At 45.1% G+C, this 124,821-nt stretch overlaps 1 protein-coding gene across 1 annotated transcript; it reads left to right on the top strand.

The window, feature by feature from the left end:
* Positions 1 to 3,155: 3,155 nt before the first annotated feature.
* LOC115082187 (D-ribitol-5-phosphate cytidylyltransferase-like) lies at positions 3,156 to 115,517 on the top strand (the record flags this gene model as incomplete). Its single annotated transcript, XM_029586438.1, has 3 exons — positions 3,156 to 3,435; positions 113,142 to 113,291; positions 115,272 to 115,517. Coding segments are annotated over 3 exons (676 nt in total), but the record flags the coding sequence as incomplete, so codon positions are not given.
* Positions 115,518 to 124,821: the final 9,304 nt, after the last annotated feature.

The raw sequence follows: 124,821 nt of genomic DNA, 5'->3' as shown, positions 1-124,821 counted from the left end.
CTTGAGTAAGAAGCTCATGATACGAGTCTCCAAAAAGACAGACACAGGAGTAACATAAGAAAGGGTGGTGGATGCATGGAACAACCATCAGGAAAGCACACAAGTACGGAGGATCATTAATTGTGAAGAAGTAAAGAGGAATCCAGAGGTCAATTGGGGTGTGGGTTCTGTACCAGGAAATGAACTGGGCAGACTAGAAAGATTACTATCTTCTATTATATTCTCTGTTTCTGTGTTTTTCTAGTAGTGAAGAGTGGCAACAAAAGTTGCATGTGTGAAAACACTATTGGCAAAGATTTCAACAGCATCTCCAAATGTTTGAAAATTTGACGATTCAAAGTTGGCAACTCTGGTTCTAGAACTGTTTCTGCTTTGGGTGTATCTATACAGAGCTCAGTAATTAATGAAAAGTTATATCCTTTTAAGTGATTTTGCTCATCATCTGTTCTGATAAATATGATTTGTGCAAATAATTGATTTCCTTGATCCCTAAAGGGGTAATTTTCAAAATGATTTACCCTTGTAAATGTAATTACTATTGTAGCAATTTTCAGAGCACTTATGTGGGGAATTCCTATGGACAATTCAATGGCATATATTGTAGCAATTTCAAAAGCCCATTTACACAGGTAAAGTGCATTTACATGTGCAAAACCCAATTTTAAGCATGTAAATGCTTTTGAAAATCGGCCTTAAGCATAGGGGCAGATTTTTAATCCTACGCGTGTGGGGTACATTTGTGCACGCTACCCGCGTGCACAAATGTACACCCGATTTTATAACATGCGCGCTGCTGCGCGCATGTTATAAAATCCAGGGTCAGCGCGCTCAAGGGGGTTCTCACTTGTGCACCTTGAGCGCGCTGAGCCCTATGGGAGCCCTGACGGCTTTCCTCCCCGTTCCCTCCAAGGCCGCTCTGATTTCGGAGCGGCCTTGGAGGGAACTTTTCTTTCGCTCCCACCCCCCAGAACTACCTAAATCCCCCACCTACCTTATTTTATTTTTTACGCCTGCCTCTTGCAGGTGTATCTTGCGCGCGCCGGCCAGGTGCCGGCGCACCATCCCCCAGCACAATCACTGTGCCGGAGGACTGGGGACCGCCCCCGGGCTGCCGCCCCCTGCCTGCCCCTTTTTCAAAGGCTCGGGACATACGCGCGTCCCGGGGCTTGCGCGCGCCGCTGAACCTATCCAAAATAGGCTCGGCGCGTGCAGGGGTAGGTTTTCGGGGTTACGCGCGTATCCCTTTGAAAATCTACCCCATGTTGTTTAGTAAGTTAATAGTATCTTTCTTTATTTTCAAGGCCTTGCTTGCACTTGTGCTGTTAAACGTAGTTAACAGTACTGGACCACTGTAAAGCTGTCAAGAAACATTTTGAAACTTGGTGAGAGAGTAGTGAGACTTGGTGGGGGAGTAGTATTCAATTTTAGCTATACTAGCTTAGCGTTATTTGCTGCTATGGCCCCCGATTAGCTGGATTATAGGTTTTGGCAAGGCCTCATGCTTGAGAATAGTCAGTCAATTTGGAGAAAGCTACAAGAAGAACATACAGTACATACAGTGACGGATTTAGGATTTTGTTGCCCCTAGGCACTGTTGCCCCCCACTTCGCTCCTCCTCCCAGACTAGGGACAATAGAGCAGAAAGTCTAAGGCACAGTCTTCTTCACTCTGCTTTTTCTGCTCCAGGCTCACCTCCTCCCCTCATGTCCCTGAATGTCAAGAGAAGAAGGGCTGGATTAATGAGCATGGTCACTTTTCTTTACTCCCTGCTGTATGTTCTGGTCTCACCTCTTTCCTCCTGTTCCCTGTGGAGGACAGGAGGGGAGGAACTGGAATAGAGAGTACAGCAGTTTTCTTTGCTCTGTCTCTTTCAGCCTCACCCCTCTCCTCCTATTTTTTGCCCTAAAGGGGATGGGGGACTGGAGCAGGAAGCAAAAGGCTGTTCTCTGCTGAGTGAGATTCAGCATAGTTGGGAGGCAGCGAATCTTTGGCTAGCCTTCTGCATCCCAGATTGTTGCCGCCCTAGGCACAGGCCTAGTGTGCCTATTGACAAATCATATAGATACATATATTCTTATTCTGGAGCATACTAACCACGTTTCAGGCTTATGCTTTGCTTCCAAAATGCACAGAGAAAGAACCTGATAAAGTTAAGTTTAGAATAAGTGCTGTCACTAACCACAACACCAGTTTAGCTGTCTAAGGGTCAAAAATAACAATATGAAATTTTCATAAGATTACTGTGTAGTTTATTGATAGGGCCATTTTCAAAATCATTTTCCTTGGTAAAATTGTTTTACTGCAGAAATAGACTTTAAAAAAAATTGCCTGCCTAATATGTTGAAAAAACCTCTATGTCCTGTTTGCATGTAAATTTATCTGGATTGAGCAGAGGTGTTCCCAGAGGCAGAATTAGGGAGAGGTTTGTACTTAGGTGCATACATTTTGCAAAAGTGTGCATGTGAATTGCCATGAAAGGTTTGTGCGGATGCTTTTGCAGGTGTAACTTGTGTGGACAGTTTTGGTGGGATAATTTTCAAAGCAGATTTACATGCATGTCTGCTTTGAAAAGTAGTGTAGATTATGCACATATTTGCTGACTAACTTTCATGCTATCAGGTGAATTTTCAAAGTAGTTAGTACACGTAACATCATAATTTTCAAAAGCCATTTATCCGTGTTAAGTGCACTTAACGCAGGCAGCACCTAATGACGATTCAATGGAATATATTTTAGCAATTTTCAAAAGTTCACTTAACACAGCTAAAGTTCATTTAAACTGGTAAAACCCAGAATTACCTTGTAAGAGTTCTGTTCTTTTAAATTCTTTATTATTGTTTTATTATTAGGGATGTGCAGACAAATTTTTCATTTCAGTTTGTTCATTTGTTTTACTTTTTTTTGGCACTTTTGTCAGTTTATCTCATTCATTTTGGTAGTTTATCTGTGTAAATACTGTTTTGTGTGAATAAAATCAAATGTTATGTATGTTAAAAATTTACGTGCATATTCTACCAAAACAAATGAAAACAAATGCACATCCCTAATTATTATGATTGCATCTCATGAAATTGTATCACCAGGGAGAACTTCAAAAATCAGTTGTTTTGGTATTCATGCAGATAATATATATAATTTTATGTATTTTCCCCCAGAGTGAGTTGGATAAAAGATATTGTGGTGGTAGTGACAGAAGAAAACCTGGACCTGATGAAGTCTATCGTTCAGCAATATGGACACAAACGAGTCATGCTGGTGGAAGGTGGAGTGACGCGCCACAGATCAATTTTCAATGGCTTGAGAGCTTTTGCAGAGAACCAGCCTCTTGGCTTCCAGCTCCCGAAACCCGAGATAGTGATCATCCATGATGCTGTGAGACCATTTGTTGATGAAGACATTCTCTTCAATGTGGTCATATCTGCAAAGGAATGTGGGGTATGTACCATAACACAACAGTCATGTTCAAAGATTTTACAAATACAAGTCTATTACTTCTTCATTGATTATGCACTCTTAACAATATTACAAATATTTGAAATATAAATGAGCATACAGTGAATGTTGAAAGTCTACATTCCCTTGCGTATTTTTCACATTTTGTTGTTTTAGTGTGTCAGACCTGCATGTATTTAAATGAGTATTTTTCATTCAATACACCATACTTCATACCTTTCAGGCTAAAAATGTTTTACTGGGAGACAAAACATACATGTAACCAGAAAAACAAAACTGAATTCCAACAGTTGTATAAGACAGCATTCTTTCTGCTTAGAATGGTTCATTCCTTGAAGTACAGTCTGTCTACAGATGACTTTTGTTCAGTTATTCAGACCTTCATATTGACAACTGTGGATTATTGTAATTCCCTGTTTGTGAGCCTGCCTAGAATTCAGCTATTACAAAATGCTGCAGTGGGTCTCATCTCCATTTCAGTAAGAGATCATATTACACCTATTCTTAAGCGGTTGCCCTTGGTTGCCTGTGGCTCAGTGAGTCAATTTTAAGATGATCATGCAGGTTTTTAAATCTCTTGAAGATGAGGGTCCTTATGTAGTAGACCGGCTTGACGAATATAACCCTCCTCGTTCATCGCATTCTGCAGATAAATATCTGTTTAAGATCCCCTTCTTTAGAGAGCTTCATCTTCAGACTTCCTGCTGCTGGGCTTTCACAGTGGCTGGGCCTTTTCTTTGGAGCCACCTGCCTCAAGAGCTTTGTGTCGTAGATGATTATAAGCATTTTTGGAAAAAGCTGAAGGTGTTTCCTTTTTCAACAGATTTTTCCAAGATATATTTTTATGTTTTTTTAAATCTATGACTTTTATGATTTAATATTCTGTCATTTTAGTTGTCCTTATTGTATGTTTTGTCAATATGTCACCATCAAACCTCTACAAATGCTGCGAAATGCATCTGCTAGAATTCTAACACCCGTAAAAAAGATCACATCATTCCCATCCTTAAAGACCTCCACTGGCTCCCAATTTCTTTCAGAATTCTCTGCAAGAATCCCTCAATCATTCACAAAACCCTACACAACAGCAATATGCACTGGCTAAATTTATTTATTTATTTATTTAACAATTTTTTATACCGACCTTCATAGTAATAACCATATCGGATCGGTTTACATAGAACAAGGGTATAACTGAGGCAATAAATAAAAGTAATTAACAATAGAGGTGAATAAGACAAAGTTACATTTAACAAGGAGTAAAAAACTTGGAAGCTTAAATAGCTGGAAGAAAGGTAAAGGCAGGAGGTAATTATAACATAATACAATAAATAATATGGGTTAGGGCTTAAGGTGCTTTAACTTGGAAGAGCCCGAGTCATCGTTCGAGAGGATAGAAGACCAAACGTCCAGGTGAGAATAATGACGACTAGTGATTGTCTGGAGGATCATCGAAGGCTTGGTGAAGAGCCACGTCTTGAGTTTTTTCTGAACGTTATGAGGCAGGGTTCTAATCTGAGGCTTGAAGGGATGTTATTCCAAATAGAAGGTCCTGCTATTGAAAAAGCTCTGTCTTTGGTCGAGGAAAGGCGTGTGGCTTTAGTTGGGGGGAAATTCAAAGTACCTTTGTAATATCTCTAATTGGTCTATTGGAGGAGTGTAGTTTGAAGGGGATTTCGAGGTCAGTTGGAGTTGATGATGGATGGATTTGTGTATTAGGGTGATTGATTTGTAAAGGATTCTAAAATTTACTGGTAACCAATGTAGGTTTCTGAGGATGGGTGAAATGTGATCTCCGCGACTGGTGTTGGTCAATAATCTCGCTGCAGCATTTTGTATCATCTGCAGTGGTTTGGTGGTCGATTTGGGGAGGCCAAGGAGAAGGGCACTGCAGTAGTCTATCTTGGCAAATAGCAATGCTTGGAGGACTGTCCTGAAGTCTTGGAAAAATAGTAGAGGTTTGAGTCGTTTTAAACCTGGAGTCTATAAAAGCAGTCTTTGGATGTGGTGTTGACCATTTTCTTTAGGTTTAGTCGGTTATCTAGAAGTACCCCAAGGTCTCTCACATGCTTATGGGTGATATAGGAATTGTGTGGGGTGATAGGGAATATTTTCTTCGTTTGAAGATGAGAGGAGCTCCGTCTTCGAGGCATTAAGGACCAAGTTTAATCTGTTGAGGAGGCTGGTGATAGATAAAAGGCAATTATTCCAGTGGATAAGCGCTTTTGAATAGATTCTGTAATAGGATTAGAATCTGCACGTCGTCTGCGTACAGATAATGAATTAAATTAAGATCAGTTAGCAATTGGCAGAGGGGGAGGAGGTAAATATTGAAAAGGGTTGGAGATAGGGAGGATCCTTGTGGTACGCCAAGGGTGGATTTTGTTAAGGCGATTCTTTATTGTTTATTTTAACTTTGAAGGTTCTATTGCAGAGGAAGGACTTGAACCATCTGTGGGCTGATCCGGAGATACCTATATCTGTTAGGCGATCCAGAAGGATGGCGTGGTTGACAGTGTCAAATGCCGCCGAGATGTCTAGCAGGACTAATAAAAAGGAGTAGCCTTTGTCTAGACCCATTATGATATGATCTGTAAGTGAAATGAGGAGGGTTTCCGTGCTGCGTGACTTGCGGAAGCCATATTGTGAAGGGTGTAGGATATTGTGATCTTCTAGGTACTCTGAAAGCTGGGTGTTTACCAACTTCTCCGTTAGTTTGGCTAGGAATGGGAGATTGGAGATGGGTCTGAAATTGGCTGGTTCATTTGGGTCTAAATTGTGCTTCTTAAGGAGGGTTTGAGTGCCCCCGACACTATGCCTCCAACCGACCCATTAGATCAGCCTACAAAGGAATTCTACATACTCCCTCTCCTAAGACGACACACCTCAACTCTACGAAAGAACGAGCATTATTGATTTCGGGACCCACCATCTGGAACTCCATGCCCCCGACCTATGACAAGAGCAATACCCAAAAATAAAAAAAAAACAACTAAAGACCTGGCTCTTTAAACAGGCATTCCCCGAATAGCGAGCTTTTCACTACCTCACATCCTAGCAACACTCCCCAGGCAATTAGTTATCTCCTTACAGTCCCCTTAACTACAATTGACTTATTTCACCTCCTCCCTGTATTAATCGTTCTCTGTTACTAACCATGCAAGACTCCCCCATAATAAAAACCTATAGCCACTCTCTCTTCCCAATTTTATTTTATTTATTTGCTTTTATATACCGACATTCATTGGTGTACATCACATCGGTTCACATTATAACAGAGGAATAGTATGACTGGATGTCGTACTATTTATGCATTGTAACATTAACTTAAAGTGGGGAACATTATAACAACATTATAACATTTGGCAAAAAACCTTAGTGATAGAAACAGTTAAGTAAGTTAAGCAAGTTAAGCAAGAATAAGGTAGGTATAAAGGATAGTTATTATAATTTAAGTTATAGAAGTGGGCTAGGGTGTTTAGAAGGCGGAATCAGTACATGCAAAATTTACAGTGTAGAAGCGGCAGATAGAGTATGTACGGGGTGACATGAACCAGATTTAGGTGGGAGGATAGGGTGTATAGGAGAGGGAGATGAGGGGTAAGGAGGTAGGGGGGGAGGGGGAGCAAGGGGGGGTGGGGTTAGGTAGGGTGTTGGTAGGCTTTTTGGAAAAGCAATGTTTTCAATTGCTTTTTGAAAGATTGGGTGGAGGGTTCCAATTTGAGTTGGGAAGGTAGTTTGTTCCAGAGGGTGGGGCCAGCTACAGAGAAGGTACGTTGTCTGGTGGAGGTAAGGTGCTAGTTTTGTATGGGGTATGATAAGGAGGCCTGTGTTTTGGGATCGCAGGTTTTCTGGCTGGGGTATGGTTGGGGAGGGTCTTTGGTCCATTTGATTTTTTTAGTTGTAGATGGTTTTGTGGAGTATGGTGAGAAATTTATATTGTGATCTGTGTGTTATGGGGAGCCAGTGTACCACCAATGGCTCCCTGAAAGCTGCATGAACTTACGTTATCATTATATTAACTTATGTTGTCAATGTATTTCCATTACACTTGGTATTATAATATTGTTATGCTCCTCTATAATTCCATATTGATTTTCTCTCCTATTATCTTGTTCCTTTTACTGCTCTTCCTTTTTCGTTAACTCCACTATGTTCCATGTACTGCGTTAAGTTCAATGTAAGCTGCTCTGATGTACCTACGAACACCAGTATATAAAAGCTTTTAAATAAATAAATAAATGATCAACTTAGAATAGATGTCCTGCTATAAAGCAGAATAGAATTTCAAATTAATAAATAAATCTCCATGCCCCTGAATTAATATTAACCTTTGGCAGCAGTTATAACAGTGAGTTGGTTAGGATAGGTTTAATAGGATAGGATTGGTTGGTTAGGATATAGGATATTATAAAACTGCTAAAGCTATGTCAGGCTCCTTGGGGAGTGTTGATGGATAGCAATCTTTAAGTCATGCTAAAGATTTTCAGTTGGATTGAGATTGGTAGTGTGGCAGGGCTGCTCCAGGATATTTACCTTTTTCCTTAACCACTCCAGTGTAGTTTTGGCTGTGAACTTTGGGTCATTGTCATTCTGAAAGAGGTCAGTAGGTTTTCCTCAATGCTTTTTCTGTACTTTTCATTGCCCCTTCTATTGTGACAAGTGCCCCAGTCCATGCAGATAAGAAATATCCACAAAATATGCTGCCGCCGCCACCATGTTTCACAGTAAGAATGGGGATGGTGTTCTCTAGCTGATGTGCTGTGGCGGATTTGTGCCAAATACATAGGGTCATTTACCTAGCCATGATAGTTTATCATTGGAGGTGAAAAATATCATGGGGGTAGTGGTCCCATGATATTTTGCCCCCACAACAAAAAAATGCAGTGGTATTCTGGTGCGATTTTTATCGTGGAAGAAACCCGTGATAAAAAATATCACCATAAAATGAGGCCCACACCTGCGAAGGTGGCCCATCTTGGCCGGGGCACCATTGCATTAATGGCCAGAGGTCACAATCTTCTTCCCTGGAAATTATCCAAATTCTTCCCGTCCCCTTCACCGCCACCTTAAAAAAAAGTCTCACTGTTCATGCTGCGAAGTCCTGCCCCTTACCCAACCCCCCCACTTTGACATATACCCCTACCCGTTCTTTCCATAAATCACAATCCCTGTGGTTTATTGGCCCCTCCCTTTTCTTACCCTCCCAAAAATAAGACCCTGGGGGTCTAGGGTGGGCTCCCAGACTCTCACCCCACCCTCAAAACCCCCTACTTCAAAATGTTACCATTGGTGGTCAGTGGGGGCCTGTAGCGCCCCCCAGCTCTGGGGCCCACCTGATGCCATTTTCAAAAATGGTGCCAACTGGTCATTTCCTTATTATGTGGTGGTCAGTCGATCATTTCTTTTTTTCTTCTTCTTTCATCTTCAGATTCTTCCTTACATCTGTCTCTAGCAATGATCTTTTCCTTTCATCCCTCTTCTCATTTCTCTCTTTTCTGCATCTAACCTCTTCATTTTTCCTCTATCATACTCCAGTTCTCAATCTCCCTCTTTTCACTCTTCACTTACTTTTCAGCTTTCCATTTCTCAATCTCAACCCCTTCATATCTGTTGTGTCCGTCGGTGCCCGACGCCCTCTCTCCACCCTCCTTACCTCTCTGGCACCTCCCTCTCTGTCCGCGGGAAGACTGGCTACCACGGCGTTCTCCTGCCACTTGTCCTCAGGCATTCCTGGACCAGCTCGAAGCTGTAATCGCCATGTTTCCTAGAGGCCTAGGGGCGTGCGTGCGGTGCGGCCCCGATTTAAGTACCGGCATTGGCGCGAACCTCGGGGGCGTTCCCCGAAGATGACGTCACCCGCGACGGATATTTAAGGTCTTGGATTTGCTAACATATTGAGTTAGCAAGGGTTTCGCTACCTGAGCAACTCTGCCTCCTCGGATTTACCAGAGGTACCCACTCCTCGGGGGCCTCGCTCTCTCCTTGTTTTTTCAGGTGACAGTCTGGAACCGGTACTTGCTCCTCGAGGGCCCACGTTCCCAGACTTGCTTCGTTTACTCTTCTGCCTGTAAGTCTTCACTACCAACTATATCAGCTACATCAGTGAGTTACCATCGTTCTCTCTGAGCTTTCCCTGGAACCAGGTACTCGCTCCTCGAGGGCCTATTCTTTCCAGCTCATGGGTTTCATTGGGACATTGTGTGAGTGTTACATCTGCATACCCTGCCTACTCACTATATCTCAGTCTATCTTCTGCTCAGCCTCCAGGGATCGCTGTTCCAGAATCAGAGGGACTACAGCCCAGCCGGGCTTACCAGCTCACTACTGCCACCTCTGGTGGTTCAGTATACTGTCTAATAAAAGAACTAGTGTGTGTCTGTCTCCATACTCTGAGCCTGACCGGTGATCCCTCTCGACATCTTCCCCTTGGGGCATGGTCATCTGCCACTGGTCCAAGGATCCACCCTCAACTCTCATATATAACAATAGATTGCTAACTACTATCTGATTGCTCCTCCCATCAGGCATCAGATCAATAACAGATTGCTAATCCAGCAACTCAGTCCTGAACAGATTGCTAACTCCCTAGCAGACTGCCAACTCAGGTCTAAAAGAGTATCCCATCTCCACGCTTGCTTAGCCCCTCCCTAGCCCACCTTTCCGATGCCCACTACATTTACATTAGAAGCCCTGATGGCGTAGTATGGGCCCATTGTGTCCCCCTAGGCTCTGGACCTGGCCACATCCATTTTCCCATCATATGATAAGGGCAAAAGCATGGTCCAACTAGATGGTGCCATTTTGAAAAATGGCCATTTCTGGGCTCAAAGCCTACGAGGTGCTACAGGTGCCCACTACACTACTGGGGCTTCTGTTGTAAGTATAGTGGGGGTCTGGAGGATGGTGGACTAGGGTGGAGAGGGGAGGGATTGGTGCATGGCGTGTGCTGGAGCTACTAACTTTAAAATATCTTTTTTGTACACTATCGCTGCCTCTATAGGCTGCGGAGTGTGGGATTGTGGGTGGAGTGGGCAGAGGGTCTGTGGAGATGCCTGGAGCCTTTTAAGCACCTTGTGGGGATGCTACTCAGGGCCAGTTGGCCCCTTTAAGACATGGCAGCCTCACAGTCCCAGGGCTGCCATTGTGCAAACTGCTGGGGCCAAATAATGCTGCAGTATTTTTCAAAAGATACCTTGGGATTCACAATGCAGCAGTGCAGAGTACCTCTGTTTTTTTAAGTCTTGTGGTATTTTCCCCTCCAGGAAAATTATCGCAACTTAGTAAGTGACCCTCTAAGTTTGTAGTTGAAACAAGTGTGTGTGTTTGTAAACTCGCACCCTGAGTTGGAACACTTACTTGCCCAATAGTAGGTGACTGACATAAGACTCAGGGTTTCCAGTATATAAAACCGGTGTAAGAGCTCTCCCTAGTTGTTGACTTAGAGGATAAATTTACAATTGCCTATCTTTCCTACTAGTATCTAATGATGGGGCCCAATTTTTGTCCTTACTAGTATAGTCTCCTGTAGATTAGAAGGGAAAGCAAAGATTAGGGTATTTGGGTTATGAAGAGTAAAACAAAGGATTTTAAAATAAAATTTGCTTGTACGCTAAAAACGAATAAAGATATAACCAACTGGCAAATGTTTTTACCCCCCTTTTTTTTTTAGCAAACTAATAAATCAGTATTCTGATACAAAGTGCACTTTCCCCTTAATTACTGTTTCTTTTTTTTTTTTTTTTAATATTTATTTGGTTTTTTTCTTTCAGTTTTTATACTAGTCTGGCCTGACATGTATTGATGTTGGTGTACACTTAGCTGTCACGCTCCTAGGCTGCAATGTCAGGATTCTTCTCCCTTTTGAGGTGCTAATAATTGTCTTCTTATTCTTTAACAACTAATAAAAGAAAACTAACTCCATGACCCTGAGTATTCTTCTGCCAGCTAGTAGTGTAAAGTGTTCCCTGACTCTTCAGCTGGAGCCTTGATGAAACTGTGTTTACTAACTAGCATGAAATTAAATCAAACAGCAGTGTTTTCCTTTATATATTTATTTATTCACTCTTCTCCATTTATCACAGATTCTTTCACCAAGTTCTCAATCTGGGGATTTGTTCTGGAATTCTAATTTTCTTCTAATTGTCAGTTGGCAGTGGATTACGGTACCAGACTGTGAGTCTGACACTGAGTGGCTAAATTGAACCAGCTGCCTTCCAAAAGGAATTACGCTCAGCACTCCAAATGCTCCAAAGGAATTGCTGGGCAAGTTTACCAAAATTTCCTTAGGAAAACCTGATTTAATCAGTTTTCCTATTTTTCTGGGACCTTTGATTCCCAGACTCTGTCAAGAGCTTTAATTGTCTCGGAGACAAGAAACTTTGTTTCTCTATTCGAGATCAGTCAGATGCCTCTCAGTATTTCTTTCCTTTTAGCAGGGTGTTTTTTTTTTATTATTCCACTAATTGAAATTTGTTTCCCTTGTTATAATTCAGGGATTTTATGAGTAGGCTTCACTTTATGTCACTTCTGATTCACTTACTCTTTACTACTGCTAACTTGAGCAGCTGCTTTGTTAATTTTCCCATGATGCTGCTCATTTAGTATTATTTTAATCTCTCCTCCCTCATACTAAAAGTGTTTCTTATACCTTGGTTGAAGAGTCATATATCTCTCACTAAAGTTTCCACATCCATTTCACTGGCCTGAACTTTAAAACCTGGACAACTTCTGTTAATCATAAGCAGTGTTTAACTTTTTGGTTGTGCTTCTAATTAGAATCATGGTAAAAAAAAAATCTTCTCAAAGCAACAAGAAATCTCCAATCTGTTTCTCATTCTCTCAGTTCTTGATAGAGATGTGTTTCAGGTGAACCTTTCGATTTGGCCTTCGTTATTGGCTCGCCGTGGGAAATTACGTTTTCCCGCGGTTCGGGCCGATTTTTTTCGGCCTCCCCGAAAAACGAATTTTCCTGAAATTTCGGGAAAATCCACTTCATTTTTCGGGGTGGCCGAACCAGGACGAATGCACATCCCTAGTTCTTAATCATCACAATATTCTCACAGGGGTAGATTTTACAAAATTACACACACGCGTACTTTTGTTTGCGCACCAGGCGCAAACGAAGACGCGGGATTTTAATAGATACGTGCGTAGCCGCGCGTATCCGTTAAAATCTGGGATCTGTGTGCGCAAGGCTGAGCAAAATTGGCAGCCTGCGCGCGCCAAGCCCCGCAACCGGCCTCCGTTCCCTCCGAAATCGGAGCAGCATCGGAGGGAACTTTCCTTCCACCTCCGCCCCCTCCCTTCCCCTACCTAACCCACCCCCCCAGCCCTATCTAAATCCCTCCCCTACCTTTATTCCAGAATTTATGCCTGCCTCGAGGCAGGCGTAACTCTCACGCGCGGGCCGGCTGCCGGAGCGCCATGTTCCGGTCCGGGGGCTGGTCTGGAGGCCGCAGCCACGCCCCTTGGAACGCCCCCGGATGACGAGCCGCCGCGACACGCCCCCCAAGAAAGCCCCGGGACTTACGCGGGTCCCGGGGTGTGCGCAGGGGGGTTTGGGGTAGGTTTTCGGGGGTTACGCGTGTAACCCTTTGAAAATCTACCCCACAGTATAACACTTCATGACATCACTGCCTCTAAGTCCCTCCACCACTGTGTCTGTACCATGCAAACAAGCCTGCACCTAGCAAGAGACACCCTCCAGGCACTCGGTTCCCAAGGTAATCTTTAAACCAAGCAGCTGCTGGAGGTCAAACCTAGGATGGAATCCCTGTATTCCACTGAGCCCTGTCAACTGTGGTTTTTTTTCCCTGGCCCCAAATAATGTGTCCTTTGTGGGGTTTATTTTTAGTCATGATGGTATCTGCCCAGACCACCCCAAAATGTACTTAACCCCTCATCTATTTATCTATATATTTATTTATGTATTTATTTTGTCTACACCACAGTGCCAGAAGCACTGTGGTGTAGACAAAGGTTTACCTCCAGGTTTACCTCCAGGTTTTCCAAGGGTCATTAAAAGCATATCAGGGGCTTTCCAATGGCTTCTGTCCACTTATCATGACTCCAAATTACTTTTATTTTCTTTTGAGTTTTTCCATTTAATTTTGCTTCTTGGGGCAATGGTGCCATGACTCAGTCCACCAGCTATTACAGCCTTTCACTCTAACCATGTGACAGATACTAGCATCCATTAGCAGGAGTATCTAGACATCTGGGGTATCAGGACTTAAAGGGCAAGGTCAGGTAAGACCATACTTTTCTATTATATTTACCTCTTTACATATGTATATGTACATATGTGTATGTACCATGCTTATATATATGTAATATATGTATATGTATCTTCTGAGATGCGTATGTGTGTGTGTGTAGGTATGGAAACAGTGCCAGTGATGCAAAATGGATCCTCTCATGAAGTTTCAGTATTGCACCATTATGTAGTAGTTTATACACGAGAATCAGGTTTCAAGGTAGTGAGAACATTCAGCTGTTTCTCATTCATTATTTCCTAACTCTTCCAAATAGTGTTTCGGTTCTTTAGCTTAATTTTTATTTTGCTTGAAGTCATATCATTTGTTTACTGTTTCATGCTGTTTTAAATGAAGCTAGATCAGGAGGAGAGGCATAGCAGGAGCTCCAGGAGTAATTGCAGTTACACCATGACTAAGCCGCTGCTCATGAAATTTGGTTGTTTCATTTTAACATTTTAGCACATATTTATTTTACTTTTAAAAGTTTATTGGATGATGTAAGAAACAAATCATAGCCTGTGGAGTCCAGACAGTCGTCTGATGGCAGGATAATATTTTATCACCCTGTACAATTTATGCTTTGCCAAAATGCATAAGTTATACCAGTTTTTAAAACAAACTTATATGCAAAAGTTTGCTTTGAAAGGTATATCAAATAACTCGCACAAAGTTACACCTGTTTCCTGTCAATAAGCAGACTAAATTAGCCATTACTTATGTGTGATGTCATCCGGTGGCAACAAACAGACTTGTCTCTCTAAACTAGTAGAGCTTTGAGCTCTACTGAGCATGTGCAGGAGTTTCTGTGGGGGCATTGCCTTATGATTTTCCTCAATCATTTTTTGTCTGAATACGTAACAGAAGTGATTTCTGTCTCTCCTACATTTTTCTTTGGAAATCCTAAAAACTACTTTATTTGATGTATTTTTACTTCAGTTATTCTTCTAAAGTTGCCTTACTACCTCTGCAGCCCTACAACAACACCATTTAGTACTACTAAAGAAAAAAAAAGGCAAAAACCCCTTCTTAACGATGAAGTGTGGCCTTCTCTTCTGCCATGTCTGGGCAGAAGAACAAATTAACCACCACAAACGGTTTTAAGAGATTGATCTGTGGGAAGATTATGTCCCTCACTGACATCATGGATTGTGATATTGATGCCTTGGGCTGGATCATGACCAGAAGAATTGCTATGCCTGTGGATGGATGTCCCTGTGCTTGCCAAGATCCAGGGCTTTTAAAATTGAGGAACTGCGTAAATCTCTCCAGAGTCACAGTAGGTCCTTTTCTCGCAGTGTAGCCTTGTGTGCCTTGCCAGGAAAAGAGCTGAACAGGAGCTCATCAAAAACTCCCTCGTCTGCTCATGCAAAGCCACAGGGTTGAGTTCTGCCAGCCGTCCTGCAAAGAAGGCAAAGCAACATAAATTATTGGAACCATTGCAGCATGCGTTGAAGAAAAATAAGCATTCTAAGCACAGTGCATTGGCACTGGTGCCAGTAACATTGCCGATGCACAGTGCATCGACTCACCTGATGCAACTTTCATGGATGCTAGTGGTGAATGGTACATTGAGGCACCTGACATAGGAGGTATTGAGGCGCTCAGTGCATGAAACTCGAAGGCACCGATGCATTTGATGCACCGACACATTTGATGCATTTTGCACCAATGCACTTGACACATGATACATTGGTGCTCTTGATGCTCGATGCTTTGACACCAGGCAAACCTGTGGCCTCTGTACATGATCCCGCCATGTATAATGCAAGACCCCATGGTGCAGCTTTGATGCAAGCGACACAATATCGTTGGCCTGTGCTAGACTCCTAAATGCACATTTCTAAAGACCCGTCAAAGCATGCCAAGGCACCCAAGGCGTCCAAACATTCTATCCCATTGAAGCCATTAATGCATCCACCTCAAATTTCAATTTATCAATCTGCTTTGCCAACACAACTCTATAGACCCCATCCTGGATCGGCAGGAGGCTTGGTTTAGCCTCTGTTGGAAACAGGATGCTGGGCTTGATGGACCCTTGGTCTGACCCAGCATGGCAATTTCTTATGTTCTTAAGCACCTCACCCCGCAAGCAGGGTCCAGTCCTTTCGGAACAGACACAACAAGAGGGGAGCTGGCTCAGGTATAGGCCCCAGCCGAACCCCACAATGAGAATCAACAGACCCATCCACAGGAAGAAGTCATAGGGGGCAGACTTACCCTCTTCTACCAAAGATGGGTCGACATAACGTCGGACAAGTGGGTCCTAACCATCATTTGAGAGGGATGCTATCTGGACTTCCACAGTCTCCCTCCAGACAAATTTGTGAGATCACTGTGCCACTCCCTTTCCAAGAGGATGGCAGTGGAAACCACACTGACAAAACTACTCAGCCTAAAGGTGATAACCCCGGTGCCCACGCACCAACAAAATACTGGTCATTATTCCATCTATTTTATCGTCCCAAGAAGAAAGTTCAGGCCCATCCTGGACCTCAAGACCGTCAATCGCTACCTGAGGGTATCGCACTTCCACATGGAAACTACGCAGTCATAAGGACAGTACAACTGGGAGAATTCCTGACTTCACTGGATCTATCCGAAGCCTATCTCCACATTTCGGTCCACCACGACCATCAGCGTTTCCTACGCTTCGCGATACTGGACCATTACTACTAGTTCTGAGCGCTACCCTTCGGGCTAGCTACCGCCCCTCGAAACCACCAAAATCATAGTGGTAGTGGCGGCAACACTGAGGAAAGAAGGAATCCTTGTACATCCTTACCTGGACGATTGGCTGATAAGGGCAAAATCTCCAGAGGAAAGTCACCAGGTGACCACCAGAGTCAAGAATCTACTGCAGAATCTCGGGTGGATCGCCAACACAGCCAAGAGCTGCCTACAGCTCTCCCAGTCGCTAGAGTATCTGGGACTCCGGTTCGACACCAAGTCCTCCCCCCCTCCAAGGAAAAGGAAACTGATGGGTCAACTGTGAAAACTGCTGAACTATGCTCGCCCCCAAGGTATGGGACTACCTCCAAGTCCTCAGTCTCATGACATCAACCCTGGAAGTCGTTCCATGGGCAAGGGCCCACATGCGCCCACTACATCATTCCCTATTGTCATGATAGGATCCGACGTCCCAGAAATACTCCATGCACCTCCAGCTACCAGCAGAGGTTTGAACGCAGCTCAAATGGTGGCTACAGGAGGATCATCTGAGCAAAGGAATAAGGCTATCCTCACTGAACTGGATCTTACTTACCATGGATGCGAGCCTGCGAGGGTGGGGATCCCACTGTAAGGAACTGACGGCACAGGGATATTGGGACAAAGAAGAGTCGGGATGGAACATAAACCGACTGGAAGCCCGAGCAGTCAGACTAGCCTGCCCACGATTCGGCCACAGACTCCGGGGAGAATCTGTCAGCGTCATGTTGGACAACGTCACAACAGTTGCATACATCAACCACCAGGGAGTAGTAACCAGAAGCCAACAGGTGTCCCTGGAAAGAGACCACCTCATGGCGTGGGCAGAAGCAAACCTGCAAGGAATCTCAGCCGCCCACATCACGGGAAAAGACAACATCTCTGCGGACTACCTCAGCAGAGAGAGACTAGACCCAGGGGAATGGACGCTGTCGACCACAGCCTTCCAATTGATAATAAACTGCTGGGGGACCCCAGCCATGGATCTACTGGCAACCAGATCCAACGTTCAGGTTCTCAAGTTCTTCAGCCGCAGACAAGAGCCGCAATCCCGGGGAATCGACGCCCTCGTCCAGACCTGGCCACAGGAAGACCGGCTGTACACCTTTCCTCCATGGCCATACTGAGCGGGATCATCCGAAAGATAGAACACCATAAGGGACTAGTACTTCTAGTGGCCCCGGACTGGCCAAGAAGGCCATGGTATGCAGACATGCGAAGACTTCTTGTGGGGAACCCTCTATGCCTACCTCCACACAGGGACCTTCTCTGGCAAGGACCGATCCTCCACGAAGACCCGACTCGATTCTCTCTTACAGTCTGGCCATTGAGAGGACTCGCCTGAAGAAGAGCGGATACTCTAAGGCAGTGATTGACACCTTGCTCCGAGCACGCAAGTTATCCGCGTCTCTAGCTTACATACTAATATGGAGAGTATTCGAAGCCGGGTGTGAGGACCGCGAGATCCTTCCGCGGACAGTCAAAATCCCCATGATCCTGGAATTTCTGCAGGCCGGGTGAAAGAAGGGGTTGTTCTCTCAACTCCTTCAAGATTCAGGTGGCCACGCTGGCCTATTTAGAACCAAAGTGGACGGAATCAGTCTATCAACCCATCCAGATATTTCCCGCTTCCTGAGAGGGGTCAAACAAATCCGGCCACCATTAAAGTGGCTGGTGCCCCTATGAATCTCAATCTATTCTAGATCCTAGCGGGAGCTTCCTTCAGACCTACACGTGGTCTGTCACTACGGCTCCTGACCTTGAAGACTGCATTCCTTGAGGCAATATGCTCAGCCCGTCGCATCTACGAACTTCAAGCGCTATCCTGCTGGGAACCGTTCCTCAGGTTCACAACCGGGATCCATTATAGCTACGCATGTCCCCTCCTTTCTCCCGAAGGTGGTTTCTCAATTTCATCTAAACCAAACCATCTCACTGCCATCTCCAGACGAACATAAGGACTCGGAAGACTCAATGCCCTTCTTCGCCATCTTAACGTCGGCAGACTCCTAGTCCAATACCGGGGAAAGGTCGGAATCTGTACGAAAGACGGACCAACTAGTTGTCCCTTTACAGGGTGAAGCAAACAGGGGGAAGCGGCCCTCGCGGGCAAACCATAGCCCATAACCGCTGGATCAAAGAAGTAATCCAGGCAGCCTACGTAGAGGCAGGGAAAACCTCACCTCTACAAGGTCAAGGCCCATTCTACAAGCGGGCCAAGGCAGTGTCCTGCGGTGGAGAACCAAGATGCTGTCGGCCTTGCCGAGATCTGTCTGGCTGCCGAACTTGGTTCTCGCATACATACCCTTCTCCAGGTTCCTATCCGCATGGATGTCCAGCCTGGGATGACACAACCTTTGCAAGGTTAGTACTAAATGGACCACGGGCAGCCTGCCACCCGGTTTCGGGAGTAAGTTTTGTACATACCATTGGTCCTGAGTTCCATCTGCTACACGATAGGAGAACTGGAGAAATTACTAACCTGATAATTTCGTTTTCCTTAGTGTAGGACAGATGGACTCAGCATCCCACCCACGGCTGCCCCGGAATCTGGAAAACTGGGTGGCAAACCCTGAGAACAAGACAAGCCCGGGTAAACCGGTATTACTCCTAGTTCAAGACACCCCATACTTGCGGGAGTCAGCATTATTCGGTTGAGTGCACTGTGGTCTCGAGTTTGGAATCAGTTAAACCAGTCCTAGTTAATCAAGTTAGCGAAGTTAATCAAGTTATTATAGCACACATATATCCACAATTGCTTTTCGATGAGAATACTGAAGAGCTAAGCTTCCTGCACAGGTATATGTAGGCTGACGTCAGCGTTGAAATCTGACTCCGTCTCCCTCTGCTATCAGGAGTACACTATACCCATTGTCCTGAGTCCATCTGTCTATACATAAGGAAAACAAATTATCAGGTAAGTAATTTCTCCAATGCTTGACTTGTTATCCTCACATTCTTTTTTGACTCTTTTCACTGTGTTAGATTTATCCAGAAAATCATAGCATTCTATGATTGAATATACCAGAATTTCAGCTTTTTAGTACAGAACACTTTTTTACTCCTCTTGGCATGCAAAGAACTAAAAGTACCTTTTGTAGATTGCTTTATAAAAGGTCCGTGTGTGCAAAAATGGGGTTATGCGGTGGCCAGGCCTTATGCTCACTGCGTTCATTTTAGAATAGGCCCGGCCATGCACGTAACCCCTGTTATGCGCAGAAGTGCCGGGCCCTGCAAAAGGGGCAGGTCGGGGGCGTGGTCTGGGCAGGGCGGGGTCCCTGGGAAACATGCAGCTGGCAAACCGGTAGGTTCGCGCAGAGGTTACTTCTGCTCCGGAGGACTTGTTGGGAACTCGTGAAGCTCTATTCACATTGCTGCGCATTGCCTTTAAAAATTCCACCCCCTCACGTGCGGAGGAGGCAACCCACCCATATATGCACACACATGGACCTTAAAATCCGGGGCGCATGTACGTGTGGGTGTTAGGATTCCCAGCTGCGGTCACCGCGGCCAGGCTCCCTTACTTGCTTCTGGCAGGCATCCGGTTTTGGCCCCTCTCCTCCGCTGCGCAGGGCGGCCAGGCCCTGAATCCTGCAGTGCGGCCTGCCCACGCGGCATGACATACCGCCGGCTCGGCCTAGGAACCCTTGTTCCTAGCCGCGTGCACGCTGTTCTCCTCCTTTTAAAGGGCCCGCGACGGGAAACTTTGCCGCGGCCCCGAGAAATGACGTCACCTCGGCAGGGTATTTAAACCCGGCTCTGATTACTGCACTTTACCTCAGCAAAGGGTCCTGCTCAGATCTTGAGTGTGGAGTCTGCATTTGTTCCTGATCCTGCATTCCCAGCCTTGCCTTCCTGATCCTGCCTTCCAGCCTTGCCTTCCTGATCCAGTGTTCTTGTCCTGCTCCTGCTCCTGCCCTTGGACTGACTCCCCAGTTTTGGATTTCTGCCTGGTATTCCAATTTTGCTTGACCTCCGTCTGTCCTGACCTCCAGCTTGTCTCTTCGTCTTGCTTACCTGTGCTCGTCTCGACCTTTGGCTGCTCCTGGTTTCGTCAGTCCGCCGCCTGCCTCGACCCTTGCCTGCCCGACTCCATGCTTTCTCCTTTGGACTCCTCGATATGAGAGACCCGCCCCTAAGTCATAAGAACATAAGAAAATGCCATACTGGGTCAGACCAAGGGTCCATCAAGCCCAGCATCCTGTTTCCAACAGTGGCCAATCTAGGCCATACGAACCTGGCAAGTACCCAAAACTAAGTCTTATTCCATGTTACCATTGCTAATGGCAGTGGCTATTCTCGAAAGTGAACTTAATAGCAGGTAATGGACTTCTCCACCAAGAACTTATCCAAATCCTTTTTTAAACACAGCTATATCAAAACTGCACTAACCACATCCTCTGGCAACAAATTCCAGAGTTTAATTGTGCGTTGAATAAAAAGAACTTTCTCCGATTAGTTTTAAATGTGCCCATGCTAACTTCATGGAGTGCCCCCTAGTCTTTCTACTATCCGAAAGAGTAAATAACCGATTCACATCTACCCGTTCTAGACCCTCATGATTTTAAACATCTCTATCATATCCCCCGTCAGCCGTCTCTTCTCCAAACTGAAAAGTCCTAACCTCTTTAGTCTTTCCTCATAGGGGAGCTGTTCCATTCCCCTTATCATTTTGGTAGCCCTTCTCTGTACCTTCTCCATCGCAGTTATACCTTTTTGGGGTGCGGTGACCAGAATTGTAGACAGTATTCAAGGTGCGGTCTCACCATGGAGCGATACAGAGGCATTATGACATTTTCCGTTTTATTCACCATTCCCTTTCTAATAATTCTCAACATTCTATTTGCTTTTTTGACTGCCACAGCACACTGAACCGACGATTTCAATGTGTTATCCACTATGACACCTAGATCTCTTTCTTGGGTTGTAGCACCTAATATGGAACCCAGCATTGTGTAATTATAGCATGGGTTATTTTTACCTATATGCATTACCTTGCACTTACCCACATTAAATTTCATCTGCCATTTGGATGCCCAATTTTCCAGTCTCACAATGTCTTCCTGCAATTTATTACAATCTGCTTGTGATTTAACTATTCTGAACAATTTTGTGTCATCTGCAAATTTGATTATCTCGCTCGTCACATTTCTTTCCAGATCATTTATAAATATATTGAAAAGTAAGGGTCCCAATACAGATCCCTGAGGCACTCCACTGTCCACTCCCTTCCACTGAGAAAATTGTCCATTTAATCCTACTCTCTGTTTCCTGTCTTTTAGCCAGTTTGCAATCCACGAAAGGACATCGCCACCTATCCCATGACTTTTTACTTTTCCTAGAAGCCTCTCATGAGGAACTTTGTCAAATGCCTTCTGAAAATCCAAGTACACTGCATCTACCAGTTCACCTTTATCCACATGTTTATTAACTCCTTCAAAAAAGTGAAGCAAATTTGTGAGGCAAGTCTAACCTTGGGTAAAGCCATGCTGACTTTGTTTCATTAAACCATGTCTTTCTATATGTTCTGTGATTTTGATGTTTAGAACACTTTCCACAATTTTTCCTGGCACTGAAGTCAGGCTAACTGGTCTGTAGTTTCCCGGATCGCCCCTGGAGCCCTTTTTAAATATTGGGGTTACATTTGCTATCGTCCAGTCTTCAGGTACAATGGATGATTTTAATGACAGGTTACAGATTTTTACTAATTGGTCTGAAATTTCATTTTTTAGTTCCTTCAGAAATCTGGGGTGTATACCATCCAATCCAGGTGATTTACTACTCTTCAATTTGTCAATCAGGTCTACCACATCGTCTAGGTTCACCGTGATTTGATTTAGTCCATCTGAATCATTACCCATGAAAACCTTCTCCATTACGGGTACCTCCCCAACATCCTCTTCAGTAAACACCGAAGCAAAGAAATCATTTAATCTTTCTGCGATGGCCTTATCTTCTCTAAGTGCCCCTTTAACCCCTCAATCATCTAATGGTCCAACTGACTCCCTCACAGGCTTTCTGCTTCGGATATATTTTAAAAAGTTTTTACTATGAGTTTTTGCCTGTACAGCCAACTTCTTTTCAAATTCTGTCTTAGCCTGTCTCATCAATGTCTTACATTTAACTTGCCAATGTTTATGCTTTATCCTATTTTCTTCTGTTGGATCCTTCTTCCAATTTTTGAATGAAGATCTTTTGGCTAAAATAGCTTCTTTCACCTCCCCTTTTAACCATGCCGGAAATCGTTTTGCCTTCTTTCCACCTTTCTTAATGTGTGGAATACATCTGGACTGTGCTTCTAGAATGGTATTTTTTTTAACAATGACCACGCCTCTTGGACATTTTTTACTTTTGTAGCTGCTCCTTTCATTTTTTATCTAACAATTTTTCTCATTTTATCAACGTTTCCCTTTTGAAAGTTTAGCACGAGAGCCTTGGATTTGCACACTATTCCTCTTCCAGTCATTAAATCAAATTTGATCATATTATGATCACTATTGCCAAGCGGTCCCACCACCATTACCTCTCTCACCAAGTCCTGTGCTCCACTGAGAATTAGATCTAAAATTGCTCCCTCTCTCATTGGTTCCTGAACCAATTGCTCCATAAAGCTACCATTTATTCCATCCAGGAACGTTATCTCTCTAGCGTGTCCCGATGATACATTTACCCAGTCAATATTGGGGTTATTGAAGTCTCCCATTATTACTGCACTACGAATTTGGTTAGCTTCCCTAATTTCTCTTAGCATTTCACTGTCCGTCTCACCATCTTGACCAGGTGGACGGTAGTTGACTCCTATCACTATAGTCTTCCCCGACATACAAGGGATTTCTACCCATAAAGATTCAATTTTGTATTTAGGCTCATGCAGGATGTTTATCCTGTTGGACTCTATGCCATCCCCGACATAAAGCGCCATACCTCCTCCCGGGTTCTTCTCTCTGTCATTGTAATATAATTTGTATCCCGGTATAGCACTCTCCCATTGGTTATCCTCTTTCCACCATGTTTCTGAGATGCCAATTAAGTCTACGTCATCATTCACTTCTATACATTCTAATTCTCCCGTCTTACTTCTTAGACTTCTGGCATTAACATACAAACATTTCAAAGTTTGTTTTTTGTTTGTATTTTCATTCTGCTTTTTAATTGATAGGGATAAGTTAGAATTTTTTTAACTCAGGTGAGTTTTTAGTTACAGGCACTTGGACTATTTTTCTAATTATTGGAACCTCACTGTCAGGATGCCCTAATTCTAATGCATCATTAGTATCCTTTGAAGATACCTCTCTCCGAACCATGCGCTGCTGAGCGACTGTCGGCTTTCCCCTTTGTTCTAGTTTAAAAGCTGCTCTATCTCCTTTTTAAAGATTAGCACAAGCATTCTGGTTCTACCCTGGTTAAGGTGGAGCCCATCCCTTCGGAAGAGACTCCCCCTTCCCCAAAAGGTTCCCCAGTTCCTAACAAAACTGAATCCCTCTTCCTTGCACCATCGTCTCATCCACGCATTGAGACTTCGGAGTTCTGCCTGCCTCTGGTGACCTGCGCTTGAAACAGGGAGCATTTCAGAGAATGCTACCCTGGAGGTTCTGGATTTAAGCTTTCTACCTAAGAGCCTAAATTTGGCTTCCAGAACCTCCCTCCCACATTTTCCTATGTCGTTGATGCCCACATGTACCACGACAGCCGGCTCCTCCCCAGCACTATCTAAAATCCTATCTAGGTGACGCGTGAGGTCTGCCACCTTCGTACCAGGTAGGCATGTTACCAGGCGAACCTCACACCCACCAGCCACCTAGCTATCTACATTCCTAATAATCGAATCATCAACTATGATGGCCGACCTAACCCTTCCCTCCTGGGCAGTAGACCTTCGGGAGATATTCTCAGTGCGAAAGGACAATGCAAACAGTCTTACTTCAGTTAGTCAGCCAGAGTGACTCACTGCTCTCTTGATTAACAAATGTTGGTACCTATTCAAACCCAATCACACTACCTCAACACCTTTCCAAGATGAGTAACTGAGCTGAACTATTCAACCTTTTTACTTAGGTATACACTGCTCCTCGCTTATTTCTAGCTTCTGGATACTTTTGGGGTTTGTTTTTTTTTTTGTGGTTTTTTTGTTTGTTTTTTTTTAATACAAACACTCAGTTTGTATTAAATACAAACACTCAGTTCTTTAAAAGTCTGCAGAACACTTAGTTCTGCAGACTTAAAAATAAACACACTACCTACTGCTTACTAGCTACCTTATTGATTGACTATTTAAAAATACAAACAGTCTAACTTGTTTATTCACTGCCTTTCTGACTATTAAAAGCACAAACACACAAACACACTAAATAATATTCCCAAATAGTTAACTTTGCCCCAATACTTTTAAAAAAGACAATGTCCCAAGCAAAAACTTACTGATTCCTTTCAGCCACCAGCAAGGTGATCCTCTCCTCTCAGTGTTCCCACTGGAATGTCACCCCAGCAACCAAGGGCTCAACCTGCGGGAAACGTGGGCTGCTAAAGGTGAAGCTCCTATTTGGTCTTCTCAGCCTTCACTGCCTCCCGATGACGAGGACCACTGGGAGCCTTCCCTGGTGGCAGTATCAACCTCATCTCGGCTCAAGGGACCACATACGCAACAGGTTGCTGAGGCCATGGATGCGGCGGATCTGAGTGGCCTTCAAGCCATCCCTGGATTGGCTCAGAGGCTCCAGCAACAGCAACAGTGCCTGGACGTCCTAGCAGTCTCTGTGGAACGTCTTGCGAATAACCTGGACCCAATGCCGATGCCCGGCGTTCCTTCACCTGCGCCCGTGGCAGCATCAGTTCCCACCGCAGCTCTCCACCTCCTGGCACCTCCTTGCTATGCAGGGGACCCGAAAGAGTACTGTGGTTTCCTGAACCATTGCTTCATGCATTGTTCCTTGCAACCGGCCCAATTTATCAATGACCAGATCAAGACCACCTTTATTCTGTTGCTCCTAGATGGCAAGGCCCTAGCTTGGGCTTCCCTCCTGTGGGAACGTGGGGACTCTCTGCCCCTGGACTTTCCCTGCTTCGTACAGAGTGTCAAACAAGTCGTTGACGAACCAGGATGACAATCCACGGCCGCCTCTGATCTTCTTCACCTCCGTAAGGGTTCGCGCCCTTTGGCGGAGTACGCAATGGAATTCCGCACCCTAGCTTCAGAACTAGGGTGGCGCAAGGACAGTCTCTGTAGCATTTTCTTGGAGGGGCTGGCCTTGAGAATTAAAGACGAACTGGCCACTAGGGAGCTTCCAGAGGACTTAGAGGCCCTAATTGACCTGACCGGGCAAATCGACCACCATCTTCAACAACGCCTGCGGGAGCTGAAGCCAGGCCGTAAGGCCATTCCGCTGGTGCCATCCTTCTCCCGGCCCTTAGGTCCGCCTGAGCATGTCCAGACTCGAGGAGAAGAACCCATGCAGGTCGATCAGAGCCACCTCACCCCGGAGGAAAAACAGCAGCGCCGGACCTTGGGTCTATGCCTTTCCTGGCCGGCAAGGGACACATGCCGGCCAGGAAACTCCAGAGCCTAGGCGACACAGGAGAGATGACTCAAGGCTGCATTAACCCTGCTCCCCAATGCACTGTTCTATTAACCCTTATCCACCCCAAGGACTCATTTACCACGCAGGCCTTCATCGTGTTACGCGTGCTGCCCGCGGCAGACCCGTGGCGCTGCCCTCTCACCTTCTTACACAGACTCCAGCTCCTGGTTCCTCCTCGCTAGCGGCGGTGGGCCGCCGGCTCCGACCTTGGGCTGCCCCCGGTACCTCCGGCTCTGCCATGGTCCCCAGTGCTGCAGGTCAAGTTGCCATGGCTCGTCGGGCCTCTCCGCATGGCCTGTGGAGAGACGCCACTACCCACGCTGTGCCCCTCCCTAGGCATGCACGCGCATCACTGATCCTTATGAAGGGCCTGCGGCGGGAACCTGGCCGCAGCCCCGGATAATGCCGTCAAACCCTTCAATGAATTTAAGCTCAGGCTCTGCTCCCTAGCGTTGCCTTTGCAACAGGTCTTCTCGCCTACTCGAGTACTTGTTGCTGCTAGAGAATCCTCTACGCCTGTTCCAGACCTTCGTTGTTCCCGGTTCCTGTCTTCCTCATTCCTGCCCTGTCTATCTTTTGGACTGACTCAACGGATATCGACTTTGCTTTGCTTGACTACGCTTCAGCCTATCTCCAGACCAGACCTTCGCTACGCCTGACTACAGTATTGCCTATCTCCAGACCCAGACCTCTGCTACGCGTGACTGTGCAACTGCCTATCTCCAGACCCAGACCTCTGCTACGCATGACTGCGCCGCTGCCTATCTCCAGACCCAGACCTCTGCTACACCTGACTACGCCGCTGCCTATCTCTAGACCAGACCTCTGTTTCGCCTGACTACGCTACTGCCTATCTCCAGACCCAGACCTCTGCTACGCCTGACTACGCCGCTGCCTATCTCCAGACCCAGACCTCTGCTATGCCTGACTACGCTGCTGCCTACCTCCAGACCCAGATCTCTGCTATGCCCGACCATTGACTTCTCCGTGATAGGACCATTGCCTTGATTGACTATGCTATTGATTTCTCCATGATCAGAGGATTGCTTGCCACGACCTCCGTTTCGCTGCCAAACCTGTCATTGATGCCTCTCCTAGCCTACTCCCTGGACGTGGACTTATTAGGCTTCGGCCTACCTTTGCTCGAGCGCCTCTAGTTAATCTCTGTTCCATTGGCGCCCGAGTTCCATACCGTACCCAGTCCAGGGTAGGACTACACCACCTATTGTCTGCTGCCTCTGGGCTGAACCAATTCCTCTTGTAACCAACTTCGAGGCCTACCTAAGTCCTGCTGACCCCGGCACCCAAAGGCTCAACCCGCGGAGAATGAGGGTTGGTATAGGTGAAGCTCCAGTGGCCTCTACCTTCAACCCACTCCACCTGCTGACTGTGGGGACCCGTAGGTCCTCACCTACGGGTTGCGTCAACCCCACCTCGGCCCAAGGGTCCACCTCCGACGCAACACATCAACTCCGGAGCTGAAGGGAACTTTATCCTATTGGACTTGGTCAAGCAACTGAACCTCCCAGTGACGCCCAGAACACTACCGCTAGTGATCTCCATCCGGGGGGGACCCATTACCGGGTCGGATCACCCACATCACTGCCCCTGTGAAGCTATGCACTGGGATCCTCCACGAGGAGGAGATTTCATTTTTTATCTTGGAGAAGGTGATACACCCAGTGGGTCCTAGGCCTCCCATGGCTTAAAAGACATTCCCCCCTGCATCGATGAGAGACACTGCAGCTGTCCTTCTGGGGTCCCAGTTGCCATCCGACCTGTCTCTGTGACGTGCCCCGGCCCAGGCTTCTCCTTGCCATGATGTCTCTGGTCCTGCCAATGCAGTATGCTGACTTCGCGGACATGTTCTCCAAGGAGATGGCGTAGACACTCCCCGAACATTGTCCATTCGACTGTGCTACAGACCTCCTTCCGGATTCCACGCCCCCTCTGGACTGAGTATATCCTCTGTTGCTTCCCGAGACCCAGGGCATGTCCCACTACATCCGGGAGAACCTCGACAGGGGCTTCATCTGTCCTTCCACCTCGCCCACTGGTGCCGGCTTCTTCTTTGTGGCAAAGAAGGACGGTACTCTGAGACCTTGCATCAATTACCAGGGGTTAAATGCCATCACCCGCAGGGACAGATACCTGCTGCCTCTTATCCCAGAGCTGCTGGACCGCCTCCAAGGGTCGAGGATATTCACCAAGTTGGACCTTCGAGGGGCTTATAACCTGGTGCGCATCAAACCAGGGGACGAGTGGAAAATCGCCTTCAACTCGAGATGGCCACTATGAATACTTGGTGATGCCATTTGGCCTATGCAACGCCCCGGTGGTTTTCCAAAATCTCATGAATGAGGTCTTTCGTGACATGCTACACACAAGCATCATCGTTTACCTAGATGACGTCCTTATTTACTCCAAAGATTTGCCGACACACTGCCTGGAGGTCAGGCGTGTACTGCAATGCCTCCGTGAGCACAAGCTCTTTGCCAAGTTGGAGAAGTGCCTATCTGAACGAGAGTTGCTTCCCTTCCTGGAATTCATTATCTCCACGGCGGGCTTCCACATGGGCCCGGAGAAGGTTACCAGTATCCGGGAGTGGCCCCAACTCTCGGGGTTCCGCACCCTGCAACGCTTCCTTGGCTTCGCCAATTTCTACAGACACTTTATTCCCCATTACTCGCACCTGGTGGTACCTCTCACCGCTCTCACCAGGAAGGGGTCGATGCCAAACACTGGCCACCCGAGGCAGTTGCGGCCTTTAAGAAGTTAAAGGAGGCCTTCCTCTAAGAGACTTGCCTCAGGCACCTGGACCCTTCACGCCCGTTCGTGGTGGAGGTGGATGCCTCTAATATAGCTGTGGGGGCCGTTCTGAGCCAAAGCTCCGGGACACGCACCTTATTGCCCTGTTCCTACTTCTCTCGCAAATTCACACCGGCAGAGAAGAACTACGGCATTGGGGACTAGGAGCTATTGGCCATCAAAATGGCCTTCGAGGAATGGCGGCAGTGGCTTGAAGGAGCACAGCATCCCATCACAGTTCTTACTGACCATAAAAACCTTGAATACCTCAGCCAAGTCCAATGGTTGAACCCTTGCCAGGCCCGCTGGTTGCTGTTCTTCAGCTGCATTAACGTCATCCTCCGCTACAGACCAGCCTCCAAGAATGCCAGGGCCAATGCCCTGTCCAGGGCCTATGAGACAGATGACGTTCCTGCTATACCTTAATATATTCTCGACCCTGCAAAGATCCTTCTGACCACCACCCAGACGGTGCCCCAGCGGAAGATGGTGGTACCCCTCCATCTTCGACAGAAGTTCTGGCATGGGCTCATGACTCCCTCACTGCCGGGCATCCTGGACGGGCACGTACGCTGGAGCTGTTATGGTGAAATTATTGGTGGACACAGATGGAGCGAGATGCCCGGACCTTCGTCGACTCTTGCCCAACTTGTGCCCAGCAGAAGCCATTCCCTGGGTGCCCCTGGGGTCTCCTGCAACCCTTGCCTGTGTCCGAGAAACCCTGGACCCACATATCAACCGACTTTGTAATACAGCTACCTCCATCGGACGGCAACCATGTCATCTGGGTGGTCATCGATAGCTTTTCCAAAATGGCTCACTTCATTGCACTACCCAAGCTTCCCTTGGCCCCCAAACTGGCCCAACTGTTCACGCAGCATATCTTCCGCTTCCATGGGCTACCCCGACATATAGCTTCTGACCGAGGGACTCTGTTCACAGCCAGATACTGGTGATCACTGTGCACGAAATTCGAGGTGCAACTTGACTTCACTTCAGCATATCATCCCCAGGGAAATGGGCAAGCTGAATGCACCAACCGGACCCTGAAGACTTTCTTCCACTCATTTGTTAATGACAGACAGAACCACTGGTCCTCCCTGCTACCCTGGGCAGAGTTCTCTCACAACTCGCACACCCATTCGGAGACTGGCTCCTCACCCTTCCAGGTAGTCTATGGGTGACAACCAGTCCCACCGCTACCTACACCACTCTTGGTGTCCTCTCCCACGGCTCAACTCACTGTGCAACAACTCCGTTCCCTCTGGAACAGTATGCAAGACAACCTCCTGCAAGCAGCCAAAGCAGCCAAGAAGGGGGCCAACAGACACTGCCGCCCAACTCCTCTCTTTCAGATAGGAGACCGAGTATGCCTGAGTACCCGCCACATCTGCTTCCGGGTATCGTTGATGAGTTTGGCTCCTAGGTACATTGGCCTCTTCACCATCACAGAGCGTCTAGGACCAGTTACCTACCACCTGTGCCTATCCTCAACTTGAAGATCCACAACACGTTTCACATCTCTCCTGAAACCGCTTGTGCTATCCTGGCCTCATTGTAAGCCTCCTGAGCTACAGGATGTGGCATCTGAAGAAAAACAGATATACCAGGTGAAGGAGGTTCTGGACGTGAGACGCCATCACAGATGCTGGGAATATCTGATCGCCTGGGAAGGATTTGAGCCCGAGGACAATACCTGGAAACCCGCCTCGAACATCCTCGACAAGGTGCTCCTCCAACAGTTCCACACGGCTCACGTCGGCAAACCTGTCCCTTCTAAGAGGGGGCGTAAAGGAGGGGGTACAGTTAGGATTCAGTACCGAGGCCAGCCGCGGCTGGGCCCCCTTGCCAGCTCTGACAGGCATCCGGTTCCGGCCCTCTCCTCCGCCGTGTGGGGCGGCCAGGCCCCAAATCTTGTGGCAGCGGCCTGCCCACTCGGCACGAAACTCCACCGGCTTGGCCTTGGCACCCGCCGCCCTAGGCGCGTGCGCGCGCTGTTCTTCTCCTTTTAAAGGGCCCGCGGCGGGAAACGTTGCTGCGGCCCCGGGAGATGACGTCACCTCGGCCGGGTATTTAATCCCAGTTCTGACTACTGCATTTTGCCTCAGGAACGGGTCCTGCTCAGATCTTGAGTGCGAGGTCTGCGTTGTTCTTGATCCTGCTTTCCAGCATTGCCTTCCTGATCCAGCGTTCCTGCCTTGACTTCCTGATCCAGTGTTCCAGTCCTGCTTCTGCCCTTGGACTGATTCCCCGGTTTTGGACTTCTGCCTGGTATCCCTGACATCGCTTGACCTCCGCCTGCCCTGACCTCCAGCTTGTCTTTTTGTCTTGCTTGCCTGCTGCCTGTCCCGACCTTTGGCTTGCTCCTGGTTTCATCTGTCCGCCGCCTGCCTCGACCCTTGCCTGCCCGACTCCATGCTGTCTTCTCCTTTGGACTCCTTGACGTGAGAGACCCGCACCTAAGTCCTGCCAGTCCCGGCACCCAAAGGCTCAACCTGCGGGGAACGTGGGCTGGTAAAGTTGAAGCTGCTGTTGGGTCTTGTCAGCCTGCACTGCCTCCCGACGACGAGGACCACTGGGAGCCTTCCCCTGGTGGCAGTATCAACCTAGTCTCGGCTGAAGGGTCCACATACACAACAGCAGGAAATGTATTTTATAACATGTGCGTGCCAATGCACGCATGTTATAAAATCAGCTTGTCCATGTGCATGCGCGGCTTTGAAAATCCGGCCCATAGTGTCTTCTGTATAAACAATCTCTAAAATGATTTCTGATGCTGTTGGAAATAGAACAGTATAATATGATAAATATCAAGGAAAGGAATAAGAGTATCTGAGGATGGAGGAAATGTGATCATATAGGTGTGAATAAGGAGATAGGCAGTGGCATTTTGGATATATTGAAGACTAGAAAGTTGGTATTTGGGGAAGTTATGGAATAAAGAGCTATCTTAGTCAAAGCAATATGTAATGAATATTTCAGCAAGAAAAGCGTCAAGGTCGTGGATATGATCAGAATGAAAAGATAGGGGCAGATTTTCAAAGCCCTACGTGCGCCGGGCCTATTTTGAAAAGGCCTGGTGGCGCGCGTTAAGCCCTGGCATGCGTGTAAGTCCCGGGGTTTGATAAAATGGGCGGGGCGGGCCCGGAGCCATTTGCTGCTGTGCCCAGGATCACTGGCCAGCCATTGGCCGGCACGCGCAACTCGGCAAGATACATTTTTTAGGGGGGTTTAGCTTAGGGCTGGGGGCGGGAGAGTTAGGGGAAGGGAAGCGAAGGTGGGGTGGAGGGGGAGGGAACGGAGGAAGGCAGCGCGGCTTGGCGCGCACAAGGTGTACAATTGTGCACCCCCTTTCACCCGCCGACCCCTGATTTTATAACATGCACGCAGTATTTGGCAGTTTTGCACATATATGAAATGTGATTGGAAACCTAGTTCATAATCAAAAAGTACACCAGAGATTTAAGCAGAGTTGGCAAAAGTGAGATTAGATACTGGGAATGAGACAGAAGTGGAACATTAAAATATATACCAGTGGGTGTATAACATTATTATATAATTCCATAAATCCTTTAGTGGTACAGATGACTTTTAAATTGTTATTTTTTCTCAGTGTTTGCTTGATTTCAGGTTTGTGCTCTCACCTGTCTTCTGCTTCCGGGGTTGACTGGTCCCCTGTTTGAGGAAAGCAGGTGCTCAGAGGGCCTCTGGGGAAGTAACAAAACAGTTCCTGACATGCAACAAATCAGCAAACATAGAGGAGAATACATTTTAGTTTAAACTATCTTTATCTCCAGAGGGCATATGGGATCATACACCCACATGTATTAATTTTCTGTAACTGCACTGTTGACTGCATTGAAATGCAATTCACCACTTTGATTTCCAAAACTCTCTATGCTTTTTCAGTATTGGAATGTTAAATTTTATTCATGGTGTATGTTTGAGCTTGCACTATTCCTGACACAGGAAATCTTATAGCGATCCTGAACTATAGTGAATTCTGGCATTTCCAATTGTCTGTTAAGGTATAATACAAATGAAGGTACAAAACTTACTGATATCAAATACAAAGAAGGGGATCTCTGACAAAAAATATATATATTTTAATTTTCTTTTCCTTTTGGAATAAAAAAAAATTTAGAGTGAAAAACAGGTGTATTCATATACCACAGTGAGAGAATCACAGGGAAAAAAAAATCACAATTCAATCATCCTTGTGAAATATCTCATACAATCATCACACACCTTCACAAAAAATAAAATACCCTTAAGTATATATACATATACAACATATTTTTTTGACAGAGGTCCCCTTCTTTGTATTTGATTTTCTATTGTCTAACAGTGCAAAGTATTAGCCTTATAGTTGCAAAATATCCTGCTATGGCATATTTTGGTGAGCAAGTGATGCAAAGTGAATTTGATACAGTATGCCTTTCTAATTACTTATTTGGAATTCCCATGATATACAGTTAATGTAGTGTGCACATATATCCTATATGCAAACGTAGGGGGTCATTTTTCAAATCGCGTTAGGGCTTTATCGTGGGCGTTAGGGCCCTAATGCCTGCAATAATGCTATAACGCATGCCATAAATAACGCATTGTGAGATGCGTATGCAAATTTTAAAAATTTAGTCAAGTGGGAGGAGTTTGGGCAGAGTAAATGAAAATGAAGGGTGCTTATCGTTGCGTGTAATAGCATAACGTACGCTATTGCGGGATTTAACACCGGAAATAATTACACATTTTTTCCTGGCATTATTATGGCGATAGCTGTGCGTTACGGCCAAACCAGGATGTGCGATAAATGTAGCAAATTCTGTTTTGGGGGGGGGGGGGGGGAGGGAGAGAGGGAGGGAGTGGGGAAGAAGGAGAAAGAGAGAGCAAGCCTCTGGGGAGGCACACACATATAGACAATTTTTTATACCACTGTAAGAGGGGGCATTTTGAACTCTGGGTGAGGTTTTGGTGGTGTGCACAGTCAGAGGGGTGAACAGCACATTTACCATCAGTAAAGATTTATGTAATTTGGAGTGATGAAAGGTATAAAAAGATGAGATTTGTTCAATGTATTTTCGACCTAGCTTGATGCACTATCTACATAGCTGCTATCTAGCTAGGTAGAGAGTACAATGTATTATCTCATCTTTGTGTACCTTTCATCACTCCAAATCACATAAAATCTTCACTGATGTCTCCTGGCTGTTTGTACCTCTGACAGTGCATATAAAACTGCCCCACAAAACCTAGCACACCACCAAAACCTCACCCCGAGTTATTAGTTGTCCCTCTTACAGTATATTAGAGCCTTACAAAGAATCTCTCTCACCCCTTTTTTTTTTTTTTTTTTTTAGCGAGGGTGCTATTTTCGTGAAATTATAGTGAAATGATAAGTCTAGACCTTAATTTGTCAACTTTTCAAGCTTTTTTTTCCAAGAGCATGCCGGGACCTACCACATGCCCAGTAATAGTGTGTTGTTTATGTGGTATTGGCAGTGTACATGGCATAGTACATGTTATATACTAAAGTTGGTGTCCCAAACAGCTTACAGTCTTATGGTTAAATTATGTTTCAACTAAGGTTTCTATGTTGCACACTTTAAGCCCTGATATTTGTAGAAAAGACTTTCAGTATGTTTAGTATTGTGCTATGATTATTTTGCTCATCCCGTCAATGTAATATTCTTTAATCTGATTACAAAGAATACAACTATGTATCTTTTCTTCTTTATTTTTATAAACTTCTCTTTAATATTTAGTAACAGTTTGGAGATCCAAAAATAAGGATCATGTCTATGTCTAAAAAGTGATTTCCTGCTACTTTGTATGAAGGGATTTTCTGATATTAAACCTGGCAGACTTGTCACATTAAATCACTCTTTATATAAAAATAATACATTAGTTCTATTCAATTTCAGCATACCAGTTTGATAACATAATCATATGAAGTTTTAATGTTCTGAAAAATGGCAGTTGATCAAGTAGTATTTTGCACTCTAACGCCTCATGTCAGACAAGTAAATTACTTTATTACCTTGCTAATCAGTTTGTTATTTGCCTGTAGGATTCAAAATGTGAAAGCTATCCAAAACTAATAAATTAAATCTTAATGCAGTAATTGTATAGAATTATTCTTTTGATAATGTTAAATTATGGCATTCATGCATTTGATGCAATGCAGTGTGAGGCTGATTTACTTATTCTGTTTTACCTCTGGAAGATAAATGGTAAAAAGAACTCGAATAGCAACTTTTTAAAAAGTAGGCATTTGGGAGATATTTGGCAAAAAATAGAAAATGTTTATTTCAGCCTGAAAAATCCTATTTGGTCTTACCAGATGTTTCATTAATACTTTCCACTTTGCCCACCAACCTTCAACCAAACACTGATTAATCCTAATAAATGCGCGGCTTTCTTTGCCTCCAACAGCACTCAGGGCTAAATATGTTACTTCTCCATGAGGCTGATATAATTCTAGACTGAAGCACTGCCATATTTGAGCAGCACCTATTAGTTTATGGATGTAATTTTGACACTTTTTTGAACATTTTTGTGCTTATTAAAAAAGAAAAGCAAGTAGCAATGAATCTTCATTTCCTAGTGTGTAGACAGGTGGAGATGGAGCAAGCTGACGTCATAGTATACATAACCCTGCTGTGGCACCAGCCTGCGAGTATTCTCTGTCTCCAGCAGATAGACGTGCATCTCCCTATGGGGATTGCTTTGAGCTTATTGAAAGGAGAAATTTGAACATTTTTCAAGGCTTACGAGCCTTTCTTAAGGCGCAGTCCTCCGCTTCCCCCATTTCTGTCCTGGCGAACCCTCAGCCGGTGGTTCCTCCCTCTTCCAGTCCTATGCTTAAGCACCGGGGCTCGGCCTGGCTCCCTGAAGGTGTTCCCAACAGGAATCTGGATGGCACTGATGATGAGGTTGATCTGGATTCCTTGGAAGATGGGGAAATTCCTCCAGGGCTGGAACCGTATCAAACCCTTTTGTGGTTCTGTTATGGATTCTTGGGTACTGCGGTGATGACAACGCCCAAGGGGAGGAGCCCTGTGAGGAGCCGCAGTACCAGGCTAGACTCGAGACAAGCAAACACAGAGATTTGTCTTTTATTATACAGCTTGAAGATACCACCAGAGGTGGCAGTAGTGAGATGATCCAGTAGTAGCAGTCCAGGTTCCCTCGGCAGAGGGGACCTGTCTCACAATGGTAGGTGTTAGCAGCACACGGTGGTATAGGGAATTCCAGTTGCAAGTTCCCAGTGCTGAGCTGTAGATGAGACAGATTAAAGATTAGTTTACTCAGTAACAGGCCGATACAGTAAAAATCACGGGAGAGCGGGCGAGCGCACAAGCCACTCTCCTGTGCGCGCGATTCAATAACTTAATTTATTTAAATTAGGGCCCGTGGTAAAAAGAGGCGCTAGGGATACTAGCGCGTCCCTAGCGCCTCTTTTTGGACAGGAGCGGTGGCTGTCAGCGAGTTTGACAGCCGACGCTCAATTTTGCCTGCGTCGGTTCTCAAACCCGCTGACAGCCACAGGTTCGGAAACCGGACGCCGGCAAAATTGAGTGTCCGGTTTTCAACCCGCGAGCTGCGGGCCCATTTTAAATTATTATTTTTTTTTATTTTTAACTTTTTTTAACTTTTGGGACCTCCGACTTAATATCGCCACTTCCCCGGCGCTGGCTGAAATTAACGCTTACCTTTGGGTAGGCGCTAATTTCTTAAAGTAAAATGTGCGACTTGGCTGCACATTTTATTTACTGTATCGCGCGAGGATGACTAATAGGGCCATCAACATGCATTTGCATGTTGCGGGCACTAATTGTCTGGGGGGGGGGGGGGTTGGACGCGCGTTTTCGACTTGCTATTACCCCTTACTGAATAAGGGGTAAATAACCCTGCTGTGGCACCAGCCTGCAAGTATTCTCTGTCTTCAGCAGATGGACGTGCATCTCCCTATGGAGATTGCTTTGAGCTTATTGAAAGGAGAAATTTGAACATTTTTCAAGGCTTACGAACCTTTCTTAAGGCGCAGTCCTCCGCTTCCCCCATTTCTGTCCTGGCGAACCCTCAGCCGCGTCGAAAACGTGCGTCAAAATGCCGGTTAACAGTGGAGCGCACTGTACTCTATCGGCCTGTAAGTTGGTAGCTGTATAGATGTAGATCCCAGCAGGCAGAAGTAGTTGAATACAGGCACCGAGGCAGGGAGAGCAGGCCCTCGAGGAGCGAGTTCCTGATCCTTGATAGGTACCTGAAAGAAAGCAAAAGGCCCCCGAGGAGCGAGTACCCAGGTTAGAGAATACCCCGAAGGGCAGAGAGAGCTTCCAGCGGACAAGTCCAATCCTTGCTAACTTGATTTATTAGCAAACGAAGAGCAGGCTAAATACCCGGATGGCATGATGTCACTCGAGGGGGACGCCCCCGAGGTTCCCGCCATGACGTGGATAAAGACGTGGGTGGCATGCGCACCCTAGGAGGCCCTCAGGAGAAACATGGTGGATTGCCCTGCCATTGCCGTTCTGGGGACGCCGGAGAGAGCGGCATGCAGATGCGGCTGTAGCCATCTTCCCAAGGCTAGCGAGGAGAGCAGAGAGAAAGGTGAGGCACAGAGGTCGAAGCCGTCTCAGACCAACGGATGCAACAGGTTCTTTTATAGAGATGAACCTCCGGTCCTGATTTCCCAGATCTTGAAACTCCTGAGTGATCCTGGGTCGGATGCTATGTCAGAGCCAAGGAAGAATCCCATTTTGGTTTCCTTACATAAAGCTTGTTTTTTCCCAGTGATGGATGCCATCCAGGAATTGATTGATCTGGAATGGGATGCCTCAGAGGCATCCCATTCCAGGTCTTTATCCCCTGGATCCGGCTGTGAGAGAGTGTTTGCGGTTTCCCAAAGTGGATACTCTGGTATGTGCCGTGTCTAAGCGGATGACTATCCCCATAGAGGGAGGAGCAGCCTTGAAGGATATACATGATAGAAGGATTGAGGCTATTCTTAAGCAAGCCTTTGAGGCAATGACGTTTAATTTACAGATTGCTTCCTGTAGCGCCCTAGTGGCGAGATCTTGTCTGCTTCTCTCTTAGGAGGTTGATGAGTCTGGAGGGAATTCCAGCGCAGTTATGGAGCCTGCTGCCACCTTTTTAGCAGATATAGGCTGTGATTTGGTCCGGACCTCGGCCAGAGGAGTGGCTTCGGTGATAGTGGCTAGGCCTCAACTCTGGTTGCGAAATTGGTCAGCTGACACAGCTTCCAAAGCCAGTCTTACCAAGATGCCCTTTAAAGGCTTGCTCTTGTTTGGAAGCGAGTTGGAGAAACTGGCCAGTAAGTGGAGTGAGTCTCCTGTACCTCGGTTTTCTGAAGAGAAGAAACAGTTACAGCACCCCTTTGGTATAAGGGGTCATTTCCGGGGTTCTAGGAGTTTTTGTCCCTACAGAGGAGATGACTCGGCTTTTTGGTTGGTCTCAGACTTTCATTCCCGGCAGCGCAGGAGAGGAGCGAGCTTGGGTGGTGGACCTTCTTGAGCTTCCCATTGAAGTCTTGCTGACCCACCTTATGGAACAGGAAATAGTGGAATGTTTTTCTCTCTCTTTTATCAGAGGTGGGTCAAGATCACATCGGACCAGTGGGTCCTGGAGGTGATACATAAAGGGTATACCCTGGAATTTCGTAGTATTCCTCGGGAAATGCTCATGGTGTCCCCATGCCACTCCCCGCAGAAGAAGCAGGCAGTGGAGTTTACGCTTCAAAGGCTCCTCAGACTGAGGGCTGTGGTTCCGGTGCCCATGTCTTGATATTCCATTTATTCTGGTGTGCCCAAGAAGGAGGGCTCCTTTTATCCCATTTTGGAACTCAAGAGGGTCAACCATCACTTGAAGATGACTCATTTTCTAATGGAAACCTTACGCTCTGTAATAATGGTGGTGCAGTTGGGGAAATTTTTGACCTCCTTGGATCTGTCAGAGGTTTACCTTCATATTCCCATCCGATTGGACACCAGTGCTTTCTACGCTTTGTGGTGTTGGGTGCCATTTTGGTCTCATAACCGCTCCCAGAACATTTCCAAGATTATGGTGGTGGTAGCGGCCGCCTTGTGAAATGAAGGAATCCTGGTGCACCCATATTTGGACAACTGGCTGATTCAAGCAAAGTCTCAGGAAGAGAGCTGCCTGATGACACACAAGGTGATCTCTTTATTGCAGGAGCTCATTTGGGTGGTGAACCTAACCAAGAGCAATCTTCAACCATCCCAGTCGCTGGAGTATTTGGGGGGCTGGTTCAACATGGGACAGGACAGTGTTGCCTACTGGAAGTTTGGATCCAGAGATTGATGTCTTAAGTGCATCAGTTGATGAACACCATATGCCTGATGGTGTACCTACAGGTACTTGGTTTGATGGCAGTTACCCTGGAAGTGTTGCCATGGGCAAGGGTGCATATGCGACCTCTTCAGCGCTGTCTGTTATCTCGTTGGAACCTGCAGTCTCAGGATTATGCGGTTCAGCTCCACTTGCTGATGGAAATCTGCTCCTGCCTCTAGTGGTGGTTGCAGGAGGATCATCTGAGAAAGGGAGTTCCCTTGTCTTCCCCGTCCTGGTTGGTACCTACGACAGATGCGAGTCTCTACGGTTGGGGGGGGGGAGGGGGAGGCTCACTGTCTGGAGTTAATGGACCAGGGGCACTGGAATGATGAAGAGTCCCACTGGAGCATCAATCACCTGGAGGCCCGGGTGGTATGGCTGGCATGATCGCAGTTCAGCCACATGCTGCGGAATCAAGAGTTTCATGTGATGTCAGACAATGTGACTACGGTGGCCTATATCAATCACCAGGGTGGAACCAAGAGCTATCCAGTGTCGCAGGAAATATACCAGCTGATGGAATGGGTAGAAGGTCATCTGTAGATGATCTCGGCCTCTCATATTGCAGGAAAACAGTGAACTTTCTCAGCAGGGAGAGTCTGGACCCAGGAGAGTGGGTGTTGTCAGCCTAGGCATTTCAGCTGATTGTGGATCATTGGGGCCTTCCGTTCCTAGACCTACTAGTGACTTCTCGAAATAGGAAGGTTCCTCGCTTCTCCAGTTGCAGGAGAGATCCTTGGTCCCTGGGAATAGACGCTCTCGAACAGGTCAGCCCAGAAGATAGATTGTTTTATGCCTTTCCTCCATGGCCCTTTCTGGCAGGATAATTTGCAAGATCGAAGGCCACAGGGGATTTGTACTCCTGGTGGTGCTGGTCTGACCAAGGTGTCCTTGGTATGCAGATTTGCGATGAGTCCTGGTGGAGGCCCCCCCTTTCGTCTTCCGCTGCACATTAATCTGCTTCATCAGAGACCGGTTCTTCATGAGGATCTGACTCGATTCTGTCTTATGGTTTGACCCTTGAGAGGGCTTGCCTGTTAAAGCATGGTTATTTCTCACAAAACAAGCAGGATGGAAGTCCTCACATATGGGTGACATCACAGGATGGAGCCCAATCACGTAACACTTTTGTCAAAGTTTCCAGAACTTTGACTGGCCCCTACTGGGCATGCCCAGCATGGCACTAACCCTGCAGCCAGCAGGGGTCCCCCTTCAGTCTTCTTTTTTTCCGCACAGCAGTAGCCTCACGGCTAAGGAGCTCTGTAGAGATTCCTGACAGGAATTTTCCTCACGGAATTATTGCCCCACAGGGGACCCCCTGTTAACTTTTTTCAAGCCATGGTATTCCGGTAAGTTTCTACCAGTTTTCCGTCGAGTTTGGCCCTTGCGGCCTACTGGCCGTCGACCGTACAAGGCTCGATTTTTTTCTATGGCCATGGCGTTGGGGTTCCGTCGGTGCCCGGACTGTACTCGTACCATGTCCATTACAGACCCCCATAAAGTCTGTGTAATGTGTCTTGGACGAGAGCACGATGTCTTGACCTGCACCAAATGTGCCCTAATGACATCAAAAGGTCGCAAGGCCAGAATGGAGAAGATGGAACTTCTCTTCCATGCTCAAACCCCGACTCCGTCCATTGCATTGATGTCATCCGAACCGGCACCATCAACTTCGCGCCAGCATCGACCACCAGCCGGTGACCGCCTGGCATCGACAACGTCTCGGCCATCAACACCCTCTACTCCCCCTCAAGACCAAGGGGATTGTAGGGAGAAACATTGCCATCGGCATCGAAAGACTTGGACCATCGAGGGAGCGAAATCATCGACCTCGCCATTGTCCGAGCCGCCGTCGAAGAAACTCCGTCCAGAAAAGGCACCGACCTTTTCGGCGACCGGGTCACCGAGGCAACCCTCCCCTGATGGGGCATTGGGAGCCGTGACTCCGCCTTTAGCGGTGGTCCCTCCGGCTATGCCGCTGCCTCCTTCTGTTCCGGAGCCGGGACTGCTTGCTCCAGGTCTCAGAGAAGAACTGGACCGGATGGTTCAGGAGGCCATCGACAAGGCGATGCAACGACTCCAGGTTCCCCTGGCACCGACACCGGTACTGATAGTGGAACCGACCACCGACCCGATTCCGGCAGCGTTGGCACCGCTGCTATCCAGGATGGAAGCGCTTATCGCTGCTTTTCCACTGATGGAACCCGGGTCACCGATGGCTCCAGTGCCCTTCCCGCTTGCTCTGTCATCGGGAGGAGAAACACCGTTCCGCATCCCTCCATCGGGAGTTCTGCCTCAGCCATTGAGACCGATACAGCCCGCCGATTCCATCGGTGCCGATACGTCCATCGGCGCCATCAAGCCATCCCTTGATGCCTGCGCCGAGACCTTCGAAACCTTCATCGGTGCCTCCGGTAATTCCTTCGATTCCTTTAGAGCCTAGACAGGGGCCTTCAGGTATCCAACCACCCCGTCCCCCTCTAGTTCCTAGAGGGACAGGTGCTGATCCTTATGATACCTGGACTGATGACTCCTCACCAGACACTGATGACTTGCCATCACCACCTTCACCCACTGAGAGTAGAAAGCATTCTCCTCCAGGGGACCTTTCTTTAATAAATTTTGTGAAAGAAATGTCTGAATTGGTTCCCTTCCAATTATAAACTGAACAGGACGATAGACATCAGATGATGGAGTTGCTCCAATTCCTTGATGCTCCCAAGGAAATAACCTCCATTCCTGTCCACCAAGTTCTTCTGGACCTCCTCCAGAAGAACTGGGAACATCCTGGCTCCATTGTTCCAGTCCACAGAAAAGCTGACACTACCTATTTGGTGCAGTCAGCTCCAGGTTTTCAAAACCTCAATTGGATCACCAATCTGTGGTAATTGAATCTGCACAGAAGAGAGCAAAAGATCAAAACCTCACACTTCTTTTCCCCCTGGAAAGGAGCAGAAGGATTAATGCTCATCTCTCGAATAGCCGTTTACCAACTTTATATGACCCGATATATTAGGGTCATCTTTAATCAAATACAAGACCTGACAGACTCCATGCCTCAGCCACTTCAAGAACAGCTACAAACTCTACTTTATAGGGGTTTTGAGGCAGGCAAAGATGAGATTAGAACATCTTATGACATCTTTGACACTGCAACCAGGGTATCTGCAGCTGCTATTTCACCAAGATGATGGGCCTGGCTCAAATCTTCAGACCTTCGACCTGAAGTCCAGGACAGATTGTCTAACCTCCCATATGTCGGAGACAATCTATTTGGAGAGCAGATTCAAAAGACAGTGGCTGAATTAAAGGACCATCACGAGACCCTAAGACAGCTCTCTCTGATACCTTCGGATTACTCTTCCAAACAGCCCTTCCAGAAGGACTCTAAAAAATCTTTCTTCCATCTGAAGAAGTCCTACCTGCCACAACCAGATCCCGTTCTACGAGACCATTTCTAAAAACACAGTCTCGTCAGACCCAGAAACAAAAGCCACAAACAGCCCCCCAGTTGGGCCCTGCTTCTGGCTTTTGACTCTCACATAGAGAGCAGCAGCCAGCTTCCATTACCCCACATACCAGTGGGAGGTCGATTGTGCCATTTCAACAACAGGTGGCACTCAATCACCTCAGACCAGTGGGTCCTAGTGATAATTGCTCAAGGATATCATCTCAATTTTCTCTCTATCCCACCGGATTCCCCACCTCTAAGGATGTGGAAAACATCCGACCATTCTTTGCTCCTGGAACAGGAGGTCTCCCTGCTTCTCCAGTCCAGAGCAATAGAACCAGTACCATCCCCTCAGCAAGGCCTCGGGTTCTATTCCCGGTACTTTCTAATCCCCAAAAGATCGGGAGGCGTTCGTCCAATTCTGGATCTACGAACCCTAAAGAAGTACCTCCAGAGAGAAAAGTTCAAGATGGTAACCTTGGGCTCACTTCTTCCTCTTCTACAAAGCAGAGACTGGCTCTGATCTGTAGACCTCCAGGATGCATACACTCATATTGTGATAATTCCATCTCATCGCAAATATCCCAGGTTTCTCGTAGACCCTAAGCACTATCAGTACCGAGTGCTTCCTTTCGGCCTCGCATCTGCACCACGAGTCTTCACAAAATGCCTCGTCATGGTTGCAGCCTTCCTCAGGACTCAAGGTGTTCACGTCTATCCCTATCTGGACGATTGGTTAATCAGGGCTCCGACTCAGCAAGCTGCTCTGTCGTCCCTACAACGCACCTTAAACATTCTAATTTCACTCGGATTTCTTGTCAATTATGACAAATCCTGCTGAGTCCCATCTCAAACCTTATCATTTATTTATTTATTTATTTATTTATTTATTTATTTTTAATTTTTATATACCGATATTCCTATAAAGAATATAGATCACACCGGTTTACAATGGAACAGAACATTCGCTGGGAGGCGATACATTGAACATGAATATTAACCATTGAAACATTTAACAGTTAGAATCAACGAACAATAGAGAACCGAGAGCAAGAAATAAATAAAATGGTGAATAAATAGTAAAATAAAATAAGAATAAAATAAATGAATAAAGTGATAATAAATATCGTACATTATTTAAAACTAGAATGTGTCCTTGCAGGGCTGAAAAAAGAAAGACCAAAAAGTCCACGAATGTTAGTCATAGGACTTGCATTCATGTTTTGGGACTTGCATCAAGGAGAACCAGGCTTTTCATGGAAAGTTTGATTGAACAGCCAAGTTTTTAATTCTTTCTTGAAGGTTAGGATAGACTTGGATACCTTGCAGGCAAAGGCTTTCCTGCCTCGACAACGAGCTCTCACTCTCGTGTCTCTGGCGCATCAGCTGCGGTCTCAACATTCAATGACTGCACATCGTTTTCTCATCCTCCTGGGACACATGGCATCCTCAGTTTAGGTCACCCCAATGACCCGCTTGGCCATGAGAGTCATGCAGTGGACTCTAAGGTTGCAATGGACTCAATCCCTTCAGCCCCTGTCAACCATTGTCCACGTAACCGACTCACTCCGTCTCTCTCTCGCCTGGTGGACAAATCAGACCAATCTTCTACAGGGCTTGCCCTTTCAGGCGCCAGACCCTCAAATAATTCTCACCACTGACGCTTCCAACTTCGGATGGGGAGCCCACGTGGCTGATCTGCAGACACAAGGTTCTTGGTCTCCAGAGGAAGCCAAACACCAGATAAATTTCCTGGAGCTGCGAGCAATCCGATACGCTCTCAGAGTATTTCAGGATCGCCTATCCAATCAAGTCATCTTGATCCAGATGGATAATCAGGTGGCCATGTGGTACATCAACAAGCAGGGAGGAACAGGCTCCTACCTTCTGTGTCAGGAAGCTGCACAGATATGGGCGGAGGCCCTCTCCCACTCGTACCTCAGGGCCACCTACTTGCTGGGAGTGGACAAAGTGTTGGCAGACAAGTTGAGTCGTGCCTTCCAACCGCACGAGTGGTCTCTAAACCCCTCGGTAGCGAACACCATCTTCCAAAAATGGAGTTATCCTTAAATAGACCTCTCTGCATCACCCCAGAATCGCAAAGAAGGCAATTTCTGCTCTCTCACTCACAGCAAACATTATCCACCAAGAGACGCGTTCTCCCTATCATGGGTAACCAGTCTCCTATACACATTCCCTCCACTTCCACTTCTCTCGAAGACTTTCGTGAAGTTACATCAGGACAAGGGAACTATGATCCTGATAGCTCCCCACTGGCCCCGCCAGGTGTGGTTTCCAATACTTCAGGATCTCTCCATTCGCAGGCACATTCCTTTGGGAACAGACCCGCTTCGAATCACTCAAAACAACATGTGCCTTCGCCACCCCAATCTTCAATCCTTGTCCCTGATGGCATGGATGTTGAAAGGTTAATCCTTCAACCTCTTAACCTTTCTGATCCAGTTTCCCGTGTCTTGATTGCTTCACGGAAGCCTTCCACAAGAAAATCTTACTCTTACAAATGGAACAGGTTCACGTCATGGTGCTCTTCTCAGGCCCTTGATCCCTTTACCTGTTCAATCCCGAAGTTTCTAGACTATCTTTGGCACTTGTCAGAGTCAGGTCTAAAAACTTCCTCCATCAGAATGCATGTCAGTGCGGTAGCCGCCTTCCATAAAGGTGTCGGGGATGTCCCTATATCAGTGCAACCCCTTGTCACATGATTTCTGAAGGGCTTGCTTCACCTCAAGCCTCCACTGCGTCCTCCGGCCCCTTCTTGGAACCTCAACCTAGTTTTGGGTCGGCTCATGAAACCACCATTCGAGCCTCTTCATTCTTGCGATCTTCACTATCTAACATGGAAAGTGATTTTCCTCTTGGCTATCACTTCTGCTCGCAGAGTTAGTGAGTTACAGGCACTAGTTACCTATCCGTCTTACACTAAACTTCTGCAGGACCGGGCAGTACTCCGCACTCACCCTAAATTCCTACCTAAGGTAGTTTCGGAGTTTCATCTCAATCAATACATCATACTACCTACCTTTTTTCCCAGGCCCCATTCCAATCCAGGAGAGCAGGCTCTGCATACTCTTGACTGTAAACGGGCTCTAGCTTTCTACCTAGACCGTACAGCTGCCCACAGAAAGAACACTCAGTTGTTTGTCTCTTTCCATTTTAACAAATTGGGACAGCCTGTGGGTAAGCAGGCTCTCTCCTCCTGGCTAACGGACTGCATATCCTTTTGCTATCAGCAAGCAGGCATTCCTCTTCAAGACCGTGTTAAAGCACACTCTGTAAGGGCTATGGAGACTTCAGTAGCATACCTGCGATCGGTGCCACTTCCTGACATTTGCAGGGCTGCCACCTGGAGTTCTCGCCATACTTTTACAGCCTACTATTGCTTAGACAAAGCCGGAAGACAAGATTCCATCTTCGGCCGGTCTGTATTGCGTAACCTATTTACGACGTGACGCACCAACACCCTTCCGCCTGCCCGGTGGGATTAAGGATGCCCTCTCCCAAATTCCACCCCAGCTTTGTGCCTCTGGCACGTCCCTGGGTACATTTGGTGCATGTCCGGACATCCTCAGCTCGGTACTCACCCATATGTGAGGACTACCATCCTGCTTGTCCTGTGAGAAAGCAAATGTTGCTTACCTGTAACAGGTATTCTCACAGGACAGCAGGATGTTAGTCCTCACGAACCCGACCATCACCCCGCGGTGTTGGGGTCATTTTCTTATTTTATTTTTCAGCACTGCCTGTAGCTTTGTAACAAGACTGAAGGGGGACCCCTGCTGGCTGCAGGGTTAGTGCCATGCTGGGCATGCCCAGTAGGGGCAGTCAAAGTTCTGGAAACTTTGACAAAAGTGTTCCGTGATTGGGCTCCATCCTGTGATGTCACCCATATGTGAGGACTAACATCCTGCTGTCCTGTGAGAACACCTGTTACAGGTAAGCAACATTTGCTTTCTCTGTGGTGATTGCCACTGTACTCTGCGCTCGCAAGTTCTCCACTTCCTTGGCTTATGTGCGGGTTTGGAAAGATTTTGAGGCCTGGTGTGATGAGTGGCGTGTTCTTCCTCATTCAGTTAAGATCCCTGTCATTCTGGATTTTTTACAGGATGGACTGAATAAAGGCTTGGCCCTTAATTCCTTGAAGGTGCAAGTTGCAGCTTTTGTCTTTTTCAGAGGGCTGGTGAATGGTGTTTCCTTATCAACTCATCCTGATATGGTCTGTTTTTTGAAGGGCGTGAAGCACCGTAGGCCTCTCTTGAGGTTACTGGTTCCATTATGGAGTCTTAATTCAGTGCTGGACTTTTTGGCGGGCCCTACGTTTCGACCACTGCGTAGCCTTTCCTTACAGTTATTGACTTTGAAGACTGTGTTCCTGGTGGCTATATGTTCTGCGCGTTGGATTTCTGAGCTGCGGGCCTTGTCTTGCCAGGAGATATTCCTTCGGATTACAGTTGTGTACTGTTTCATCCTTCTTGCTCAAGGTAGTCTCGGACTTTCATTTAAATCAGTTCACTTCCTGGATAAGGTCAGGGATATGGAGGAGTTTCGCCGTTTGTGCTCCTTGGATGTTAAGCGTCTTGTTGTGCGGTATCTGGAGGTCTCTGAGTCTTTTCCAAGGACAGATCACCTATTTGTTCTCCATGGCGGGAGTAAGCAGGGCGCTCCGGTTTCACGGGCTTTGATAGCTCGTTGGATTAAGGAGGTGGTCACGGCCGTGTACGTGGATGCTGGAAAGCTGTTGCCTACTCAATTAGAGCTTATTTCACTAGGGCTCAGGCAGTGTCTCCCGTTGATATCTGCTGAGCTGCGACCTGATCCTCCTTACATACTTTTTCCAGGTTTTATCATCTGGATGTGCAGGCCCGGGAGGATGCAGCCTTTGCATGTGCAGTGTTGACTGGACCGTGGGCAGTCTCCGACCCTGTTGGGGAGTAGCTTTGGTACATCTCACTGGTCCTGAGTTCATCTGTCCTCACGCTAGGAAATGGAGAAATTACTTATCTGATAATTTCGTTTTCCTTAATGTAGACAGATGGACTCAGCTTCCCGCCCTCGGCTGCTGCATGAGCGTGTCAGTAGTTCTCCTGTGGGTTCTGGGTCCCAAGAGATTACTGGTAAGTGTTCATCTAGTCCCTAGCTTGGGGTTCCTAGAATCTTATGTGAGTTCAGTGTTTATGGTGCTTGAGTACAGTTCTGGTTACCTATTTTAATCAAGTTTTTTGCTAGTCTGTCCACAGTTGCTGAGTACAGTTCTGGTTACCTATTTTAATCAAGGTTTTTGCTAATCTGTCCACAGTTGCTTTTGAAAAGAATTCTGTCAGGCTGGGATTACTGCAGGATATGTATACTGTGACGTCAGCTTGCTCCATCTCCATCTGCTGGCAGGGGAGCATAAACCCACTGGTTCTGAGTCTGTCTACACTAAGGAAAACAAAATTATCAGGTAAGTAATTTCTCCATTGCCTCTCTCAGCATCCATAGAAAAAAATTTAACAATATTCCATAGTTTTTAAACACTAGATTTTCCCATACAAAAGCTGTTCTTAAAGGGCAATATTTTTCTGTTGGAGATGGCAGCATTTGCTTTTTAAAAACCACTTTGACTTGCTACAGTGGATAGAATCTCATCAATAATATTCACATCATATCTTTTATCCTAATCTCAACCTAGTTTTTCATACATTCATATTTTTATTCTTTCCAATACTATTTATTACCTCATTCACTCACAATTGCATTGCACACAGTTATTACATGCATGGAAAGCTTTTCTACATTATCCATCACTTCTCAAAATCAAATGTATGTGATTATGTATTTCCAAGAATGTAGGGGACACAGAAGGCACTGTGTGTGAATTTGCAGATACTTCACACACAGTGTGAAGTATCTGCAAATAAAGAAAAGAAAAGGAACAACCAAAGTGCTTCAGAGTGCTTCACACACAGTGACTATTCAACACTAGGTTGTATTGCTTTATGCTTTATGGTACAAAGACAGTAGGATCACTAAGCCTTGCATAACTCCCCATTAATTTTCAGGCCCATACACCTCCCTCTTCCCCTCAATTTTGGTAATTAAATTCAACAACCATGATGACCCCCACAGCCACTCTCTCAGAACAATTCTGTAATAACACATTATTGGACATAGGGAGGACAGTTTTCAAAAATAATTTATGTGGTTAAATACTGATTTTCCTAGGTAAAAGGGCTTTATAAAATATCGCCTATCCTAAAAATGTCTAAAAGTGCGCATGTTTCAAAGGGAACATATGCTCCTTCTTTCTCTTTGAGAACTGGTGCAAAGATTACAGAAGGTCCCAATGCCTAGGTCCAGGCTGAAGCCTCGGCCTTGCTTAGGCTTAGGCCACGGTAGGTCTCCGTGAACTCGGCATAGGCCCAGCGCAAGGCTGAGGGTTTGGCCTGGGCCTAGGCCTCCCCTGCAGATCCCTTCCAGTCCAGTAAGTGAGGGCCAGGGAGGATCTTGGTCACGGCATTTTTCCGGGAAGGAAGGATGGGTGGGGGGCCACAGGAGGCCCCATTTTTTTTCCATTTTGGGTTTTTTTCTATTTATTTTGTTTTTTTTCAACTAAAATAAACAAAATAAACATTACACAAAATGAAATTCATGGGGGAAAAATACCCAAAAATGAAGCAAAAAACCCCAAACTTTTTTACCCTTCCCACCCCTAAATACTTGGTGAAAGTATCTTTGATACCAGTTACAGCTGTGAGTCTCTTGGGCTAGCTGTCCACCAACTTTGCACACCTAGATTTGTCAGTATTAGACCATTCCTCTATACAAAATTGCTCAAGCTTTATCAAGTTTATTTTTTTTATTTTTATTTTTTTTAAATTCTTTATTTATTGCTTTTACAGTTTTACAATAAACAAAACATATTCTGAAAACATTATCTTTGACAGATCTTATCTGCAAATAAAGAAAAGAAAAGGAACAACCAAAATTTGGCATAGGAATTACATTTCTTAATTTTCTGTCAAAAATAATACATAAGGAAATATTAGCAAAATTCTCAAATTTTGAACGGATTATAGAAATTATAAAAATAAAAAAGAAATAATACACAATTAGAACCCAATTATTAATTAAGATCCAGCCTTTTCTTCTTCGAGGAGATGTTTGAGGCCATCTGGATCTAAGAAGGAATAGGTTTTACCATCAAATTTTACTATACATTTACAAGGATATTTTAAACTAAAATATCCTCCCTTATCCACTACTCTCTTTCTATATTGTAAGACATTTTTCCTTCTTATTTGAGTGGATCTTATTAAGTCAGGGAAAATCCAGATTTTTTGACCAAAAAAAGTAAATGATCTATTTCGAAAGAAAGACCTCATTATGTTATCCCTATCTGTGGCGAAGGCAAACTGAACCGAAAGGGTCGCCCTGGAAGTTATCTCAATTTCATCCTGGGATTTCTGTAGAAGATCAGACAAGTCTATGGAATCTTCACCAATTGATTTACCTTTCACATTTCCTGTTTTATCTACTAAATCCAACTCACTCTTTTTACTCCCCAGATAATACACTTTTACTATCACTGGCAATATTTTTTCAGGTAATTTCAAAATTCGCAACATATAGTTCCTAAATAATTCCAATGGATCTATCTTCTTAATTACGGGGAAGTTATTTACTCTCAAATTCAGCGATCTAACTGCATTTTCAAGATTTTCTAATCTTTTACACACTTCATTTTCATTTTTAATCTGATGATTCTGGATTTTTTCAAGATGACATACACGTTTTTCCATTACATTAATAGCCTCTTGTTGTTTTATTTATTTATTTATTTATTTATTTATTTAACAGCTTTTAATATACCGGTGTTCGTGCAAGCACATCACGCCGGTTTACAATAAACTTGAGAAAGGAGGAAATTACAAAAAACAGGGAGTGGGGGAGTGGAGCAGGAGCGAAGAGAGGGGGGGGGGGAGAGGGGGGAGAGAGGTAAAGGAGGAAAGACAGCAGCTGAGAAAGGTACAAGGAACATATCAGTATTTACAGGATAGGTTGCTTAATGAGGTTAGAACAAGGTTGATTTTTTACAGCGGTTAATGAGGAATAAATAGATTATATAATGATATATATTAAAGCTTAATTACAGCAGTTATGGTGGATTATATAGATAACTTATTAAACAATTAAACACATATATATAAAGTATTAGCTTATTTACAGCAGTTACAGCAGGTAAAAAACGGAGTCTTGATTTCGACATATAGGTTGTAAGTTTTAACTGGGTTACAGTGGAGCACGGTGGGAGGGTGGCGGGGGTATAGGGAAAGGGTGAGGGGAGGGAGGGTGGGGGTATGGGTGGGTTGACGGGTGAGGCTCGGGTGGATTCAGGGTGGTGAAGCAGGGGAGAGACAGGGGGGAGCGATTGGGGGGGTTTCAGGGGGGTAGACTATAGGGGGCCGGGGCAGATTTAGGGGGGTGGACTACGAGGGGCTGGAGCAGTGGTAAGCCTGTCGGAAGAGCCAGGTCTTAATGCCTTTTTTGAAGATGGTTAGGGAGGGTTCGAGACGGAGGTATGTGGGGAGGGAATTCCAGAGGGCGGGGCCTGCGATGGTAAAGGCTCTTTCTCTGGTGGTGGATAGGCGGGCAGTTTTGAGGGGGGGAGTGTGGAGGGTGCCTGTGGAGGTGGATCTAGTCTGGCGGGTGGAGAGGTGGAAGTGGGGCATTTCTTTAAGCCAGGGGGAGTTGTTATTGTAGAGGGTGTTGTGAAGAATAGTAAGGGTTTTGTATTGGGAGCGGAACTGGATGGGCAGCCAATGTAGGTCTACTAAGATGGGTGTGATATGCTCTCTTTTACGTGTGTTAGTAAGGATACGAGCCATGGCGTTTTGAAGAGTTTGTAGGGGTTTGATGGTGGAGAAAGGGAGGCCTGGTAGGAGGGCATTGCAGTAGTCCACTTTGGAGAAAATAGTGGACTGTAGGACTAATCTGAAGTCTTGAGTATGGAGTAAGGGCTTGAGTTTTTTGAGGATCTGGAGTTTGTAGAAACCTGCTTTGAGGAGGGACTTGATGTGTGGTTTGAAATTCAGGTGTTGGTCAAGGGTGACTCCCAGGTCTCTTACGGAGGGGGGGTAGTGTGGGGGAGATGTAGGGGGGCGGTGGTGTGGTGGAGGTATCTTGTTCAGGTTGCTTGGATATAAAGAGTAGTTCGGTTTTGGTTGCATTGAGAGCAAGGTGTAGGTCGGTTAGTAGGGCGTTGATGGAGCCTAGGCAAGATTCCCAGAAAAGGATGGTTTCATTGAGGGTTTTTTGAATGGGTATGAGAATTTGTACGTCATCGGCGTATAGAAAGAAGTCCAGGCCTAGGTTTGAGAGTAAGTTGCAGAGGGGGAGGAGGTATATATTGAAGAGGGTGGAGGAAAGGGATGATCCTTGGGGAACGCCTTGTCTGAGGGGAATGTGGCATGATTCAAAGTTATCAAGTTTTATGAGGTATTCTCTGTTAGTAAGGTAAGAGGTGAGCCAGTCTAGCGCTGTGTCGGTGACTCCTATCTCTGTCAAGCGTGTGATAAGGATCTGATGATTGACAGTGTCGAAGGCTGCCGAGATATCTAGAAGGGCCAGTAGGTAAGATTTTCCTTGGTCTAGTCCGATGAGCATGGTGTCAGTGATGGCTAAGAGGAGATTCTCGGTACTTCGGCCTTTCCGAAAACCAAATTGTGAGGGGTGCAGGAGGTTGTGGTCCTCGAGGTAGTCGGTGAGCTGGGTGTTGACTACTTTCTCGAGGACTTTCGCGAGGAAGGGTAGATTGGATATGGGCCGATAGCTTGCTGGGTCAGAGGGGTCAAGGGAAGGTTTTTTTAGGAGGGGTTTCACAACGGCGAGTTTGAGGGGGTCTGGGACTTTGCCGAAGGTAAGGGAGCAGTTAATGAAGTTAGCTAGGGGTTTGGCGATGGTGGTGGGTATGGAGAGGAGGGTTTTGGAGGGGATTGCGTCTAGGAGGTGTGTGGCCGGTTTCATTTTTTTGAGGATGGTCTCAATTTCTAGCGTGGAGGTGGGGTCGAAGGCTTTGATGCAGGAGCTATCATTTTTAGGGGGGGGGGATGTGGTCATGGGGTTATGGGGGAAACGTTGGAGGATGTTCGAGATTTTGTGCTGGAAATAATTCGCAAGATCCTCGCATTTTTTCTTGGAGTTTTCTTCAGACGTGGCAGGGTGGGGGGTCTTGGTGAGGTTATTGACGTAGGAAAAGAGGGCATTGGCATTGAATTGTAGGTCGTGAATTTTTTTGGCGTGAAAGTCCCTTTTGGCGATGATGGTGGCTTGTCGGTAGTTGTGCAGTGAGAGTTTATACACTGCTTTGTGTTGGGTGGAGGGATGGCGGCGCCACAGGCGTTCTTTTGATCTGAGGTCTTGTTTCAGACTTTGGAGTTCGTTGGAGTACCAGGGTTTTTTTTTGTTCTGAGGGACGGGGATTTCTTTGTGTAGCACGGGGCAGAGTTTATTGGCTATGGATTTGGTTATATGATTCCAGGAGTGAAGGGCTGCATCTGGATTTGAGAGGTCCAGGTTTTCTACAGCTTTGTCGAAAGCTATGGCTATGTTTTCAGAAGAGCAGGGTTTATGGAAGGAAACAATTTTCCTTTGGGTTGGTGATATCTTGGTGGGGGGAGTGAGGTTGATTTGGGCATTGATGATGAAGTGGTCGGACCAGGGTATGGGGGTTGTTGCGGGGGGGGCGGGGTGTAGATAGATGGGAGTTGATAAATAGGAGATCGAGGGTGTGCCCTGCCTTGTGAGTGGGGGAAGTGATGAGCTGTTTGAAACCTAGGGCTTCGAAGGTGGTTAGGAGTGTTTCGCAGGAGGGGGTGCGGGGAGTGGAGTCCACATGGAGATTAAAATCTCCGAGGATCACGGCGGGAGAGTCTGTTTTGAGGTTGTCTACAATGAATTCGATGAGGGGGGAGGGGTCGTGTTCAATGAGGTTGGGTGGGGCGTAAATGAGGCAGATCTGGAGGGTGGGTGATTTGAAGAGTCCGATTTCTAGTTTGGGCGGGGGGGCAGATGGGTTGGAGTTTGAGGTTGAGGTGCTTTTTTGCGGCTAGGAGTAGCCCACCCCCTCTCTTTTTAGGTCTTGGGATGGAGAAAGTGTCGTATAGTGTTCCGGGGAGCTGATTGAGATAGACATGGTCTGTTTCTTTGAGCCATGATTCAGTGACGGCAAAAAGGTCAGGGTTATCATCCGTGAGGAGGTCATGGATGATGGGGGCTTTTTTTAGGATGGATTGTGCATTGATGAGGGTTAAAGTGAGGGTGATTAGGCCAAGGAATTCGGTGAGGGGAGAGGTCAAGATGGGTATTAGCGAGCTGCGAGGGTTGGCAATGTGGAGAGGGGGGGCGCGGGGTTTGCGCAAGTGAGGGAGATATAGGATGGGTACAGATTGTATGCACATGTCTGGTGTGGTGAGGCAGGGAGGGTGGAGTAGACCTTTTGAGGGAGGAGTCTCTGGATTCTCTGGGGTGTGGGGAAATTAGGCTGGTCTGCGCTAAGAAGGGAGCACGTGGACATCAAGGAGTGGACGAGCATACAGAGGCATACAGAGGCAGGCACAAAAGACAGTATGGGTTCTAGCAATACAGTAGCAATATAGGTAACAACAAAAAATATTGAGTCAAGTATCGTTCTTGTAAGGTCATGCACTCTTGGTTGGCAAGGGGGCACAGGGGCGGTTTGGGTTAATTGTAGGATGTGATTTGGATTAAGAGTTGTAAAGGCGAGGACAGAGGAACATAAAATTGCATGTATCGTTGTGAGTCCTGTGGTGGCGGTCCGTTGCGAGAGTGCGTTGCTGCAGGGGTGTTAGGTGAGGTTTTACTCACTTTTAGATTAATTGACGTCTGGGTGTTACTGGACGTCTGCGTGTGGTTTGGAGACCAGTTGTTGGCTTCTAGTCGGTTTCTTGTAGGATGGCGGATGAGAGGTCTGCTCTGCGGGACTGCACTAAGGGGCGCACAAAGGGGCAGGCCCCTTTGTCGCGCTCCTTCGGCGCGCGACGCCCGGCGCGCGGCGCCTGGGGAATGGGCCGGGATTTAAATCCCCTCCCGGTCGCGTCTCGGTGACGTCATCGGCTGCGCGCCTGGAAGGGGGTCGGCGCTGAGATCGGGCGCCTGGATGGCGGTGAGTATTTTTAATTTTGGCCTCGTGGCCGGCGGTGGGCTGTCGGTGGTAGGGCGAGCTTTACAGGCCTTACCCCGATAGGTCCCGGCGCCGGCTGCGCGGCCCTGGCTCCCAGCTCCTACGTCGGGCGTCGGGTCCTCGTGGTCCGCTGGAGGGCCGAGGGAGAAGAGAGCGCCCGAAGATCGCGCCGGGATTTAAATCCCCTCCCGGTCGCGTCTCGGTGACGTCATCGGCTGCGCGCCTGGAAGGGGGTCGGCGCTGAGATCGGGCGCCTGGATGGCGGTGAGTATTTTTAATTTTGGCCTCGTTTTCCCAATTCAGTAGTATTTACTACCAATGAATTGGAGGTCTTAATCACTACTTCAGTTAGATTGTTAATAGAAACATCTATCTTTGCCATGTAATTCCACAAACTTTCCATAGTGATATTTACAGGTTTCTTAGGTAAATTATCAGATTTAATTATTACACTAATATTTTTTTGATCACCTAACAGTAAATCACCACTCTTTGGTGTACTCGTCTTATCAAGTTTCTTAGAGAACATTGATCAACAGCAATCTTCAAGTCATGCCACAGATTTTCAATTGAATTGAGGTTGGGGCTCTGACAGGGCAGCTCCAGGACATTTATCGTTTTGCTCCTTATGTTATTTCAATGTAACTTTGGCTGTGTGCTTTGCGTCATTGTCATGCTGAAAGGTGAACTTCTGTCCCAATTTCCACTTTCTTGCAAAGGGCAGCAGGTTTTCCTTATGGACTTTTCTCTCCTTTCCTCCATTCATTGTCCCTTCTATCCTAATAAGTACCCAAGTCTCTGCAGATGAGAAACATCCATATAACATGATGCTGCCACCATCATGATTCACAGTAGGGATGTGTTGGTTTTGCACCAAACATTATGCTTTGCATTGAAACCAATGTTCTATTTTAATTTCATCAGATCACAAAACCTTTTGCTACATGGCTACACTGTTCCCTCAGTCTTCCTTTGCATACTTTATTCAGAATTCAAGATGTGCTTTTATCGGATGGTGTGGTTCAGTATTAGAATCCAAGAGATGAAAGTTCATACAAAAGTGAGGGTCCTAGTGTCTCGGTTCTGCTCCGTTAGGTAATTCTTAGCAAGAGAAATATTAATAAGGAGCTCCCATAAGGGTTATTCTCTTTTATTTAAATCCCCATGTCATATAATTTTAACACATCAGCGCTCCTCAGATATGATGAATTATGTTGAGCTCAGTTAATTATTTTATGAGTTCAGAGCCATTTCAAAAAGACAGTCAGAGATATGTTCTTAAAAAAAAGAATATGATTTTTATTTTACGTGAGGAAAGTGTTTAATTGATCAAGTCATGTCATAGATACAGAAAGATTGTTATGTTCTGGTGTAGTTGTGGACCCTGGATCGTAGTGAGAGCTCACTCCACCCACAGGGAGGAGCCCTGTGGGGACTCACCATGACAGGCATGGCCTCAACTGAGATGGACACAGTTAGTAACGAGACTTTATTAGACTGGAACGTAGGTGGAGTACCCACCGAGTGGGAAGAAAGACACAGTCCAGAATAATAAGGTGGCTTAGTGATGATATTCCTGGTAGTGGCCCGCGGAGCGGGATACACCAGGGAACTCCTCCTTCAGATGAACACTTCTCAGGGGTAGATCCGGTAGTGGCCGCAGCGTGGGGTATGCCGAGAATCAGCACTGATGTTGGTAAGAGAAGTGCAGGAGGTCAGCAGAGCAGAAAAGATGAGGGTACTCACTCTGAAGTGTAGAAACAGGTATGCTGAGGTGAGCATGGTAGTGGCCCGAGGCACGGGGTACACTGGAGGTTCCGTCAGCAAGATAGTAGCAAACAAGTAGCATACTCAGAAAGCTGAACAAGGCTGGGTCCCAATATGAGTAGATGGATTCTCCAGGTAGGAAGGCCCTCCGAAGAGTGGATAGCCAGAAAGCGACAAGGCCCCCGAGCGGGTACCTAAAACGTTCAAGTCCTGGAGTGCAGGAACGCGTTCAGAGTAGCGAATAGCGAAGCGTCTCCAAATGGAGTGGAATTCAGCAGGAAGGAAGTCCTTGCTAACTCGTAGGAAGCAAAGTCCGAATAGCTTAAATACACTGGTGGGTGACATCATGCGGAGGGGATGCCCCCGAGGTTCCCGCCATGATGTGTTTGAGAGGGCCTGGCACTTGCCCTAGGTAATCTCCGATTCAAGATGGCAGACAGGATCGCCCACGTCGTCCCGTCCCCAAGAATCTATGGTGTAGGGAAAAAAGAGGTGAGCATCACAGGTCACAGCCATCTGCGACCGACGGGCGCAACAAAGATAACTAATAAAAGATGGTTTCTTACTATATACGAGTTAAGCTTGCCAGGATCTTGGGCATACCATACTCTGGATAGTATAGCAGCCCCAAGCTCTGAAATCTCATTGCATATATATACACTTACTTGTTGATAATTCATGGACTCGTGGTCCAAAGATTTAAGTACTGATTTTATTTCAATATAGGTCAAGACATATTATCTCAGAGACACATGGCCTCATGTATTTTTCTTATTAAAAATCACATAATTTCCAATATTCACTGTATATGTCAGGTTATATGGCCAGCAGAATTTAGCTATAAAAATTAATTGACCTTAGATATATGAATACAATAATTTGCATCATAAATGCTTAGTCAAGCTAACTGGATGCTTTGTTTTGCTTTACTGTTATTCAACTAATTAAATATATAATTAGAATTAGAAGCATTTATCTACTTTATTAGTAGAAGAGCACCTGATTACATATTTCTAGCTTCAGTGCATAAGTAAAGAAACTCCACAATTCCATAAGCATTTAGCATTTAAACTTCTACTGACTAGATATGTACATAGGGATATAGAAGGCATATGTCTCTAACAGATTTTAAAAGTAGAAAGATCTTTTTTTTTTATCTGGAGTGTGGTGCCAATGATGACCCAAGCTCTGGGAGCTTTGCCAGGCTAGACTACACTAACACTGAAAGTCTTATCTGTTAAAGCCTTGGCTATCTTCCCAGCCTGACAGCAGTGCCATGGTCCATGGAAGAGAGAAAAAAAACCAAAAACAGAAATGCAGCACAAGTCATGTTTGGGGTTCAGGGGTTATTGTTTTCACACTTTTGTTTCCTAGAGGTACAGGGGGCCTAGACACCATGTTACTAGACTTCAGAAAAACTATCATTGTTAAAATGGGGGAGTACTTCAAGGAGTCTGTAGCTGGATGGGGTAAACTAGAGGAAGTTGAAGAGCAGTGGGCAAAACTAAAAGGAGTTATTATAAGGACAACTAACCTTTTTGTTAGGAAAGTAAATAAAGGAAAGTGGAAAAAGAGGGCACTATGGTTTTCCAAAGAAGTAGCTGAAAAGGTCAGGAAGAAAAGGTTAGTGTTCATAAACTACAAGAGATTGCAGAAAGAGAAAGAAAGACAGGTAACAATATCTGGAAAAGCTAAGAGAAGCTGGGAAAGTAGTCAGGAATGCAAAAATTCAAATGGAGGAAAAAATAGCAAATATAGAAAAATGAGGGGCCAAGACCTTTTTTTTTTTTTTAAATATATTAGTGATAGGAGGAAGTACAAAAGTGGCATTGTGAAACTCAGAGGTGAAGGAGAGGAATATGTAGAGGCTGTTGAGGAAAGTGTGAAATTGCTTAGCAAATATTTTTTTTTTGGTGTTCACTGTGGAAGGGCCAGGAATAGGACGACATAAAACAAACAAATAAGATTGGAAACGAGATAAACCTTAAATGATTTTCAGAAAAGTGGGCTCTTGAGGATATAACTTATCTTAACATAGGTAGGGCAGTGGGTCTGATGGGATTCATCTTAGGGAATTAAGAGAACTTAGAGAAATCCTAGTAGCTCTGCTGGCTGACCTTTTCAATACTTTTTTTTTTTTTTTTTTTAGTCGGGGCTGGTTCAGGAGGACTGGAGATGGGTGGATGTGGTTCTTTACATAAAAGTGGAAGTAAAGAGGAGGCTGGGAACTATAGGCTGGTTAGTCTGACCTCTGTGGTGAGCAAATTAATGGAATTGCTACTAAAACTGAGTTTTAGTAGCAGTTCCATTAATTGTGGTTTATTATTATTATTACTCTTATATTCCGTATATTCCAAAACAAGTGTGACCAGCCCTTCGGTTTGTCTCTAGATGGCCCTAGGTCCCTTACCATCTGGACTATTAACAACATGGGATTTTCCATTCTCTTTCAGTCTCTCCACTGAGCTGACTGGATTGGATATCCCAGGGGCATAAGGCGGAGTTAGAGAAGTGGTCAGTTTGAGTTAGAAGTTCAGGAGTAAACAACTGTTTTTTGTTTTCTCCCTACTCCCACTAACCCAACTTTATATTTTCTTGGGTTTAGAGGAGATCCCTTCTATGTACACTCCGTCTGAGATGGTCTGCTTCCCTTTTGTAAAGAGTGAAGGTTTTTGTAGCTTTTTATAAGTTTTCTTATTTTGAGGAACACTCAGTGTCTTGGGAAAGGAGCAACCCCTTCTAATCCTGAGAGCAGGGGCTGGAGCTCTGTGAGCAACCCCCTCTACACCCTGGAGGAAGCAAGACCAGTGACAGCACTACCCAGCTATTTTGGCTAGAGACTTTTGGATTTTCTCCTTTTTTGTTCATGTGGAGGTTTTTTCCCACCCCCATGCACAAACTGGCGAAGGAGATTGAGAGCTGTGAGTGAATTGGGGCATATGGCCTCTTCCCTGAGAGGTCCTTCAAGGTTGTAACATCAAGCCTTGGGAGACTCCCAATTGGATCTCTACCCCAAAGGGATCAGGATACAGGCTGGGGCTTCAGACTGAATTTTGGACTCAAGTAGGATTTTTTTGTAGCATGGGGGCCGCCCTACTAGGATTCTCCCTCTACTGGGCTGTTGCACAGATGAGTAGGCAGTGACAAGTTCCCTCCCAGGAGCTGGAGAGATGGACACCAGCATCCCAGCAGAGACCCCATGTAAATAGTTCAGCTGTACAGTTTCATTTGCTAAAGTGTTAAGATCCAGCCTGCTATGCAGCCTCCCTACCACCAGAGATCCCAATGGAGCTACACCTGTTCTCACTCCAGCCATTGCCTTCATGGGCTCATGACTCAGCAGGGCTTGACCTATTTAGCCCTGCCTCTTGCAATACTTGATGCTTTGTCATTGAGTCTATTTGGCTCCCTGCTTGGCCCTATTCTACCTTGTTTTGCTATGTGGTTTTCTGCCTAGCCCTGTGGCCGTCCTAGGCCTTCGGCCTAGTCCTGTGATCTCTGGGCCTTTCAGTTCTGTCTTGCCTAGCTTGCAGCCTCCTAGTATTTGTCTGGCCTGTGGACCTTATGCTTAGTAGCCTCTGGGCCTTCTGAACCACTGCCTTCAGGCCTCTGTGTTCCTTGTTCTGTTCCTTTTTGTCCCTGTCCTGTTCTTGTCTGTCTTGTCTAATCTTGTCCTTGTCTGGCCTAGTCCTGTCTCTGATATCCATTCCCTGTTCTGCTAGTGTCTTGCCTTTCCCAGTCTGTCCAGCCTGTCTTGCCTAGCTCCATGTGTGCCCAGGCCTTCCCTCAGTATCCAGTCCTGTCCTGACTCAGTATCACATTCTGCCAGCTGCCAGAACCCAAGGGTTCAGCCTGGGGAGGTGGTTAGTACAGGTGGAAGATTCTCTCTGCCCTGCCATGAAGTCCTTTGCTGCCCCTGCAGGGATTCTCAGCTCTAGCTGGACCCTCAGTTGTGACAGAAGGTTTCCATGCATAGAAGGCAATCCTCTTTAAACAGAAAGGAGGGTTTGTAACCAAAGGGGTCATGGGATGAGGGTGAAAGGGGATAAACTGAGGAGTAATCTTAGGAAATATTTCTCTACAGAGAGGGTAGTGGTTGCATAGAATGGCCTCCCAGTGGAGCTGATGGAGACAAAAATGATGTCTGAATTCTAGAAAGTATGAGATAAATATAGTGGATCTCTGATGGAGTGATGAGAATTGTAAAGCTAAATTAGTTGGGCAGATGGACAAACTGGTTAGGCCTTACAATCTTTTCTGCCGTCATTTTCTCTGTTTTTGTGTTTCATGAATAATGGTTTTGTTCCTGCCATCTTCCATATAGGCCAGATTTGTGGAATGCTTGGAATGTTGTCAAATTCACACTTTGATCAGTCTTTGACATGGAAGCCTATGGCTCTTTTAAAGTTGATATTGGCCTCTTGTTTGCCTTCATAATTAGGGCCGGTATGATCTATGCATGGACTTGGTGATGCCATTCATCTTCCACTTCTTAATAATCGTCTTGACCGCACTGAGGAATATTCAGGATTTTGCGATTCATTTATACCCATCCCAGATCTCTGTTTTTCTACAGCTTTGTCCTAGTGTTCTTGGTGTGTGTGTTTTTGAAGGCGACTGGTTATTCTAGAGCATTAATATTTAGGATTGCTACAGAAATACAAGCAGGGGGTGGGGAGAGGAGGAGGGTGAAGACTTATTCAACCAAGGTATTCTAAGTTTTTATTTCTACTTTCTTTTCTAAAGAATTGTGGAATATTTTTTTCACTTGGCATTTACAGGGTAGGATGTGTGGATACATGGAACAAACACAGTTTTAATGCATTGTACTTCAAGGCTATAAAGCAACAAAAGGTGAACATTTTATAAAGGAATTTAGACTTTTTATAGCAACTTTGTACGTGTGTGTATGTTTATGTACATTGGGATATGTGAGATATGCGATTATGCCATCAAAAGATACAGTGGGACACTGACGGGAATAACTGAGATATGTGATCATGCCATCAAAACCACACAGTGGGCTAATTACAGTTATTAACATATAATAACTTGGAAAAGGAGCTATCTTCTCAGTAAAGTACTGTATTATTCATTAATAGAAACCTGGATGAATGTTACAGTATATATATATATGTGTGTGTATGCTTGAGATTCAAGATAAGAATCAACAAAGTCTTCAGGGCAGAGCCCCATGTATTCATGCATAGCAAAGCCCCTGCTGCTGCCCTCAAAATCATTGTGCTGCGGGGGATTTCCTAAGTCTGCCTAACAAATGAGCTGCCGTTCCTATATTGGTAATGTGCAGACTACTGGATGCTTATTTCACTCGTACCCCTTTGTACATAAGTTCAGTAGCCTCATATTTACAAAGCCATATTTAGGTCTTCCAGTACATCAAAACACAAAACAATTCATGTTCGAATTAATACCACATATTTGAAATATGAAAGAATATTACAATTTTTATTTATGTAACAGAAAACAGTTCAACATAAGCTACACCTTGCATGGGGTCTACTTGAGTCCTTCTTTGCCGCCTTAGTCACCATTGTTGCTGGATTTGGCAGTACTGTTGTTCCTCAGCCAGCTGCCGGTCTGGCAATTGATGGGGCTGTTTGCCATTGTGTGACTGAAAAAGAAGAGAAATAACGTGAGCTAATGAGTACATAAATGCTTCCTTAAATCCTGCCTAACCTGCTGCTGCAGACATCTTAAATACCACATCTCCAAATAAGAACAGAAAGCTAACTGTTGATGGATGTTGCCATACTGGGAAACAGTAACAGTGCAAAGGAGAACAATTTTAACACTGTGACCAAATCAAGACTTGGATTTATGAAAATGCGATAAGTATCGCATGCGATAGCAAAAGGGGTGTGTTTTATGCTAATATACGGTTTATCGCAATTTGCGCTAACTACCTATGCGAAGAGCTAAGTTAGCGCAAATTGCGATAAGTGCCAGACCTGTTATATTTCCTGTATTCAACCACTGGGGGACCATTGTGAGAGAGAGAGAGAGATTTGATGACCCTCGGAGGGAGGACAGTCACCCAAAGATGAGATTGGGGCAATGTTCTTTCCACCTAGCTTGATGTTACGTTTTCGCATGTGGTAAGGGCCTATCGCAAACGCCTTAGCAGATTTTGATAAATGACCCCCCAAGTTATGGTACATAGGCCTCTAAGAAAGGCAAGTAAAACCTACCAATATCTGAATGTGGCTTGGGCGGCATAACCTGAGCACTAAAAGACTTAGTTTTACATGAAGCAATTAGTGAGCATGTTCTCCATCTACGAGTATATTTGTATCTATTTCAAGGATGATAGATCTGAGCTAGACAACAAATAAATATATTTTAAACACAACAGAGTAATTAATGATATTGCTTGCTTTCTATGAATGGTTTGGGACATGATACTAGTTACAGGGAGCTGAGGTGCTGTTTCATATACAGTATATATACACAACACAAATAAATTGCTGTTGTTTGTTTCAGAACAGAACCTGATGATTGTTCCTGCAGTGGGTTTTGACCTTGACTTGGTCTAGTCAGCCTCAGAGTCAGTAAGGCAATGAAGAATATAATGTGAAAGGTGTGGCAGGAGAGCACTGCGTTAGCACAGGGGTGATCTGCAGAGGAGTTTAAAGGATCATTGTCCAGTCTTTGTAGCTGATTCATATGATGTACATGTACAGTATATGGCTCCGTGAGTAATCCTCCAGTGGTATCACCTGTGGCAGAGCTGTTCAAGGGATGAACATTAGAGTTTGCAAGAGGCTATCTTTGGATCAGTTGCCTCAGGGATGTAAGAGAGGAAAATGCTGCTCCTTAACTAATTGGTAACACCTGATACTTGTTTCAGATAGCATAAAAAGACAGCTTGAAACAGATTAAAGGGAAAGGTGGGGAAAAGAATGACCTGTGGAACCTGCTGCTATCTTCTCAGTAAGCTTTCCTGTTTGAGTCTGAGAAAAAGGTTTGCGAGGAATGAGTATGCATAAGAGTGTCTGTTAGAAGGGAGCTGGTGGGATTGCTGCTTTGCTGTAGTTGGGACAACCTGCTTGGTATACTTTTGTACCCAAGGCTTGTTTGCTCTCTTCTTGTTATTCCTGGTAGCCTCTGCTTTAAGGGGTCACGTCCCTGGTTTTCCCTTAGTAAAATAATGAGTTCTTGTTAGATAGTTGGTGTCACAGTTTTGCCTGCTATTCAGTCTCCCTGTGCCAAGGTTCTGTCTGCTGTGCAACCTTCTCTCCACCAGGGATCCTCAGTGAGCCTCCCTCACAGCTCTGCCAGTTATCTCCTCACTGATCACACCATGCCTCAACCTCAGCTCTACTTAACCCAGCCTGTTCAGTTCCTCAGGGCCTCTTCATTGAGTTACCTCGGCTCTATGACTTGGCCAGCTTTACCTTGTTATCTGCCTTGCCTTGTGGTCTCTCTTGGCCTCTTGCCTTGCTCTGGGCCCTTCCAGGCCTTCTGGACGTTTTCTGCAGTCTCTTAGCCTCCCTGCCATGCTTTGTGCCCTCCTGGGCTTTTCTCTTCTGCCTAGTGGCCTCCAGTGTTTTCAGTTCTATCTTGTCCTTGTCCTGTCTGGGTCTTATCTAATCCTTGTCCAGTCCTGCCCAGCCCCCCCCCCAATCTGTGTTCTGTAACTAGCCCCCCCTCCAGTCAATGCTCTGTATCCAGCCCCCCCCTCCCCAGTCTGTGCTTTGGACCCAGCTCCCAACCAATACCTATGTTCAGTTCCTAGCCATTACCTCTATCCAGCTTCCAACCTGTGCTTGAATCCAGCTCCAGCCATGATGTTTGCCAGAAGGAAAGTCCTACCATCCCCCAGAACCCAAGGGCTAAACCTGTGGCAGAAGGCGTTGGTTAGGCAGAAGATCAGCTCCATTCTTTCCTGTAGCCCTGTACCGCCTCTGTGGGGGTGTTCCCTGACTTCACCCTATCAGTTCGTTTCAGATGGAAGAGGCCAAACAGGCAGATCAATGAAACCCTGCCCAACCCACCCACCCTGAGTTGAAAGTGTGCTCTTACTGTGGTATGTATTTAGTCATTGTGTTTGCCTTCTTATAGTGCTCTCTCTCGCTCTCACCTTGATTGAAGCTGTCGAGTGCTCGGAGATTTTATTGTCCTGCCCTGGATACCCGGAAATTTGTATAAATTTCCAGAGTCTCTGGGCTAAATCCGGAGAGTTCCCAGGTATGTCCATTGGCACTGATCCCAGCTCTGGATTCTTCGACACCTCCACCTCCTCCCTCTTCCTTTAGTAGTCCTTCTTCCTGTTCCTGACAAGCCCTCTCTTCAGGCCACCTCCCCTTCTCCTCCCAATCCATCTGGATGTCCCCTCCCCCTGGCTAAGGTGAAGACTATGCAGCTCTTCCTCCTTTGTTCTCCAACCCTCCTCCTCCCACAGTGCCTCTCAGAGAAAGAGCTTTTCCCCTAACCTGGGGCTTCTTGGGTTTTGACGGTTTCACTCAGGTTTCTTCTCTTGCACAGATTCTCCCACTGGCCTCCTTATCCAACCTCTCACAGAGGATATAATAACCATCATAATATATATTAATACAAATAAGCATCCCAATATCATCTCTGCTGCTATCAACTACAGAAGGATTCTGTGACCGTTATCTCACTTCTGATGAGTCAGAGAATTCTTAATCAAAATGCCATTTTATGACTGTGGTCTCATCTTTGAGGGATCACAAAAAGCTTGGTCAAAACCATGGTCGTCAATTTCTTTTGAAATGACAGGAATATGTAATGGGAGATGACTGAGAAAAAGTAGAAGAAATCTGAAGATGTTAAAACTTTTGTTTTTCCTTCGGCCTACTTTACTGTGGTACTTTGTACTTCAGATTAATTTCTTTACAAGCTAACCCACACGTACACACCCACTCCAGTTTGCAATTAAGAAATAAACTCCGTCTTGCAAGTTTACAAATCCAATGCTGCAAAGAATATAAGACTGAAAGGCAGCTGTGTCTGGCACACATAAAATTAACAAATTCTGGGCTCTGTTTACTAAGCATTTTTCCCATAGACATACAATGGGTGAAAATGTTGAGTAGATAGACCCTCTGTGGGAACAATTTGGATACCCAAAAAGTGAGGATTTTTTTTGTAAGATGGCTTGGACCTAAAACCTTCCTATAATAGCATGCAGAGAACTTCCAAATGCTTCTCTGTCTTCATGCAGTTAATGAATACAGGATAACTGCATTTAGAACCTTGGGGGAAGATTTTAAAAGCCCTACTTGCACCGAGCCTATTTTGCATAGGCCCGGCGACACGCGCAAGCCCCGGGACATACGAGCATCCCGGGGCTTGAAAAAAGGGGTGGGGTATGGGCGGTCCAGAGTGTGGGCATGGCCAGAGGCCTTCGTAGGGCCGCCAGGCTGGGGGATCGCGCGCCAGCACTCGGCCAGCTCATGGAACCTTAGCCTGCCCAGAGGCAGGCGCAACTTCTAAAATAAAGGTCAGGGTTTTTTTTAGGTAGGGCTGGGGGGGGAGGGGCGGGTTAGGTAGGGGAAGGGAGGGGAAGGTGGGGGGCGGAAGGAAAGTTCTCTCCGAGGCCGCTTCGATTTCGGAGCGGCCTCAGAGGGAACAGGGAAAGCCATCGGGGCTCTCCTAGGGCTTGGCATGCGCAAGATGCACAATTGTGCACCCCCTTGCACGCGCCAACCCCGGATTTTATAAGATGCGTGCGGCTGCGTGCACATGTTATAAAATCGGGCGTAGATTTGTGCGTGCCGGGTTGCGCGCACAAATCTACGCGCGCGTAGGTACTAAAATCTGGCCCTTGGAATTTATAATGAAAAGAACGAAGAAGGGGGGTCAGTGTAATCTTGAGAGCTCATGTACTACATTATTTTAGGGTTATTCCTATGTTGGTTTAATAAAATGTATCACAGCCTATAAGGATCCAAGCACGTACGTAATGCAATCTGTTGGCACCCTTATTGTTCACAGATTATTACTTTTCTCATTTGAATCTGTAGAGTGCATTTAATAATGGTTTTGAGTTTGAATATTTCTTTAAAGTTGTGAAATATTTTAATCTCGTAATTATGAGTGATTGTTTTAGCTTTGAAGATGCTCAACAATAAGCTTAGAGTAAATAGTCTTTCAATAAAGATAATTCAGTTAACTAAAAGATTAATTATGCAGCTGAATATTTTTTTTTGCTATACACCTGGTTTTGTAATTAATTTTAGTGCAGATGTCTGAAAGCGATGTGCATGTTACTACCTGCTGAATTTATGGATTCAAAATTATTAGCTCTTTTGTTTTGTTTTAAAGTTGTATATAATTAGAGTTTTGCCATTGCAGGGTGTTTGATTATTATATAATAGAACACATTTATGAATGAAATACATATACAGTGCATGTATATTTATAAAAATAGCAAATATTAATTATACTATTTAAAAGCAGTCCTGAGTAAGAAGAAATCATAGTATTTTGGAGCAGTCAGATGGATCCTATCAAGGACTCACTAAGGCATAATCACAATATCTAATAGAATTCAAATAATGTTTCACTTAATAAAAAAGAATCAATAGCATTGAAATAACTGTATATGTTCAAGGTTGCCAGTTGGAAAAAAATCCTTCATTTGGCACGCAAATTAATTTTTTTTGTGTGTGTTAAAGAGAGGCTAGAATATTTGTGTTTCTCACAGGACAAGCAGGATGGTAGTCCTCACAAATGAGTGACATCACGGGATGGAGCCCTGTACGGAAAACTTTTCTGTCAAAGTTTCTACAAAGCTTGCCTAACAAATCTGCTTCATTTTTTTGAAGGGGTTAATAAACATGTGGATAAAGGTAAACCGGTAGATTTGGTGTATTTAGATTTTCAGAAGGCGTTTGACAAAGTCCCTCATGAGAGGCTTCTAAGAAAACTAAAAAGTCATGGGATAGGAGGCGATGTCATTTCGTGGATTACAAAATGGTTAAAAGACTGGAAACAGAGTAGGATTAAATGGTCAATTGTCTCAGTGGAAAAGGATAAACAGTGGAGTGCCTCAGGGATCTGTACTTGGACCGGTGCTTTTCAATATATTTATAAATGTTCTGGAAAGGAATATGACGAGTGAGATTATCAAATTTGCAGATGATACAAAATTATTCAGAGTAATTAAATCACAAGAGGATTGTGATACATTACAGGAGGACCTTGCAAGACTGGAAGATTGGGCATCCAAATGGCAGATGTAATTTAATGTGGACAAGTGCAAGGTGATGCATATAGGGAAAAATAACCTTTGCTGTAGTTACACAATGTTAGGTTCCATATTAGGAGCTACCACCCAGGAAAAAGATCTAGGCATCATAGTGGATAATTGTTATGAATTGCTGCCCGTGGGTTCCCCCGCGAGCAGGCACTCACCCCATGTTGCCTTTTTCTTCGCGGCTGCGTGTCGCCTGCCTTCTCCGCGGCCAGAGCCGCGGACTTCTACCTTCTTCACGGCACAGAGCTGCTGCTGCCGTCACCGTCCTCCCCCGGGGCTGCAGGCCGCATCCCTGGGCTCGACTGGCGACTGGAGCTGCCACCGGGGCTTCCTGCAGCGGCTGGAGCCACTGCCTTCTGCGCACAGACGTCTGTGCAGGCCACTGCCCGCGGTCCTGCACAAGTTCCTGCTTCCTCCCCTTAGGTGCCGGTGCGCATCTCTCTGCTGGATTTAAAGGGCCAGACACAGGAAGTGTGCTGGCCCCACCTAGGGAGTGGACTTCCTGCCTAGCCCTATAAAAGGGCTGTCTTCACAGTACATCTTCGCCTTGCATCGGAGTTACTTCACTCTGGAGGCTCCTGTCTGCCAGAGCTCCGTCAGGTCGTCTTCGTGGAGCTCCTTTTCGTTTCGTCTCGTCATGTCAAGTCTCGTCATGTGAAGCCTGAGGTTCTCGTCCAGATGTCCTGGTGTCTCGTCTTGATTCTCTGCTTCCTGATGTCCCAGGTTTCTTGGTGTCCTGCCCTTCTTGGTGTTTGCTTCAGCGCTCCTGAGCCCTCTGGTACCTGTCAGGCTGTGCTGTCTCGGATGCCGTCTTTCCCGAGCGTGGAGTGGCCTGCAGGTGGACTGGTGTCCTGTGCTCCTGAGCTGTCATGTCCTGCCAGCCTTTGTGGTGCTTTGGGCGATATCTGGCTTCGTCGTCAGAGTCCCACCTCGACTGGATTCTTCCCTGCGCTCGTCCTGTTCTCAGCGTGGTCCGTGACCAGCCTCCACAGGCTGTGTAGGGCGCGCAGTGGGACAGGGTGGTTCGCGACCAGTCCCGCGGGTGGACTGAGTAGGGCGCCCTGAGAGACAGTGCCAATGTCCTTCCGCCCAGCTTCTCGTCTCGTCTGGACTTCGTCAAGTTCCTTGTCTTGTCCTGGATGCCGTTGCATCACTCTTGGTATCATGTCAACGTCTTGTTCCTGATGTCGTTGCATCGACCCTGGTCCGGGATGCTGTCGCATCGACCATTGGTCCATGATGTCTTCGCATCAGCCTTGGTGTCATGTCTTCGTCCGCGATGCCATTGCATCGACCCTGGTGTCATGTCTTTGCTGCTACTTTGCTGTCTTGTCTTGTGGCAGCCCTAGGCTCTGATGCCGTCCGCATCAGCCTTGGTGTCAAGTCCTCGTCCGCGATGCCGTAGCATTGATCTTGGTGTCATGTCTTCGTGTCAAGGCCCGTCTGCCCTTGACCTCAGGCCAGGCCTGCTGCTCCATGCTGATCCAAGTGGCAGGTCCGAAAGGGCTCGGAATGGTCGGAGGACCATTCACATTCCAACATAATTCTGTTGTTGGCCTTGGGAGCTTGCAGGCCTGGCGGAGGGTAAGACCGTCTGCCATGCTGGAACACGCTGTCAACCCTCGGTTCGGTCCTGGATCCGTCTGGGGTCGGGCTGAGGCCCAAGAGCACACTAAAACACCCTGACGTAACAATAATACTTTAAAATCATCGACTCAGTGTTCTGAAGCAGTCAAAAAAGCAAACAATGTTAGGAATTATTAGAAAGGGAATGGTTAATAAAATGGAAAATGTCATAATACCTTTGTATTGCTCCATGGTGAGACCGCACCTTGAATACTGTGTACAATTCTGGTCGCCACATTTCAAAAAAGATATAGTTGCGATGGAGAAAGTACAGAGAAGGGCAACCAAAATGATAAAGGGAATGGAAGAGCTCCCCTATGAGGAAAGGCTGAAGAAGTTGGGGCTGTTCAGCTTGGGGAAGAGACGGCTGAGGGGGGATATGATAGAGATCTTTAAGATCATGTGAGGTCTTGAATGAGTAGATGTGAATCGGTTATTTACACTTTCAGATAATAGAAGGACCAGGGGGCATTCCATGAATTTAGCAAGTAATACATTTAAGACTAATCGGAGAAAATTCTTTTTCGCTCAACGCACAATTAAGCTCTGGAATTTGTTGCCAGAGGATGTGGTTAGTGCAGTTAGTGTAGCTGGGTTCAAAAAAGGTTTGGATACGTTATTGCAGGAGAAGTCCATTAACTGCTATTAATCAAGTTTACTTAGCTAATAACCACTGCTATTAATTGCATCAGTAGTATGGGATCTTCTTGGTGTTTGGGTACTTGCCAAGTTCTTGTGACCTGGTTTGGCCTCTGTTGGAAACAGACCTTATACCTTGAGTTATTCTTGCCAGTCTGAAGGGTTATTTTGTACCTCTCATGTTGTTTTAGTGTCTTGAAGCCACTCTTTGTGCTTCTTGGCCCCTTTATCAGTGCCTTTTATCTGCAACCTTTTCTGTTTCATTCACCCTTTACAGTGCCTTAGGATACTGCCACTTTTTGTGCCAGTTTGCCATTTGAGATGCCAGCACTCATTCATGTTGCTTTTGTTGGTGCCCTCTTTTTGAGTCTTGGGGTAATCTTCCCACTTTTGTTGCTTTTTTGCTCTTCTCAGTATCTTGGGGAATTCCTTCCAATGCTGGTACCCTTTTGCTCCTTTACAGAGCCTTAGGCTATTCATACCAGTTTTTGTACCATTCTCCACAGTCTTTCTAGGTACTTGATGTTCTTTCCCCCTTCTGATGATTTCTTCTCACAAGTTCTAAGACAATTAATTAAAAAAAATTATTTTGGAGCCCAATGTAGGCTGCAATGCTTCCCCCATTGACTTTAATAGCAAACAAAAAAAAAAACAAATCAAACTAAAAATGATTTATTTTTCATTTTGAAACTAAAGAAAAGAATTGGGGTCCCCACAAAACAAATTTTAAAACAAAAGTAAAATTTTTCTCCTACACATCCCTACCCTTTATGGGCTTCTCAGGAGGAATCTGGCAAGAATTCAATTAGTCTTTCATTTAGTCTTTCTGAAATGACCTTATCTTCCCTTTTTAAATATTGGGGTTAACAAATAGCCTCTTTCACCTCACCTTTTAACCATGACAGTAATCATTTTGCCTTCCTTCCACCTTTCTTAATGCGTGGAATACATCTGGACTGCACCTCTAGGAAAGTATTTTCATTCATTCATTCATTCATTCATTTATTTATTTATTTATTGAGTTTTATATACCGTCATTTGGTTTTTGCCATCATAACTGTTTACAAAATGTTGATGTTTAACAGAGTTTTGAAGATTCATGCGATTGTTAACATAGTTAATGTAGGCGTTATAAATGTAGTTCGGATGTCAAACTGTACAGGTTATATTATGTGCTTGCATTAGTTCCACATGTTTACATTGGGCTGGAAGGGAGGGAAGTAATAACAGAGAGTCATTGGGTGTTTTGAGTAAACATCCAAGTTTTTAGTTCTTTTTTTAAAGGTTTTTAAATTTTGCTGTGTTCTAAGTTTGGGTGGGAGGGAGTTCCAGAGTTTGGGACTTCCTAGGGATATTTATTTATTAATTATTTTTATATACCAACATTCATCTCAATTGAGATATCACACCGGTTTACATTCAGGTACTGTAGGTATTTCTCTAAGTTTTTGTACCTGAGGCAATGTAGGGTAAAGTGACTTGCCCAAGGTCACAAGGAGCGACAGCAGGACTTGAACCTTGGTCTCCTGGTTCATAGTCCACTGCTCTAACCACTAGGCTATTCCTCCTCCCCCTCTTCCGAGAATGAGCAGGTGGAATTTTTAATAGACCTTTGTTAGTTGAGCGGAGGTTTCGGTTTGGTGAGTGGAGTTTTATAGCTGTACTTAGCCAGTTTGTTTTTCGTATATTATTTTGTGTAATATGGATAGTATTTTGTAGCCTATCCTGAATTTTATTGGGAGCAAGTGTAGTGATATAAGTGTTGGAGTAATGTGATCATGTTTTTTAGTTCCTGTGAATATTCTGGCGGCTGTATTTTGAAGGATTTGGAGTGGTCGGATGGTGGTGAGAGGTAAGTTGAATAGCAGGGAGTTGCAGTAGTCCAGGTTGGAGAAGATGAGTAGTTGAAGGAGTGTTATGAAGTCGTTGGGGGAAAGGAAAGGTTTTAGCCGTCATAGGGTTAGGAGTTTGTGATATCCGTCCTTGATTTTAGCAGTAATTTGGTTCTTGAACGATAGTTCGTTGTCAATTATGACGCCTAGGTTGCGGGCATGAGTAACTGGGGAGATTGCCGCCTTTTGGTTCATTATGTTGAGTGGTGGTAGGTGAGGAGAGTTGTTCTTTCTATCCAGCGTGATTATTTCTGTCTTATCGATGTTTAGGATGCGTTTCATGTTGGTTAGTAGTTGCTTTATTTTAGTGAGGTAAGTGGCTTTTTTTTGTAGGTATCTTCCAGATTGTTGTGTATTGGGAATAGTATTTGATTATCATCCGCATATATGAAGTGGGTCAGATTAAGGTTTGAGAGGAAGTGGCATATCGGGGGAAGATAAATGTTGAAGAGTGTCTCAGATAGAGCGGAGGGATGGGGAACTCTGGTGTCAAGATTTATTTTCTTTGAAAGGGTGTCGTTAATTGACACCTGGTAAGTTCTTTGTGATAGATAGGATGAGAACCATTGTAGGGTTTTTTTCATTTGCACCAATTTTGGAGAGACGGCCAATCATTATTGAGTGGTTTACCGTGTCGAAAGCTGCTGATAGGTCTAGTAGGGCTAGAAGGTAGCTGTGGCCATTTTCAAAGCCTTTGAGCATGGTGTTGTTTAAAGATAGGAGTAGTGACTCAGTGTTCAGGTGTTTCCTGAAGCCAAATTGCATGGGGAGTAGGATGTTGTTCCTTTCCAGGTGGTCGCTGAGTTGGGAGTGGACGATTTTTTCAATAATTTTGGCAATGAATGGTAGGTTTGATATGAGTCGGTAGTTTAGTGGGTTTTCTGGATCAAGGTTGGTCTTTTTTAGTATGGGTTTGATAATTGCTGATTTTAGGCAGTCAGGGTAGTTTCCTTTTGTGAGGGAGAGGTTCACGATGTCGGTTATCATTTTGGTTATTGATGGTACGATGGCTTTGATCGTTGGTATGGGTATGCTATCGATAGGGTGCTTAGCTGGGTTCATTTTTTTGATGATGGTTTGGATTTCCAGTGATGATGCTGAATCAAAGTTGGGCAGCTTGGTGTTTGATTAATTTATATTTTCGGGTCTTGCGTGTTGTTGAGGTTGTTATTTATGAGGTTTTTGATTTTTTTCATTAAAGAAAACTGCAAAATCATTGCTTGTAATCTTGGAGGTTTGTGATATCTGGTCATTGGAGGATTTGGTTAGGCTTTGTACGATATTGAAAAGCATTATTGGGTTATGTTGGAATTTGTTTGTTTTGTTTGAGTAGAAGTCTTTTTTTGCGTCGTGGATACGTTTTTTGTAGTATGCTAAGTGTGATCGGTAGGCGTTAAGTAGTGTGGTTGTTTTGTTGTTCCGCCAGGTTTTCTCTTTTTTTTTGGAGTTCATGTTTGGCTGATCTGATGTTTTTGTTGTACCATTGGTTCTGGTGTTTTGGGTTTTTTATTGTTTTCTTTATCGTGGGGTTTATCTTGTCTGCTATTGTTTTAGTGATGGTGAGCCAGGAGGAAGTGGCGTTTTCTGCGTTAGATAGGTCTGTGTTTGTTAGTTCTGTTTGTAGATTATCTTGAAGTGTCTCGATGTTAAAGGGTGGCCGGTAGGAGAAGGATCTAGGTGGGCTTTTTTCTGTTGTAAATTTACAGTTGGAGGTCAGATTAGAGTGGACTAGAGAGTGGTCCGACCAGGGGATATTAGTGATATTTGTGTGGTAATTAGCCCTTATTTCAGTATTGATGAAGACGATGTCCAGTGTGTGACCTGCTTTGTGTGTTGGGCCTTTGATGATATGACTTAGGCCTAGGGTTGAGAGAGCGTCTGTTATTGAGGCACATGTGGGGGAGTGGGGGATGGAGTCTGTGTGTATGTTAAAGTCTCCTAAGATGATGATGGGTTTGTTAATAGTTTGGTCAAGAAGAATTCTATCAGTGGTGAGCAGTTCCGATCTAGTGAATTTGGGGGACAGTATAAAAGGCAGATTTTAGTTTTGGTGAGTCAAATAGTGCAATTTCCAGTGGTGAGTGGGTGTTAGTTGGGAGTAATTTCATCTGTAGGGTTTTTTTTTTCATGATTAGCATTAGACCTCCTTTCTTGTTTGGTCTGGGGATTGAAAATGTTCTTTAGTTAGGGTTATTGATTTGGTTGATTAGGACTGGGTCGGTGTTCTTTATCCATGTTTCCATGATGGCTATGAAGTCTGGTTTGTAATCGTCGAGTAGGTCAGTGATGATGGGTATTTTCTTTATTATGGATTGTGCGTTGAATAGTAGGAATGATATTGCTATGTAATTGCTTAGGTCTTAGTGTTGATGTGAGTGATGTTTGTGTGTTGGTACTCACAATCTTTCTTTGTTTTTCTTCTTGTTTCCTTCTGTGGGTTATCCAGGTTTTGGTCCTTTCTGTGGGTCTTGAGGTGGATGTAGTCAGGGGTTTGAGCATTTGCCATTTCTTGTGGAGTGCAGCAGCAAATTTTCTGGGTTTGTGGGTGTGCACTAAAGCATGCACAAAGGGGAGCGCCTCTTTGTCGTGCGACGCCTGGGCAGAGTGCCTGCTTCTGTAGGGTGTCCGGCATCTCCTGATGATGTCACCGGGGCGGGCCTCCTCGCCGTGGAGGCAGGGCCGCACCGGTGTTCGTCGGGGTGTTCTGCTGCTTCCTTCCCGGCTCCCGCTGACCTTGTGGGCCCCGGGTGCCCGCTGGAGTTGTCGGTGGGTTCGCAGCGCTCTGAGGGATGCCTGGGGAGCGCGTCTGCTTCTCTTTATTCTTAAATTTCTCTTATTTTTAAACAATGTCCATGCCTTTTGAACACTTTTAACCTTTGCAGCTGCACCTTTCAATTTTTTTCTAACTATTTTCCTCATTTTATCAAAGTTTCCCTTTTGAAAGTTTAGTGTTAGAGCTGTAGATTTACTTATATTCCCCCTTCCAGTTATTAGTTTAAATTTGATCATGTTATGATCACTATTGCCAAGTGGCCCCACCACCGTTACCTCTCTCTCCAAATCTGCGTTCCACTAAGAATTAAATCTAAAATAGCTCCCTCTCTTGTTGGTTCCTGAACCAATTGCTCCATTACCAAATATATAGCGAACATCAAAGAAACCAGTGAGTAACAAACTCCCAAAATGATGTTCCCTAGATACTAACCATCTTTAATAAACATGCATAATATGTCTGAAACCCCAGAATTGTATCTAGATCTGAAACAACTAAAAGTGCTGATACTATCTCCCTGTGCAGTGTGATTATAAAGCAATATTTTCCCAATGGGTTTCTTCTTCTTCTTTTTTTTTTTTGTAAAATAAAAATAACTTTATTTGCAATAAAACAAATTTCATGTATGTCTTGTAGTGCTATGGAAATAATAAGTAATAGTAGTGTTTTTTATAGGGATCCCTTACTAAGCATACTGGTTGAAAGAGACTGAGGTTTGTTTTGGTTAGTAACCAGTAGTACAATGGTACTGTACATTAATTGACACTATGTCTGCTTGATTTAAAATTCTTTGCAGACATCATTCAAGATAAATTAAACCACATTTCTATTCTGGTTAAGTTAAGAAGTGCAATAAGAACTTGGGATGCTGCATTCTTGTGACATGGTTGAGTCATGTATGTTTTTACTATCCCATCTGGTTACTGTTAGCTTTAGTCAAGCTCATTGTGTTCTATAAATGATTGTTAATGAATATGAAATGTTATCCAAATAAGCTCCAATTCCTTTTCGTCCTGCAGACCAGTCCACACCTGCGGGATTCCCCTTCTTGTCAGTAGGTTGAGGCAGAGAATTTTTCCCACTTTTTTTTTTTTTTGCTTATGTCACTAATTTTATATATCCAGGGCGCTATGCTGGTCACCCGTATTGCTGCCTACCAGCTGTACATGACCCTGTACCACAGGAACCTCTGGAAGCGGGTCCAGGACCTCGCAGAGAGCATGCCTCAACAGCAACAGGAGGCGCTCTCGGATATAGTCCTGCTGGGTTTAGAGACAGGCAAAGATGAGGTGAGATCCACCTACGTGTCTTTGAAATGGTGACCCACATAGCTACAGTGGACATTGGTGCCTGTAGGATGGCCTGGCTCAGAGCTTCTGATCTCCGCCCAGAGGTACAGGTGAAGCTAGCTGACCTCCCCTGTGCAGGTGACAACCTCGTTGGGGATAAGGTCCAGGATGCAGTAGCGCAATTAAAGGACCACCATGTTACCCTTCAACAGCTTTCCGCTAGCACTTCCAATGCCCCTTCTTCGGCCAGGAAGTTTTCCAGGCCAGGATCCCATAAGCCCTTTTATAGGCAGAGGAATTATTATCCTCCAGCCTCCCGAGCACTAGCTCCAGGGGCTGCCCTCGCCAGCAGCGAGCACCCAGACCCCTGTTGGTGCCCCAGCATCTGGCTTTTGACTGGTGGTGGGGAAGCACAAGTCAGTCGCGTGCACCCTTGACGCCAGATCCTCTACAGAAGGCAGGCTCATTTGGCTTCGCCAATCCTGGGAGGATGTCACTTCGGACTGATGGGTCCTTACAATAATCCATCAGGGGTACCTTCTGAACTTCAGACAGCTCCCAGGGATCTCTCCCCATGTCCATCGTGGGGTTTGTCTGCCCAGCAGGTCATACTTCAAACAGAAACTTCTGCCCTTCTCACAACAGGCGCAGTAGAGCCGGTTTCTCGCCCTTAGCAGGGCCGAGGATTCTAATCGAGGTATTTCCTAATTCCGAAAAGGATTGGCAGCTTACACTCCCATCCTCGACCTGAGGGCATTGAACAAGTTTTTCTCAAGAGAAAAGTTCAAGATGGTCTCTCTGGATACACTGATTCCCTTCCTCAAAAGAGGAGATTGGCTCTGCTCCCTCGAACTCAAAGAATAGCCATTTTCTCCAGTTACAGAAAATACTTCTGCTTCATGGTGGGGAAGACTGACTATCGGTACAAGGTGCTGCCTTTTGGGTTGGCCTCAGCCCCTGGCATCTTCACCAAATGCCTGGCAGTGGTGGCTACGTATCTCAGGCATCATGCAGTGTATGTTTTCCCGTACCTAGATGACTGGTTAATCAAGAGTGATTCCCGCACAGGGGCACTGAGTGCTTTAGCCCTGACAGTGTAGACCCTCCAAGCCTTGGAATTCGTGAACAACTACCCAAAGTCTCACCTCTGCCCATCTTCTCAGTTGGACTTCATAGGCGCCAGGCTAGACATGATACAGGCAAAAGCATTTTTGCCCCGCGATAAGGCTCTTGCCCTCACCTTGCTAGTGGCCTTAGTCCGCAGCAGCTGGCAAGTGACTGCCCGCCTTCTGTTCTGTCTGTTGGGCCAATTGGCGGCTTCCATCCGTGTTGCCCCTCTTGCCCATTTGTGCATGTAGAGGGATCAGTGGATGTTGCGATCACAGTGGGGACAGGCCTCTCAGGACCTTGAGACTTGCGTTGCAGTCATGGAATCTTTGCAGGCTTCTCTGTCCTGTGGGAAAACCTCTCCAATTTTGAGTGGGGGATTCTCTTCCAAACTGCTCCGCCTCAAGTGATCCTCCCTACTGATGCCTCTCCTCAGGGCTGGGGAGCCCATGTGGACAGCATCCACATGCAGGGTCTCTGGACCACTTATGAAGTTCTCTGTCAAATAAACTTTCTGTAGCTTCGGGCGATCCGTTACACCTTATGGGTGTTCAGAGACCAATTGTCACAGAAAAGAAATCCTGATCCAGACGGACAACCAGGTGGCAATATAGTATATCAACAAACAGGGAGGCACGAGCTCATTCCTTCTCTGTCATGAGGTGGTGCAGGTGAGGACCTGGGCCCTGTTGCAGGGGATGTCGTTGCTTGCGACATATCTGCCAGGGACTCTGAACGTGCTGGTGGATCGGCTGAGTCACTCCTTTTAGCCACATGATTGAATGGTCTCTCAATCCGGAGGTAGCGGCCAAACTGTTTTTTTGGTGGGGTATACCAGATGTGGACCTCTTCACCTTCCTGCACAATCACAAGGTGAGCAGTTTCTACTCCCTGAGGTCAGGGGATGGACATCTGGCCTGCGATGCCTTCTCCCTCCACTGGGGGAGAGGTCTGCTCTATGCGTGCCCTCCTCTCCCGCTCCTCTTGAGGACCCTGCTGAAGCTTCAACAGGACAGAGGGATCATCCGACTGGGGACTGCACTTGATCTGATCACGCAAACCGGGGCACCCTGCGCCATCCGAACCTCCGGGCATAGGTCCTAACAGCTTGGATGTTGAGCGCTTAGTCCTTCAGCCCTTGGCCCTCTTGGACAGTGACTCTCAGGTGCTGATGGCTTCTAGTAAATCTTCCACCAGGAAGTCCTACAGTTTAAAGTGGAGAAGATTCTCCGTCTGGTGTGTGGGCATGGCTTGGATCCATTCACATGCCCCCTTCCCCAGCTGTTGGTCTACTTGTGGCACCTTTCCGAGTCTGGGCTTCAAACCAGCTCAGTCAGGGTTCATTTTAGCGCTTTCAGTGCGTACCATTGAGGTGTCGCTGGCACACCCATATCGATGCAGCCTTTAATAGGTCGCTTTATGAGGGGGCCTGCGCCAGTTGAAGCCTCCTCTTTGGCCTCCTGTTGCGACCTCAGCATTGTCCTGGCATGACTCGGGTGTCCTCCCTTTGAACCACTGCATTCCTGCGACCCTCACCTGGAAAGTTATTCCTTGGTTATTACGTACCCGCCATACTTGAGTTTCTTTCACGATTGTGTAGTCTTGTGTACGAACCCTAAGTTCCTGCCTAAGGTTGTGACTGCCTTCCACCTTAATCAGTCCATCGTTTTACCCTCCTTCTTTCCTAGGCCTCATTCCCACCTAGGGAACGGGCTTTTTATACTTTGGATTGCAAGAGGGCCTTGGCTTTCTATGTAGATTGCACAGCCGGTCACAGATAGTCCACTCAACTCTTTGTGTTCTTCAATATCAATAGGCTGGGTGTGGCGGTGGGTAAACAAACTGTCCAACTGGGTGGCGGATTGCATTGCCTTCTTCTATGCGCAAGCAGGCCTTCTGCTGGCCAGCAGAGTTAAAGCTCACTCTGTGCAGGCCATGGTGACGTCAGTGGCTCATATGCGAGCAGTCCCCGGCATTGACATTTGCCGGGCTGCAATGTGAAGTTCTCTTCACACGTTTGCGGCTCACTACTGCTTGGACAAGGATGGGCGTCAGGTCAGTACCTTTGGTCAATCCGTCCTGCGCAATCTGTTCCAGATGTGAACCCAACTCTTCCTACCTTAAGCCCTGGTGGGAGCCAGGCAGTTTCCTGCTGACCAACAAAGCCACAGTTATGTTGTACCTGTTGGCACTTTGTTTGACACTTGTTGGTCTCACTGTTCACAGAGACTGCCTAGAGCTTGGTATTCACCTACATGTGAGGACTAACATCCTGCTTGTCCTAGGAGAAAGTGCAGTTGCTTAACTATAGCAGGTGTTCTCCTCAGGAATCCCGCCCGCCACCCTATGGAGTTGGGTTCTCCTTCTGGTTTGTTTCCCTGCCGGACTCCATTGGATGATGTCACCCACATGTGAGGACTAACATCCTGCTGCCCTAGGAAAATACCTGTTAATGTAAGCAACTGTGCTTTCACAAGGACAGAATAGTTATTAATCCTGTCTCATCCTTCTTACCTAAGGTGGTTTCAGAATTTCATGCAAATCAGGAGATTGTTTTACCAGCTCTGATGAGGATGGGGGGGGGGGGGGGGGGGTGAAGGGACGGGACGCAGGGGCCAGCCCTCACCTGCTAGATGTCCGAAGGATGCTGCTACAGTACTTAAAGATCACTAATGAATTCAAGAAGACAGAAAGATTGTTTGTCCTGTTGATGGGCCAAAGAAGGGGCCAGGCAGTTTATAAGCCCTCAATTGTAAGCAATAGTGGCAGCATATATTGCGCAGGGAAAGCAAGTCCTGAGGGCTTTGTGTGTCCACTCTACTAGAGCTCATGAACCTGGTGGAGAGTAGGGCAGCAATGGTCTTCCTGGGGTACTTTCGCAAACCATTACAGATTAGACCTGCAGGTAGAAGAGGTTAGTGTTGGAAGCTTCTAAGGCCTCAGCCCACCTGAATTAATTACTGCTCAGGTACATCCCGCAGGTGTGGTCTGGTCTTCAAGGTGAAAAGGAATGTGAAATGTATACTTACCAGATAATTTCCTTTCCTTTAGTCCTAGCAGACTAGTTCAAGTACCCTCCTGAAAGGGGGGGGGGGGGGGGTAAAAAATACAGAACATCAACCTAATGAACTAGGTCAAAAGGATACTGAAGGACCTCCCAGCTATCTCAGGATATATAACGTGAGTTATGTAAGCAGAAAAAAAAAAGAACTTGGAAAAGGTTTTCTCCCTCCACCTACTGGCAAGCAGGGGTATCCTGTAGGTGTGGATTGGTCTGCTAGGACTAAAGGAAAGGAAATTATCTGGTAAGTATAAATTTCACCTTCTACATAGTTCCTGGATTGGCCAAATTTCTGGGGATACTCAGAATGTAATATTTTTTTAATTAAGGTTCAAATAAGCTAATGGACTGGCTTGTGTAATGTTCAACTCTGTTTCCTGTTGATTGAATCTGGTGAATTATTTTTGAATACCTCTGAATTTTGCAGAATAGGGGGGCTATACAAATGACCCTTTTCTGGGATTAAGATTTTACTGAATCCAGTGGAGATTCCTAGTGGACAGGCAGATCTGGACAGATTCTGTTGTATGAATTGGTGGCAGATTTCCTGGTGAATGTATAGTATACTTCTGTGCATGTTTCTCTTCATTCTCCTATCTGTGTCTCATTGCTCTGTGTATTACCTATTTGTATCTCTGTCTGTCTTCCTGTATCTCCCTTTTGTATTCCTTTGTCTGTCTTTCTGCTTCCCTTCACTGTATCTTGTGAGGCTTCTTCAGTTTGTCTTTCTCCTTTTCCTCTCTTTTGTAGAACTGCCTGCTTTTATGTAAATAGCAGGAGTGAAGATCCGGGCTCCTCAGCAGGGCTGCCGGTATTCTAAATGTTAATTGGGTGTGGAGAAGAGTAGATTTACTTGCCTGACCCCAGCAGCCATTTGGTCTGTGTATGACTAGTTGGCATAAAGGGGTCCTGGGAGGTAGTACAGTGATGTTCAATATTGTTTATTTATCATGATTTGTATAGTTCATACCAAATAGGTATGATCTTTTGATATGTCTTGTGAGTGTGAAGTAATAGCTGGTAGTTGTCCCCAGCTTAGTGATACTATAAAATAGATCAATTACTGGCCTTAGTACTTAATTTTATAGCATTACTAAATGTACTACATGTCTCTACCATCTAGTTGAGACACATAGACAAGACAAATACGGGCTAATTTTACCCCCTCCTCCCTAAGCACAAATCCCAGCAGATACGCACGTGGCTGGGCTGAACGCATTTTCTAAATGGCTCGGCCCTGCATATCTGCTGATACGCGTGGAAGAGTCGGGGTTTAGAAAAGGGGCAGGCTGGCAGCTGACTGGGACAGCGCCATTTTGGCTGTCTCAGGGAAGCCCGTGCTGGCAGTCAACATACTTCATCTATTCAGATGAAGTAAGTTCCGAAATAAAAAAAAATGGTAGGGAAAGGGGTTTTTGGGGTCGAAGAGGAGAGGAGAGGGGGGAAAGGGAGGCAGAGAATGAAGGGGTATAGGGAAGGGAACTGGGAAAAAGCCTGATCAAGTCATCGCGCGTATTTAGAAAAATCCACCCCCCCACATGTGCGCGAGTGGGGCGTATGGGCCTAGGATTTTAGAACATGTGCATGGCGACACACGCATGTTATGAAATCAGCGTGTCCATGTGTGCATGCCGGGAACAGTGTGCACATGGACGCGTGAGCGCAGTTTTGAAATCAACCCTAGAATTTATAGTAATCACCTAAGTATTATAGCAAAAACATATTTAATGTGAGAGGATCAAGATCAAGAAGGGTCAGAGTTTTTGAATTTAAAAACAATCTAAAAATGATGGGTGTTTAAGTGGGATTTGAATATGGCCAGAGGCAGAATAAGTCAAGAAGGCCATTCCAAGCACATGGTGCCACAAGATTAAAAGCACATAATCTACAATTAGGAATGGAGGAGAAGGGCACAGATAGGGGCAGTTTGCCTAACAAGTGAAGGTCATAAGGAGGAACATAGAGGAAAATATCCAATGTAGATCTGTGAGGAGAGGGTTAACAAGGTCATAACAGTGATGGAGGAAGAGAAGACTCACAGCTGAATTTTGAATAAACTATAGTGGAGAAAGATGGTTCAGTGGCAGATCACTGAGGAGCAGATTACGGTAGGCCAAGTGAGAGGTGACACGTGAATTAAAGTTTTGGTAGTATGTTCAGAAAGGAAATGGTACATTTCAATGATATTATATAGAAAGACACGACAAGGTCAATATTCAGTGCCTCTTATCTGGTTAAGTTCCAATTTAACTGGGTAAGTGGTGATGTCTATATATTCAGCTTAACTCAGCGGCCTCCACTTAACTGGCTGTTTATCTGGCTAAACAGCCAGATAAGAGAGGAGTGGGCCAGGGTGTTCTGGGCAGGAGCTATTTATCTGGCTAATATTGTGAAACAAATGAGCATTGTCAGTAATATAGCAGGCCTTTCAGAAAACCAGATCGGGGGAGATGAATCAATGTTGTCATAAAAGGTTTGAGACGAAGGATCAATAACTTAATAAATATTTTATAATCAACATTTAAAAGAGAAATGGGCCTATAATTAGAGATCAATAAAGGGTCCCGATTTGGTTTAAGAAAGACCACTATCTTAGTATTATTAAAATGAGTTGTAGCAGAACCAGACCGTTGCATTTCCGTAAACAGATTGTGTAATCTGGGAATTAAGACAGTAGAGAAGGCTTTATAAAATTCAATAGTAAACCCATCTAGTCTGGAAATTTTCCCCACCTGCAAGAAAGAGAGGGCACATGCAAATTCTGGTAATGTAAAGGGGGAATTTAACAGATCTTTACCAGAGGTAGAAGTGTACAAAGAATTATAGACATCTTTAAATTGCTTCATAATATCTTGTTCTTCAAACAGAGTGGTCCCAGCAGGTGATTTGATAGCAACAATCCTCTTGTATTCCTTATGTCCTAAGATAATTAGTAATTAATCTACCACATTTATTATTTTCATCATAATATGTAGATTTGTGAAGAAAAATGCGGTGAGAAGAGAGTTATTGGAACACATGTTCTAAGCGCCCAGTTTGAGTCTCCAGCGATGCTATTTCTTCCTTCTGCTTCCTGTGTATTTGAGTAGCATAACTAATTATCTCTCCATGAATGGTAACCTTAAAGGCTTCCCACACTACCTGCTGTGATATGCCACATTTAGTATTATTCACAAAAAACTCTTATATTAAACCAGTTAAATGTTGTATAAAAAGAGGATTTTCCAAGAATTCTGCAGTTTCCAACTGGGAGAAGCAGAAGGTGGTACTTCCAATCGGATAGCTAATGAAATAGCAGCATGATCCGAAATATGAATTGAGAAAATGCCAGTTTGAATGATAGAGCTTAGAAGGTATTTGGATACAAAAATAAAAATCAATAAGAGAATAGGAGTGATGAGAAAACCTTATCTGTCAGATGCATTAATCTCCATGGATCAACCAAACTATATTGGGAAACCATAGTCAGGAGAGCAGTATTGGAAAGAGAAGACCTACTAGGACGAGAAGATACCATTAAAATCACATCTTAAAATAACAGGACAGTTAGCGTGAATACAAAGCAGAGAGGAAATAGCTTGTAAAAACAAAGAAGCATAAGAATTAGGAGCATATACATTAACAAGCAATATTAGACATGAATTTTTGCAGTCACCGCAATCCGTCTACCCTCAGTGTCACTCTCTTGATGGAGAATCTGTGCCTGCAGCTTTTGTGAAACAAAATGACAGCTCCTCAGAGGATGCAGCAGTGAAGGCTACTTGGCCCACCCAGTCTCTTTTCAGCTTACAAGATTCACCAGAATCCAGTTGGGTTTCCTGGAGAAAAACAATATCAGGATGTAAGGACTTAAAATATGAAAGCACTTCTTTACACTTGATACAGTGATTAAGACCATTCATATTTAAGGAAAATATTTTTAATTCAGTGGCCATGGCAGCAGAAAAAAAGACTTGAATTAAAAGAAAAAGAAAATTGAGGTATCCATCTATGGCGAGTCTGTCCAATTAAAAGAAAGAAAAAGTAGTGCTCACACACATCCACGAGAATATCCAATCCAGACAACCAAGCAGAAAAGTCAGAGCCGCAAAAAGGAAAAAGGGAAGAGAAAAGCAAACCTGAGAAAGAAAAAACAAAACGGCACAGGAAAAAAAGCATACTGCGCCATCAACCCCAAGACTGGGGATAAATATGGTCAAGCATGCATAAAGAGGCAGCTCGCGTTCCCACCAGAAAAAGATTAAAAACTTCAACTGCCATAAAAAAGTGAGAGAAGAACAAAATTTTTTTAAATAGCAGTATCAGTTATACATGATAAAGTAAGAAGAGCAAATAAGGAGAATCCACAAGAAACAATAAGATGTAGCCAAGTGCTGGAAGTCGGTTCAATGCAACTTAACCAGAAACATCGGAACTAGTGTCACTGTTCGGAGGACAATGAAGAAGCCTGCAGTGGCAAGAGAAAAAGCCATCATACTAGTTAAGATCACGCCAAGAGAATGTTCAACTAGTGAACATCTCTGTCAGAGTCAGAACATCCAAATATGATCGAAAAGCATCGAGAGTGTCATAGATTTTAGTGGTGTTACGGTGAGTAATTCTCACCCGAGCCAGGTACAGAAGAACATATTATACACCAATATCCTTCAGTTTAGGCCTCATCACTAAAAATACCTTTTTTGCAATGAGCGCTGGAAGGGGCCAAATTGGGCACAAACAGCAATCACATTCCATTATATGAGACCAGTGCCTTCCCTTTTGCTGCTGTAAAGATCACAAGAGCTTGCGATTATCTTAACATTTTTAATATCACCTGGCGAAGTGGTCAAGACGGAATTCAGTGTGCCCGCTCAATTTCCAATGGAGGGACGAACTACAGTCCCAAGCTAGTCAGTATTAATTGTCGGAGAAAGGGGAACATATCCAGCCATTTGTGTCCCTCTGGTATACCCAGAATGTGAAGATTGTTTCTTCTATTTCTATTGGAAAGATTTTCAAGAGTACACCGCAGGTCCACCATATTAGCAGTGGCAGCACGGAGTTCAACAAGAACCGCTTCACAAACCTCGACCCTCTGTCATCATTTCAAGATGAGGTTGGAAAGCCGCCACATTATTGACTAGATTGGTAAGATCTAATTTGTTAGCACAGGTCATCTCTGTGTTCTGTCAGAACATTTCTTTGAGAGCATAGTTCTGTTAGAATTGGGTTGGAGGTCGAGGATGCCTTGGGTAGCACCGACTTCTCCAGTTTCAGAGGATTATGTTTAGTGCGTTTGGTGCCTGATGAGAGAGCAAACGTGGCCTCGTTCTTGCCAGGTTTTGAGTTGGAATATGATCCCAAGGAGTTAACAGTGGAATTCTCCTCAAATCGCAATGCTTAAAAACCACAGTTCAGCATAAAAGTAGCGAGACTCTGTGGAGCTAGAAACTTAAGCTACCATCTTAGATGGTGCTCACTAGTGCCACTGTGGCGTCTAGCCTTATCCATGAAGAGGTCATTAGAAATTTTGGCAAGAGCCATGTCAGTGGTACAAAGAGAAGCCAGATTGGAGTGGATTGATAACAAATTGAGATTCAAGAAAGTCAAAGTAACAGAAGTATACAGCATATTCAAGTAGTCTGGGTGTAAAGACCAGTATTGCAACCTTAATAAAAATAAAAGGGCCGGATTTTATAAATTTGCGCGAGGGCGTACTTTTGTTCGCACACCAGGCGCGAACAAAAGTACACTGGATTTTATAAGATAAGCGCGTAGCCGCGCGTATCTTATAAAATCCGGGGTCGGCGCATGCAAGGGGGTGCACATTTGTGCAACCTGTGCGCGCCGAGCCCGGCGCGCGTTGCCTGTTCCCTCCGAGGCCGCTCCGAAATTGGAGCGGCCTCGGAGGGAACTTTCCTTCGCCCTCCCCCCACCTTCCCCTTCCTTCCCCTACCTAACCCACCCCCCCGGCCCTATCTAAACCCCCCCACCTTTGTTGCCAGATTTACGCCTGCTTTTAGCAGGCGTAAATCTGCGCACGCCAGCGGGCTGCTGGCGCGCCAGCACACGACCCGGGGGCTGGTCCGGAGGCCTCGACCACGCCCCCGGGCCGGCGCCACGCCCACAGTCACCGCCCCAAACTGCCCCCTGACCCCGGACACGCCCCCGGACATGCCCCCTCCCCGCCCTTTTATGCGCGCCGGCGGCCTATGCAAAATAGGCGCGCCGGCGTGCGAAGGCCCTGCGCGTGTAAATCCGGCCGGATTTACGCGCGCAGGGCATTTAAAATCCGGCCCAAAGTGAATAGTCAATTAGTTCTGAGGCCTGTTTGTCCCTAAAATTCATTACAATGTTATATGTAAGGGTTTCCGCCCATCTGTTACTGTTTAATTGTAAACCGATGCGATGTGTGAACGGTCATCGGTATAAAAGAGACTTTAAATAAATAAATAAATAAATAAATTATTTAATGACATTTTATGGTGCTCTCCAATTAGTATTTGTGGAAAATAAAATAAGTTCTTAGAGAAGTCCATTAACGGCTATTAATCAAGTTTACTTAGGAAATAGCCACTGTTATTAATTGCATCAGTAGCATGGGATCTTCTTAGTGTTTGGGTAATTGCCAGGTTCTTGTGGCCTGGTTTTTGGCCTCTGTTGGAAACAGGATGCTGGGCTTGATGGACCCTTGCTCTGACCCAGCATGGCAATTTCTTATGTTCTTATGTTATTAGGAAATATAGGCCTGGATTCTCTAGTATCGCTGGGCTCTTTGAATCGCGCGGTACAGGGGGGCAGGGGGCGAAGCGGGGGTGGGCCTGTGAAAGCCGGCAGCGATCGCATCCAATAGCACCATCATAAAAGGTGGCACTATTGGGCACGAAATTGGCATCAGAAAGGGTTCTTACCTTTTCACTGACCACGATGTCTTTGCGGCGTCCGCCCCGGTGCCGCCCCAACTCCTCCTGTTCTGGTCTTGGTGCTGCCCTGACTCTGCCCCATTTAGTGATTGCACGCGAAAAGTCTCTTTTCGTGTGCGATCGCTTTGGAAAATGACCCCCATAGTTAACAGGGCAGGTAGGGTGTAAAGTGATCATATCTGAAGACAGCAGGAACAGTTGCAATGGAAAGTGATAGACTGAGGATATGAGAGATGGAAGGTATGACAGACAGGGAGATAGGGCTGAAGAATTATGTGGAATAGAGTCACAGGAGGTAGTAGTGAGTTTGGAGTGGAAGAGAAGATGAGCAGCTTCCTTTTCTATGACTTTTGTAAAAGACGACAGGGTACCAGAAGGTAAAGAGATGGGAGAGGAAGCAACTAGAAGGTTTCTGGAGGACAATTCAAGATGTATTTTGTGAATATTGTCATGAAAGCATGCTACTGACTGGGCAGATAATGGGGGGGGGGGACGGGGGGGGGGGGGACAGGCAGATGTAGTGGTTTGATGACAGAGGCAAATATAGCGAAGAGATTACAGGCTTACATAACAGTCAGACAAACTCTTAAGGCAGAAAGTTGTTTTTGGCAACAGCTACATTTCACTGGTTTAATTTATATCTTTTAGGCTTTAGATCATATCAAACATAGCACAGATTAGTGATAGTATGATCTCCTTTGTATGATGAACAACAGGGAATTCTCTTTCATGGTTATGTTATATCCACGTTTGAAAAATCCACTCACCTGTTTGTCTGTTGCTACAACTCAACTACTTACCAGGCAATAAACTCGTGTCAAAAGAACATCTTTGGATATACAGTAGCCACAGATAATATCTTCAGTCATCTCTACTATCTGGAGCCTGGATTGAAAATCTTAGGCAAAAGGCACTGTGGGACTTTTGCCTGATTCTTAAATTGACAGTTTTGACCAAGTCCCACAAGGTTTTTTTCAGCAGTTTTATTTGCACATTTCTGTTGATTTTTTTTTTTCTTTCCTAAAGTTGCAGAAAATTAAAATAAAAAATATACCATTTTGAAATTGTGCAAGCAACTTGACATGGGCTTTTTGTATTTTTTATTGCCCCATGTTTACCCATGTAAACCGACATAATGTGTCCTACGAATGCCGGTATATAAAAGCTCATAAGTAAGTAAGTAAATAAATAAATACATAAACACGTAAACCTGATTCTTTGTCTTATTAGAACTCTGCTCTCTAGGCTATATTTTTTAGCTGAGTAGAAGAAATGTAATCCTAGTTTGGAAATTTCATACTTTATACTCTTTCTCTCTTATCAAAAGAAAAATAAGTACTGTAAATTATCCATGGGAAAATCTACACTGATTAAAAAATTCATTATGTTCTAACAACCTATACTCCTATAATACATAATTTTTAATTTAGTTTTATTTAACTGGAGGTAATCTGCAAATAGTTGCGGTCTTTGGCATGCAAGAAGAAAATATGATTAGTGGGTAGAAAGTAGGTTGTGGGGATAATTTCCCCAAAGTGGAATAGAATAAGAAGTGGTTCTTTCTATGAAATATTTTCATCCTTGGTTAAAATTATGGTTAAGATGATGTGCCTATGATGTAAGCTCCCTCAATCTACTGCAAGAGAAAAAAAATGTGACCAGAGTTAGTCTTGAGAGTGTACTTGCTTTGGTAAATCTTTGAGAAATATATGTGGACAATTGCACATTTAAGTGAAATCTATGTGTCCTCGGCCTAGATTCATCAAAATGTGAGAGACAGAGACATATGAACAGCACAGTACACATCAGTGAAGATTTCACATGATTTGGAGTGAGGAAAGTCACAAAAAGATGAGATTTCAACAGTGTTCTCTCACCCTAGCTTGTCTCTAAGCCTAATGACGCTGTTCTGGCCGGCACCCACCCCGACCCCGTGCCGCCCCTTTTTCTTTGCCGGCTCTTTGACGTGTACCAGGAGATACTTGCGTGTCTGAGGGCTTTTAAAAATCCCCACGGCATTGCGAGGCCTGGCCACATGCAAATCTGTTTTTTGATGCACGTCAGCATTTTAAAATTTACCTTAAGAGGGTAATATTCAGTGCTTCTTAGCCGGATAATTTAGGAACTGTTCTGCTGAGTAGCAGAGGTTGAATATTTACTTCCAATTTTAAAGGGATTATATGAATAGATTTTAACTGCATTATTTAGACACATTTACCCTGGTAAATTGGTTTTTACATGCATAATTTGAGAGATTTTCTAAAAAATGCACAGCAATGAAATAACCAGTTTAACAATTAGTCTAATAATCACCCAGTCAATCTGCAACTCGTGAAGGCCCTCCTGGCTCTTCATCCTGAAGTTCCCCCATTTTACCCAGACCTAAGCAGTCATTTTTTCACTTTTTATCATTTATTCATGATATTGAGGAGGAGTAAATTTATGTGAGCAAAGTGCTATATCTACATGCATAAATTGCTTATAAAATAGCAACTTACATGTGTAATTGTTGGCCCCTCCCTGGAGTACCCTGGCCCACCCCTTTTTTAAATGTGTAAATTTATTTTCATACCCTAGTTTATGTGTATATGTTGAGGTTTATAAAATATCCTTTTGTTATTTAAAAAATATTTTTAAAGACCACAAGACCTTATCCCCACTGTCAAGTTGCAAATACAGCCCTGTATGATTCAGAAAAGTGCTGACATTCTCATCATAATCATAGGCCATTATTGTGACTTCACTTTATTCACTGTCTCTCTCATACATCACCAAAAAACGTGCTTTTTCCATTTATCAAATAGTTAAAAAAAACCTATAAAACCATGTTCAAAATGAGTCTCTTAATGTCCTACAAGATTTATATTAAAATAAATTCCCTTTCACTGGCCGTGTATTGAAGACTTAGATCTGCTTCAGGAGGAAATTTCTTCTCTAGCCCATTATCTTCTATATTTTTTTTCTGGTAAGACATAAAAAAAAAATGTATATCATCTAAAAGCACATATAAAAATATTTTGTCAAGTAACACTCACCTAAAGAATCAACAGTTTAATGGCCCACTATCTTTCCACTTGTATCTTTGTTACCTCAATGGCTAATGGTTGCAGTTACCGCTGCCACCATTAGCCTCACATAGGGGGTCATTGTCTATCGGTATCGCACGCGAAAAGGGATAGGGGCGGAGTCGGGACCAGAAGAGGAGGAATCGGGGTGGCGGTAACTTCGCTGGTGGCGATAAGGTAAGACCCATTATCGCTGCCAGTAGCGCGCCCAATAGCGCCACCTTTCACGGTGGCGCTATTGGTTGCGAAAGCCGGCAGCGATGACACCGCGGTGGTGCGATCGCTGCTGGCTTTCGCATGCCCGCCCCCCCCCCCCCCCCCCGCTTCGCCCACCTGTTACCGCAGAATTCAGTAAGCTGTGTGCCGATAAAAAATCCAGGCCATAGTTTCCAACAGGTCTGCTCTAGCTCCTGTCAGAAACAGCTGGCTTATATCATTGGCATATACACGTCACTTATGTCATACAATGCTAAACCACTCCATATCATTGTTCAGACCCATGGAATGTAGCACCTTTAATTTAAAAATCCAAAAAACTTCCCTCCAATTAAATATTGATGATATTGAGAAAACTGAAACCTCTGTTAACATTTGCTAATTTTAGAACAGTATTACAGACACTCATATTTGCAAGTACCGATTATTGCAATGCTTTGTTATTGGGACTATCTGATGCTTCATTGAGACTGCTTCAAATACTACAGAATTCTGCGGCAAGAGTATTGACAGGGAAGAGAAAAAGGGATCGTATCACAGCTGCACTGGCAGATCTTCACTGGTTACCAATTGATCAAAGAATTAAATATAAAGCACTATCGGGCCTATTACCCCTTATTCAGTAAGGGGTAATATCGGGCGCTATTACCCCATATTCAGTAAGGGGTAATAGCGCGTCCAAAACGCACGTCCACCCCCCCCCCCGAACCTAATAGCGCCCACAACATGTAAATGCATGTTGATGGCCCTATTAGGTATTCCCGCGCGATACAGAAAGTAAAATGTGCAGCCAAGCCACACGTTTTACTTTCAGAAATTAGCATCTACCCAAAGGTAGGCGCTAATTTCTCCTGGCACCAGGAAAGTGCACAGAAAAGCAGTAAAAACTGCTTTTCTGTGCATCCTCCGACTTAATATCATGGCGATATTAAGTTGGAGGTCCCAAAAGTTAAAAAAAGTAAAAAAAAATAGAAAAAAAATTTTTGAAATAGGCCCTCGGCTCGCGGGTCAAAAACCGGACGCTCAATTTTGCCGGTGTCTGGTTTCCGAACCCGTGGCTGTCAGCGGGTTCAAGAACCGACGCCGGCAAAATTGAGCATCTGCTGTCAAACCCGCTGACAGCTGTTGCTCCTGTCAAAAAAGAGGTGCTAGGGACGTGCTAGTGGCCCTAGCTCCTCTTTTTACTGCCAGCCCTAATTAAAATAAAATACTGAATCGCGCATTTTTACTGTATCTGCCCCTATGTTTGATACAGAAGCTCATCTATGATGATAAAGCAGAGTGGCTTAACACCGCTCTTCGCCTGCACGTGCCGCAAAGAAATCTTAGATCTGCAAATCAGGCTTTATTAACTGTTCCTTCAATGAAAACAGCACGACTGATGCAGGTTAGAGACCAAGCTCTGTCCTTAGCAGGACATAAGTTATGGAATGCTATGCCATTAGAGTTAAGAGTTCAAAGAAACTACAAATTATTTAAAGGTATGTTAAAGACCTGGCATTATAAACAAGCATTTGGCAATGAGAACGAAAATAAGAAATGAAAGGCTGCGCACGTTAGCTCCTAAGAAAATTAATAGGATTATGACTTGTATTAGTATTTGTTTATTCTTCTTCTTATAATTTTTAATTTTTTACTGTTTTTAATGTTTTAGATATTTTAGATTTTATGGAAGAATCTAGGAATATAATATAATATTTGAAGTTAGTTATATTAAATGAAGCTTTGTAATTGATTTTTAGATTTTGGCACTTTAACTGTTTTTAGTATTTTTGTAATGACCTAATAATATTTTATGTGCCCTCTTGTGAACCATTATGATGGTAAATTACTTAATGACGATATATAAAAAAAGATATTAAATATTAAGCTATTATTAAATATTTCTTGTCAATTTCCTCCTTTCCAATCTGGGGGGACATGTTCAATAAAAAATCACTGGAGATCTTCAAAGACATGCTTCTCGTCTATACAATGCTGTGCTAAGGGAGCTTCCAAAATAGTGTCACTATATTTGTGCCATGCTTTTCCATAATGAAACCAACTTGAAGGATATAAAAAATATTCTTTAAAATTTGTAACATAAAGATTAGCAATATCAGGGGCCATAGTTGCCCCCATTGTTGTTCCATGTTTTGAAGATCTCCAATTGGTTATTATTGAACATGTCCCCTTGGATTGGAGAGGAGGAAATGTTCAACATTGCGTATATGCTATTTTATGCGCACAACTTTTGAAAATTCACCTTATAGTACATAGACGTTCTCGGAAGGGGGGGGGGCCCGAAATTTATGCACATATTTTCTTTTTTCAAAAGTAAGCGTGCAAATCCACACGCTCAAAGTTACTAAGTGACTAGATTTAGCCACAGCAAAAGTGAGCTATTGAGGGGAAGGGGGTGGAGGGAGGGAAAATACATGCATAGATTCAAATCTGCATATTTTCATGCATGCAGTCAACCCACAGCTGCAACATCTGCAGGTAATTTGTATCCACAGATCTTGTAACTAGTTTACACAGGGGAAACTATCCTGGTAGTTTATTTCTGGACAATAGTTTCTAGGTCCACAGGTATGGAAGTACCCATGGACCTTGTATCTGTGCAGGTTTCTCAAAATTGCCCTCTTTGAGGGTAGTTTTCAAACAGCCTGCATTGGGTTAAAGACTATGGGTACTTTGTATCCACAGATGCATTTACATGAAAAGTTTGCAGGCGTCTCCAGTATGCTTACTGACATACATATGTATGAAAATAAAAAGCGTGTGCATAAATGTTTTCTCCATCCCTCCTGTCCCAGAATGCCTCTTCAGAGTGCACACAAAAGTACGCATGTAATTTTGCACGCACGAGCTTCCAGTTGATTTTAAAAAGGCGATTTAAACACTTAAACCAGGTTTTATGCATATTAAAAGGATAACTTTCAAAACTGCTCACATGTGCCCAATTAAACGTTTCTGTAAGCACATGCAAACTTGTCACTATATTTTATAACCTGTGTGGACACATTCCTACTCCCAAAGCAACCTAAAACTTAAATAGGAACTGAATATATTTGAGATGAAGGCAGCAGTCCAGCAGCAAGAGGGGGGGGGGGGGGCTCCCAGTCTTTTGCATTGAGTGTCACATATATGGTTTTTACCCGCCGGTGAGAAGCTGCATTGTGTATCCAATGCAAAGAACTCCTGTCTCTCGGAGAACAAGTCCGATCTCTGGAGCCTAGAGTGCAGACCTGGAGGAACTGAGGTAGACAGGTATATAGATGAGACCTTCAGGGACATAGTAGCCAAGTCCCAACTTCAGACTGGCAGCCCTGGTGCTGCCTTGGAGGAAGAAGTTCTCATGATCAGAGAGCATCAACCTGGTGCAGCAGGAAAGGATCCTGTAGCAAGGACCTGCTTTCCAGGTGGTGCATTGTCCTCTCGCACAGAGGATTTGTCTCCCAGGGCTACTGCCCAGGAGGGAAGGGTTAGGTAGGTTGTCAGAGTTGGTGATTCGATTATTAGGAATGTAGACAGCTGGGTGGCTGGTTGGCATGAGGATTGCCTGGTAACATGCCTACCTGGTGCGAAGGTGGCAAATCTCACGTGTCACCTAGATAGGATTTTAGACAGTGCTGGGGAGGAGCCGGCTGTTGTAGTTCATGTGGGCACCAATGGCATAGGAAAATGTGGGAGGGAGGTTCTGGAAGCCAAATTTAGGCTCTTAGGTAGAATGCTGAAATCCAGAACCTACAGGGTAGCATTCTCTGAAATGCTTCCTGTTCCAAGTGCAGGTCCCTAGAGGCAGGCAGAGCTCCAGAATCTCAATGCGTAGTTGAGACAATGGTGCAAGGAAGAAAGATTCAGTTTTGTAAGGAAATGGGGAACCTTTTGGGGAAGGGGGAGTCTCTTCCGAAGGGATGGGCTCCACCTTAACCAGGGTGGAACCAGACTGCTGGCGCTAACCTTTAAAAAGGAAATAGAACAGCTTTTAAACTAGAACAAAGGGGAAAGCTGACAGTCGCTCAGCAGCGCATGGTTCGGAGAGAGGTATCTTCAAAGGATACTAATGATGCATTAGAATTAGGACATCCCAACAGTGAGGTTCCAATAATAAGAAAAGTAGGCAAGTGCCTGTAATTAAAAATTCACCTGACCTTCCCAATCCCAGAGGGCAAATGGAGGTTGGGACCTTAGCGAGCCTCTACAGAATCAATCTTTGAGTATTTCGCGTATTCTGGAGACTTCAGACACAGAACTGGTGACGCCATCTACTCTACTAGTGACACTTGCACTGGAACATGATAAGGAATGGCTGTTAAGATTATGTCTTCATCACAGGAGTGAATTATTTCTTGGATTTTTTTTATTTATTTATTTATTATTTATTATTTATTTATTATTTATTTATTTTATTTATTTTTTATTTATTTTATTTATTTTTTATTTATTTATTATTTAAAAATAAAATATGTTTTCTTTGACCTATTCCAACTGATACAGTTCTTAGTTGGGAAAAATACTGATATACTAGCAAGTCCCGGGGTAGAAGTTATAAGTTCCTGATAGATATATAGATCTCTCTGTCTACCTAGCCTTTTTCTTTTGTTTTGGAATAAGTTTCCTATAGGTTGAGTTTAACCGTCCCCTCTATATTTGAGGACTTTATACAGAGGAATGTAAACATTTATTTCATGAAAATTGTATATTTCTTTCTAAAGTATTGTAATTTCTCTGTATTTTTTCAAGATGTTTATCTTGTTTACAAATGTAAAATTGCATAAAGATAAAATAAAAAAAACAAAAACAAAAAAACCTCACCTGAGCTAAAAGATTACAATTTATCCCTATCAATTAAAAAGCAGAATGAAAAAACAAACAAAAAACAAACTTTGAAATGTTTGTATGCTAATGCCAGAAGTCTAAGTAGTAAGATGGGAGAATTAGAATGTATAGCAGTGAATGATGACATAGACTTAATTGGCATCTCAGAGACATGGTGGAAGGAACCAATGGGACAGTGCTATACTGGGGTACAAATTATATCGTAATGACAGAGAGGAGCATCTGGGAGGCGGGGTGGCGCGTTATGTCAGGGATGGCATAGAGTCCAACAGGATAAAGATCCTGCAGGAGACTAAATGCACAATCAAATCTTTATGGATAGAAATCCCATGTGTGTTGGGGAAGAGTATAGTGACAGGAGTATGCTACCATCCACCTGGCCAAGATGGTGAGACGGGCAGTGAAATGCTAAGAGAAATTAGGGAAGCTAACCAAATTGGTAGTGCAGTAATAATGGGAGATTTCAGTTACCCCAATATTGACTGGGTAAATGTAACATCGGCATATGCTAGAGAGATAAAGTTCCTGGATCGAATAAATTACAGTTTTATGGAGCAATTGGTTCCGGAACCGACGAGAGAGGAAGCAATTTTAGATCTAATTCTCAGTGGAGCACAGGATTTGGTGAGAGAGGTAATGGTGGTGGAGCCGCTTGGCAATAGTGATCATAATGTGATCAAATTTGAATTAATGACTGGAAGGGGGACAGTAAGCAATCCACTGCTCTAGTGCTAAATTTTCAATAGGGAAACTTTGATAAAATGAGAAAAATAGTTAGAAAAAAACTGAAAGCAGCAGCTAGAAAAGTAAAAAGAGTGCAAGAGGTGTGGACTTTGTTAAGAAATACCATCCTAGAAACAGTCCAGATGTATCCCACACATTAAGAAAGGTGGAAGGATGGCAAAACGATTACCGGCATGGTTAAAAGGTGAGGAGAAAAAGGCTAATTTAGCCAAAAAATCTTCATTCAAAACTGGAAGAAGGATCCAACAGAAGAAAATAGGATTAAGCATAAGCGTTGGCAAGTTAAATATAAGACATTGATAAGACAGGCTAAGAGAGAATTTGAAAAGAAGTTGGCCGTAGAGGCAAAATCTCACAATAAAAACTTTTTAAAATATATCCAAAGCAGAAAGCCTGCGAGGGAGTCATTTGAAGCGTTAGATGATCAAGGGGTTAAAGGGGCACTTAGAGAAGATAAGGTCCTTGTGGAAAGATTAAACAATTTCTTTGCTTTGGTGTTTACTGAAGAGAATGTTGGGGAGATACCCATTCTGGAGAAGGTTTTCATGGGTAATGATTCAGATGGACTTGAACCAAGTCACGGTAAACCTAGATGTAGTTGACCTTATTGACAAACTGAAGCGTAGTAAATCACCTGGACTGGATGCTATATACCCCAGGGTTCTGAAGGAACTCAGAAATGAAATTTCAGATCTATTAGTAAAAATTTGTAACCTATCATTTAAATCATCCATTGACCCTGAAGACTGCAGGGTGGCTAATGTAACCCCAATATTTAAAAAGGGCTCCAGGGGCGAACTGGGAAGTTGCAGACCAGTTAGCCTGACTTCAGTGCCAGGAAAAATATTGGAAAGTATTCTAAAGATCAAAATCACAGAACATATAGAAAGACATGGTTTAATGGAACAAAGTCAGCATGATTTTACCCAAGGCAAGTCTTGCTGCACAAATCCGCTTCACTTTTTTGAGGAGGTTAATAAACATGTGGATAAAGGTGAACCAGTAGATGTAGTGTATTTGGATTTTCAGAAGGCATTTGACAAAGTTTCTCATGAGAAACGTCTAAGAAAAGTAAAAAGTCATGGGATAGGTGGCGATGTCCTTTTGTGGATTACAAACTGGTTAAAAGACAAGAAACAGAATAGGATTAAATGGACAGTTTTCTCAGTGGAGGTGGGTGGGCAGTGGAGTGCCTCAGGGATCTGTACTGGGACCCGTGCTTTTCAATATATTTATAAATGATCTGGAAAGGAATATGATGAGTTAGGTAATCAAATTTGCAGATGATACAAAATTATTCAGAGTAGTTAAATCACAAGCAGATTGTGATAAATTGCAGGAGGACTTTGTGAGACTGGAAAATTAGGCATCCAAATGGCAGATGAAATTTAATGTGGATAAGTGCAAGGTGATGCCTAAAGGGAAAAATCACCCATGCTATAGATACACAATGTTAGGATCCATATTAGGAGCCACCACCCAGGAAAGAAATCTAGGTGTCATAGTGGATAATACATTTAAATCGTTGGCTCAGTGTGCTGCAGCAGTCAAATAAGCATTTTGAATGTTAGGAATTATAAGGAAGGGAATGGTTAATACAACGGAAAATGTCATAATGCCTCTGTATCGCTGCATGGTGAGACCGCACCTTGAATACTGTGTAGAGTTCTGGTTGCTGCATCTCAAAAAATTTATAGTTGCAATGGAGAAGCTACAGAGAAGGACAACCAAAATGATAAAGGGTATGGAACAGCTCCCCTATGAGGAAAGACTAAAGAGGTTAGGGCTTTTCAGCTTGGAGAAGAGACGGCTGAGGGTGGATATGATAGAGGTGTTTAAAATCATGAGAGGCCTAGAACGGGTAAATTTGAATTGGTTATTTACTCTTTCGGATAATAGAAGGACTAGGGGGCACTCCATGAATTTAGCATTTTGCACATTTAAAACTAATTGGCAAAAATTCTTTTTCACTCAATGCACAATTAAACTCTGGAATTTGTTGCCAGGAGATGTGGTTAGTGCAGTTAGTGTAGCTGGGTTTAAAAAAGGTTTGGATAAGTTCTTGGAGAAGTCCATTACCTGCTATTAATCAAGTTAACATAGAAAATAGCCACTGTTCTTACTAGGATCAGTAGCATGGGATATACTTAGTTTTTGGGTACTTGCCAGGTACGTGTAGCCTGAACTGGTCACTGTTGGAAACAGGATGCTGGGTTGATGGACCCTTGGTCTGACCCAGTATGGCAGTTTCTTATGTTCTTATAAAATACATGTACATATGTGGGTACAATACTTATGTAACTTCGTTTTGGGGTAGCTGCTCACTACCAATGAGGACATAAAATAATTTGTTTATCCTGGGGCTGCATATACTCACACTAGCTCTTTCACAAATCTTTTTCCCCAGGACTTGAGTTCTTTACTGAAGGAGGGAAGGAATTTCTGCTTTAAAGCCTTAAGTGGCCACTGTGACTGTGTAACTCTTTGCCCTGTGAGAGTAGAACCCTTCACCAACGCTGGAACTCACTACCCACTCAAGGGTTCTGTTTGGTACAGGAGTCGCGGCTCCAGATCAACCTCTTGGAGTTGCAAGTGATCCGCTACGCCCTACGGGTGTTCTGAGCACTGCTTTTGAACAAGGTGGCCATGTGGTACCTGCACAAACATGGGGGAATAGGGTCGTTCCCCCTTTCTGCCAGGAGGTGGTCCAAGTTTGGTCGTGGGACATTGAAAATGGCATCACCCTCCGGGCGGTATACCTCCCGGGGGTGGACAACATTCTGGCTGATGCCTTGAGCCAGATGTTCCGGCCCCACGAATGGTCTTTCAGTTAGGAGGAAGCAAACTGTATCTTCCACGCCTGGGGGTCCGGACACAGATTTCTTTGCCTCCTTGGAAAATAGGAAAGTGCACAGCTTCTGCTCCCTCAGCAAGAGGGGTGGGGCATCGATAGCGGATGCCTTCTTGATCCACTGGGGCACAGGGTTACTGTACGCTTACCCTTCCCTTCCTCTCATATCCAGAACGCTCCAGAAGTTGCAGCAGGATCGGGGCTCCATGATTCTGATCGCCCCCTGCTGGCCCCATCAAGTCTGGTTCCCGACTCTGCGGGACCTGGCCTCTCGTCCCCGATCCGACTGGGGGTCTGCTCTGAACTAATCACCCAGGACAGGGCAGGCTTCGCCATCCCAACCTGCCCTCACGGCTTGGATTTTGACCAGGTGACTGTGCGGAAGGGTATCTCGTGTCATTCTGGAGTCCAGAAAGACTTCTACCAGAAAATCCTATAATCTGAAGTGGAAGTGGTTCTCGTCTTGGTGCAAGAGTCACGGTCTGGACCAGTTCTCTTGCTCCCCTCCTGCATTTTTGGACTATTTGTTGTCCTTCTCTGAGTCTGGTCTGCAGACCACATCAGTGAGAGTTCACCTCAGTGCTATCGGAGCATACCATTGGGGTTCGGATGGTTCCATGATTTCTTCCCATCTGCTAGTGGGCAGATTCATGAGGAGCTTACTACAACTAAAGCCCCCCACTCACCCACCGGCAGTTTCCTGGGATCTGAACGTAGTCCTCTCGCAATTCATGAAACCTCCGTTCGAACCTTTGCATTTTTGTGATCTAAAGTACCTTTCCTGGAAGGTGATCTTCTTGGTCACGGTTACATCAGCTTACAAGGTAGGTGAACTGCAAGCTCTGGTGTCGTAACCGCCTTATACAAAATTTTGTCATGACAAGGTGGTTCTACGGACACACCCGAAGTTCCTTCCCAAGGTGGTTTCGGAGTTCCATCTCAACCAGTCCATTGTGTTGCCTTTGTTTTTCCTGAGGCCTCATGCTCACCAAGGTGAACGTGCTCTGCACACATTGGACTGCAAGAGGGCGTTTACCTTTTACTTGGAACGTACAGTGCCCCACCTCTTCTCCACTCAACTTTTCATCTCCTTTGACAGAAACAGATTAGGAGTCACCGTCTCCAAGCAGATTTTATCCCACTGGCTAGTGGATTGCATCACGTTCTGCTATGAACAGGCTGATTTGCAGCTTGATGGCCATGTCAAAGCTCACTCTGTCTGGGCCATGTCGATCTCGATGGCCCACTTGCGTGCAGTGCCCATTCACGAGATTTGCAGAGTGGCGTCTTGGAGTTCCTTCCACACATTCACCTTGCACTATTGCCTGGACAAGAATGTCTGTCAGGACAGTCATTTTGGACAGTCCGTCCTCTGTAATCTCTTCCAGCCATAAAAACCCAACTCTACCTCCATGGGCCCTGTCCTTAGGTGCAGGCCTGCTCCTATAATTTACTGCCGCACCAGTTATTGTGCACGTTGGCACAAGTTCTCTGCGACACATGTTCGGAGCGGCTTGGAGCTATTTATTCACCCATGTGTGAGCATTATTATCCTGCTTGTCCTTGGAGAAAGCAGAGTTGCTTACCTGTAACAGGTGTTCTCCAAGGACAGCAGGATGTTAGTTCTCACGAAACCCACTCACCACCCTGCAGAGTTGGTTTTTTTCTCTGTTTGTTATTTTATTTTTCAGGAATTCTATGTTATAAGACTGAAGAGGGACACCGCATGGACACGAGGTTAGTGGCATGCTGGGCATGCTCAGTGTGCCTGTCAAAGTTTCTAAAAACTTTGACAAAAGGTTTCAGTGCCGGGCTCCATCCGATGATGTCACCCATGTGTGAGGACTAACATCTTGCTGTCCTTGGAGAACACCTGTTACAGGTAAGCAACTCTGCTTTACTGAAGGTGAATCAGAGAAGTGGTTAGCACAATTCAAACAGTTCTTAGCACCACAGATTTCATCTTTGCTGTTATTCCTCTGTCTGTGCAAAGGTCTCTTACTGCTAGAGTAGGGGAAACACTCTAGAGAGCATGGATAAAATGAGGTTCCCCAGTGGATAGGGTATCTTTGTGTGGGCAGGAAAACCCCCTCCAAAACTGGTAAAAATTGATAAACAGTTTCTGCACAGAGAGCCCCTATTTCCTCTTTCCCCAGAGGCGAAGACTCCAAGTGGGGGTCTTCAGACTTAGTTTTAGTTTTATCTTACTCTTAGTTCTCCAATGTCTCTCTCGATCTATTTGATATCACCCATGTGTGAGGATTGATATTCTGTTGTCCTTGGAGAATAACTGTTACATGTAAGCAACTCTGCTTTCCTCTCCCATTCCCTCTAGCCCAAATATCAAAGGGCTGCTTGCCCCCGATTCCCCCCCTCACCCCTCCAGCCCCAGCAGTGATCCATTTGCCCCAATCCTCCTCCCACCCTAGCAGAGATGGGGCAGCAGTACCTATCCCCATCTGCTATGGAACCAAGAATAATGGATCTCCATAGCCCAACATGCACTCTGTGGTACCTCCCCCTCCCCCTGGAAGGTTGTCCTTATTTCTTACTTCCTCCGACATTGGACATGTGAAGATCAAGGTAGGAGAGAGCTGGCTACCCTTCTGCCACACAATTGGTGCTTTTAGAATAGTGCTGGCTGAATTCGCTTAGTACTTTGACATGCACAACCACAAATTATTTTCCATTTTAGGTCCAGCTGAAGAGAATAATCAGAATTTGACTGCAGGTTGATGCTCCTATTTCAATTTGTTTAGAAGAACCACATTTATACTGGTGGGGCAGTAGTTTTTAAAGAAAACATGGATAGAGTGTTACGAACCTGCCCGCGGACCCCCATCCCGCGGACGGGCCCTTCACCTACCGCCTTGCCGATGCGGCCCTGATGCCGCTGATGTCACCGCTCTTCTTCGCGGCTCCGAGCCTCCAGCGGGATCTTCTCTTTGCAGCAAGGGATGCTGCTTGCCAACACTGCCTGAGCATCAGGGAAGCCGCTGTCCTTCTTCTTCGCGGCAGGAACGCCGCCACCTTGGCCTCCCGACTGTTTCCTGCCTCCTGGGTCTCCCTAGGCGCGGGCGCACGCCTCTTCTACAGATTTAAAGGGCCAGTGGTGGGAAAAGCCCCGCGGCCTCAATGGATGACATCATCCGCCCTCGCTTGGTTCAGCCCTATAAAAGGGCTCTGCTTCATTTCCTCAGGGCCTTCGGATCCGGTCTTCACAGTGGTCTGTGGTCTTCCTTCCGGTCCAGGTCCTCCGTGGTCTTCTTGTGTCTTGATGGCTCTTCGTTCCATGTCCTTGATGTTCCTGGTCATCTTCATCCTGATGTTCCTGCTCTCGTTCCTCGTCGGAGCTCCTTCGTACTTGTTCCTTGTTCCTGATGTTCTGATGTCAAGTGGTCCTGATGTTCCGTGTCCAGATGTCCTGATGTTCCGATGTCCTGATGTTCCAGATGTCCCCGCATCCAGATGTCCCTGACGTCCGATGTTCCAGTCCTGATTCCGTATTCCTCTTCTTTAGCTCTTCGTTCTGCTCCCAGGTTCCTTGTCTGTTCACCTTTCCTGGTGTGCCACCATCGTGGTCCGTGACCAGCCCTTGGGGGGGCTGTGTAGGGCGCCTCGTGGCACAAGTCCTACCTTCTCGTCTGCAGTGCAAGCCTCCGGAAAGCTCCTGTTTTAATGCCAGGGTACTGATCCTGAGTCTAGAATCCTGTTCCGATCTTGTGCCTGCTTCCGTCCATGCCCAAGACTCTGCCAGAACCTACTCCTCTTCAGCGTGGTCTGTGACCAGCCACCGACGGCTATGTAGGGCATGCCCCGGTGCAGGCCTCTCCTGAATCTTCATCATGTCCTGGTTTCAAGTTCCACTGCTTCGTCGGGAGTATGCTTTGCCTTCGGCGTGGCCCGCGACCAGCCATGGGCAGCTATGTAGGGTGCGCTGCGATGCAGCACTCACCCAGTACTTTCTCCTGAATCCTAGCCTGAGACCTCCAAGTATCCTGAAACCTTGTCTGAGTCTTCTGAGTAACCTGAAACCTTGTCTGAATCCTCCGAGTATCGTGAGTCTACGACTGAGTCCTTTGAGTATCCTAAGTCTACGTCTGAGTCTTCTAGTTCCTGTCTTGTCTTATTTCTGCCCTCAGCCTCCGTCTGGCCTCAAGCACTCGTCGTTCCCAAGCGGCACGCCCGGAAGGGTTATCGAGTGGCCGGAGGGCTACTCCTGAGACCAGCATTGTGTTGCTGGGTCTCATTGGTGCATGTAGGCCCAGTGGAGGGCTGAGCCTGCCTTGTTCCTGTTCCAGACGTTCCTTGCCTTGTCTTCAATCCAGCTTTGTTCCTGCTCCGCCCGTGCCGGTACTCTCTCACCTCCCACAGTGTGCATCTTGGGGCTTCTCCCTGAGCCGTCCCGTGGTCCAAGGGCTCACAATCTCCCTTGAGAAAGTGATCGTGTCTCCGTGCTCGCAACATAGAGAACGTGATAATATTTTAAAAGAATCTTTGAGGTGTCAGGAGCAGCATTGAATATGTTAATTTCAGATTAGTTAAGTGGATATCAAGCCTGCAGCAGAAATACATAAGGCACTTTGGGTTCAGAAGTAATTAAAGGCATCTTTTCCAATAGTGAGAGCTATGGAATATGTTGCAAATGCTACATATGATTTGACAGCCATTGCAGCAAGATCAAACACAGCAGCTACTCCAGTCAGAAGAACTATTTGGCTAAGGGATTGTACTGCAGATGTTAATTCAAAAACATGTGGTTTGGCTGTCTTTTAAGGGGTCTTTTTTCTTCAGTGAGGAATTAGAATTAATACTGAAGCTAAAAGAATCAAAAGCATACCTGCACATTTAGAAGGTTTTTGTATTCAGCTTCTAGGAAGCATGTCAGAAGGTATTCAAAGCAAGTAATGTCCTATAGAATCAAGACAGAAGATGATAGCTCAAAAGCAAAATATACAGTTCCTCTAGGTGAATAACAAAAAGGATCGGAAACATATTTTTTCTAGGTGAGGAAGAAAAATTTCAGTGTGATTTGTAAGCGCTCTTTCCTGCAAATCAAAAAGCAAGAGCAAAGTTGTCAGCTTATTGGGACAATTGAGACCATACGGCATGTGACCAATGGGTTCTAGAAAGTAAGGCTAGAATATTCAAAAGAGCTTCAGAACGTTCTCACAAAGACAGATTCTTGAGAATTCCATTATCCAGAATTCCAGACAAGAGCTTGGCATTGAAAAAGATTATGGACTTATTGGGAGATAAATGTTATTAAGTTACTCAGAACGCAGAAAGATAATCTATTCCATAATGAACTCAATATTCAAGAGGGTTTGTCTTGCTAACTCTGAAATCAGCAGTTACAGTACGTTTTAACTGGGTAAAACATTACTTGGTTAAAATGTAACCAGATAAAAAGGAGGTGGCATGGGAGTGTTCTAGGGATGGGGCTTCTTAAGTTTATCTGGCTAGTGCTGATATTCATGTTACACAAAAATATTTCTGTCCCAGTCCCCCTCCTAATCCTAGCACTCCTCTGATGTTTAAATAAAAGGCCGTGGCTCTAGGCCCCCACTCCCAACCTCCTGACCCATCTAGAACCCCGCCCAAGCTGGAAGGCAGTAGAGTCTTAACACACTCCTGGCAGCATCTAGGGTTACTGTCAGAGTGTTGCCAGATGCCAAACATTTTTATAGCCAACCAATCACAAAATCTAGCCCAAAACTAAAAAAATTCAAAAAAGAAATTATGCAAGATTCTATACAAAGTCCCGCATTGCATGCAGACAAATTGATAAAAATAACTATGGATAGAAAAATGTTTTAAACAAGGCTAGAAAAGCCTAGAAATCTAGGTTGTCATGTTCATATGCCATAACATCTATACATATCTGATGTAAAATGAATCAACATAGATGGTGTTGGCTCAAAACTGTTACAGTAGAAATTGTTTCTGGACATATATGCATGAATGTGTAATATTGCCTCCAGCAGTTCTTGTTTCATTCTCTTTTGCTCTTAAAAATCAAGGGGGAGGACACACGGCAGGGCTGTCCATTGTCGCCCCTGCTGTTTGCTTTATTTTTGGAGCCATTCACAACTCGTATATGCAGCTTGGAGAGCATCAGGGGAGTAGCCAAGGATCACAATCACTTTAAAATTTCATTATTTGCAGACGATATCATGTTCACCCTTACTGAACCTTTTCAATCTCTACGGGAGGTTACCGCAGAGTTAAACTTGTTCAGTATAGTGTCTGGGTTACGAGTTAACTATGATAAGTCAGAACTTTTAAATATCAATCTCCCCACTTCTGAAGTTCATAGTATTGCACAGAGCTTCTCCTTCAAGCGGGCAGAGCAAGCCTTAAAATTCTTGGGGGTTCGTATAGGTAGAAGCGCCAGCCAATTGCATGCACTTAACTACACACCACTATTACAAACTATTCAGAGGGACTTGGAGAGATGGTCTAGGGACACCTTCTCATGGCTAGGCCGCATCGCCATTATTAAAATGAACGTCCTACCTAGACTATTGTATTTCTTTACCACATACCGATTCTTATCCCAGCCCCAATGTTGAAAAAATGGCAAAGACTTATTTTTGGTTTCATTTGGAAAAAACGTCCCCCTAGGGTGAATAGGAACACTCTATATGTATCAAAGCAGAGAGGGGGTTTAAGTGTACCTAATTTAACCTGGTATTATTGTGCTGTACAACTATGTGCCTTAGTTATTCTTCATAGATCACATGCACTTCCACAGTGGGCTGTCTTTGAACATTCATTTTCTGGGGTACAACCTTTATCAGCGTTGCCATGGCAACATAAGCACACTTGGAAAGGGGTAACCTATATTCCATATGCTTTAAACACAACCCTACAGGTGTGGTCACGCTGTCGCGCCACAATAATAGGTCCTTTCACTCACACACCTCTAACCCATATATTTGGAAACGCACTGCTCCCTTATCCTCAGTCGAATAGTCCAGAAGCTGTCTGGGTCCATGCTGGTATTGTACGAATCAAAGATATTCAAAATCAGGGTACTCTCATGACTCGGGAGGAAGTGGGTATCCGCTATTCATTGAATCAAGTAGACTTTCTGCTCTATGCCAGAGTATATCATGTTTTTAAGCAAGGGTTAGACAGGGTTCCTTGTGGACTACCACCACATTATTTGAAAATATATGTCTTAATGCTCATGTGATGCGAGGTGTTATATCTAAGATATATGCTATCCTTAGTGGAACAGAAATGGGAGCCCTTCGAGTGCAGGCAGCATGGACTTTGGACTTTACAAAACAACTGTCTGGTCAGGATTGGGAATCCATATTTACCTCAGCATCTAAGTGTTCTATATCTTCCAGTTTACAGGAGAACTGCTATAAGCTGTTGTATCGCTGGCATTACACACCCCAACAATTGCATAAATACAACTCAGGTACCTCAGATAAATGCTGGCGAAAGTGTGGCGAGGTAAGCTCATACTATCATATGTGGTGGAGCTGCCCGAGAATGCAAGACTTTTGGAGGTCTGTTATATCTTGGACATCCTCCCTTGTCAATACCTCCTTTACGGCTGAACCGTGGCATGTGCTCTTAACCCTGCCACTGGATGATTTAAATAAAGACATACAATGACTTATACAACAGGTTTTTTGCTGCACGTATAGTTGTCACACAACATTGGAAAACGGATACAGTACCTAGCCTCGCTTACTACTACAACAGAAACTGCATTTCCTTTTCCAGATGGCTCGTATGACTGCGACTCATCTTGATTGTCTCCCCCATTCCGCAAGATCTGGTTACCTTATCAAACCTGTATGGACTCCCAGGGGTAGCATATCAGGTCTCTATGCATTAGTGCAGCTAGAACCTTAATCGGAACATTTTCCCAGACAGTTCGCCAGTGCCAAGATTAAATCTATCATTGCTTTTGTCCTCCTTCTATGATGGGTGCCTTTCTCCTACATGTCCGCTAGCTACCTTGTTGTCAGTGGGGGTGGGTTTGGGGAGGGTGGGGTTATATGTTATATGTTTTATATAAAATATAAAATCTTCTATCCTAGCGGATGTGTTCTTTGGGTTGCATGGTATGTGGACCTTATTGCATCTAAGCGTTGTAATTAGATGTCTCTGTATGTAATTCTTTTTCTATGCCTAGCTGGCTGTATTACTTACGGTGTCCCATACCTTACTATAGTCTTGTATTGATTCTGCAGTGGATAATAAAAATTGATTAAAACAAAAAATCAGGGGGAGGGGGAGAGATGCAGAAATCAACATAAAACTGAAAATGACAGTCCCTAATTATAGTGTACAGGAGCTGTGACTGGCTTTAAGTTAGTTCAATAAAAATGTATTACCTTCACCTTGTTTGGTGATCCTTATTTCTACATATCTAAGTGGACTCAGACAGCAATCACAATACACTACAGTATAGATGAAACGTATGTAGTAAAAATTATGTATGAATGAAAAGTTTGATTTAAACTCCCATGTTATGTTTTAATTGCTGATACTAACTGTTCTGTCACAAAGAACCTTAACTGACCAAGCAGTTAACTTTGAACCAGTGATTAAATACACTTTTAGAAGATGTCATCTTCTACAAAAAGCAGTTTCTCCATCCTTCCAATAATCAAGCTATAACTGCCCTTTAAAAACTTTCTTTGCTTCAAATCTCCATTATTATTCTGTCTTTCATTGCATGGGCATATCTCCAAACTTGGTGACCTTTTGTAATTCTACACAAACTAAAATATTATTGAATTTCAACAAGTAAAACCAGCTTCACTGATAGTGCACAAGATCCGAGAGATTCAGTAACTTTGAGTAAGTTTCAGTGCATAGCTGTAGTTTGAATGCTTAGTTGGGGATAGGGGGTCCACTGGGTAGAAAGAGCATACTGGATGGGGGGTGGGAGGGAAGGTGTGGAAAGGGGAGCTGATTCGGTACTAGCTTCTAGAGCATTTGGAATCAGTGGGGCAGTCACTTACAGCTATGCTTCAGTGACTGCAACCACAGTGACACGCTCAGGCTTCAAACTCCCTTTAGTTCCAGATATTCATTCATCTTCTGTCATCGTGAGCGTATGGACCGAGTTCTGGTTTACTTCAGGATCTTTTGCATCCCAGTCCTTCACCAATGCCTCAGTTCTTCCATCCGGACCAGCCTTTGTTAACTGTCCCGTTTCTTTCCTGTAGCGTTCGTAACATGGCACAGCACAGTTCTGAAATAAACAATACTAATAATATCGGCAATAAAGATATTTAAAAATTGTTACCATCTTCAAATTATTTCATCTGAGCACAACGTTGTTTCTAGATACAAACTTTGCTCGCTATCTACAGCCAGCTAAAAGCAGGGCAACAGCTGGTGATGAATCAGCATAAGCGCTTCTGGAGATCAGGCAAAATTTTAAAAAAAAACGCCCCAAAAACCGCACAAGCCCTTAAAACTAGCCCAAAAAACCGCAACCATAAAAAGCCAAAGATTTCCCACAGCTGATCTCAAAAACTAGCCCAAATGGGCGGTAAAACCGCCCAACTGGCAGCACTGCTGTCAGTTGGAGGTTTTTAGCCAGATAACTTCTGAGTTATCTGGCTAAATGAAATGAGTTATCTGGCTAAATGAATTGGACAATTATTCGGCTAAATTCTAGCTGGATAGTAAGTTAATTGTCTAGAATTTAGCTGGATAAATTAAGGGTGATTTGGGATGTAACTCAGAGGAGTTGAGTTAGCCAGATAAGTTAATTCAGAGTTAGTCGGATAACTTATCCAGCTAAGCCTGGTCAATCCAAAAATCTGTCCTAAAGTTAGCCAGCTAACTTTTAGATTAACGGCTATATTCAATGTGCAACTGCACTATTGAATATACCTGCAAAATTCACCTTTGCAGTCCAGACAGTGACTAAATATGGACCTCAAAGTGGCCTGCTCTGTGAGTGGTTTGGTCTCCCTTTGCAGGAGCAGCGTCCGGGTGATTACTTCGTCCCTTCAGGCCTATGGATGGACCTTCCCCTTCCCCAGGGGCTTATGAGGTTTAGCATCCTTATGAACGAGGGTTCTCCCATGGAAAGGGCATTGTATTCTGATCCAAAAGGGCCTTAAAACTTGGGCATCCTGCCCAATAATTACGGGGTAAGGTAACCAAGGAAGTACTGTGGCCTCCATTGTCCCTTGATTGGCCAGGGTCTTCAGGTGTACCCAGCAGGTAGGATATCATTGATGGTCCCCGTGAACATTTGCCAATGTCACTACTTTTCCAGCCTCAAAATGGATCCATTTCAGAAAATTGCTCCACATGAGCATGTCAATACTACTGGAGTCCATTAGCGCTTGGGTGGAAACCTCATTCAGCTCCACTGGTATCACACATTTAGAGGCTCCCCAGCTGGAGACATCTACTAAGTTGCAACAGTAAGAAGTTACCACATTAGTATCAGTTGACTCCAGTTCCCTGCGGGAACAGTCTCTCGTGAAGTGTCCTCGCTCCCCACAATGGAAGCATGTCAAGCCGACTGGAGGTTGCCGTTGGGATGACTGGTTCATTTGGGCCTGTCTCTGAGGCTCCGGACTCCGCCATTCCTCTCTATATTGAGGGGTTTCTCTCTGCAGGGTGGGGTGTAGGCATGGTCTGGACCCGAGAGTATGCCTCTGCTACCTCCAGGGCTTTTTCCATCGTCCGGTCCGGATGCTGGCAAACCCATTGCTGCATGGGCGGACTGAGATTGTTCTGGAACTGCTCCAGCAAAATTGCTTTGGCCACCTCCTCCCCGGTTTTCCCGTCTGGATGCAGCCACTTCTAACCGGCATCTTTGAGGTGGTGGAACAAGTTCTAGGGTTCTCCCCTGCCGGTAAAAGTCTTCCTCAAAACTCCTCTGGAAGGCTTCTCTGGTGATTCCTGCTGTTTGTAGGATCATTGCCTTGACCTCCGGATTTGTGGCTGTCCCCTCTGGATTGGTGGTTTGATAAGCCTCTTGACACGGTACTTTAAGTACATTTCCCAGGTAGATAGCCCATCTAGCTTCAGGCCAGCCTTGCAATATGCTCAAAGTCCTTCAAGAACCCCTCTGGATCCTTTTCTGGGCTCATCTTAAGGAGGGTTGGCGACACTGACGGTGGACAGGCCACAGCAGTTTGCACAGTATGTTGCTGCATCACCTGTACTTGTAACGCTTCCTGCTGGGTAATTTATGCTTGCAGGGCACTCTGCAGCTGCTGTTGGACAGTGGCAAGAATTTGGATCACCTGCTCCATTTTAAATTATTCTCCAGATGTAGAAGAGCAAACAAAGCAAGAACCCTGCTGGTCTCTCCGGCCTGCACACAAGCTAGGTTGGAGCTAGGAGGGCCCAAGGCAAAGAGAGAGAAGAAAGAAAAAAAAACAACTTTGCCATTAGCATTAGCAACTTTGCCATTAGCATTAGCAAGCGCGGAGAGCTTGCTAATGCGACCCCCGCTGCGGCTGCCGGTTATGCCGGTTTCCATATCCAACTGTCTGCCAGTATTGAAAATGGCCACCGGTGAAGCGAATGCATGTGCATGAGGCTATTACTCATTCATTCCGCAACCGATGCTGGTTATACAGTGCGCTCAGCTGAGCACACTGTATTACATCGGCCCCAGAGAGGGCTATACCCATTCTTCAGCTGCTGAGAAGCAGCACAGCTAACAAACTGTTCCTCTTCCCAGTCCTCCCTAGAAACTGGGTTTTCCCTCGGTGCCTTGCTTAGAGAGATCCTACATAAGACACCATATGTGGCACCTGAGCTGTCAATGGCCTGGTTACAGCCAGAGGAAACCACACAGAAACTCTGGCTGTGCTTAAAGTGTTCTTTATTTACAGTGATCTTAAAGACACACAAGTATCAGCAGACAGTAGAACAGACTCCTTGAACTCAGGCGGTCTCTAAGTTTTAAATACAAGCAGTTTACCAACCTTACAGATAAGTCCTCTGTCAGCTCGTCCACCTTGTCTAGGCCTCTGGTTTTATGCTCAGGGGTTGGATCCTCCCTCCTGCCAGGCTACCTTGGGGAGCCCAAGCTTAAGGAGGATTGGGCAGGGTATCTGAGCCCTGTCCTTTAAGGTGGATTGAGGGAGATGCCTATCTAAACACTCCCTCACAGTCCATTCCAGTACCAGTGATCAGAAAAATATTAGTACAGTTCAACGGTTTGTTGAAATTTTGCATTACATTATTTTGTGTCACGCGCATCCGGGCTGGGTAAAATATACCACAGCTATTGCTCAACTGTGGTCACATGGCTAGAAGCTGTCAGGCAGCAATGGATTTAGCCAAATGCACAACTATTAGAGGTCTATGCCCCTGCCAGGTGAACAGTGATTTCATTTTAATGCCCTGTAAACTTGCAAGGGCCTGTTGGTATTGAAGGGCCTAGAAGATAAACGGTCAAGGGTAGGTCCTGGTCTCTCATAACGATAGTGAAATCCGGTGAGCACGCTCCACCTTAAAAGGCCTTTGGAAAGAAAGGCCCAGTAGTTTAGGAATGAAGTCTTCAATAAATTTAATGTGATCTGCATCCTCTGTTCCCTCTGGCATACCTAATATGCAGATACTGCTTCTCCTGCTATGATTATTTGCCTCTTCCAGATCATGTTTCGATTCAGCAATAGTCTTATGATCTCTTTCAGCAGTAAGCATTTTGTCTTCTAGATGTGAGTCTCTGGTTTCAAGCTCTTCTGCTCTTTGGTTAAAAGTGGTAAGCAGTTCTTGTCTGATAGCCTACACTGCTTCGCTGTTGGCCTTCAGCATTTCTTTGAGGCTGAGAAGTTCATCCATTATCAGGGCCAAAATGTCTAGGGAATCCTTATTAGCCACCATTTTGGAGGGAGATGGTGGGTCTAGTTTTGAGCATTTTGTGCTGCCGTAAACAGCAAAAACAACATTGATCTTATGGCCAAAAGACTTCAGCACAGAAAACTGTGATGAAAAAATATCAAATAACATTAATAGAAGGGCCATGTTCCAAAATTAGTGCTGGAGTATGGCTTTATGTGGCCATCTTGGTCGGTATCTTAGCTGCATCCTCAGGTGCTGCATGTTAGAGACGAAGATATGCCAATTTGTGGTAAGAATTTGCACATAGAATATCTTATCTTGAATTTATATAAAACCATCTTTATTCTTCTCTGATGTGATATTCTGCTTGGAAATCCGTGGGAACTGCTTGTTCTAAAGTGAATGGCTGTTGTGTTATTTTGCAAAAAATACTTTTATGTAGTTTTTAATTAACAAACATATTCTTTACAAATCAGTCCCTGTTTTCTGATAGATTCCCTTTTGTCTGCTCACAATAATAATCTGATCTTCAGGAATCTGCATTTGATCAGTTTTAGTAATTGTTTAGAGGTCTGTGATCACTTTTAGGCTGCTCCAAGCTGTGGCCTAATTTTATCAAGGTTTTTAACTTGTGTTAATATTTTGTTTTGGTGATATTTTTAATTGTTATTTTGTCCATTTGTTATATTTGTGTGTTTATTTTAGGTTTTGTATGTTGCTTAGAGCTCCTGTAGAAATGAGATGACTGATAAATCTGATTAAATAAATAAATCTATAGGACTGACTTTTTCTTCAGAAATTTTCTTTGAACCAGAAAGACATTAATTCTGTATTGTTTTTTTTCTTAGCAATTTACAAACATACACCAGTTTTTTTTTTAATGTGGTTATACAATAAGGTTTACCAATTTTGCTTAGCATCTGGAAGAGTTGTGTTTGACTGAATGCTTTTTGAAGAATAGGAATTTGAGTTTTGAAATTAATTCAAACCTTATTCATTGCAACACGTCAGGACTGTTTTCATTAGAAAACTTCAAGCTGGTGAATATTTTTGCTTTTTCTGTAAGCCAAACTCTTTCTGTATGAGTGCAGTGAATCTGGACGCCTGTAAATTATGATGACATCTTCATATTTGTTCGGAGTCTTGTCAGCCAGTTGGCACACAGCATTTTGGAGACCATTTATAGCGCCTGTTAAAGAACATTCAAGTTTTAATCACGTGCTTTCAAAGTATCCACCTTTGTTGTCTCTGTCCTCCACACAAATGCCTTTTGTCATAAGGCATCCTGTGCAACTTGCAGGAACGTTTTATCTGGTCTCAAGGGTGTTTTTGCACTACTAGTGTGTCACCATAAGACTGTGTCGCCATAAGACTGGAAAATACTTGTGCTGCCATCCTGTTTAAATACAAACATGCCTTAATTCTCTTTGACAAGTACACTAGTCAGAAATCAGTTAAAATAAACAGTTCAATAGATATAGTTTTCAATGTATGCTTTACGTTTTGTTCCCTAGGCAGCTGGAGCCATCCGACCTCTTGTCTCTACTGTTATTGCTTCCTCTCCAGACGGTTGTTTAGACCATTCACTAGAACGTGCCAGACATAGAGCAAGTGAGATGCCGCAAGCTTTTGTATTTGATATAATATATCAAGCTTATCTCCAGGTAAGATTTTGGGCTTTTCAAAACAGAAGCTTTCACTTTTTATTCTTTTGTAATTCAGCATAAGAAAAGTTGACATTTATTTTTCTTGGCAGCAAAGAGAGAAGATACAAGAATGCATCTGTTGTATAACTACTCAAAAATGTTATCTGTTGGTACCCCCTGTTGCTATGCCTTCACAGGTTATCTTTGATTGCAAAATGTTCTATTTGTTTTCTGCTGTTGAATTGACATAGTATCACCCCGACCTAAATTCTGTAGTAAACATTTAAATATTTCTTTCTTTTTTTTTTTTTTTAATAAAGAAATACATTTTAATTCATGGGTTAGATTTAAAGATTAGCAAAAGATGTGAGGCACTGCTTGCATACCTTTTAACTTGTTCAGTTTTTCTGAACAAGCTTTTGCCAAGCACTAAGTATGATGGAGTTTCTTATCGATAATGACTTATGAGTTTTCAGCAATTACGTATAACAGTTTATTTATGTGTTCTTCGATGTGATGTAAGAATCTCACCCCAACTAAGTCGACAGGTAAAACCTGCAGTTGGTATAGTTGCCAAGTTGGTCTCTCTTCTCTCCTTCTTTTCCTTTTGTGCTTGTATTCACTTGAGGGGTAATATTCAGTCACTGACTGAATTACATAGCTAGCTGGAGAAACTTATCTGACTAACTTTAGAGGAACAGTAAGTGATGAAGCTGCACTATTGAATATAGCTGGATGGCTAAAGAGAGCCAGATAACTTTTATTTTAAGTTAACTCCTGCAGCTAAAGCCCCCTCTTCGGCCTCCTATTGCATCCTGGGACCTCAACATTGTCCTGGTGTGGCTCATGCGTTCTCCCTTTGAGCCGCTGCATTCTGGAAAGTTATATTCCTGGCGGCGACATTCAGCTCGTAGGGTCAGTGAGCTTCAGGCCTTGGTTACATACCCGCCATACACGAGGTTTCTTCACGATCATGTGGTCTTGTGTACGCACCCTAAGTTCCTGCCTAAGGTTGTGACTGGGTCCACCTTAATCACCATCGTTTATACCACCTTCTTTCCCAGGCCTCATTCCCATCCAGGAGAATGGGTTCTTCATACATTGGACTGCAAGAGGGCCTTGGCTTTCTATTAGATCGCACAGCCAGTCACAGGCAGTCCACTCAGTGTCCTTCAATACCAATAGGCTGGGAGTGGCGGTGGGTAAGCAGACTTTATCCAACTGGCTGGTGGATTGCATTGCCTTCTGCTATGCGCAAGCAGGCCTTCCGCTGGCCGGCAGAGTTAAAGCTTAGTCTGTGCGGGCCATGGCGATGTCAGTGGCTCATCTGCGAACAGTTCCCATCGTCTAAATTTACCGGGCCGCAACGTGGGGTTCTTTTCACACGTTTGCAGCTCAGTACTGCTTGGACAAGGATGGGCATCAAGAGTGTGCCTTTGGTCAATCCGTCCCGCACAATCTTTTCCAGACCTGAACCGATGTCTTCCCGCCTTATGCCCTGGTTCCACCAGGCAGTCTCCTGCTGACCAAATGAGCCATAGTTATTGTTGTGCCCATTGGCACTTTGTTCGGCTCCTGTTGGTCTCTCTTATTCTCGGAGACAGCCTGGAGCTTGGTATTCACCGACATGTGAGACTGCCATCCTGCTTGTCCTTGGAGAAAGGGCAGTTGCTTACCTTTAACAGGTGTTCTCCTAGGACAGCAGGATGTTAGTCCTCAGGAATCCCACTCACCACCTCATGGAATTGGATTCTCCTTCTGGTTTGTTGTTTTATTTTTTCGCTCGTATTTTTTCTATATTAAAAGACTTATGGGGGACCTTGCATGGACATGCAGATAGCGGCATGCTCAGTGTGCTGGTCAAAGCTTCTAGAAACTCTGACAAAAGTTTTCCGTGTCGGGCTCCATCGGATGATGTCACCCACATATGTGTACTAGGAGAATACCTGTTATAGGTATGCAACTGCGCTTTCCCTGTGGTCTGTGCTCATTTTTCAGTTGGTGGTAGAATACAGCTTTGGGAGTGCTGGTGTCCTCAAATGTTATGACATGGTCTGCCCACTGAAGCTGAACCTTCATAACCATTCCTTCTATACTGGATATCACCATTCCTTCCATACTGGAAATGTGACATCTCTCAACGACTTTTCTATTGGAGATCCTGTCTTGACACCTTATATAACAGATGGATCTTGGGGATCATTAATGGAATTGTTCCATTTGCCAGAGGTGTCCATAGTATAGCAACTAGGAATCACATCCATATAGCAGTGTGGATGTACTACTGCCTAGTACACTGGTAGACAGTCTCAATCCTTTCTCATCCTGCAGATGCTGTTGGAGTCTGCCAGAGGAAAAGTTTGATATGGTAATGCATTGTATAATCAAAAATGTTTCTAAGATAACAGAATTTGTCAATTGCATTAAGGGAGTGCCCTCGATGAAACGTGTACACTTGATATAGGCCGTAGATGAAGCTTAATGGTACATGACCTCTATTTTTTATTAAGGCTAATGGAGAGCTAAAAGCATCTAGTTATCTAGGAAAACTGGTCTCTGATAACCTGGAGATCTTTCAGTGAATGGCTACTAGTCCACAGTCATCTACAAATGACAAGTTCCTGACCACTGATTTCATCATTTTAGAGTAAGCGTATAATATGTCAGATTGTTCAATCTTCCACTTGTACCTGATTGGAATTCCTGCCCTGAATGGTTCTGCAATGATTGACGTTATTTTTACGAGTGGACATAGGGTAAAGTTTCAGGATAAGGATTTGGTCTCTCGGAAAGTGGAGTTTGGTGTCCCTCAAGGATCATCTTTGTCCCCCTTGCTCTTCAACATTTTTTGGCCCCGTTGGGAAGATTGATTTGTTTTTATGGGTTTACTTCATTTTTTTACGTTGATAATATACAGATCCTGGTAACAATGGGCAAGGAAAAGGAGGCCTCTACTAAGTTGTTCAAAGATTGCATGGGGGCAGTGAGGGACTGTTTAAGTGGAAGTGGTCTACTTTGAATTTTTAAAACATGGAGGTTTTACAGATTGGGAGAGCTTAGAGATATTACAACTAAAGATTGATGAGAGGCTGACAGTGGCAAAGAGTTAAGTCTTTGGGGGTGAAGTTGGATGGTAACTGGAATTTGGAAGCCCATGTTTTGGGGGTGGTTCGTATGGCATTTATTCGCTTCAGAATAAACCATTCTGAATGTAATCCTGATACATAAAAAAGGCTCCAGAGATGATCAGGGAAACTATAGACCTGTCAGCCTGACTTTAGTGCCAGGAAAAATTGTGGAAACTATTGGAAAGAATAAAATCACAGAACATATAGACAGACATGATTTAATGGGACAGACAGCATGGATTTACCCAAAGGTGTTGCGCCCGTCAGTCGCAGGCAGCTGCAACCTTTGTTGCTCATCTCCTTTCTCTATGCAGCTGGGAAGAATGGCGGCCTCCACTTCCAAACGCCGACCCTCAAGGCATGCCCGGGACCAGCATGCCCGTGACCGGCTATCTTACATCCGGGGTTACCTAAGGCACGGTCGCGCCTGCCCCCTTCTTGAACGCGTCATGGCGGGAACCTCGGGGGCGTCCCACCGCATGACGTCATCCGCTTACCATACTTAAGCTCAGCTGACTTCTTGCAATACAAGTTAGCAAGGATCACCCTTGGCTGTATAATAAAGTTGTTTCCTCTGTTGTCCATCACTCCTGAGACCTCGCCTGTTGTGGTGAGTGCCCACAGGGCTCCTTCCTGTGGGTGGAGTCTTCACTCGCCACGACCCAAGAGCCCACTATTAGTTCAAGACACACAGAACATAACAAAAGGGAAGTCTTGCCTCACAAATCTGCTAAATGTTTTTGAAGAGGTGAATAAGCATGTGGATAATGGTGAAATGATAGATATGGTGTATTTGGATTTTCAGAAGGTGTTTGACAAAGTCCCTCATGAGAGGCTTCTAAGAAAACTAAAAAGTCATGGGATAGGAGGAGTTGTCCTTTTGTGAAATGCAAGCTGGTTAAAAGACAGAAAACAGAGAGTAGGATTAAATGGTCTGTTTTCACAGTGCAAAAAGGTAAACAGTGGAGTGCCTCAGTGATCTGTACTTAGACCGGTGCTTTTTAATATATTTATTAATGATCTAGAAAGAGGTACGACGAGTGAGGTGATCAAATTTTCAGATTACACAAAATTATTCAGAGTAGTTAAAACACAAGCGGATTGTGATAAATTGTAGGAGGACCTTGTGAGACTGGAAGATTGGGCATCCATATGGCAGATGAAATGTAATATGGACAAGTGTAAGGTGATGCATATAGGGAAAAATAATCCATGCTATAGCTACTTGATGTTAGGTTCCATTTAGAAGTTACCACCCAGGAAAAATATCTGAGCGTTATAATTAATATTACATTGAAATCATCGGCTTAGTGTGATGTGGTGGTCAAAAAAGCAGTGTTAGGAATTATTCGGAAGGGAGTGGCAAATAAAGCGGAAGATGTCATAATCCTCTGTATGGCTCAATGGTTAGACCATATCTTGAATACTGTGTACAATGCTGGTTACTGCATCTCAAAGAAGATATAATTGCACTCGAGAAAATACAGAGAAGGGTGATCAAAATGATAAAGCGCATGGAACAGCTCCCCTATGAGAAAAGGCTAAAGAGGTTAGGGCTGTTCAGCTTGAAGAAGAGATGGCTGAGGGGGATATGATAGAGGTCTATAAAATCATGAAAGGACTTGAATGGGTAAATGTAAAATGGTTATTTACTCTTTCGGATAATACAAGGACTAGGGGGCACTCCATGAAGTTAGCAGCCAGCACATTTAAACAAATCGGAGAGTTGTCTTTCAGAGCCTTGTCAGACATTCTGGAGGGGAGATTTAGTTGAAATGTTCTGTCTTACAGTTCAGGATTTCAGTGTTCTCTGTCAGACTTTTAGTATCATCTGCCAAACAAATGGGAGCACTACTGTTTGGAGTAGGATTATAAGCAACTCAGAGACCCAGACTGAAAAATTTGATGTTGAGTTTATCTGCTACTTTCTGCATTTCTTTGATCTTTCTCCTCCCACTATTTGTTTTTCATTTGCCATAGTCAGGTATTTGGTCTTGACTTGGAAGGTAGCAAGCCGTCTTTTCTGGGGACTTGCCAGCAATGTATGTACTGTGTATATACATTTTGTCTAGAACTCTGTGTCATTTTCATCAAATCTGGCCTATTTCCTTTTAATGAAGCTAAAAACATCAGCAAATATAGAGTATTGAATCATGAAATTTTCTTCATGCTGTTTCACAGTCTGTATCTTTGATGTCAGTCCTCAGGAACTGTGCTGCCAGTTATGTTGCAATTCCTGAGTTCTTAGATCTTAAGATTAATGGCGTTTAATTTTTTTTAAGGTTTCGGTCTATGAGGTCATATTTTCTGCTGAAAACTAGCTTCTGTACTTGGATCAGCAATCTGTACCTTTCAGGGCATAGGTGATTTTTACTTCATAAATATATTTCTGTATGTCAATGATGAGGTCCCAAAAAATCCCATTGCTTGAAGCAGAGGTGCATCCAGGTAGTCTTGTACTTGTTTAGCTAATTGAACATGGTGTTAGTGATTTCAAAATTGTGTTCAGTGTATTTGGACAGAAACAAGAGTCTGAGTTGGCTTTGCATGAGGTTAAGCCAGCTCTAGTACTGAAGTTGCAAATAAGTATCAGTTTGTTAAGTGATATCCTATATGGATCTGTCCAATCACTCATAGAAAGCACCTTTGACATCATCAGTGTGATTCATAGTAGGGTCATAGGCACGAATAATTCTGACATACCTACCTTTGGAGATATTTATGTGGATAAAAATAATCTCTCATTCATTCCTTTTGGAAATTTAATGAAGTTACTCACCAGAGATGTTCAAAGGGCAAAGCCTATGCCATAAGTTCACAGTTCACTTTTAGGTTTCCCTATCCAGTACTATACAGCCTGCCCCACTGTCTACCAGAGTCAAGTCTTTGAGAGATGAGTTTGATTCAGTGCTGGAATGCAGATGCTGTAATTTTTGAACGTCCTGCATAGAAGGGCGGTGTGCCTCTCTGGTCATGAGCCATTTTGATGAGAGGTCGGGTAGGCTTCATACCTGCCCGACCAAGATAATATGGCGCCAGGCTCGCTAATGCAAGCCTGGCTGGCGTCATGCAGGGGGGGAGGGGAGCCTCGAGGTGGGGCCGGCCCCCAGGCTCCTCGTGCTTCCTGCTGCTCTGGGATTGGTGGTTCTTTTGAACCACAAAGGGATGGGAGCTGATTGACTCCTGTGGTGACTAGTTGGGAGGGGGGGAGGAGGAGTTGGAAGAGAGACTATCTGATTCTTCGGGTCTGTCTCTCTTCCCGGCCTGGCATCTGGCGCTGCATGCCTCGTAGTTCCGTCGGCGGGGGGCTTTTTTCCTCGGTTCAATTCCTGGCAGGTTTCTGTGAGCTGGTGCGGCGGCGGTGGTTCGAGTCGGCGGCGAATCGGGTGGGCGATGGCATCCGAGGAAGCTGCGATGGCATCGGGAGAGATGGAGGATGCAGTGCCGGAGGAGCGCCGAGGCGATTCGGGAGTGGAGGCAGTCGGCCCGGCGATGATCCTGAGGGGAGCACGGTTAGGGGGAGGGTTGCTCATTCCGGGGGGGGGGGGGGGCCCAGGCTGCAGTGACTGGAAAAAGGGGGGCTCTCGTAAGGCCTCTCTGCTGGCTGAGCCTCGGTTGGGTCCCTCCTCTTCTCCTTCCCCTCGCAATAACCCTCAGCAGCCGGCAGCTTCGGTGCTCGTGCACACAGAGCCGTCCAGTGCTGTAACAGGCAGAGCTGCAGCAGCTGAGGCTGTGCTGCCTTCTGCCCAGCACCGGGCCTGTTACCGGGGTGGAACTAGCCGGAGACATTTCTGTTAGGGAGGGGGGTGGAGCTAGTGGTCGGGCCCCCCTTGTGGGGCCCCTGGATGGACTTCCTTAGGTTCCCCCGAGGTGGGTGCTTCTGGGGCTCAGGGGATGAATCCAGCGGCCGATACAGCTGCTGAGTGGTGGAATGCTGGCAGGGGTGCAAGACTGGGCTGGGGCCCAGGGCACAGCTGGGGTCCGTATTTTCCTGCATGGTCAGAGGGCCCCTCACCATCTTGGTATGGTGGTTCATCCGGTTGGTTCCCCGCTCCTTCGATCTCTCCCTGGGGTGTTAGGTCAGGTCCTTGGAGGGGTGCTCAGGCCCCGTCCCCTTCTGGTGGAGGGCCACGGGATTGGCCTTACTTTTTTGAGGGGTCTCGCGTGAGTCTGTATGGTTTCGGGTCTGCTGGGCCTTGGCTGTTGCTGCTTCTTTGTCTCCAAGTCCTCAGGAAGATGAGCTGGCTGACGGTCCAGAACCTTTGTGCCGGGAGGAGTGGTGCAATGATCTGATCGCTGTGGCTACCAACATCCCCGGACCCGCAGGTCCATCGTCTTTCGCGAGTGGTCCAGGCAGTGGGCAAAGTGTATCCAGTTCCATGGTTCCAGCTCCTGTTGCATCCGGCAGCACCAGTGGTCCGAGTGGTGAGTTAGCGGTGGCAGGCGGGGGTGGTAGTGAGTCGGTTGTCAGTGCAAATGGGGCGCCTACTGCTTTACCGATGTGGTTCTGGAGCCCGCGGTTGCCAGTTTGGAGGCTCCTAAGATGCGTGCTAAGTCGCGGCACAAGAAGAAGCTTTCACGTTCCAGCTCTTCCGCTTCTTCCTCTTCCTCTTCATCCTTGTCGGACTCGTCTGGGGCTTCGGAGCGGGGCGAGGGTCCGCAGCGGGGGATCGGCAGTAAGCCTCTTGAAAGGGGGGCTCCTGCGCTTGTTAGTCTATCAGAATTGTGGGAGGATGTTCCGAAATCCCTCCATCGTAAGATCAGGCAGCGGAAGTACATAGATATATTCACGCTGCTTGAGGGCTGTCGGGGGAAGCGGAGAGAGAAGAAAAGTCGGCGTGGGGGAGATATGCCGCAAAGTGGGGATCGTCGGGTGGTGCGCAATGTGCTTAATTGGATACGCTCGTTCCTTCGGCTGGCCAGTGTGGTGGGTCATCGTGACCCTACGCAGTATGGACCGTTACTAGCATATGCTGATGCCATTTTGGCTGCCAGTCAGGTGTACAAGGGGTTGTCATGGCTCAATTACAATGGAGCGCTTCCGCGACTTAATGGAGGAGAATAAGTACATGACTTGGGGAACTCGAGATGTTGGCCTGTGGTTGACCCAGATGAGTTTTAAATCAGGGTCTAATGCGTCCTCTGAAGCAGGGAGGGCCTCCAGTGCAACTGGAGTGCGGTCCCTTCAGTTCGGGGCGGGCTCTGTGGGTGGCGGTCGAGCGGGGTCGCATTCCCTGATGTATGTTGGAAGTTTAATCGCACAGCATGCAGTTTTCCTGATTGCAAGTTCAAGCATGCATGTGCCAGTTGCGGACAGGGCCACCCCTCCTTCAAGTGTCCAAAGCGAGTGGGCGGTGGGACCAGTGGTGGGGTCATCTCTAAGAACCCCCCTAAGTGAAATTTTGAGGGTAGCTCCTACCCCTGTCCGTTTGGATACTATGCTGTCATGGTTGGGTAGGTACCCAAAAGTGGGGGTCGCTAATCTTTTGCAGGATGGTTTTGCACGTGGTTTTCTTATCCCTTTTGAGGGACCGGTGGGGGTGGGTGGGGGTCAAAATTGTCCATCGGTTCGTAAGTTGGCTCACGTGGTCAGGGACAAATGCAAAGTGAGATTGCGTTGGGACGAATTGGGGGTCCGTTCCCAGATCCTCCGATGGTTGATATGGTTTTCTCCCCTTTAGCGGTGATACCCAAGAAGGATCCAGGTAAGTTCCGGCTGATTCACAACCTTTCCTTCCCAGAGGGTAAATCAGTAAATGATTACATCCCGGAAGGCCTCTGCACAGTGCGGTATGTGTCCTTCGAGACGGTGGTAGCGATGGTTCATCATTGTGGTGTGGGGGCCTTGATGGCTAAGGTGGACATAGAGTCTGCCTTCAGGCTTCTCCCAATCCACCCCGACTTTTTTCCGCTGCTAGGTTTTCGCTTTCAGGAGGAATTTTACTTCGATAGGTGCCTGCCTATGGGATGTTCCATCGCGTGTGCCTATTTTGAAGCCTTTAGCTCTTTTGTCCATTGGGTGGTGGCTGAAAAAGTAGGAATTACTAGCTTGGTTCATTACCTGGATGACTTCCTGTTTGTGGGAAAGGCATCTTCGGCGACATGTGTGCAGTTATTGCAGTGTTTCCAGAGTGTGGCGGCCTGTACTTGTTTGGCCTTCCTGGGCATCGAATTGGACTCTGTTGAAATGACCTCATGGTTGCCTGCTGCCAAGGTAGCGGCATTACGGGCTCTTGTATCACAGGCTGTGAGGGCTAAGAAGATGACACTGCGTCAGATGCAGTCGTTGGTGGGGAGTCTTAACTTTGCCTGTTGCGTGATCCCTATGACTAGGGTATTTATCCGTAGGTTGAGTCATAGTATGTCCGGATTGCAGAAAAGTGAACATCGGATTTACATTACTCAGCGGCTACGTGAGGACCTGTTGATCTGGGACCGTTTTCTGGCTGAGTTCAATGGCAGCTCGTTGTGGCAAAGTGAGGCAGTATCTAATCACAACGTTGAACTCTATACCGATGCGGCTGGTTCGGTGGGTTTTGGTGCTTATTTTTGGGGCTCTTGGTGTGCCGCTGTCTGGCCTAAGGATTGGCAGGAGTCGGGTGTTACCAGGAACATTACCTTCTTGGAATTGTTCCCAATTGTGGTCTCCATTGTCCTTTGGGGTTCGCGATTGCGGGACAGAAAGGTTGTCTTTTGGTGTGATAATCTGGGGGTGGTAGAGGTAATCAACGGGCTGCTAAGTGTATCCTGGTTTCAGATTTGCTGTGTGAATTTGTGCTGTGTTGCATGAGGTTGAACATAACTGTATGGGCTAGGCATGTCCCAGGTGTGGTTAACTCTATTGCTGATTCTCTTTGTCGTTGCAAGTGGACCTTGTTTCGGGAGCTCGCACCAGAAGCGGATACTCAGGGAGCGTTGGTGCTGTCTTTCCTCTGGAGCTTCGGCACCCGGAAGCATGGCTGCTGTTCCGGGCATCGCTAGCTCCGTCCACATGGAACTGCTGTATGAAGTCTGCACACAAGGTGGTGTCTTTCTTAGCAAGTCAGGGTTGGCATTGGGGTCTGGTCTCTGATGAGTTATTGGTGAGGTTTGTAGAGCAGGCAAGAGGGTCGGGTGATTCCAGGTCGGCAGTGTACAGGCAGTTAGCGGGATTTTCCTTTTTTACGAGGGCCCATGGTTGGGGTTTCCCGATGGGGAGGTTTCTAATCCGGTGGTTGATGGCAGATTGGGCTCGCGGTTCTCCCCCCGTGGGGGATAAACGCTTGCCTATTACTCAGGATATCCTGTGTCAATTGTGGGATGTGTTGTCTTGGATTTGTGACAACGAGTTTGAGTGTTGTTTATTTCGGCTGGCCTTTGTCTGGGCTTTTTTTGGTGCGTTTCGTGTGAGCGAGTTGGTGGTGCGGGCGACCACAGGGTCTGATGCGTCCGGGCTTTTATTTAAGCATGTGCAAATTCGCGTGGAGTCAGTTGTTCTGTTTATTCATAAATCCAAGACGGATCAGCTGGGTAGAGGGACTTCAGTGGTGCTTCATCCCATACCGGGTTTGCGCACTTGCCCTGTAGCGATCGGCATCGCCTACGGACGTATTCGTCCTGTGGGGGGTGTTCATTTCCTGGTGCACCGGGATTTGAAGCCGCTGACTAAGTATCAGTTCGAGGCGGTATTGCGGGCTTGTTTGGCTGTGATGGGGTTGGACTCTACAAGATTCGGGACTCACTTGTTTCGGATTGGGGCTGCCACCTCTGCGGCACTCTCCGGTCTCTCAGGCGGCGTGATCCAGCGTATCGGTAGGTGGAAGTCGGATGCTTTCACCAGGTACGCAAGGGGTCTCCGTAATAGCACAGGATATTAACATTTCTCTCCTTGCAGGTGCAGTTCCCCGCGAGCTAGTCGTATGGATTGTGGGACACTCCTACGTGGCCTGGGCCTTTGCACATGCTCAAGAACATCCTTACGGGACAAATCTGGACTTTGGGGGGCGTGGAGTTTCCTTTTGTTGGTTGGGCGGCGGGGGATGTCTTGGGAGGAACTGTTGTGGTGTTTGCGACAGGGGTTGGATTGTCTCTGTCCTCCTGATATTTTGATTATTCACCTCGGGGGAATGATTGGGGAAAGATGTCTGGACGACGGTTCGTTGGTATGGTGCGGAGAGATCTGATGTGGGTTTCTCTTCTACTGCCAACCACGGTTCTCTGTTGGTCTGACATTATCCTGCATCCTGCAGCGATCAAGCAAAAGATTTGGCATCGTTGTCGGGCTAAGGCCAATCAACAGATGGGTTCTTGGCTGACTTCGATTGGGGGGTTCCATATACGGCATGATTGGTCCTGGGAGTTGGTGAAAGGTTTCTTCCAGGGGGATGGTGTCCATCTTTCTTTTATTGGGATGGATTTGTTATTGAATTAGCTATAGGAGG

The sequence above is a fragment of the Rhinatrema bivittatum genome, unplaced genomic scaffold (genome assembly GCF_901001135.1).
Source record: "Rhinatrema bivittatum unplaced genomic scaffold, aRhiBiv1.1, whole genome shotgun sequence".
NCBI lineage: Eukaryota > Metazoa > Chordata > Amphibia > Gymnophiona > Rhinatrematidae > Rhinatrema > Rhinatrema bivittatum.
The sequence above is the reverse complement of the archived record's forward strand: the minus strand, read 5'-3'. Positions and strand labels throughout refer to the sequence as shown.